The 144,179-nt window shown below is 40.3% G+C and overlaps 1 protein-coding gene and 2 long non-coding RNA genes across 4 annotated transcripts; 2 read left to right on the top strand and 1 right to left on the bottom strand.

Annotated features, from left to right (window-relative positions):
- Positions 1-38,676: 38,676 nt before the first annotated feature.
- Positions 38,677-100,649, top strand: SLC7A11 (solute carrier family 7 member 11). The gene is made up of 12 exons (XM_068680750.1): positions 38,677-40,158; positions 43,082-43,208; positions 47,283-47,398; positions 55,033-55,158; positions 57,802-57,901; positions 60,768-60,812; positions 85,927-86,050; positions 87,240-87,343; positions 87,878-87,974; positions 90,820-90,969; positions 92,694-92,871; positions 98,213-100,649. Exons 1-12 carry the CDS (start codon positions 39,882-39,884, stop codon positions 98,278-98,280), a joined length of 1,512 nt encoding a protein of 503 aa, XP_068536851.1. The 5' UTR covers positions 38,677-39,881; the 3' UTR covers positions 98,281-100,649.
- Positions 100,650-127,175: 26,526 nt separating this feature from the next.
- LOC137855990 (uncharacterized) lies at positions 127,176-130,098 on the top strand. Of its 2 annotated transcripts, none has more exons than XR_011096125.1 (3): positions 127,176-127,745; positions 128,547-128,650; positions 129,375-130,098. It is a non-coding gene; the product is annotated as an uncharacterized lncRNA (long non-coding RNA). The 2 variants fall into 2 exon arrangements; XR_011096126.1 differs by lacking the exon at positions 127,176-127,745 and adding an exon at positions 128,308-128,456.
- A 1,284-nt stretch (positions 130,099-131,382) lies between these two features.
- LOC137855248 (uncharacterized) lies at positions 131,383-132,595 on the bottom strand. The gene is made up of 3 exons (XR_011095636.1): positions 132,301-132,595; positions 131,905-132,184; positions 131,383-131,761 (listed from the first exon to the last, which is right to left on the bottom strand). It is a non-coding gene; the product is annotated as an uncharacterized lncRNA (long non-coding RNA).
- Between the last annotated feature and the right edge of the window lie 11,584 nt (positions 132,596-144,179).

Genomic DNA, 144,179 nt, shown 5'->3' with positions numbered 1-144,179 from the left:
GAAATACAAATTTTCAAATGCAGCTACTTTGGCTTGCACTTTCTCGATGAAATGTTGCTTGTCTGCGCATGTGCAAACTCTTTAATGCTTAAAACATTGCCTAGGCCCACATGTTCATTTTTCAACTTATTTTCTATGAGCTTGTGGGCCGGGTTCTCTGGGTCATTCTGAGTTTTCTCAACTGTAAAGTACAGGCTGATTAGAGGATTTTTATAGTTCAGGGGACCCTGCACATATGAACTATGGCCACAAAACAGAGGACTGAGTTGGGAGTACAGCAGACAGAAATTTTCTAGTGAGTGGAGATGAACAAGAGTGCTATATACTTCCTCGTCTGTTAATTTGCTAAGCACCATTTATTTATTTATTTATTTATTTATTTATTTATTTATTTATTTATTTATTTATTTTTATTTCTCCTCAGAAAAGCTAAATGAGAAGACTGTGCTGAAGTACTGTCTTATTGCTGGACCTTCTTGAGCTGATCTAGATGGATAAACATTAGTGTTTCTGTACTTAGAAAATTGATATTTCAAGCCAAAAATATTTATATTTTGTGTCTAGAACAAGCCCAATAGGTTATGCTTGAATTGAAGTATGGCTTGGTATAAAATTTCATTGTGGCTGGTTCTCACTGTCTTATGTCAGACTTTTTAATACGTAATTTTCTACAGTTCTCCATGTTTTCTGTTGTACATGCAAATCAATGTCAGGTGTTTTAGTTTTATCATGGATTCATGTAGAAACATTCCAAAACTCTTAAGCTGATTTAAAGTTTCGTTTACACATAATGATAAATCATTCATAATGATACCCTTGTGTCAGGATCAGCACCATGACTGGTTCCTCTCCACCATTTCACAGAAGTATATGGGTTGTTGATGAGTACTTACGTTTTCTTAGGGACCTCTGCAGTTTTCTGAAAGCCATGACTTCTTGAGGGGAGACACTAATGTTTTATTAGAAAAAGGGGTGTGTTTTAAATCTCTTGGCTCAGCTGTTCTGCAGGGAAAGGCCAGAAAATAGGAGCTTAATTCCTCCTCAATGTCCAGACACCAGAAGACAAAGGGATACATCATGAAAAAGAGATTTTTAAAAGACTTTTGAGTAGGGGGATTGTTGCAGGAAGAATGAAAGCTGACTAATGAATTTGTAATGCCAGGTATTGGCAACACTGTATGTATTCTGGAACTGAATTCTGCCTGTGAAACTGGAGGCGCAGAAATGACTTCTCTCCTTTATCTTGTGTGTGACAGCTAACAATTTAATCTGCTCCGGGTGTTATGCAGGTTGGCTTCTCTTCCTGGTTAGCGAATTACAGGAACAAAAAGCACCTGTGCTTGTGAAACAATTACTCTGATCCTCTGATTGTCTGTGTGCTATAAAGCAAGATAATCTTTCAGATATTAAACAGATGCATTTAAGCTCTCAATAATGTGACATTCAGCGGTGTGCTAGGTGTTCTGATAAGCAACCTGTGGGCTCGAGTTTCATTTGGAGGTCAACTTAACAAAATAAGGTGTCATATGAACAATAACTTGGTGTGCCTCTTTGATCAGTCACTTATGTGAAGTTATTTCATTTCCCTTTCAAATAAAATTCTTTGTGAAGTAGGGTAGGTGAGGTCTGCAGGAGTCTTGGCTGACTCAATGCTGGTTGCTGTGTACAGCAGCGCTGGCCATGACTGCAGGCTCTTCTGGTCCTTCAGATCTGTTACATCAGTTTTTAAAGAAGTGTGTGAGTGAACTGAAAGGGGTGGAAGGTGGAGTTTTCTTGTTTGTCTCTGATGGGACAGCTCTTTCTCTTGCAGAAACACCATGTGTGGCCCAAGGTGGACCCATCCTGGGGCCTGGGGCTGCCACTCTGGGGCCTACTCTTGACCACAAGGTAAAAGTGGAGAAATGTCAAGCCTTTGGCATGTATAAAGGGAGAAAGGAGACAGTTCCAGGAAAAAACAAACATTTTTTACTTGCCAGGAATCTCTCTCTCTCTCTCTCTCTTTTTTTTTTTTTTTTTTTTTTTTTTTTTAAGGGGGGGGGGCCTGTGCCTCTCTGGTGGATAGGCTGGTTTCTTCAGTCTGGTTGGAAGCTTAATCCTAGGGATGTGGCTCAAGAAGGCAGCTGAGGATTGTCCCTGGCCTGCCATTCACCTTCTTGAAGAGCCCTAAGGGTTGCTGTCATGGGAACCAGCGCCTTTTTCCATTCACCCCTGTGCTCCCTGATACCTGGCACAGCACAGCTGCTCAAACTGGCTTTTACACAGCTGTGGTCGTGAAGGAGTGCAGACTTCCTCCATACCCTGTCACACTGTTTGTTTGAGTTAGGTGCTTTGGTATTCATTCAGTTGCTCATTCTGTCTGTCTCTTTTTTCATGATGTTAAGGGTATCAGCCTGTCTGAGGAAAGGACAACTTGTCCCATTAGAATTGCAACACAGATTGACACAGTGTCATTTCCTTGTATATCCTCAGATAAACTTTGATTTCTGTCAGTCTTATAATTCAGGTGGTCTGAATAAAATCTGACAGCGTAACAGAACTCTTGAGACACAGTGTGCTAGTGTGCTTTAACTCCAGCTTGAATTCACTGGTTCATTAAATAAATGATGAAAAAAATGTGCCAGTTCAAAATCTGCACATTGTCATGTTTGCAGTGATTTGGATGCTTTGTTGCCTCAGTCTCTCTGTTTGCCTCTCACCAGGTTTTAAGTCATAGGAAAACCCCATTTTTTGCCTGCCCATACCTGGCTTCCTCATTACTTTGTATTTCTAAGCCCAAGTTAGTAGAAGCTATCGAAACTTGTCTCGGCACCCTCGTATCTTCTCAGCTCTCTAGCGTGTCTCTGATACAGAGATTAGATATCATGTGATTAGAAGGTGGAGTGGCTTTATGCAAAGCTATTCTTTTTCCTTGAGGGATGCTGGATTAGTGTTGTTTTGTTCCTCAGCTGGCTCTGTGAACCAGCTCTTTATCTTTTCTCCTCAGACATTGCACTCTCAAAGCAGGGAGTGCAGAGGAGTGTCAGTGATTGAAAACACTTAGTCCAGATAATTTTTGATTTTGTGCCTTAACATACAGAAGTTTTAGAGCTGTTTGTAATGAGGCGTATAGAGCATTAGAGATTCAGAGAGTCCCAAGATGAGGCTTAATTGTTCTGGAAGTGAATCACTTGGGATATGAGTGTAAATCTGTTTTTGTCTCTGTAGTCTGAAGAAAAAGTTTGACATTTCAGAGAAGAAAGAAGAAATACATAATGCAGGACAGCCCATACTCCATATCGACTGGGTAATGTTGAATATAAAGCAGCAACATGAATTACTGATTCACACATGCTGTCATATTCATACTAATTTGTTACCACTTATGAGGTACTGATATCTTTAAAATAAATGTAGTTGTTTCTAGTAGGCATATTTTAAAAAAAGATCTATTGACTTCCTCTCCAGCTTTTGTGCTTATACCTCAGACATTCTACAATGAAGAAACTTGGTTTGGTCTTCCAGACATCAGCAGTTATAGCCAGTTATAGGATTCTGACCTAAAGCAGCATATGTGCTTGTTCCTGATGAAAAAGGTAATACATAGCTGTTTTTAGGAAGTCCTAGTCATAGTCCTATTATGTCTTTACTTCAGTAGCCTGCAATGAAGATGAGCTAAAATCACAAAACTGGGATTAGCATTAGAAAGAATATTAGGAAGTTGAATCTTTTGTTATCTCCCACATGTGAAGGATACTGTGCTGAGGCTTCTTTTCCTAACTACCTGACCAAAACCAGTTCTGAAATAATTTTTATTGTGTTGTACTTGAAGGCTATGACTGAAGGCTTTTTTTTTTTTTTTTTTTTTTTTTTTTAGGTATATACAAGCAAAAGAGAGTACAAGGACACCCTGAATACATTTTCTGTTTTGACATTGGTGGGAGAAGAGATTATTTAGCAACAAGATTACTGAACAGGCAGTTTACCTGCACCCTGTCTCTGTCTTCTCCCTACAATTATATACTCCCACGCATGCACATTTTTCTCCAGAATTGTCTCCATACAACTAAACTGCAAAACCACTTTCAAAGCTGTTGCTGGAAAGGAATACCATGTTCACTTTACCTTGTAAATCCTTCACGTCAGTCAGTGGCTTGCACCTCATGTTTGTTATTCATATGAGGGGTTGTCAGATGGGCCATTTTTTCTTTATTATGCAGAAAAGAGTCATTTCCTGGTCATCAATTATAGATATGACAGGGTTTTGTTTATAAAACCATTACTTAAACTCTTTTCCCTGCTTTTAGTTTATATAACATAGATTGTATGTTTCTTTTTCTACATACACAAGCCTTTGTCTGCTGTAACTCACAGAAATTCGCTGAAGTTATTCCTGGTTTACAGTAGTGTAAGAGAAGAATTAGAGAACAGTTAGCTTTAAGAAAATGAATTATGTTTGCAGTTCACTAACACCTGGCGTTATACCTTCTTGGAACCTTAAAATTACACATCTTGTAAGAAGGTATTTTCTTTGTCAGAACACTACTAACACAATTAGTTTTGGAAATCAATGTCAGATCAAAGGTTGAATTAGTGCATAGACTAGTGAAACTGTTAGGGATGACTGTATGTGAGGGGTGGCATCAGGTAGCTGATCCACCACTCTTTGTGCTGTTGTTGTGGTAGGAAGAGAATGCTTCTCTCCAAAGTGGCCTGAATGGCATCATTCACAAGGTACGCTTCCATTTGTCTTTTCCTTTTTCTTCAGTCGTCTGAGTGTACAAGTCAGAGGTTGTGTAGGAAAGTTATCTAGCAAAATAACTCAAGCATTGGCTTATGTTGCTAATAAAGTAAGAACATCAGTAGATCTGTACTTGCTAATTCTGAAGTAAATACATAAGGAGAAGAAGTTACTGAACACTTGGAAGGATATTTAGCTAACAGCATTGCATCCTTTTTAGAAAATCACTTCTCTGACTAGCATCTAGTCATTTCTTTCATGACCCCTGTATCCTACTGGTCATTTTGGTATGTTTTTCCTACCATTACTTGTCCACATAGCGCTCTCCTGTTGCATTATTAATGGTAACCTTTTCCCTGCATGCTGTCTTGTTAGTCAGCCATTGTTTTGACCTCCTGGCCTGAGTTATCCAGGAGGAAAATGTCAATGGACAGACTTGTAGCTTGTTTGGTGCCCCTTCAAGAATGCTGCTGTTTTTCTTTTTTTCTCCCCACCTGTGGTAATTTATAGCAGCTGCCACCCTTGAAAGTGCAGAGCACAAAGGTGAGCCTATAATTATGGCTAAAGGCAGATCCCTGAAATGTTGAGCTTTGCTGTGGTGCTGTGATTTGTATCAGAATTTCAAATAAGGCATGTCTGTGGTACAGGAGAAGGAAAACAGCAGCAGGAGAAGCCCATAACCAACCAACCAACACAACCTCCTGCTTGGCCCAACAGGTGATCAGAGAATTGCAAACACAAAAGCTTTCTCTGGAGAAATGTTTGTGAATGGCTGCTAGCATTTGTCTTGTGCCATCATATCTAAGCACAACTGAATGAATAAAATTTGCCTTTTTTTTTTTTTTTTTTTCTCCAAAGGAAGTGTATAATGATTGCCTGATGTTCAGCAGTTTTTCTTGCAAGGTAGCTGTTAACCTGCTGGGAATTCCAGATCAGAATGATAATTGCATGATTATCCTAGCTCTGATGGATGATGTTTCTTTTTGAATGTTTCCCTGAGCTTTGTTTGAAGTCCTTTGTGAATCTTTCTTAGATGGAGAAAGGGAAAGAAATACTCATTTTGGTCTTCTAGCAATCCCTAGATAGGAGAAGGGTTATGGATATTTGAGTTTTCTATCTGGCCATGTCTCATCTCATTTACTGTTGCCATTTCCCCTCCCCCCAAAAAAAACAAAACAAAACAAAACAACAAACACTTCATTGTAATGAATATTATTGGAGGCTGTGGCATATGATCATTAGAAGTGATAATAAGTATTTGGAGCTTAATGTTGAGCCAGTCGAATAGAAGACAATGTTTTCTGTTGACCACAGTAACTTTGGATCGTGCCTGAAGTGCTCTTTTGACTTTTGATGTCTGATCATTGTTCCAATGAAATCTGATGATCTTAGTATAGCTGAGATGCTGAGAGCATTTGAAGAGTGAGAATAAAAGGGGGAACTGAGTTATTTGACAGTAGATCTGATAGAGAGGGAAAAAAATAATGTTGTAGGAAAGAAGATGTAATCTTAAATATTTACCACTCTGTTGTCAATGTCTCTGGACTGATTTAATACACCATTATAAAAAATAAAATAAAAAAGTAAATTGTGCCAGACACACTTCCATTTTATATGAAAAAATAAATTTAGCTGCAATCCAGTAAATGTTTAGGAAAGTAACAGATATTGTCCTGTATAAAGAACCCAAGATCAATATCAGTAACTTTTTAAAAGGACCTAAAGTTGTGTTTTTATTGTATGTAATAAATAATACTGTCCTTAGTATTGTGTCCTCAGGCAAACAGAACGGGAACTCTTTAAGGAGAAGAATTTCAGAGTTCAGTGTGCTCAGGTTTTTGCAAGCTGTGTCTAAGTTCCATATACTTCCAAAACCTTATTGTTTTTATTATTTTTTTTTTTCCCTGTAAGAACGTTTACTGTCGTTTTTTCTGATGACTGTCTTTTCTAGGTTTACTTCTTTAGTTCAGGTTCAGATATGTACTAACAACAAACTGTTGCCTTTAGAATATTCTTTTTAGAGCTCATCAAGGGTGCAGTTTCTGCAATACAAAACTGTACAAAACTGTAGTTTTTCAGTAGGTGAACACCTACACCTGGAGCAGGAAGCAATTCTGTGCACCAGCACGCTGTAGCTGAGCACTGAGGCAGAAGTGGGTCATGGCTTATAGCTACCATGAGCCCATTTTTCTTCTGGGCAGTGGGTGATGAAGAGCCTGCAGCCCTTAGTACCTCCTTGGACCCAGGATTAGGAATTCTGGGCAAATGGTGCTAGACCAGTTGCTTGGGAGCACAGGCAATTTTCAGGCAGAACAGAGTTGAAGAAGTCATTGTTTGTTCCCACTCAAACCCTGTTTTAGGCATAGAAGTGTTGACCACACAGTGACTGAAGACACGTGGTCAGCCCTACGAGCATCAAAAGGCTCAGAGAAAAAGCTGCAAAGCCCACTCTGAATAACATTTCCAAGGACAAATCACATCTTCTCATTATCTATTTTCTATACAGTGTTGTCTGTTGGATATATTTTCGTATTGATGAAAAGATCTATTAGGTACTTATCTGAATGCTGTTAGATCCACGTGCCTGAACCTTATACATTTAAAAACAAAAATAGACACATGGAGAAGGTTTTACACAGAATCATCAAGGTTGGGATTCCTGTGGATTTTGTCTTTGTGCCCTTAATTTGTCAATTAGACTTAAATATCAGGCACCCTGATTGCAATTTATTACTTTATACAACTGACTACTTTTCTGGCAACATCCTCAGTCTGTAAGTGTTCAGACTCACTTCTGAAGGGAGCTAGTTGAAAATGCAGCATCAAGGGCAAGGGTTAGAGAGGAAGGCCTCAAGGCCTCTGAATGAAGAATGTATGCTTAAGGGGGGGTGGTATTTGGTCAGTATAGGCTGAGCAAAGGAGTGTGATGCTTTTCCCTGAGTTTCATTTCCTTTTTCTTCCAAAGCATTTTACCATGAAAAAATTGCCCAGGAGGCTCTGGTGTGTCTGAAGAAGAGCTCATGGGTACATACATACAAATGCAAGTTGAAAAGAAATGCCAATGTTATGTGTAGTTGTTTCGTAATGTAATATTTCACAGGTTAAGTTGTTATAGTAGAAATGTTATACAAAAACTTGGCATTTCTAGAAGACGCTTATCAGGCCTCTGCTGATCAGTAGATTCCGACCAATAGGCATTCTGTCATTTCTGATGAGAAACCCACTGAAACACTGAATTCTAGCATAAAAGGACACAGGTTTAAGGCTGAGTTTGAGCTGAAAGCAAAGACTCAGCAGCAGCTGTGTAGAGCTTAACTTCCCTGGCCCCTGTGAATTCCTTCCCTGATGGCTGCTGCTTTTCTGCCCCTTGCCGTCTGCTCCACCCTCCCGATGGGAACCCAGCTTTGAAATCAGTCTGCCTTAAAACACTTGGCTGACAAGTGGGGTGGGTTGAGAGCTGGTTGGTAAGTGGATCAGACATCCGTGCCTTGGGGCAGTGGTGTTTGGAAGGCAGGTGGGGAGGAGGGCTGGGAGCTGGGGGATGGTGGCAGCTAAAGCTTTGCCCTTCTCTTTGCTGCTGCATGTCTGCAGGAGCCCTGTGGTCACAGGTTACCCTTGAATAAAATATCTGTCCCAGGCTGAGGGCTGCTGCTCACTGTTCTCAATGGGATTGTGAACTGTGGTGTGAAATGCCAGCTGTTGCCTTTTCCTCCTCCTTTCTCAGTTTCTCTTCCATGTTCTCCACCTTACCAGATTTGCTAATACCTGCATTTTTACAAAGCTCCGTCATTTGCTTTGCTTCTGTTTCAGTATGCTTTTCCAACAGGTTTTAGGAGTTCTTTTCCTCATTCAGATGTTAAATACAGAGCTCTTTTGGCTGCAGACAACAGTTAACCATCCAAATACCACAGAGTTAGACTGGTGTGCCCTGAATCAATGTATCCCAGTTGCTTTCAGTCTAAGGACCACTGTTCATAAACAAAAATCCACGGACAGTCCCGGAATACTAGTCAAAATGGTTAACTTTAAACATTTGGGCATAATCTCTATTTTCTTCTGTTTGGTGACTTTTCTTCTTAGTTTGGTGACTTGTTTTTGCCTATAGGAGTGTGTGTGTGGTTTTATTAAAGTTGATAACTGTCAGTTATGGTCTATTTCTTGATATCTTGCAAACGACAGACTGAGGACCACAGATCGCCTAAAAAGTCTTGCCAGCCTCTGAGAAATCTCAGTCACAGCCAAAGTCTCTATTAGTAAGGCAGTTAATAAAGCTTGCAAATTATGCTTATATTTCCCTGCCAACCTCCCAGACTTGAGTAAGATGGAAGGAGTTGATTCACCTGATGAAATTTTTCTGGTGGCATAGTCTATCACAGCCATGACTATGTGCTATGGTGGACCCAGGTGTCCCTAGGACAGAAACTAGATCTCAGGAGTAAAAGATTGTGCTCACCTGAGCTGCATGCAGATGTGGAAATGGGAGTGGGTATGCACCCTGGCCTTGGAGAAGGGAGCTGGTGATACAGATGTAGCTGAAACCTGTTCTGTTTCTGCTTATGATGACAAAAATAGCATTGCTAAATAGCACTGCCTTTCTTCCTGGCATAAAATCCATTAAAAAGAAAAGGCAGGCATTTGTTCTCATCTTTTATGTTGAAGAAACTAGTGGCATTGGATGTGGTGCTGAAAGAAGGGACCACAGTGTAGGATGCTCTGGCAGGGATTGTTCAGGTGAGGTGAATAAGTGGGAGCACACAAGAAAGAAGAGGATATATAGGTGAATGAGACAAAAACACTTTAAGAGAGGTTTCATCAAAATCAGAAAAATTTCACCTTGTGTGGCTTCATCTCTTTTATTTACTTATTTCCCAGCCATTGCATCTTATTTATACATATTAGTGAGGAACACAGGAGTAGTGCTGCTGGTGCTCAGTCCCTGCCAAAGTGTTAGACCTGGAGTGGAGTCCCTCTCAATTCAGCCTGAGCACTGGGAAAATAAAAATGCAGGTGCCCAAAACATGCAAAACCAGCAATAGTCATGGTGAAACAAATTCTTATACACAAAAATTTTCTTCTGCCAAAAGCCCCATGCTTTTTCTACAGCCAGCTCATGTCCTATTATTTTACAGTTAGAGGAGTATTATTCTTCTAAGATGCTGAATTAGATATATACATTAAAATAGTAAAGTACTAAGCTGTAGTATCAATCAAATAGCTGTTGTATCAATCAACTCATTTTTATTCTGCTGTGATGAGCAAGGATTGACTTGACAAAGAAAACATGCATCTGTAGAAGTGTGTGTCTGACATGAATCTGTAGATTCAGATTCACACTTGCATGATAGTTAGGAAAAATATTTTCACAACTCCAAAATAAAGTTGCAGTTTCTCCAAGACAAAGCATTCCTCTTCTATGTTTCCATCCCCTCACTGTCTGTTCTTCCTTGTGCAGATCTCCTAAATGGATGAGAGATTTTTTTCCAGTCAATTAAAACAATGATCTAGATTATTTCATTATCCTGGCTTTACCAGATCACTCTGCATCCAGAGTGAGTAAGAAAGATTTGATCAAGTAAATGTGTATAGCTTGGGAAAACTTTGTTTTCATGTGGGAGTTGGCATGGGTTTGTGCCAAATTTTATTTTAAGTGTTTTTTTTTTTTTAAAGTACAAAAGGCAAGATGTGAATAAAGGTCATCAGATACTTAATCTGTTTCGATCTCTTTGAAGTGGCTGCTCGTGTTGCGTTATGCAGGTGTGGTGTTAGGTGTGCTCTTACCCATTTCATTGCTTTCCACGGACAGCCTGGCACCAGACCCCGGCAGGCTCCCCGGGACTGTTCCGCAAAGGCCTTGGTACGCAGCGTGTCCCAGCGTGTCTAATTGCACTCTATGAGGGATTAAAATCCACAGCTATGACCTGCCTCAGAAGAGCAGGGAACAGGAGAGGTGTTGCCAGGCACAAGTCCTGAAGTGCCTGGCATTTCTGACTCTCTGCCTCTTAGCCATTCTTGCCCTGCTCCTGCTTTTATGTGCTTAGCTTTGCATTTTTGAGCTTTTACTGTAAGAGCTGCTACTGAGAGAGTGCAAGTGAAGTCATCAACCAAGTGTTTTTGTTATTAACTTTGAAGCTTTGCTGTTCTTCTGCTTCATCATTTTTCTCATTGAGATCAATGATTTTGAATGCAATCCTCAGAGAAATGTTAAAAAAACAGATTATCTTCTATGGGTCCTGTCTCTCTTCTTTCTCTAGCAATCCAGTACACAAACTGAGACCCAGATAGGATGCTCTGGGCAGTCACACTGCTGTTCATCCACCCTGACTTGTATCCATGCAGATGCTGGGGATGCCCAATAGGATGTAACACGGACCCCTCTGGTAACCTTCCTCTAGTGCAAAAACTGGCCCTTTTTTCAAATCTTTTACCTGGTCATTAATCTGCGTTATTAATCTTCCATTCTACCCTGAGCATTTTACTTTATTTATTTATTTATTTATTTTTAAGTAAACTGGGATTTTGGGTGTAATTGAGGACAAAATGTAAACCTTTGGAGTCTTTCTATGGGAGGTTAATTAGGCAAGGGGAATTCTGGATTGTGCTGGTATTTGCTTCTTCAGGAAAGAAATTGAGAGTGGGGTAGAGCTTTCAGAAATCATGAAGGAACAAGATGATACCCAGTGCAGGCAGAAAAGCCAGCCTCCTTTAGATGGTTCAATCTTTGTTGTGGTGTCTTGGAAATAGCATGGGTATTTCTGCTAAGTGCTCTGCATCATTAAATACTGTAAGCTCTTTGCATTATTAATTGTTCTCACATTCTGTGAAGCAGGAAAACAGCCAAAGGTGCATAATCTTAATTCCCAGTCTCCTTATATAATTTAACTAGTGTTCAGTGACCTTTAACTGGAGAATGATTTTTCAAAAGCTCTTTCCAAATCTATTTTTTACTTGACATCCATTCTTTCAGCTATGCCTGAGATTTTGCCAAGCTTAGGGGAAGGTCAGAACATTATATAAAACAGATCATCTTGCTTCTAGCCACACTCCAATAAAGAAATAAAATAGATCAATAAAGCATGTTGAAGCCATTATAATCCAGATTTTGGAAATTCCTGTTAGCAGAGCACTTGCAGGTATTAACAGAAAATATGTTTTCTTTAAGGATGAGTGGCTGCAATAGCTGCTGTCACTCAGTGACTGAGAGCTTTCTCTGCATGCAGATATGATGCCCAGCTCAAAAATGTGTCATTCAGGTGGCAGCCTTATTACAGTAAGATAGGTAAAAGGAGAAGCATGTCAAAACTCTGATCACCCTTCAAACTAAGCTAACCCTTTTTTGGTAGCTTGAAAATGATCAGATTCAGTAGTATGTCATCAGTGATCCAAACAGCAGAATTTATCGCTCTTTTTAAATAAAAGAAAATGAAAATCCTTTTTGTTTTCCAGAGCAAGGCATTCCCAAGGGAAAAAGAAAATCCGTGAAGTGCTTAGTGCTTGGCTTGCTGCGGTGTGTTTCCTATCAGAACTATGAAAAATTCCAATAGTTACCCGATAGATTTTCTAGCTATTCAGCTAACTTTTGTGTACATAAATCTTCAAGGGTAAATTCAGGAAGTCAAGATAGTTGCAGCCAAAAGAGCTCACTAGTTAATATTTTTTTCTAAAAAAAGGTGGTTCCTGGTTTGAATGGATCTCGTTATAAAATATGGTCCACACATTGCGCATTTTGAACTACATCCCAGGCTGATCATCTCTATTTCAAAGAAATGGAGAAGGACGTAGAAATGTTGGCACATGTGATTTGTTCTTTATTTTTAGGGAAACAATTCTATCATGCATTATTAATATTAGAAAGAAAACACCAAGCTAAAAATAGTGATGTGTCTTCACCTCAAAAATCTCAGGTTTTAAATGTATTTATTTGTTTCTATAGAAGACATTCTTTCACTTCTTTTCTCTGTGATAGTCATAGCAACCCAGGCAAAATTGAATTACTCTGTCCTGAGAAGGCCAGGGCTGAGCAGTCAGCAAAACAAATGACTAATGGGCTGATTAATTCTAAAGGAGTGGAGATAAAGCTGCTGCGGGACTGTGTCTTTATTTGAACAGTTTATAATGATCCTAGCCCAAAGAGTTTTGCTAAGCACTGACATGTTGGGGAACTTGTGTTGTAGGGCATGTGTTAGTTTTGTATAGTTCTAGTAATTATGAGTGTAAGAGATCTATAAAACTGTAATGTTGCTGCTTCTGCCAGGTCAGGATTGCTTTCCAGGGCAGATGTAGTACTTTGTTATGGTATTTAAAATCCTACGGGTTCAAACTTCCAGAAGAGCATGCAAGTCTGCAGCCATGGTCACCCGTTGAGCTTCTGTTGGAGAGCAGAAGAAACTCAGCAAAAGGAACACAAAGTTAACCCAGTCCCCCTTTGAGCACAAAGTGCTAAGAGTGGACATGTTTTCTGTTCCCACTTTCATCCCATTATTCTCATTTATATCACTTATTGCCATCTGAAATGTAATCCTTACAAATACAACTAGTTAATCCTAATTGACTTCTGAGATGTGAAGCATTAGGATTCCAGCTTGAGATGTCAGTGACTGGGACCTTGATGCCGTGAGGTGGAAGTATGATTCTGTCCTTCCTAGGGAGACAGCAGGTACACACAGTCCTTTTGTTTTTGTTGTGCTGGGAACAAAATGCATGACTTTTATGTCTGACTTCTAATGCCCAAGGCTAAATTTATAGGACTGACAGCTGTTATAAATGTAGTGCTGCCTACAGAATGATCAGACTTGCTCTGGAAACTGCTGACAAGTATGTCTAGCTCAACAGTTTCTGAACTTAAATTTCTGAGTAAAGTCTCAACATAAGTGCAAGAGCCATTAAATAACTTCCAAAGAGATTTTAACTTGCAAGAATTGGTTTGGAGACCTTCCTAAAATAAATGACATCTAGATTTTACATGATGTCACATCCAAAACATATTCCTCAGCAAATGGACGCATTCTAAGCAGAGGAAATAAATACAGAGGTTTGACCTTTTTTCACCATTTATTAATAACTTCAGCTTCAAAACTCAAGTACTTTTGTTCTCAAATGAAGATGCACGCTGTTCCAGTGATGATCCTCAAGTAAGTCCTTTCTGACAACTGTTGTGCCCACCCCGAGCAGCACCTGAAGCTGACAGAGAGAAGCTGCTACATGCTGGCGATGGATCAGCAAACCGTTTTCTGTTGAAGGCACCACTTAACAAAACTTCCCCTTCTAAAGCACATCCAAGCGTAACAACTGTCTCTTTCTCAGTAGCTAAAGTAATCCTTTCTCATTTGAAAGACTTTATTTAATTGTCTAATGCTATGAAGTAATTTGCTGTTCTCCAGTATTTGTTTATAGGGAGTTTTATTGCAGGAAATATTTTGTTTGTTTGTTCGTTTTTTAGTTTACTTCCAGAAGACTTTAAATGTGAAGTCTTGTAAACTAAATTGTATTTTCTTAAAGTAATGCCTAGAACTGCAGGCCTATCTTGGAAGGGAGGTATCATGATCCGTAGCTGGGAAGTTAACAAGCTGTCAAGGATTTAAAGCATTGGAAAAAATGAAACTGTTATTTACCCTTAAGTACCCAGTGTACTGAAATACAGGATTTCCATGAGGTTTTGAAAAGTCAAACTCTGCAGTACAAGGGGATTTTTTATTATTATTTGCCTTTTTAGTATTTTATTAATGTTTTTCTATACCTGTAAATATAAAATAACCTTTAATCATGCTACAAAGCTTTGTGACAGCAAGTAGACATTATAAAGAGTGCATCGGTGCGTCATTGAAGCTGAGTGGTACTTGATTGTTTATATTCAATATATTTGTAGAAAATCCTATTTCCTGATATAGAGGACTATTCCTACACTGATGGTGCTGAGCCTGCCCCTAGAAAGCAGGCTTTGCAACCAGAGCTGTCTGGAAAGCAGAACTTTCTGTCTTGACTGCAGCACTCGGCTGCTTCTGGGTGCCAGAACTTGCTCTTTGCCTCTTAGGCTAGGGTTCATTTGCTCTAATGTAGACCTCTGGTGTGCCTCCATCTGAGGAAACAGCTAGACAGTGACTGTAGAGTTTACAGTCACTGGAAACAGGATGAATGTCTGGGATGTGGTGGATCTCATTCTGAAGGTAGATATGTCAGATGATCCTGACCCTAAAAACACTTTTTTTTTTTTTTTTTTCTCAGATGTTAACAGAGCCTACGGTACAGTCGATGGTTGATATGAGGCCTTACTTATGTGACCTGTTAAAGCTTAGTCATCTGAACCTAGAAGTTGGCATTTGAATATATTTTTTGGGGAAATTCAGAAAGGTCTTAAACACAGGATGAGTAGCAGCTTGGGGAACAGAAAACTGTGAATATGAATATTCGCCTAGCTCAAGTCTAGGCTTGCTTGAAAATCTTGGCTTTTCTCAGTTTATCACTCTGTTAAGTATAATAATACTGCTTTTTAATTGGAAATGATTTTGTGCTATCCATATGGTAAACCTGGACCACAGCCACAGTCCTATAAGCAGTAGACCACCAAGGTGTGGCAAGCCTTTGCAGTGGCTTTCCTGGAAAATTTGGTGAAGATGGAACAAAACCTGATATCAAAGTCCTGATTTTCGTATGTGTTACTGTCTATACCTGTATGATGACAGGATACGAATAACTGCAGTATCTCTTTGTGGATGTACCCTTATTTTGTAACTGGAATATTCGGTACCTCTTCACTTTCCTTGAAGGTAGGTGTGGAACTGATCGTAAAGGGCACCACCTAAGGAAAAGGCAGAGGGGTACTATGCTATGGGATGTGTCTGTGCAATAACATTTACATCTGTATGATGTTATTTACATTATAATGCAGCTCCTATGTGTTGACCTTTTGGCTCTGGACAATGTTGAAAATGCAGAATTGCCTGTTATATGTAAAACAGCAGCAGTGTCTCAGATACACACCGCGAGCATATCAGTAATAAACGATTGACTGTTCTCTGTTAACAGAAGCTGTCTGAAGCCCTTCATCCAATTTAAGAGATGCCTGTAATAGAAGTTCTCAGTTCAGCCATTGGAATTTAAATTACGCAGGATGAAAGCACATTAAAATGGTGAACTAATATAGCTGCTTGGGTCTGTGAGAAGGAAAAATTAATAAGAGACCATGGGATCAAGGTTGGCTAGCTGTGATTGAAAATTAGAAGTGTTGAGCACTGTGTGATTTCTTTGGTGTAAATGGAATGAAAGCAATTTTGAAAGCTTAACAAGTCTGTCTCCCTGTTGCTTTTTGTAATTCAAAAAGTGTCTGTGCTGGTAATTTCTGCCAGTCTCCTGAAACCCCAATAGTTGGGGAGTGTAATTCTGTTAGTTTTCTAAATTCTAATCTTTGTTTCTTCTTACTACTTCTGTATGTGGGGATCGGTGTTAATTTTAGAGAGGAAATGCAACTTGAATCTTACAGGCAGTGGTATCTAGGTAGCTTGCAGAGGAACTCTGGGGCATGTCCTGGACTTGAAGGGTCCCCAGTCAGGATGCCTGGGGGAACATGCCACAGCTTCTGGCTCCCCTCAGTGCTGTAGTTCCTGCTGGTGGAGCTGGGATGCGGCTGGGGCACAGACCTAGGAGCTGCAGTTTGATTCTTCTGAAGCATCTTGCAACGTGGCCTGTTCCAGACTTGTCCATTTGACACGTAAATTTGAGTGTTAAATATACTTGATCTCAAGGGTGGTCTGACTTCCATCCATTTAAATGCTGCATGTCTTTTTAGTATATGATATTATGCAAGTGCGAGAGGGAGATATGTGACCTTTTTCTAAAATAAAATATTGAGTGTCCCAGTGCCAACAGATTATGATAGACGGAGCAGTGGCAGTATCAGGAGTAGTGCTGCTATGTGGGATGTTTTTACAAGCTCATAGTTCTTAGACCGTGAAAGACAGATAAAAGAGAAATGATTTGGGTACTTAACTTGGACACCTAAAAGATTTTAGATTGCTTATATAGCCTTGGTAGGATTGGCAGAGCTGTGGGATGCCCATGCCCATCTGCAACATCAGCTGAGGCAGGAAGACACCTGAAAGCATTGCAAATCATTGACATCAGTGTCTGGGCACATGGATCAGTCTCAAAGTGCTGAGAGCTGAACAGTGACCTCCTGCTCTTCTGCTTTGTTAAAATCCATCATATGACACATTCTGTTCTCCTCTTCCCCTACTGACAAAATAGTACTTTGTCTACTAGCACTTATTTTTAATGCTCAGCCAGGACCACTCTGGGGATAACGTTTTGGCCATCACCACTGTAAGGGAAGGATAGCTGGATTGATGTGTGTTAACTGTTGCATAATTCATACTCAGAATTCATAATTTCTATAATAAATGAAATATTTTCATGTTGTATTGGTTTTCAGTTCAGAAAGAGGAGCTATACACTCTCTAAATTATTCTGTGTTTTTTTCTTTAGATGAGGGTCAGTGAATATATAGCAAAGAATCCCAATAAGGTTTCCAGAAGTTACACAACCAAGCTTCTCTTCAGTTCTGTGGTATGTCAAATCTGCTTATAAAATGATACTGCTACACCTGATAAAAATGTAAAAGCTATGATATGGAAAAGAGGTCATAAGTTACCTTAGTACCTATGCAGTAGTTAACTACGGACCAAGAACTAGTCTGTAGTAGAGGGGTAGCAGTGTAAGTGCATCATCAGCACACTTAGGACTTCATGTAGTTAATGTAAATAATTCCATTTTATTTTCAGATAAAATATCTATGTATATTTATGCCTATTTTCAAATTAATTATTTTATATTGAAATAAAAACAGTAAACACATTGCTTCCCTAGATTGCAACTTATTTTTCCCTTTAGGGCATGATGAATATACAGAAGTGAATGGCAGGTGTGAGCTTGTAACGCATCACTTGATTTCCAACACTGTCTGTAATGATCGGGATTTAGTCTTGCAGGACTCTGTAAAGCCAGATGAAATTTTTTGGTGAAAGTGAAGAAAAAGGGAAATCTGTGACATAAATAATTCAGGGTTTTGGACAAACTCTAATCATTAGGACTTCTGTAAGGCACAATGTGTCCTAAAGTCATCAGGCAGGGAATTTGGGTGTGTGATGGCCTCAAGAAAATCTGGTTAGAAACTTGTTTCCAGATGTAGTAGGGAAAGGTGGAATTTCTCAGATAGGAGAATAACTACTTGGAATAATACCTCAATAATTCTGGTTGCTGGTGATTAGGTGCGCATTTATTGGCAATTGTTGCACTTTTCTTTTTCTTTTTTTTTTCTAGGACCTTCTTTGTACTTAACAGTTTTTCCTTTTAATTAGTTCTCTTCTTTGGTCCTAACATGTAGGAGAATTAAACAAGGCTCTCCAGGCTGCTAGTAAGATCAAAATCTGTAAAATGAAATGGAAGATGGAAACGAAACTTTGTTTGAACATTAAACAAAGAAAAATAATTATGATGATCATAATAATGAGTCCTCAATTACAGCAACAGCCTGGCCACAAAAATATAAAAAGAAAAAAATAAATCCATCCTAGCATTTTGCATTTTAATTAAAATGTGTCATATTTAAGTGCTGTCATAAATGTTACCGCCAGGTTAATAAATCCTGACATTGGTCCTAACTGATTTCGGGTCAGGAGGTTCTATGTCCACACAGGTTTCCATGGATTTATTTCAGAACAACTGTTGGAGGAAAGGACTTGTTTCTTGTGTAGACCAAAACAAACACACTGTAAAGAAAGCAGCAGTTCAAAGAAAACTTCTGCAGAATAACAAGTGAATCTGAATTTAGATGCTACAGTCGAACCTTTTCACTTTATGTACCTTTCTGGAGTAACACATGTTGAGGTGCTTAGATATGAACAATCCGTGAAGCCCACAGGTGCTGGGAACTCATGAACTCCTCTTCCTGTAACCTAAGAAAGACTATATTTAAAATAAGATAGGCAATATTAAGAAAAAGCATACAGTAAAATTTGATGTCAGTTATCTTGTTGGGAGTTTTACTTTTCTTATTGAAAAGTTTTGTATTTAGAAAGAGAAAAGTTCTCCCTAGGACAGCCTGAAGATAATAAAATAATTTCTTCAAGTGTTTACAGTGTCTTCTGAGAGAAAATATCATATTTGAGTGCTAATTTTAACTTACTGAGTCTCCACAGCATATGGAACGACTGAGCTACACAAAGTTAACTTTGACCACTCCTGAAATGCAATAGTCTCTTAAGAGTGCACAACTGCATTGACTGGTTTTGCAGAGGAAATGGAGAAGCCAGGAAGGGTGGGAAGCTGGGGGCTCACAGGAGCTGCTGGTCATTGAACTGCAATTACCTGAGTAGAAATTTAATTAGGGCACTGTCACTGACACAGGTGATTTTATAAAGTTGCTACCAGATCTTTATTGATCATGACTGGACTCTGAATTGATAGCTACCTTGAAAGACCATCTATTTTGTCTAATTCCTGTGGCATGCTTTTTGGAATTATAATTGGTGGTGGCTTGGGGATGGGGAAGTACTGAAGCATGTGTTGGGTTTGGGCCAGTCATGTAGATGTTAGAGAGTTTCAGTTTTCTCTCTTAATAAGACACCATCCTTTATCCTATTTTTATGGTAAAAACAAAAACAAAAAGAACGCCACCACCACCAACAGAACCTGCCTGTTGGCAACTCTACACAAGTTGTGGGAATGCAGGAAGGTTATCTCATGACTCACCACATCCCTCAGGTGTGTGGGCAGTATTTGTTCAAAAATTGCTCCTGTGCTCTAATCAACATGTTTGTGACCTTGCAAAATGAAAGAAGGCCTGCACACTTGTTCATCTTCAATGGGCTTTCGTTTTTACTGTAAGAAGAGAAGTCGTGCTAGGCCCAAATTACTGTCTCTGGGCACCATGAAAGCTCTAGGGGATTTACTTGTTAAACCAACCTTTCAATGAATATATGTGGAGGTTGTGTTTTCTTTTTTTTTTTTCTTTTTTTTTTTTTTTTTTTTCTTTTTTTTTTTTTTCTGTAGGTATGAGACTAGCACATTCATTTAGAACAGTGAGGGACCTTTGTTTTAGGAACAGCATGTTTCTCTTATTCTCCACAGGGATTTTGTTATGTTTATACAGTAATTTTTACTGGCATAAAGCTACATTTAGTCTTATCTTCTATTATAAGCTTGTTAATGAAACTTAAGACTGGTATAGCCTCCTCAGGTTTTGTGTGTTTGGGAATATCTGGATTTCTTCTACCTTTCCCTATTAGATTTTAAAAGTGACAACATTTTCCCCTTGCATCACTGCTGAAAAAATATTACAACTGAGGTGCAATTGCAGGCTTGAATAATGACTTAATACCCACCTTCGTCTCCTGTTATATTACCAGAAGAATAATGTAATTGAACTATAACATCATTTTAGAAACTTACTGGTGGGTTAAAGGGAGACCAGATCTATTTTGGCCAGTATGCCAAAGATATTCACACACTGCAGAAGGTTATTAGTATGTTATATAAACTGTGAAATGTATTGTAAAAGAAAGCAAACGCTATATTTTTTTTGGCTGTGATGCTGGTGTCACCTATCTAAAGCTAATTTCAATATTACATTAAAGCTGAATGCAGATGGCTCTGCAGTCTTCTGTTTTCCTACAGCTAGAAGCACTGGTCCCAGTGTTGCCTGATGCCACTATGAATAGAAAAAATCACTGCCTGGTGTAGTACAAATGATAATAAAAAAATAAATGCAAAGTATGTTAGATGTTTCATTTTCAAAAACTACCCATCAGGCACAGGATGAGAAGTATTTATTGTCATGCACTCATTGCAAAGGTTGTGCTTTAGCAGTCTGCTTTTCAGCAGAAGTCCTAGCATTGGCATCCCCCACCATGGCAGTGAGGTGATTGCACAGCTTAGCATTTTGCTTTGTTCATTCATATGTGGTTAGATTCCCTTACATCACGGATGTTTCCATATCTTTCCTTACTGTAGCTGTTACAGTTTTACAATTGCTGGGTGTTTCAACCTCCGTTGCAGCCTATGCTGATCATCTTTGCTTGCATTCTATTCAGATGTAATTTTCCTCTTTGGAGGCTGGGCTTGGGGAGACAATTGTAAGTACTGAAAGATCAAGAGCTGAGATTGTGACCCTGATAATTAACTGTGCCTAAGCTTTCCTTGTGCTATCCTCTAAATTAGTGAAGACATTTCTATGAAAAAGAAAAGAATCTGAAGTGGAATTAAAACTGAAAAAAAAAAAAAAAAGAACAGTATTGTTTAATACAGATAAAGATGATGAATAATTCAGTGACATCTTCATTTTCATTTTAAGTATGTTTGAACGTGTGATGGACAAAGTGCTAACAGCAAAGTCAGATCTCAAATCTTTTTGACCTGACATGCCTGACATGCAATGATATGCAATTTCCAGAAAGAAGACCCAAGTATGAGGCAGCTGTCGGGGAGAGTGAGGAATGCAGGCATATATCATGTTATGCTTACAAAATGTCCACCTCCCACACTCATTTATATAGAGAGTTTTCAGCAATGGAGCAGATCTGCTTGACTGAGGTGAGGGTATATAACAATAACTTGCTGTTTCTGTGATTCCTTTTGTTTCCAGAGTCTGCTAGTCCCAGGGATGAGCAAGCTGTATAGCCATACTGCTTTTTGTTTGTTTGTTTTGTTTTGTTTTATTTCTCTCCAAGGGCAGCTTGTTGCATTTTTTTGACTAAAACAAGATTCTGCAAAGTTTGTCCATCAGTACGTCATCATAATACAGTCTTACTTTTGTGTTGTTAGAGAGAAGCTTGCTGTAGATTGGATCTAGCATAATAATATCTTGACATACACTAGAGTACACACAATTACTTCAACTGATAGTTAACATCTATGGGAAAAGGTTTTTCTAGAGAGATGGAGCTTAAAAATAACTGATGACCTCTGACTCTGCATCTGGCTGCACTTGGTTTAAAGCTGGGCTGTGTAATGTTAGATAAGCAGAGCACTACAGCACCTTTTGTTGTGAGATTCTTTTATGGCCCAGAAGGATTATATGGATGTGTCTGAAAAGCAGAGGAGCTCAGGGACAGGTCAGAAAGACAAACACAGGAGTGGGAAATAATGCATTTATTTTTTTAATTTTTTAAGCTCCCCTTTTCCCTGTAAGAGGAGTGTTCTCACAACCCTCTTTTCCACTTTTCCTAGCACATTTATCAATGCTTTCTGTGCCCCAAAATGTGTCTATACTGCTATATTTGGCAGACTCCTGGCTTTATTTTAATGCTGGGTGCTGTGGTCTGGATGGGTGGTCCTGTTTCTTGTTTTTATTACGCTGCCATTATCTGACCCTGGAGCATTGCGAAGGGTCATGGTAGCAGATATACTCTGCTGTAAATTCACTTCACCTGGATGGCTCTTTTACCCTATGTGAGTGTTAGGGGGTAGTTCACCTGATAAAAACCTCATTCTACCACCTCCTTGTGTGAAGAAGCCTGTAATTTATCCCTCTTGCTGATGCACATACACACATATCTTAAATGGCTTGGTAGGTAATCATTATCTTGAAGTGGCAGGCGGTAATTGCTGTATTAAAATTCTATGTAGCTTATTTGCTGTGCAGGACCACAGCAGAATTGTATGTACCTCGCCAAGCAAGTTGATTAGAGATGCCTTAGGCATCATCTTTTCCAATTTTTTAAGAATTAATCATGCATAGTTTTCATATTAACTTAGCACAGGGCAAGGGGTGAATACGAGGCAGTTCTTGCAGCATGCTCTGCATGTTCTGTATCTTTTTATGAGCCCAGGCTAACCTCTGCCTGTCTCTGATGACCTGCTCCTGAAAAAAGAAGAGAGAAATATTGTAATGAATCCACCTTCTCGAGGCAGAGTTGCTACTCCTCATAGAGAAGATACAAATGAAAAAAAAAAAAATGTTGGAGATGCTGAGCACTCACGTTGACCTTGCCAGAACTAGAACAGCTCTGGTAACATACGCTAGCACATGTCACGGTGTTAACATGGGGAAGGTGGAGAAGCTGCCTAGCAGAGGTATGGAGTATTTGCATAGCACAAAAAATGACAAATGACATAAGCTAAGCCTGCAAAATACTCAGATATTAATGAATCTGTTTCTACACCACGAATTTTGATGTCTTTGGGTTGACAAAGTGATTTCTTTTGCCTTCCAGTGCCAACTGATGTAGCTGTGATGGTGAACCTTGTATAGACGCTGTCATGCAGTATGTGTAGGAATCACAGCAGTCTAAAGAGGCAGTTTTGCACATCTAACAATATCTGTGAAAAGACAGGGGTTTCAGCAGTCACCTGTCTTCGTGGAACCGAATGCAACAGTTTTGCTGAAACTGTGATGTTCTTGCTCAGCTTCCCATATCATGAGGAAGTCTTTGGTTCTGGTCCATTGGTAAAGCTGGACGAGGAAGCATGTTGTACTATGTGGCTTTATTTTCCACAGTGACGGGTCCAGCTGAGTTTTGAGAACTGGCTGACTGTTGTTGTGTTCATCCTTTAGCATGGAGTGGTGCCTGCTCTGAGGTGAAGTGGTTCAGGCAGCGGAACCAGAGCAGCCACAGCAGCATGAATACCCGGGGTGGGAAGGTGCCTGTGCATGCCCCTGTTCAAACCATCTGAGGTATTTCTGCTGTGTGGGTTGGCTTACACTTTTAAATTTAAGGCCTAATCCATGCCTTGAAGGGTTTACAGCCTATGAGCTATGACTATTTATCAGATTGAAGTTAAGCATAGGAGTCACTGGGTATGCAGTGAGGCCTGTGAGGTTGGCAGTGAATACAAGAACGGAGAAGTGTGAGTGCAGGTGTGTGGTGAAAACAGAAGTCCCAGGACCCTCCTGTTGTCCACAGTCATTTAGAGGCTATGAATTATTTTCCTCAATTTAAAAGCAGTGTGAAAAATTCCCTCTTGTTCATTACATGGGGGGAGGTTTGGTGAAAATTACCAGAATTTACACTAGAAAATCTGACATACTCTAACATAAGTAGAAAGCCCAATTTGTTTATAATTCACTGACCTATTACAATTTTCACAATGATGCCAAAAGCACAAGATTAGGATGAAAGGTATGAAAGAGGCAACAGGAGCAAATTTCCTATTAATAATGGGTATACTGAACCCAAAAGATGAAGGAGGGTAGGCTGCTTTCCATTTAAAGCAAAACAAATCACTTGATAGCCATGCAAAAATGAAATGATCAGTACTGTCAGTGTCTCTGCACTTACGGGCTGAGGTCAGTCAGTGATTAGTTCATCTGCTGAGATTCTGGAATAAATGTAGTTAACTCACGTAGGCTCGGCCCTGCAATTCTTCCTGCACTGCTGTGTAGAAAGTAAATGTGCAAGATTGCTTCTCTTTTTTTCTTTCATGCTGCTTGTGTAGTATGATAAATAAATTTACTGTGCTCCTGATTACTACTGCCAGCTGATAGAGCTCCTTTTGCAGTGAAGGTGGTTTGTTGTATAGGGTTCAGCATTTTCTTGATGGTTTGTGACAGAGGTTGTTGTGCAGCCAATATGCAGTTTTTTCAACAGCTGGATGCAAGGAGCTGCTTATGGACCTCCGTCTCTGCCCCCCTCCAAAAAAAAAAAAAAAAAGAACATTAAGCTCAATTTTTCTTCCTCTTAATTTTATTTCTCTGTTTTCACTTGTAACCTATGTGCTGGGACTAATGACAGTTACCAATATCAGTGTGCAAACGCAATTTGCTTCAAAATGAGGATCTGCCATACTCTCTGCTTACATTATTGTGATCTATGAAATCCGTCTGAATGTATTTTTTTTAATTTTCTGTTGCATATGTTTTATAAAAGTTCATAAAGCTAATAATCTGCTGAAAATCTCTTCCCGAATAAGCAGGAGCTAAAGATGTCTGAGAGCACTGAGAGCATTCAGATGGTGAATGCCTTAAATGCAACAAACAGGTATCCCTTGATGGGTGTTTTGTCCTCATTAAGCCCTGACACATAGATTATCTTGTGTAAGGTAATTGAATGAAGAGTATATGAATTATAAGAAATGAAATAACTACAGTGGGAAAATATCCTTCTTGTTTTGTTTTCACATCTAAAGTACCCCTTTTTTAGGGCCATTTCTGAACAGAGCTGGCCCATGTCAAGTTTATTTCAGTCACAGAAGGGCATGAGAAGAAGGGGTTGCCCTGAAACGTTAGGCCAGTGTTTATGATCAGTCTCTCCTATTGCAACATTTCACTTCAACTCTGCAGCTCAGATGGGCTCAGCCAACTTTAAGAGGGTTTTACTAAGAGAGGTAAAAACTTTTTTTTTTTTTTTCCCTGGAGGAATCAGTTTTTTTTTTTTTTAAATATTTAAGCATTATAAAAGCTTCTGACCTTAATGAACAGCGTAAGAGACCTTGGGGTCTCTTTTACCTTTGGCTTTTTTTTTTTTTTTTTTTTTCTTTTTTCCACCTGGAGAAAATGTAATGTAATAGCTACAGTGTACTATAATCTGTCTCTCAGGGGTACCATTCAGAAATTTATCTTCCTCATCTTTGGCATTTAAATCTGACCACTACTTCCCAAGGAATTTTAAAGGGAAATGTTCATAGTTTAAGTGCATGCAGATGTCAAATTGCTCTTCTGAATTATATTCAGCAACCTTAATGGAAAAAATAATTCTATGTTAGAAATTTGTAAGATTGGGATTTGTTTTTCCTTTTTATCATCTCTTTCCTTAAAGTTGTTGAAAAATCCAACCTAGAAAATTTCACTCTAACATCCTGCAGGCGGATGGTGTTCCTTGGGGAACCCAATTTACCAAGTGCTGAAGAAGTGCTGTGCTGATGGTGAGGGGCTGGCCTTAGGTTGGTAAGCAGCAAGTAACGAAGTAACCAGAGATGACATCTTCCTTGTGAAAAGCAATGTTCCTAGAGGAGAAGGATGAATAATATTGGCTCAATATTAACCCCAGTTCTCTGGACCCACTTTTTCCCACTGTACAGTGTTTGAGCAGCATCTACAGGACTGGTCCAAGCCACAGGGTCAATGATGCCATGAAGGTGTAGGTGAGGGCAAAATCTGTCCAGCTGATGGGACAAGGCTGCGTGACCTCCCTCTGCTTCTGCAAAGGTGTCACTCTGTGAAGACTGCAGCTTAGCTTGATTCATCCAAAACGCTTCTGTTTTATTTCTGTCTGAAGTGGCTTTGGAAGCTAACCCAAAGGTGTTTTTCTGACTGAACAGGTTTTGTTGATATACGCACTGGAGACTGGGGAGAATGCAGAGATAAGCATACAACAACTGAATTGTGTAAATGAACGGTTGTGACCCTGAGTTGTTCCAGCAGTTCTGTGATTTAATACTCTCTGCTTCGAGTGAGATTTACTGCACAGTCCTCATCTGCAGAGTCTGTAGCGCAGAATTTTGTTGTGCTAGGTGCATCTATTAAATGACTTCCAGCTTCCTTTATGCGTTATTCCAAAAGGGGAAAATTTATAGAATAGGAGGCAAAAAATGTTTTATTGCAAGATAGAAAGAAAGGAGGATTAAAAAAAATGGAAAAAAAAAAGAGATACTGGCGTTTGCTAGTTGGCTTTTCATGTTAATCCTCTTTAACACACACGTGACTTCAACTGGAAAGCCTCTCACATTTTTCAATCTGTTGAGGAGCACTGAGCTTAGTGACAGTCATAAGAACCTTTAAAAATCTTTAAGCGGTTTGTATCCCCTCTCAGTGTCACTCTCTGGCTTGGCAGGCTGGCACTGCTCAGAGACCTAGGACCAAATGATAAATACTAACCCTGTTTCTATGTATTTCAAGTAGTCTGTTGTGCCATGACTAGTGGTTCAGAATGATGTGTCATAAATTGATGTGCGGATTTTAACACAATTTTTGAAAAAAGGCTTAAACAGGATTTTTATTTTCAAAGTGCAACTTGATATTTTGTAGCATGTGCCATAAAAAACATACCCTGGAATTCCCTGGATTTCAGTTGTCAAGATATTTCAGTGGAACTACTACAAGTCCTGAAAGGACATGCAGAGCGTAATTATGAATGCTTTCCTTCCTGAATGACCACAGAGGTTATAAATAAAAAAGACGTAGTACAATAGATCATTTTGTCTGTTGTGTTGTCAAAGTCACGGTTCATACATCGCCATTCGCAGCACTTATCCAGATTGATTCTGATGTCTTGAGAAGCTGGATTTTACTACCTTATGTACTCAGGCCTACAGACAGAGGGTTACTTTTTTTTTTTTTCCCCCTCTACTGGCAGGTCTCTTACATGGATTATCATGAAATATAGTCTGACTGGGAACAATTTAATAAATAATTTTGGCGTATACAGCCTGACAGTGTGGAGAAACTGTATCACATTGTTTTAGACCTTAAAATAAAACCATACCCTTGACAATTCAGAAGAAAGACCAAACAGCTAGAAAAGAAAGAAAAGAAAATGGTCAGACTTTTCTTCCCTCCCTCTTTCCCTCCCTTCCTCTTTCCCTCCCTTCTTTTCTTCATTCCATCCATCCATCCATGCATGCATGCATGCATCCATCCATCCATTAATTTTTTGTACCATTAAGCGTAAGAACTGAAAAGGACAGCTGACTGTCTGAAATGCTATCAGTATGCTAAGCTGTACTAGAGGTTATTTTTCTCTCCTTGGTGGTCCTGTGCTTATGTGCCTAAATTTCAAACATGGTGATACTGATGAACTTTACTGATGATCCCTTTCATATTGTACAGCATGAGATAATGTCACAGTCTGGAAACACCAAGAAAGTCATTTAGCTCTTCTTATTTCATCCATTATGAGAGCTTGGACTTTGCTGAGTATAAACGCTTCATCTAGTTTGTATGCCAGTGTACATGGCAAACGTACAGAAACTGAATGGAGGGTGAAACAGGGACAATATATCTGAAAGATCTCTCTTGCATGATGATTGTGGGATGATATACCATAAATATGTATGTGGATCCATGTTGTCATTCAAAATATTATCCTTAAATCAAATTTTGATTAATTGTTTCTGACAGTCTTCTTCCTACTTGGTTTCCAGGTCCTGTCTAGTATTAATGAGTGCAATGCAAATTTTAATACTGTTTTATAAACATAAATGTGTCAGTTATGGTTTCATGCACAGCTTCTTTGTTAATTCAGAAGGTCATTGTAAAATTCATATGTGTATGTGAAATAAAAATAAATTGATTTTACCCTTGTAAAATTATGCAATGAGGGTAATTAAAAGTGAGACTTCATGAACAGAGGGAAAGCCCTTTGGGAATGTGACCCTGACAAGTCTGGGAACCAAGTCCACAAATCCTACCAGCACTAAAATTCTGATGGCAGGTAGTACAACTCAGTGGGAATGCTGGATAGTACTTAAAATTATTAAAAAAAAAAAAATGAAATACCAGTAAAGCAGCATGTGACTGCACTTAAATAAACCTTCCACCAGGTGATATTTGAAAGATAAAACTTACATGGGGACAATGTATGAATGGAAGCAGCCAGGCAGGCTGGGGGAGTGGCCATCAAATTATGCACACAACTGCATTTTCAACATAATTAGCTGTCTAATTGAGCATTATAATTTAACTGACGCATTTAAACATGTAATTTATTTGAATGCATGCTGCTTGTAATCTGTTTAAAATGTTTTGCTCTTCAGAATGGTGTCAGCCTCTAGAGGATGAGACTATCTTTCTGATGAACAGAAAAATAACCAAAACTAGTATGTTGAAGAGCCTTGAGAGCAAATAAATTTCTGAAATTTCAAACCAGAAGAGGAGTATGGTAGCAGAAATGGCATGCAGAAGAAGCCAAGTAAAACCTGGCTATCTACTCAGCATACTTGTAGGCAGCAGCTTTATTTCAAATACCAGGGAGGCTGTGCAGAACTTCATGTTATCAGGTTATCGTGCAAAGCTACTAGTTTGCCTGACAGGTAGGTAGGAAGGACATTTCAGTAACAAAGAAGTTTAAACTGCACATCTGTCTTGTCTGGAAGAAAGAAGCGTCCCTTTCTCACCGTGATAGATATTGCCAATGGGTACAATTCAATTTGCTCAAAGAGGCGATTGAAAATGTTTAGCCTGGGTTCTTTCCACACAATCTGGCCAATTTATATTTATGCAGGGGGTGGATTCTGGACCTGGAGTTGATAGACTACTCTACAAGGCAATCACTCAAATAGAGGTTTTTCGTTTACTTCTTCAGTGATGATGCTGGGGTTGTGTTGATGCCTGCCTGCCATTTCAGTTCCTATTTCTGTCTTGCAGTCCTTATGGCAATGCTTCAGGTATGGCTTTTCATATCTGAACGGGAACAAATCCATATAAGCCCTAGTCTCTGATAAAATACAGAGACCAGAAGAGGAAGGAGCCAGAAGTGCCTTCATCCACCTTTGCATACTCTCTTGTGTGCTGGAAAGTTCACTCTCCTAGTGATAGCTAAGCACATGGACATTTATTTTCAAGGAAAAAACAAACTAATGTGTATTTACTTTTTTTCCCAAAGTGCTATTTTTACTTTCAGTCTTTGTTTTCTGAACAATATTGTTGCAGGTTTTCTTTTAACCCAGTAAACTTTTTAGTGTTAGACCTCATTATATATTTTGTGATGCTGTGTTTTGAATCTGTTGCTTCAATTATGGAAACTGCCAACAGACAACGAAAATCCAGAGTATAGAGGCTGAAGCATTCCTGCTTTTTAGCTTTGGAATTACTTTTGCATACTCTGACAAATTTCTCTTACAAACAATTCTAGTGATAGCTACAGCTGTGGAATGCAAGAAAACTAATGCAACCTTAGCAGGCAAATGAAGGAAGAAAATATTTTTTGTTCAACTCAGAGGTTTGCACAATTCCTGGCTTTTGCCCCCACCTTCCTCTCCACTCTCTGCTCTCCCAAGTTGGTTACTAATCATCAGAGGAAGCATATGCAAGATCATGTGAGAGGAAATAGAAATGTGTGGGTGTTTAACCCCGAGGAGTTGCAGCTTGCTTCCTGACAAGACACATTGTGGTTTCACGTCACTTGAGTTTATTATGCTCAGCTCAAGGTAGGATTTAAAGGAAAAAAGTTCTGCCCCTGGTATATTTAAGGCTAGGAGTTTTTGCTTTGGTCTTTAGCCTAAGTGATCGAAAATTGCATTTGTATTGTCTGTGTAAATCAACAGAAAATGAACCGAGTGAATGGGTGATACATTGAACTGTTTGGAGTGGGAAGATTCATTCATTTTCAGATTGAAAAAGATGTATTCACTTATTAGGAGATCCTGAAATTAATAGAGATGGATTTTGTATATATGGATAGGTTAGGCTGGGATAAAATAAGCCCAACAATTAAAACTGAAACAGGGTTTGCAAAATCTCTCCCGAGTCTTGGAGAGACTCACCTGTCACTGTGGTTCCGGTGTGTTGATATGTTGGTTCCCAAATACATGGTTGCACATGTGCCATGCAGAAGACCAGGGGACAGGCATCACATCCAGGAAAACTGGACTTTCTAATACTCATGGGAAGATGAAGGTAGAGTTAGGAAGATGGATGGGGGCTTAGAGCATTGTTTCTCATTTCCAGCTCTCTGACAGAGTAATAGTCAGGAGGTTGGATTCCGATTTTGTCACCCAGTGTGTTCAGAGTAGATTTTGTCTTGGAAAGTATTAGAAATGTAAAGCCAAATACATCCTATGACATGAAATTCTTTAGTACTTTGACCTTTCAGTCCTTTACAGTGTGTTTCATGGAGATATCCTCCATTCTGTACAGCTTAGCAAAGATGACAGCCCATCGAAAACTCTCTTGGCTCTGGCTACTCGATTTGCTGGTGCTTGTTGGTGTTTTGACTATCAGTGTCTCTTCTGTTTTTCCTTAATGATAAAGGAGCACTGAAGCCTCTCCCGTTTGAAAAAGGACCTGAGAACTGAGCATGGGGCACAGTTCTCATCTGCCATCCTAGTGCATGACCCCTGCCAGCCAGCTGCTCTAACTGGATTCTTGCAGTCCTGGCCCAGCTTTGTAGCTATAGTGCCAGTCATTGTATATTCATTCCTCTAAATATCCCAGGGGTTTTAAAAAAAAAAAAAATTTTTTTTTTTTTTTCCTGAGACACACGGGTAGGAGTTGGAGAATCAATGGAATATCACTCCCAAATTACCCGTAATAGAGTGGGTCCCGTTCTGATGATATTGCTGGTTCTAGGGAAAAACAGACAATACTGTCTTTCTACTCTTGAGTTGGAAGATCTAGCATATTTCTGCTGCAGCCAGCTGAGGTAAAAAGAAAAGCCAAAAATGCCCTGAGAATTTAAGTTGTTTGAGAATAGATACTGAAGTGTATTAAAATACTTCGGCTGTCTTTCTTTTATCAGTCAGTGAGGGACGGTGCCTGTGGAGGAATCACAGAGAAGATGAAACAGCAAAGGAGGTTGATAGTTTATGATGGAGCTACAAGTGTCTACATTGCAGGTCTGAGCCCTGGTCATCGGTCCTAATTCACTGGTTATTTATTCAGCCTGCTAGCCCGTCTGCCTCAGAAACCAGGGCCCCTGGGTGGAGAGGGAGAAGGTTTGCCCTCTGTGGTTTAAGCTTGTGTGGTTGGCTCTGCCCAGGAAGGAAGCAGATGTGGCAGCCCTCATACAAGGTTAAGAAGTGGCACTGATGCTAAAAGGCAACGTCTGTTTCCTCACTGAGGTTTCTGCTTGATTGTGCTCTGGTGTGGACACACAAGACTGGCTCAGAGCTGGCTGGTAAAGTCTTCAAACGTGTAATACTGACATAGCATAAAGGGCAGGTAGGACAATAAACGACTCTGGGATAAACTGCCTGCTAGGTAGAGGCTTACCTAAACGATCTGGAATATTGATGAGAGCTGGGATCAAAGAATGAACGAGACATAATTCATTGAGACTCACAAAACTTGGGCATTCATTGCCCTGGAAAGGGGCATGGAAAGATAAGGAAAAATAAGAGGAAATTCGAAAAGGCTTCTACTTTAGCTCAGAATTTGAGAAGTTTACTTTAAGTGGGAGAAAAGGTGAGAATGAAAAAAAAGGAAAATGAAAGTAAAGGGCAAGTAACAATATCTCTGGAGTACCAAGCATGTTACTTCGGTGCCTGAGGAAGTGCCTTATATCTGTGTGGTTTTCAGAAAGCCAAACTGGGGTATGGTACTTTCCCAGCTTCTTTGAAAGGTTGTAATAAACTGAAGTTAGTTAATTATTAATGTCCTTATTAATATCCTTAAATTATTATCATGATCTCTTCGCTTAGACAATTTTCCTGCCCAAATAAACATTGATTCTGAAGCTTTAAAAATTAAGAATCATATATATATATATAAAGCCTACATTGTGTAATCTGAATAGAAATTGACACAGGGGAAGGCCAGGTTTCGTCCAGCTTAAATTTCTGTGATACTTTGAGTTGTTCTCCAGTAAGTGTTCATGTGGCTTATAGTAAAGCATCTTTCAGTACCCTCTTCTAGCCCTGTATACATGGAAGGAGTACATTTTACAGGGATATATTGTGCTACTTGAAAACGACCACAGTTAATTTCATGTACTGTTTTTTACTGAAGTACAGTTATTGTTTGTGTGTTGACCCACAAAGCTGATAAACTACCTTGTAACAGAGATGTCTCAGGAGAGGTCAGCTTCAGTGTGTGACAGGTTATGCCATGGGACAGATTTGTGTTTGCTTTACAGACAGCTGCATTTCTACTCTAAGTATTGGCTCCAAGTCTTAGAGGTGTGTGTGAGAGAGAGGAGCCTGCGTCTGTTATCTCATAGCATCCCCCTCTGCCACCCTCCCTAGAGTCAGGACCCTCTGGAAAAGTGAGAGCAATACTGATTGTATTACTTTATGTTAAGGCAGGAGTCCTCTAAGTGTGCTATACAGAGTCCTCTAAACTCTCCTCCTTGATGTGAAAACAAGATATTAAAAACACTGAAATTAGTATACGTTTAGTTGTAAAAGAGCCTATGATAAAAGCAGAGGCATTTGGTAGAAGAGCTCTTTGTCTTTGGCCTAGATTAAATTTGGGAGGGATAGCAAAAAGCTAGAAGTGATGCATTATAAGCAGAGGGGATTTATCTGCCAGTTGTTTGTAAAGCTTATATATGAAAAATGAATTTGAAATGTACTTAGAAATCCATGGAACTGCTTTTTGTTTTCCTGGAGACTTGGCTTCTAAGGCTCAGACAAACTTGTACTTCCCTGCAAATGTGGTGCTCGGTCTGGACAGAAGAATCACGGTGAAGAGGGCAGATTTCTGATGGTGCAGCTGACTTGCACATAATTTTGAAATCTAATGTGGACAGCATGGAGATACCCTCATCATACCCACACACTGCCTGTGTTTGCTTTACATTGTCTTCATAATCTTGTATCTAAATATCACAAAACATGAAGAAACGACTATGCTTAGATAGACACTATCTCTAAAGAGTGCAATATGAATGTGAAAAAGAGGAATTTCACTTTCAAAGAAGAAACAGAGCCTGATCTCACCACTAAGATGCTCCGATCTATTAAAATGCAGGAATAATATACGGAGCAGCATTAGTACAAACCACTGAACTGCCGTGGCAGTGCTCCAAATGAGTGCTCTTTCTGATGGAGTTTTTAATACTTCAAGAAGATGTAGTATGCGCATTTAGATGCCAATAAAATGATTCCTTGTAGGATCCATAGGGCATATTTCAATGCTAAATTACGATGCCAGTGGGAATGATTGACCACCAAGCATCAGTGAAGCATCTCTGCAATCCTGGGTAGAGTAGCGCTTTTGCTTTTCTGCTGTTTAATCCCAGCTTGTGGTAAACTGTCACTGCTTCAAGCCTTAACTGAGAAGATTTTGTCCATCTCTCTCAAAGCACATGTTGTGTCATTGCTGCTGATGTTAAAGAAGCCATAACTACCTGGTAGTTTATTGACTGGTGCCTGACCTTATTGTGTTCATGACCTGCTAGAAGCTGTGGCCAGGACTTGGTTGGTCTCCAGACAAAAAGCTATATTAAAGGAACCAAAAGAGAAATCCATGGATGCAACTACATTGCTGCATCTGACAATTGAGAGAGGAATGAGAAGGGAACTAAAAATCCCATTACAATTATTCTTGGGAGCTTGGCTAAGAGTGTAGTTTTCTATTTCAGAAAAATCAAATAACTTTGAATCTATGCTCTCTGTATAGTCTAAGTTCCATGCAACAGGAGGGGAATGAGCTCATTAAACTTGACATAAAAGAAGGGTGACCTTCTCTTGGGGTGAGAATAAGGAATTGGAGTTCAGATTAAGACAAGTGATCTGAAAGATTTCCCTGTGGAGTGGCCAGTAAATTAAAATTTTATTCAAGTTCTTGAAAACCCCCTTTCCAAGATTTTGTATAGGTCATTTTTGTGACAGGATTCAGTGGCTGAATGTCTCTGCCACACCTGTGAATTGGGATAGGTATCATTAACTCTTTTAAATGATTTTTTAGAAATATTTGACTCATCATGGAAGAACATGATTCACATAAAGTACAGGGCCTGGCCAAACAGAAGAGTAAGGTAAATGCCCCAGCATCCTATTTCTTGTGTACACAATCTGGGATAAATTGTATGAAAAATACAATAAAAGCAAATGGGGAGTAGTTGAATTGCCAAGTCTAAATGTGATAATCTAAGCAGCTCTTACATGATTTCTTCACTTTATAAGCTTTTTACCTACTGTGAAGAGCTCTTATCAAGCAAAAGGAGAAATGAACTAGCAAAGAAAACCTTCTCGGTGCTAATTGACTGTCTTGATTTTTTAGATATCCTAACTTTTCAGAAACACCAATTAATTTTTTTTCATATGCTCTGCCTAGGCTGAGACTGCTCAAGAAAATTCTCTGCTTCCTGAAGCCAACAAGAATCTTGCCATTGTGACAGGTATCTGGCACATGCAGTTTTGACAGAAATTTACCCCCAAGGTCTTGATTCTTGAAAGTCATGGGTGCATCTCAGCATGTGCATCCAAAAGACAAGGAAAAATAACATAGTGACTCTGAAAATTGTCTCATTCTGCTGATTCAAACAAAGTAAAGTTGTTTAGTTTATAATTGCATAGGTCTGTATGAAAAATGAGATGGTATGAAGCACAATCATGTTTCCGTACATGTAGGGCTTCAGTAAGAATCAGCTTTCTCTCATTTGGAGCTTTTTTGCTTGGCACCAGGGAGTGATGATTCTTGCCCATTAAAAAAAAATATCATTAAAATGTCAAACAGTTTGTCTGAAATCATCATGGTTGCTGTTTGAAATAAAGCTCTAGAGTGAGAAAAATCGGAAGGATTTCTGAAATTCCTTTTTTTCTTTGCTAGCTGAAAATTGATAGGCAGCTATCAGCAAATTGGAGACAGGGAATCTTTCAGAAGTATTTGCTTTCTAAACTGCTATCGTTGTCTGCAGTCTTCTTGAAACCAGACTTTTATTTGCTGACTGTGCAAGCATTTTGTTGGAAGCCTTTTACTGAAAATACAAGAAATAACAGAAATAACATTTGAATTGCTTTTGGATTTCTTCTAGTAGTTTTTGTTTTATATTATTATTATTTTTAAATTCTCTGAACTGGGGATGTATTTCATTCTCTCTCTCTCTCTCTCTCTCTCTCTGTCTTTTTTTTTTTCCTTCAAAGTATCTTCTTTGTATTCAGCACAAAGTGGAATGCAAAATAATTGAGTAATTTGCGAGTCTCTGACTAGAAAATAACACCTCCCCTGCATTCTCTGAAATCCCATTTTTTAAACTAAAATTTTGGACTGTAGTAGAGACAATACCAGATTGTTTTCATCTTCTCACAGTTCCAGGTTTTCATTACAACATAAAAACCTGTCCTGATCTACTGACACTTCTGTACTTCATGATGATGCTTTTCTCACTTAATTCCCAGTGACACCTTAGCTTTTAAATTGCTTACAGATTGTTTTCTTTTCCCAGTGCTAGTTAAAATATTTCTTAACGTTACAAAAGGAACAGAAAATCCCCAGTCCAACCTTTTCAATGCTAGATTATCTACATGAAAAAAAACAACAAACACTTGAAGGTATTTTGCTCTCCTTTGACATTTGAAACCGGACTACCACCTTCCTACAGGGCTGCTTTTCAAGGCTGGAAACAGTCAGGATTATGCAGAAGACTCAGCTCAGTTTTCTAAGCAATGTTTTCAATCCGAACCACCCACACAGAAGACTTTGGGGCTTTCCTTGCCTCTTCAGTCTTGCTGTACTTCCTTTTTGATTCCTGTGTCTCTAGTCACTGTGGCAATGTGTGGCCTGAAGGCTTGGCTTGTGACTCTTGATTTGCTTGATGCGATGAGCAGATATACAAATGTCTGGAAGGATTATCAAGATATGCTTGCTACACCTTCAATTAAAGGAGGTTTTGTGGGCTTGAGAAGTGGAAACTCAAGTCCAGACTTGAATTTTAGCTTTTACTTGGTTGTGTGTGTGTTGTAGCATTCCCATACAGGGGAATGCCGTGTGTGTGTGTATGTGTGGTTTCATTTCCCAGGGGAAATATCCCTATTGTAGCTTCTTCAGAATCAAGGCGTAGCTGTGTCCGGGTGTTTGGCACAAGCTCTACTAGTGTGAAAAACTTCAGTGCCTCAGTATCAAGTCTTTTCAGCATATGAAATGCTGCAGTACCATCACTCCCTGTGATGCTCGAGTATTTTATTTTCTAGAGTACTGCAGGGCAGCTGTCAGAGGGGTTATCACAGCCAACATGCGTGGTGCCAGCAGCACTGCTGGTCCTGGTGGCAGCTGTCAGGCAGTGTGGTGAGGCTCCCCCCTTTGGGTAGCGCTGTAGTTCTTTGCAGATTTGGAGCGCAGGAGCCTTGCCTGCCTGCCCGCCCACCTGATAAAGGATTCTGTCTAAAACAGGCAAGGGATGAGGTAGTCCAGGGCTGATGGTGCAATTCAAAAGGAAACCATTTCACAGTGATGATCTGGGTTATGCTTTAAAATGTTTGCTCAGGAGAAAATGTCCATGGATTGGTGGAGAAAACAAAAACAAAACAAGGAGGAGAAACAATAAAAGGCTCTGCACAATACCAGCTGCCATTAAGGGTTGAAAGTTTAGTTTCAGAGAATCGTCTTTAGAAACATTATTTCCAATAATTTCATCAGTCTATAGAAAATTGCACCTTTTATCTTTTTGTTCTGTTTCCAGAGCAGATTTTTATGGCAGAACAGGGCTGTTCTGAATGTTGGGCAGGTTAAGCCCCGTGCTTTCAGAAGAGCTCTCTGAAAAAGACACTGACTGTAGTGTTGCGGTTGCATAGTGATGCCATAGCCTTTGCTCTGTAATGGATAACCCAAATAAAAGCATCTGGTGGGCTACAGATGATGAGAAGTTATTTGGAATGTGTGGGGTAACGTGGGGTAGCAGGCAGTGATGGGCCCTATCCAGCATTGGGGCTGGGCTCAGCTGGCAGAAGATTCCTATGAAATCTCTAGGAAGCTGCAAATCATCCCTTGGCACCAAATAAGTATTCTCTGTCCTGATAGTTTGAAGCAGGCTTTGGATGCAGAGGAGGAAAAGTGGTCCTCATTTTTAAATGTATGTTTGTTATTAATGGACAGCACTGGGAAGCTGTGTATGCAACAGCATCCACCGGGAAAGCTGTGCATAGTGTGATCAGTAGCAAGCTGCCAATATTTAGGAAAAAGCGAGCTCTGTTTCCATCCCTCCTTGATTCACACCTTAGAAATTTCAGTATGGGAATTTTCCACCGTCTTAAGCTTTGTATGCCTGCTGTCCCCACATGACAGAAGCAGCAAGCACACTTTTCCCTGCGTAGGGGGGTGTTAATAGCGATGTCCAAAGGGCAAATGTGGATTCAGAACATTTTTGCATTCTTCTGGCCAGTGATCAAATAAAATTAGAAAACCGTTATACTGCCCAGCATTTCTACTGAATAGCTGATGCAGACAGCTGGATTGCTGGGAGCTGCTTCAGGATCATCTGGGAGCTGATTGAACTTTGGTTTTGATCTTGGAGCCATCTTCCTGTTGAAATAATGGGTAAGCATTAGTTAAGAATGACTACCTTAAGCTATCAGACGCTTCAAGATGTCATGTGTCTCATCATTAAACAGCCTTTGAAAATTAAAATGAAGGTCATCAGCCCAGCCCAGTTTTGTGGTTAATGCTTTTTCCTGGTTTAATCTAGTTACTTACTTCAGGCATTTATAATCTTCCTGGAGGACAGCCCAACAAACGCACATGAATGGCAAACAATTCTGGTAGCATAACAGCCATTTTGCGTTGCATGTTAGGGGTGCTGTGAAAGTTGGCTTGGTTTGGACTGTGTGGGACAAGAAGAGGTCCTGCCTGCCATTGCCAGTGGTGTGTATGCAAGGGACAGACACGAGGTGTACTGGGAACAGGAGTGCAAGCTATATGGAGGGTCAGGGATCAGCTGCTGCTCACAGGAGCAGGTGGAGGAAGGGGTAGGATGTGTTCAGAAAATAGGCAAGCAGTACCAGCATGTACTCAAAAGCTAAAATCCCTTCTGTTTATACTTGCGTGTGTTTAAACTCGATAAGCTTTGGCATGCCTTGTGTCATAGAAAGGTTTGGGTTGGAAGGGACCTCAAAGATCATCGCAGCGCAAACTCACAGGTGAGTTATAACTGAAAATATGAGGCTTTAAAAACGCTGGAGTTTTACAGCTGCAGTGTTTTAATACTCCAGTATCTCCTGTTTGCCAAACAAGTTTGAAAGCAGGGTTGTACTCTGAGCTCAGTGCCTGCTTTGCAAATGATAAAATGTTTTACTGCTATCTGCTCCCCCCCCCCCCCCCCCCCCCACACACACACATCCTAGGTCCTAATTAAGCAGGAACTGCAGGGATCATTTCTCTTTGCACTGATCTAATCTGAAGCCACGAGCAGCTGCAAAAGTTATGCTGGGCAGGATTTTTCCCCTTTGGCACAGGCTGTCCCTTGATTAGGTTACAAGTGCTTGAAGGCTATTGATTTTTGCTCTGCTTTATGAGAATGTTCTTCTTTTTAACAGTTTAATTCCTCAGGTTTGAGTCATCAGGTAGTGAAACAGAAGCCTGTGTGCATCTGTCAGCCTGCTCATCTGCTCAGAGAAGCTCGGTGGGAACACGAAAGGCACTTTCTGATTTCAGAGCAGCTCTAGTGCTGTCCTCCTCCTGACAGATCCTAAAGCAGAGAGCGCTGCAAACCTCAATGGTTATTTCTTAAGGGGAAGTGGCACTGCCGAGCTGCTTACCAATGTCCCATAAACACTGCCTGGGTGGAAATTACTGTACGCGGGAAATAACCTAGATTTTTCATGAGTTTGATTTGGGTGTGTTGCTAAGCGACAGGGGCTCAGGAGGGTTTGCATGTAGGCTTTAGGTAGGTGCAGGCAGTGCCCGCGGAGGTTTGCAGGTAGGCGATGCTGAGCAGGGGGAGGCTGTGACCGGTGGCGGCAGGGCAAGAAGTTCAGCTACACAAACTGAACTTTCACTGCGAGGGCTTGAAAGAGAAAGAAATTGGATTAGACCCAGAGATGACGTATCCTGTTTGATTCCTTTTCCCCCTCACACTCCGACAAGCTTTGTGTTTCGGCAGGCTTTTATTTCTGAGCACGAGTTGCTTTAAAAATTGGGGAGTGTGTGTCTCAGGGTGTCGGCGGTGATGTGCTGAGCTCGACTGGCTCGGTTTCCTCGCGAGGGCTTTGTTCTTCCCACCACGCTCAGATCGGTTGTGCAACATGCCCCTACCGTTTAAAAAAAAAAAAGAAAGTGCTGAGTAATGCCAGAGGTTTCTCAAATGGCTGATGCAAACCTGGAGAATTTGCATCATCATTCAGCTGGAGTAACTTGGTATGACAAGAGCTTAAATACAAGTCCACGCGGAAGCTGAGCTGGTTTCCAATGATAGGGCAGCACCGGCGAGCTGGGGGAAAGCACAGGTGTTGCTGAGCACTGCGCAGGCAGCAGGGAAGGGTAAAACACGCTTCAGGAGCTCCCTACCTGCGCGTAGGAGCAGCTTGGCAGATAAGAACAGGCAGAGGAAGAGGCTTAAGTAGTTGGCTACAGAGGGAGGAAAAAGCCTTGAGTTGCTGCTGCAAACTTTTTTGGCTGTGCCTGCCGTCGGCGTGCTGGTGGCACGGGAGCATGGTCAGGAAAGCTGCTGTGCTGACAGCGTCTAATGGGAGCTACTTACAGGGGCAGCCTAATGGCAGGTTGCCCTCTCTGGACAGCGGGCAGCCAGCCCAGGAGCAAAAGGTTGTGCTGAAGAAGAAAGTCACGCTGTTGAGGGGGATCTCCATCATCATTGGCACTATTATTGGAGCCGGCATCTTCATCTCGCCCAAAGGGATCCTGAAGAACACAGGCAGTGTGGGCATGTCCTTGACTGTCTGGACAGTGTGTGGCATCCTCTCGCTCTTTGGTAAGTCTCTCAAAAGTTTCTAATTGGTCCAGAGGGGCAGCTGGTGGATTATTTCTATTTGTTGTCTGATTTTGCCATTGGATATCAATGCACAGTGTGGAGCTGGAGGACCAATAGGGCTGCGGAAGGCTTTTGCTGTGTGATAGGTTGTGTGGAGGGTGCAGCGCTGTGCAATCCCTGTCCCCTGGTGCCGTGTCAACACAGGCTGTAAGCGCAAATCGTTTCTCACGGACCCCTAAAGGAAAAGCGAATGTCTGCTTTACGCCATAAAAAGTGCTCTATGTATAATGTTTTCCTTCTGGCTGTGAGAAGTAGTTCACCATTTGCTTGTAAGGCCCCTGGCAATGGGGCATGCGGGTCACTCCGAGCACCAGCGAAATGTTCAGACAGTTTGACTCAGTTCCCTGGAGGCTTGGTCAAGGTCTGGGAGGAATAATTCCCACTGGACATAATCTGTGTTGGCGTGAAAGGGAGCAAAGTAATAATACTAATAACCCCTCTCCCTGGTCTTGTGTTACTGTTTTTCCCTTTATTCCCCGCTCACGATGTGGCTTGGAAAGGTTGGGTCGCAAAAAAGAGCATGATGGAAACAAATCTGTAATGTGAATTTTGTTGCTGGCCTGCCGATCGTGACAGTTTTTACTAATTTTGCTGTGTTTCTTTTTTAACAGTATTAAATTCTGAAGAATGCCAGTTTATTTGTTCTGTACACAAAGCCCCCATTCAGAGTGGAAAACCCCACCCTGGCTTCTGTGGGACAGAGGGTCCATTGACCTACTTAATGAGTTAATCTCAAAGAAGCTGAAGAACTAACATGAATATTGGCTTTATTTAAAACAGAGACGACTTGTTTTCTGGCAAGAGGTAAAGAAGGCAAACACGGCCTAACATGTGTCTGCTTAATAGGTGGAACATGCGAATGCCACCCTGTGTAACTTGGCTCCGAACTTAAAGGCAGCGTTGACTCTAAAAGTCCACCCAAGCCAAACAGACAATACAAGAAATTTAGGAACTGTTTTGGTCAAATGTTAAATGCTTTGGTACAATGTGAAATGTAACCTGCTGTGCTAGCATGGAAGTCCTGCCAGGAAGCAAAAGTCCCCTATAAAGAAAGACCTCAAATGCAACTTGCAACCCTGTTCTAATATCTTGGTCTTTAGATTCAGCTAAACTAGAATTTGCTTAAGCATCACGTGTTTAGCTTTAATAGTAGTAATTTTCTGGCTGTGAAGTCAAGTCTGTGGAAAAAAATCAGATGAATTTTCCTGGGCATTTTCCAGATCTCAGGATGTGAAGATGTGTCTAATTTGGCCCAGCAAAAGATATTACCTCTTTTCTCTGACCCGTTACAGTTATTTTTTCATAATTGTTATATCATGGGTGTTTTTAATTTCCTGCATGACCTAATTATAATAAAATCTCATACAAAGATCACCTAAGGTCTTGCTGAGGCTGTCTGTGTAACGTGTATCAAAGCACAGTTTGATTTCATCCTGAGCCACTCCAGAAGAGGTTGGAAAGAGAAAAGTCATCAATAGGTGTTTTTTGTTGTTGTTGTTTTTTTGTTTGTTAAGTGTGGCTATAAGTGTTTCGTTGAATACATTTCCAAGTAAGCTGAAGATGATCAGATACAAGTTGTTGTGTTTTTGCAAAGCCCCAAACAAAGCGAAGGAAGGAGGATGGAATGTGTCATAACGTCTTACAGCTCCATCCAGCTTGGTGTGTGTTAGGTGGTTTTGACAACTGTAATTTTCATCTTAAAGTCTAGTAGCATAAAAGCAGGCGGGGAGCAGACTTTGTACATGTTGCTGATCATAGCTCTGTGTGATTCAGTGCTTGCCAACTTTGTTTTGGTTTTCCTGTGGCTTCTCAGAGTCTCTCAAAAGGGCTGCTGACATTGAACTGAGGTGGTGAACCTTTTCTCTGCCAATGAGGTCGACCTGTGGAGCTGAGAATCCACTGGCTTTGAGGCTGGGTGATGGCTCATTAAACAACAGTAGCAGACGATGCACAGGCAAAGAAACCTTCGTGCAGGTCCCCATAGTTGCAGCATGCTTTTTCCTGCTCCGTAATGGCTGAGGCAGTGTGTTGTGCTGGAGGCAGCCTTGGGGACCTCCCTGGGAACTGCTGCTTACTGTGAGTGCTTCTAATGCTCACCCAAGGGGGCCTGAACCACTTCTGCACGAACCTGGTTCCCCACTGTGGCAACATGATGATGATTTTGGTTTTATTTTAGTCGTCGTAAAGACACTGAGTGTTGAAGTGAGCCCCCTGCTAAGACAACATGAAGTTGTCTGTACTTAAGGCAATGCAGAAATGAGCAGAGCTTCCATTGTGTTGGTTGCATACACAGCACTGCACTGGTGTTGGAAAGCCAGGGCCAAGCCGTTCCCAGAGTTCTGTATGTAAGGTGTTGGGGGTAATAATGAGGAAAATCCTCCACCTGCAATTCCTGCTTCCAAACGTCAGTCTGTCTATTGCTTTCCCCATGGCTGAGGAGAGGGAATGCAGTCTTTAGGCTTTCCTTCAGGGGCAAGGCAGGGATTTCTGAGGCTGCAAGGAGCTGATCGTAGTTTGATAACAAGCAAGTGTGTCAGAGGGCTTTCGCTTAGCTGGGCCAGCCGGGGTGGCTGGCGTGACACAGCAGTTTGTCATCCCTCTTCCCAAGGCACGGATGAGTAATGAAGCACCTTGCTAGCAAATAGTTTGTTCAGTGGCTTTCACGTAAATGTAACTGCATACACGTACAGCTTGGGTAACTGCGGGTCTAGCTGAATGACTCGAAACTTATAAAATTGCTCAAAAGAAAGAGGATTAAAATGTATCAGAAGCTGTGATACTGCAGCAGCTCTGTTGTTTACCTTACAAGTGTTTGGAAAGGTATTTCTGGATATTTCGTGATGCCTTAGCTTAACTCTTACAGGTGCCCTCTGCTATGCTGAACTGGGAACGTGCATTAAGAAATCTGGCGGTCACTACACCTATATCCTGGAGGCCTTTGGCCCATTACCTGCTTTTGTGAGAGTCTGGGTGGAATTACTCATTATTCGGTAAGTGTATCACAGCTTTCCTCTGTTTCTTTTCTGATGGCAATATGCTTTTCAGTCAGGAAACTCTCCAACACATGATGTGCAAAAGAAATCAAACATATGAGCTAAGTTTTTTAGTACAGCTGCTTCAGAGAATTTAACAATGATGTTTTGCTTGTTGGCATTGAAACATTAAAAAATGTTTCATGTATAAAAAAAAAGATTCTATGAAAAAAGCCTGTCACACAAATTCAGCTACTTGTTTAATTTTGCTAAGCTTACTGTACCCATTAATGTTAATACCTGTGCCTACTTGAAATACAGTGGAAGAGAAAAGTCACCTCTGCATTTTGTCAGTCTTGACAGTGGCTTTTGGAGTCGTTGCTCTTGTCTATACATACAGGAATAATGCATAGCAAAGTTATTGCCCAATATATTTAAGATTTCGGGGCACCATGTGTTCTCTAGATGTCAGTTCAAGTCCCTGTATTTTGTTTTCATGGTGTGTTAGAGAAGTTAATATGAAAAGCACTAGCTGGGCAAATAAAGCAACAGGAAGTCCTTACATATCTAAAACGTCTGAAGTACTGATGTGGTGTGGTTGATGCAGCCCTCGACTTTGTATAAGATATTACAATGTGAAGATGCAGAATTACGAAACCATAGCAAATAAATATTCATAATGTAAATGGATCTTTTTATCACACTAAAATATGGCCCTTTTTATTTTATTTTTTTAATAGTATTGCTGAGGCTGAAAAGCTTGTTACATGTAGAAAATGCAATTCACTTATGTAAAATAAATTCAGGAGTGATCCATGCGTGCCTTAGGCTAGTTAGCACTCCTTTCCTCTCTCTTCTGAAACCAGCAAATGAATCACAAAAGCACAAGCCTCATCTCAAATCACAGCTATGTTTACATAATATTGACAAGTTCTAGCATAGCCTGTTGAGTTTAAAAGCACTAAGAGTGCTGAGTCATTATGAACCCATAAATCCTTATCTTGTTTTCAGAGGAAATAATTGTGTACGTCAGATGGTCCCTCACATCCTCCTCACTCATCGGTAACCCTTGAACACACTGCAAAATTTCTACCAAATGTCATGAACGAGTAGATACCTTAATCATATTCTTGTCAAAGAGAAAACCAGATAGAGGAAGCAGACCTATGGTTTTCACTGAAGGAAACAGTGGTGTGAACGTAGCTATGTCCTTGCACAACAGAGAATCAACAAAAGAGAGTAATGGTAGAAATCCCCTTGTAAATCTGCACCCTACTGGGCAGAGGGGACACTATTAGCTTAGGCATAAGTACCCACAAGAAATGAGACTTCAGAAATTCCTCTCCTCATGAAATGTTTAAAAAATTTTGTACATATGACAGTGTCTCAGGAGTGTCATAAAAACATTCTTAGTCATTGTGATCTGCCCCACACCCAGTAAATAATCATCTTGCACATGGGAAAGAACATCAGTGGATTCTTTAATCATCAAATCTGAGAGGCAGCAAGGGAGCCGTACTTGTTATAACTTGTGATGATCAGAGCAGCGCTGCCTAAACTCCATGTAGTCTCCTATCTGACTCTGACATCGTAAACTAATTGGCTGCTGCTATCAAAGAATTTGGGACTTAGTATGCACCTATGGTGTTTTCACTGGGTGAAACTGCACATGCACTTCTCAGTTAAGCCTTTTCTCCTCTGAAAGACACAGAATTATCACACCCACTGGCTTCTGGAGCAGCCACGACCAAAATAAACTTTTTCTCTCCTCATATATCTTTACAGCCCCTCTTTTACAGTGTAGGAGGCACTTAAATTCTGCCCATGCATTGACTAAACTGTGCTAGCATCCCCCCGTGTTCAGAAGTGCCTTACGCTACGCTGTTCCTCATCCAGTACATGTAGGAACTCCTTTTCTCCCTAGGAGTCAGGTTGTGGGTGTACTACATGCCTACAAAAATACTACAAAAAAAAGTTTTCAAACAAGTGAAGATGACAGTGTGAACACATTGTCTGTAGTGCTTGTATATGGTGGTTGCTAAACACAGGTTAGGTAAGAGCGCACTGCCAAAGAGGTGACTTACTCACCTCTGGTATGTGCTGCCGGCAGTAGGCCTGCCCTTCTCCCAGTGGCTTTTTTTTTCTCTCTCTGTTGCATTTTTTTTCACTTTTTTTTTTTTTTTTCTTGCCCTTAAATGAAAGCTGCTAATTCACTTTCTGTGCATTCATGAATGTACAGATCTTAAGAGCCTGCCAATCTTTCTTTCTGACTGCAGTAAAAAGGAATATGTTCCATCCCTTCAACGTCTGCCTCAGCTAGCCAGGCACACCATCACCACCATCTCCCCTCTAATGTGGGAACACAGGAGGCCTAGATATTTATTAAAGGTATAACTAACTAGATATTTAATAAAGGTATAACTTAGGAGCTTTGTTTTTAAAGATGAACATTGTGGAGCTAACAGTGGCTGCCACTTTATTAAGGCTTTTCTTAAAATGAGAGAGAAAAATCCAAGTTCTGGGGGAAGGAGCAGAGGCTGAGGAAAAAGACCTGAGAAAGCTCCAAAGATCTGATCTTTTATCTGATCCAGGCCAGTTCAAGCTACCTTTGGCAGTCTGCAGCATTCAAATGCTGGAAGCCTGGTGATCTGCTTATGTAAATCAGAAATATTCCACCAAGGTAAAGACAGTAAATGGATGGGTAAAGCTCATGCAGGGGGCGTTCAGCCTGTAGCAAAGGCAGCAGCTGTGAAGCCAGTTGTTGGCCAGTGAGAGGGGTGGTTCTTGTGCATGGGGTGTACACAAGCAGCAATCCTCACTTGTCTCTGCAGAAACTTTCTTAGGAAGATGCTTCTGGTCTGTGCTCTCCTGCTGTTTGGTCCAACACAATGTGTGACCTTTTGGTTGAGTCATGGTGCTAAGAAAGTGCTTTTTGTTTCAAAGGAAAATCTCTCTTGTGGAAAATTCCTCTAGCATTCAATGAAGAATAATACTTCTCTGCAGAGTTTTTACACTGCTCTATAGCAACTATGTTTTTGTTAAAATTCTTCTGGGAGATGTATATTCTGCACTTAAGGCATTGTTTTATTAAATGTTCTGTATTCCTCATAACAAATTTGAGTGGACTCTTGTTTAACTCAAAAACAATATGAGGCAGAATCAAATACCTTTTTTTTTTCCCTGCTGTGTGTAAGTGTGATGAGGCACAGTTACCACCAGCTGTCCTGAGGAGGGAAAAAGTGTCCTCCCCAGGCACATGGGAACAGACCGCTGAGACTGTGATGTGCAGACAGTGTCTGATCTCAGGCACAGGGCAAAGTACTGGTAATACATGCCAGTGCTAAGGCTCCTGGCAAACATTTAGCTTGTCTTGAAGAGAAAGACTGTATGAATATTACTTCAAATTTGTAGATGCCTGCATGCCTGCTTTCCCTTGCATTCCTGTTTCTTTGAAAGGACTTTCTGTACTTTTGAGGATTTTTGTTCTCACAGTGCTGGAAAGTTGTTACTCAATAAAAGTAGGAAACATTATAAAAATTCTTTGCATTTTAGGATATACCAATTCATTCATTTTTTTTACCTTGTCTTTTTTTATGTTGTCCCAGATTTATTAATAGGCTTGGGTAACTTCTGGATGCTTATTTCAGTACAGCAGAATTCTCAGCTTCACTGAGATTAATTTGCTTGTCTGTGAGGGGTAAGATGTACCTTGCCACTAAAAATTCAGTCCCCAACAAATTTCACTCAGGGTGTTGCCCATGCAAGCTAATTGTGGCCACGTTCACTTCAAGCACGGCAGGGAAAATTTGTGTTGATACATTTCCTTTCTTCACAACATGAAAGTTGTAAGAGTGAACATGGGAAGAAGTGATGCTGGCAAGATCGTCATCACTGAGCAAAACCAAACTGTTTATGGTTATCTGTTATACTCAGAAATCATGGTACCTGGCGGCATAGCTGCTAACAGGCACCACAGTTAGGTACACTTTGCAGTTCTGTGATAATAAATTTACATGATCCCAAATGGATATTGTTTATATACTACTGCAGATTAATTTTGTGATTTTTTTTTGTTCTTACTTTTCACCCTAGCCCTGCTGCCACAGCAGTGATATCGTTGGCATTTGGACGGTATATTTTGGAACCTTTCTTTATGCAGTGTGAAATCCCAGAACTCGCAATCAAACTTATTACAGCTGTTGGCATCAGTAAGTATCCAACTTTAGTTTTCAGGAAGAGTAAAGATTATTTAAATTAAAAAAAAATAAGTAATCACACTCTGAACAGGTAGTCGTTTGGTGTGAATCACTGCAGAATGATTGTGCATTCCGTGCCAAGGGCATCAGCATGACTTTTTGCCTCGATTTGTGTATTTGTGAACATATGTAGTAGTAAAAAGAATACCAGACTTTATTAATGGCAGAGAAAATCTATTGCCAACCCTGATTCTGTTGCCACTGAAATTAATGGCAAAACTCTCATTATTTTTGTGGAAGCAATTTTAGTCCCTGAGAGATGGTGAGCCGGTGCCAGAGATAGGAAAGAATGATTACTTGATTTTAAGTGCTTCGCTTTACCTCTGTTTTAGGAGGCAAGTACTTGCCAAGTATGATGCCATGAAGAAATGTAGTTCCCTTGACTGGAGCACAGGCAACATGAGATCATTTTTTCTAGTCCCTCCCTGTCCTGCACAGTGATAAAACTTACTGAGGCATCGCAGTTCGGGAGGCAGGAACCCAAAGGACTTTGGGATCAGGGTGTGCACTTTGGTGAAAATGCATGCTGGTTACCAGCAGCTTGCTCTCCTCTTGCTAAGTAATGAGTGTAAAGGGATCATTTGGAGCTGATGGGGGGAAGGAGGCTACCCCTAGACCAGGAACTTTTCAGTCTGCCTGGACTGGTGTGTGAATGAGGCTCTGCTCCATGTGGCACTGGAGGCTTGTTTCCATCTTTGTGCAATTACCAGGGATGATGCTCCTCGCACATGCACACACACACACACTCACTCAGCTGTGCTGGGAGGAGACTGTGGAGCAGACCTGAGTAATTAGTAACAGATTGTTCCTTTCAGTTTGGCCAGTGCACATAGCAGAAACAAAAGGACTGGAAAAAAGAATTGAGACTTGCAAAGTGATCAAAGGCACACAGGAGACCACTTTAATTTTGCACAATAATAGGTTCGGATTACTTTTTCTTTCTTTGGGGTAGAGAGTTCAATTGACATTGAAATTTGCAGTCTACAGGTTACTGAAGCTTTGTGTAGGAGCTCTCTTGGTAAGAGAGCTCTTCTGGCAGGAGTGTTAAAAAAAGCACTGTGTGACCACATTTCTTTCTGACTTAATTATGCACAAACTATAGGTTTCATAGGAATAATTGAATTAAGGGCTTGAATTTTGAGGTCAATGACTTTTTATGGCTACATCTGTCTAAAATATTTCAGTAAGAGATAAGGGTGAAACAGATGTTCAGCAACTTCAAGGTCACTGTGTCGGAATGTTAAGTGAGGACTCTGTTAAAAGTGTTTTGTTAAGTGCGTGTGATTCAAGCACAATAAGCGAACACTTTAAAATAGATTTTTATTGCTTTTAATTTAATTGAAAATCTGTGTGATAAGCCAGGGCTACACAAAGTAATTAAACAAAGAAGTAGCGTTGCAGGGGGGGTGCGGAGATATGCAGAAATAATTACACCCTAAAGGGAGATAGGAGCTCACAGCAGACTGTTCCTATGGTGACCAAGGGTCTGTGCAGAGCAGGTAGGATGAGCTGTTGTTTCACTGAAGCAAGAGTTTCCTGGAGAAAGTTTGTAATTGTGAATGGGATGGTGCTGAGAGAAACAGGGACATGTCAGGCTGAGGCTTTATTGTAATTTTGCAGTGTGCTCTGCAGTGGAGTTTCATTTTTGGTGGGTTTTGGTCATATGCTACACTTAAACTCAGGTACTAGAGGATATACGGCTGTTAATCTTGTACTGTAACAATTAGCTGTTGGGGTGTAAATTGTTATGAATGTTTTGTACTGTGCATGTAGGCAGAGGAATAGGCAAGATTAAGATGTTGTTGAGCCTCACAGACACATCGGAGCCCTGAAGACCTTATAATCCAATTTAATGGTGCCAAAGGTAGTGTTTGCTTCCACTGAAAATTGTGTTACGTTAATCAGAAAGTGAAATGATGTGCTTTTTGTCGTCTTACCCGCTCTTGATCCCTTCTACCACCTATGTCTGATGACAGAACGCTTGCTACATATCTGTCTTTATTATGTGGGGAGAAAGGTAGTAAGAAGCACGGTTAAGCTCTGTCCTTGAGTGAAACTTTATTTTATAGTTTTACCTTGTCATTTCTCATCGTACTGGAAAAGTCAGGAAGAGATTTTGAAAAATCTCTAGGTGATCCCCTGCTCCTAAAAACAGTCAGCGTACCTAAACAATTTCTGACAGATGTTTGTCTAAAATGGTCTTCAGAGCTCCAGAGAAGGAGTTTCTACATCCTCACCCAGCTCTGTAGCCCATTTTTCTTTCTATCCTTGTCACAAGAAAGTTTTCTCATTTGTTTTTCACCTAAATATCCTTTTTTTTACAATTTAAACCTAATATTTCTTCTCTTACACAAAATGGACATGGAGGGCAGTTCTTCCTTTCCTCTTCACAGCCATCTCAGCACAGCAGATTTGTGAAGGAAGATAAGGGGGGAGCAGGTGAAATAGTGCATACCAGCATTATGCATGACCAAGAACGATGTTCATGCTTGTGCAGGAGAGAGGGTTCCTTTTGACATGGTGTGTAATGCTTGCCCAAGGTAGGTGCAGCCAGGATTATGGTGGGGAGTGGCAGACACTGCTGCTGCTTTCTAGTTGTGAACAAGCACTACTCGTGGGGTGGCTGCAGTCCATTCTGCTCCCCACCATCCCACCTCAGCCTCAGTAATGAAAAAAGGAGCAACGGTGCTGAGAGGAGACCATATGCAGATCATATGAAAACTGAAATGGAACTACTGGAGATGGTGACCTTTAAAAATATCTCCATCTTGGTTTGTTATTTTTAGGAGCAAAGCACCTGCTGGGCACAAAATTTCCCTTGAAATCATACCTGTCCTGAGCTGTAGACACAAATTTTCTGTTCCAGGGTATGGTGCTTTCTTCATGGTAACTTTTATTTTATTTTATTTTTTGAAACAAAGAGTCTGAACATTTCAGTGGCTCAGAAGAGAAAAGGATGCTCATGTGGAGCTTCTCATTCCTCAGGTTCCTAAGCCTCCGAGCAGCACAAGCTGCATATTTTCAAACTTACAGATCACTTTAATTCACTCAGTGTTTTTCAAATGAATCTCTCTGCAGGGGGAAAAACCTAGGCAAATATGGGATATGCACATCTCGGTCTACCTGTCAGTCTGCCATAAAATTTTTTTGAACTCACTCAATTTAACTGAAACTAAGAGAAGAACAGACATCTCAAACATATTTCATTATGACATTTTTTATGAAAGTAAGTGGATAGGTAGAGAAGAGAGAACCGGTACGTGCCCTGACATAGGGAGGAAGTATAGAAGAAAATGAATATGGGAGAGGAGGCCTTCTAAATGCCCAACTTTGCTTGAGCTGGAGATTTGCCTCCTTGCACACAACAGCCCCAGGACACAAAGCAGAGGGATTCAGGCCATCTTTGTTCTGATGCTGAAGACTATCTACTTTTTAGGAGAAACATTTAGAAACTTATTTTTCTTTTTAAATGAAAGCTGACAGACTTCTCCATATTTATCGCTTCTTCCATTGAAGAGGACCTTTGCAAAGCATGAAGATAGGCAGTGTAAAAAAATCTATATTCACGCATTGCTTTAATTGCATCTGTTAACTCTTCTCCTAATCTTACGGTTAAGTATATTCATAACAGTGAGGGATAAATTATAGTGTGTTAATGTATTGAACTGTACTATTGATCTACAACCTGAATAGACATGCAGCCTTAACTGAGCCAGTTCTAATCTTTTCACTTGGTCTCCATATCAGACAGCAAATATACAGGATTCAAACAAACAGAAGAAAAAAAAAAACACAACAAAAAAACCCAACAACTATTAAACTGTGAGGTTACCAACTTGCACATTTATAAAGCTTTTAAATTTACTCGTATTTTGGGCATTTTATGCCACAATAATGGATGATTTTCTCTATTTTTTTTTTTTGAGGTCTGCTAAAAACCAACCAACCAACCAAAAAAAACCCAACAAACCAAAACAAAAACAAATACCCAGTTTGTGACTGTTAGACAGAGGCCATATCATGCTTGAAAACCAAGGCCGCTGTACAGATCTATCAGGGTTTGCTGGCAAACACTCTGGAAAGTTTTGTTGGCGTAAATTGATGTGTATGTGAGCCTGTAGTTGCTTTTTTCTCATGTCATGGCAGCTGTTATGGACACTGCTCTCTCCTGCTGACAGTTTTCAGGCAAGCAGAGTAAATGAAGACATCTCTTGGCTGTAGGAATAGCAAAAGCTGCTCTGATGGGTGCTTTTGTGCCCCCTGTGACTTCCTTTTAATTGATGCATTAAAATCCACAAATTGAGGATACTTTTGGCTTTGTGTAAATGCCTTGAACCTAAAAGCCTGACAAGCCAGAGGAAGGCAGCTCCTGTGGTTTCCTGCTGAGGCAATGGCACATACGTTCCTGAAAAGTAGGCCAGGATGTAATGCTTGCTGCTGCTGCTCCTGTTAGATTTTGTTATCCATTTATAGCTGTGTCTAAGTGAAGGGAAAGGATCGTGAAAAGCAACATGATCAGTGTTACCATTGTGTTCAATTGTTCACAAACCTTATTTTGTTCTCCCTCCACACTCCCCTAGATTAGGATTCATCTCACTTTTAGTTAGCTATTTAGTTTGTCTAGTTGTCCATGCTCCCTGTAAAGTTAGTGGTGAAAAAGGGGAAGAGACCCATCCTGGAGGCAACTCATCCAAAAGAGATGGCATCCAAAAGAGATGTTATTAATCATCCTCTGGAGGACAATGTCTTTTCACTGAGGATGCAGGCAGATTAGATGTTTGACTTTCAGCTTGCCAGTTTAGAGCTGAGTCCTACTTTTGCTGTTCTTTTGTCTGGGGAGTTGCTACTTCCTTCAGATTTTTGCTGTGATCCTGTATCAGAGCCTCTGCAATCTTGAAGTATCTCCATAAGATCTTATTCACATAAGAATGCTGTTGGATGACGACCATAGACCCGAGATATAATTTCCATTTCCATTAGTGCAGCTGCCCAGCTGTGCAAGGGACTTGATCTTACAGAAGACTTAAAGCTAATGGCACAATGCGCTGGTCTGGCTGCCGATATAGCTTTCCTTCAGCTTCCTCATCAAATGAAGGTCCTTGCTGTGTCCATTTTGATTTCTCTGTTCAATAAGAAAGCCTCAGCTAAACCGTTTTGCTGTTTTGAACTCAGAGTCTCAGGGTTGAAGAAAGTTTAGCAGCCTGCTCACATGCAGGTTGTCTTCATGAAAACATCACACTCGATTTTTTTTTTTTTCCTTCAAGCCAATGTGGCTCTTCCACAAATTTGTGGCTTGTCATTTGTGTGTGGCTGACCAGCAAGGAAGGTCATGAGTGGATCAAAATTAATGTTTGCACTAGTTTCCCATCAGATGACACTCTCACTTGTGTATCAGGAAGGTGAAACTGATGCATTAATAAATCTTGAGGAGGAGGAGGATGCTCACATTGCCTATTCTGACCTGGGTCAGGGTAGCAAACTGCTGCAAAGAGCTTGAACACTGGATGAGCTGGATGTCAAATTGCACATCTTTTCCTACCCATGAAACTCTTCTTTCACTTTTTCTCATAGCCTAGTCCCTGCCCAGGCTTGTCTTGTGAAATAGGAAAGTGCAATATACTGAACTTCCCAAGAAACTTGAAGTAATTCAGTTCTTGTTTATGGCACTGGATTTTCTTAACAGCTTAAATACTCTTGGCAAAATAACAGTTTTAAATATATTTTGCTTAGATGACAGCTGTTTAGCTTATCTACCTTTTTACCACGTGATCAAGCCCTAGAAAAGATGGGGTTATCTCAGTCAGCAGTGACTTAAAGGGAACTTTGAACACCTAAATAAGTGAAGTTATGTCAGGGTAATATTGTGACAATAGAGTAATGAATCAGGCCCCTGGAATTTGATGTTTCCTGCCAAGTGTATGTATACAAGGAAGTAATAAAGCAAAAAAATAAAAAAATAAAATAAATGAATATATATATAGTATTTAGATCTGATGTTATACTTTGCAGAAGCTCAGGAGATTTTTTTGTGACTCAGAAAAGAGCATTTCAGTTCAAAATGGTGAAATACTGTGATCTTTAAGATCTCTCTCTCTTTTTTTTTTTTTTTTTTTTTGGTGAAACCCTGAAATTAAGTGATGTTGTGAGTTTCTATTGAATTTGGTCAACAATATTGGTTGACTTTGGTGAAAAGTTCATTTGAGTGAGGGGGCCTTCTCTTTTCCCAAATAATAATTCCAGACAATAATTACATTTTTTTTTCTGGATTTTTTTTAAAAATTAAAATATCTATAATTATATTGGAATGCGGATTCCTTGTTGTTTTCTCACCTTTCCATTAAAACTAAACCACTTCTCGTTTAAACAGAGAAGACCTTTTTTTTTTTTTTTTTTTTTTTTTTTAATACAGTTTTTGGCCTTGTCACTTCAGAGCCGATAAAAAGGGCCTGGGATAAAGCAGCTGTTTTTGTAGCCAGAAACGTTGTGCCATGCCAGGCTTGCAATGCTAGCTAATGCAAAGTAGCTCTTAGGCTCTGGTGGGATTTCATGTGTCCCGTGATGCACCGTGCGGCTGCCGATGCAGATGAAGCAGTACTCTTGGGAGAGCTGGAGGGAAGGAAGGGCTCTGGTGAGGAGCTCATTCATTAGTTCTGTGCCGTGGAAGGAGAGAGCAGATCACTGAGCAGGCTCATTGGACCACGTTCACCTTTCCCTGCAGCAGTGGGGGAAAGGGTATTTTTATCTAGTGAAATGACTCACATTTTCCATTCACTTGGTAAATATTTTTTCCTTTTTTTTTTTTTTTTTTGGCAAACTACTTTATTGATTCTGTTTTACCAGGGTAATAGTTTACATAAGCTGGAATGGCTAGCACTCATATAAGGCCTCCTGTTCTCCTGTTAGTTGGTTCCTAGCAAAGACCAGAAGATGCCCTCCCCGACCCAGGACAGGGTATGAAAGCACTTCTCACCCAGGCTGGTTGTGTTGGCAAAGCACAGACCTGGGCTTTGTTTTCTTTGCCAATTCCCAGCATGGACAGGAACATTTCTTGCACTCTGGCCCTCTTGAGTCTAAAGTGGCATGGCTGTAAAGGAAGGGAAATAGTGGGAAAGAGATGCTGGTGTCAATAAGGCAGTGAGTGACAAATTCATACTGGGTCTAAATGACTAATGTCATTAGTAATTTTTTCTATTTTCTGAAGTGCAATCCTCTAACCAAACTGCCATCGATGCAGAAGTATGGAGTGACAAGGGTTGTGCAATTAATTTTTTTCATCTGAGGCAGGCTTCTGTCAGCCCATCGTTTACCAACAGCTAACGAACCTGGGGAAATAAAGCTTTAATTTGGTGCAGAAGGAGCCAGGTGGAGAATGAGGAGATGGATGGGTCAGAAAGAGGGGCTCGGCTCAAGCATTTCCAGGGGAGCCTGGAAGGGAAACGTGAGAGGTGGGAGGGCAGCAGAGGGAGAAGGTTATCAGGGTGTGTTTCCTTCAGTGCACCTGAATCTATTGTCTATGCAGCCTCTCAGAGTTTTGTGATTTCAGTGACATGAATATTTCTTTCTGACTTTTCTTTTTCCCCTTGCAGCACTAGTGATGGTCCTGAATAGCACAAGTGTCAGCTGGAGTGCCCGCATTCAGATTTTCCTTACCTTTTGCAAGCTTGTAGCAATTCTGATAATTATAGTCCCTGGAGTTATCCAGCTAATTAAAGGTATGAAATGAAAAGTAAATGCTTTTAAAGTGCTTTTATCTTTACGCTCCCCAGTCTCCCCGCACCTGCCTCCACCAAATAATGCTTATAGCAGCAAAATCTCTTAATTAGTCTCTGCTTGTTCAACTGAAGCTCTGCACTGTCATGTAATTGATTAGAAGTGGAACTACACTGGGATGAACTGGTATTTCCTTCTGCATGCCAATGAGACTATTCAGATCAGACTTGGCTTTCAAACGAGCGATAGAATTGCTCTTCTCTGTAAATTGCATTTTGCATGAACCTTGTGAAAGGGTCAGGATGAGCTTTAATGACGGATGGGCATGTCCGCCGCCAAAGCACTGGCCTCATCCAAGCAGAACATGCCTCTTTTAATTGCACTGGTGCCTGGTCCTGTCCAGTACTGCGTGTGGTGGTGGTAGGGTCTCAGATTTGGGGAATGTGTGAAAGAAACAGTATGATGAAGGCTGTTCTAATTGTGAATGCTGATCTCCAATCAGTCGGTAGGGGTGGTTGGGTAGGTATTTATTATTAGAGAGAAATGCAGAAGTTAAAGGTGCTGTACTGGAAGACAGCCCGTAGTTAGCTAGCTGTTGCTTTCACAAGCTTCCTGGCCGCAGCTCTACTAGATTCTCACATTTCATGTACGCTTTATTTCTTCCAAGGAAGATACTAAAATGTGCACCTAAATGCAATAGTTTGGGACTAACCAAGGGTAAGAAAGGCAAGCAGCATTGTTTGGAAGGCCAGATTTACTCTACAGGCTTTGTCAATGTTGCTGCCTAAGCGAGGAGCATGAACAGAGGCCATAGGTCTCTCCCAGTCTGGAGATGGCTATGCAGGCCTTTTGCTGGCTGTCATTTGGGTAAAGCCATGCTGGCAGAGAAGCTTTACTGGTACACGCTCAGCCACCTGCAGAGGGAGGCTCTGCAATCAGAGCCCTGGCAGCAGAGAGGGTGAGACAGAAGAAGCCCCAACTCTCTCCTTACATTAAAGCTAGGCAATAATGACAGGAAGCACGAGGAGCTATTCAGTGCAGAGGGTCAGAAAGGGGAACACTTTTGAATGAATCGTGGCAGATTTTATCTCACAAAAACTATTGCTGCTGGCTGTGTCCCTGGGGACGCTCTCCTATTGTGCTTCACAAAGCCTCTGTCTGTCAACAGCGCAGCACCAGGCTCAGTGCAACTCTGTGGCTAGCAATAGGCTCTGAAATAAAACTTTCCCTATGCAGCACTCTGCTGATTCACTATTTCTGTTTTCATGCTTTTCACTTTCTTTCTGGCTGTTGCCATGTCTCTTCCCTCACTTCGTTTCATGTGCACGCTTTCTCCTTGTTCCCCTCTGTCCCTTTTCCTCTAGGCCTTTGAAGCAGGCCAGACCAAAGTTTGGATTGGCTTTACCACTCTTACGTAGATCAAAGAGTGTCCCTGATTCCCCACTGGCACCTTCCTCTGGCCATGGCTCTTCCCGTATACCAAAAGCCTCCACTTCAGTGGGAATTCTGACTGAGAGCTTAGTAAACACTGAGTAAAAAGTAGAGGATTTGGCCCATTGCTGATTAAATTCTCGGTGGATTCTCCTTCCTACTGCTTTTCTGCAGAGTCAGGGTGAAACTGGAAAACTGGAATTTTGTGGGGAGGTCATAAGAACTGTAGAGCACTTTGCAAATGATGAAATACCACAGCTCAAGGGCTCTGACAAAGGCACACCTTTAAAGCTTGTAAAGTGAACTTAAAGTTCCCAGGAAATTCCTCCTCAGTAATTTCTGTTGCAATATTGGGGAACTATAGTATTAATCAGCCTTGGTTTCTGCATGGAAGCTCTTCTTGCGTTGTTCAGCTGTGGCTATGCATACGCTAGGAAAGATGAATGCCTTGTGTTCCTTAGCAGGAGAGATAACTGGTTCTGTCAGAACCTTCCTCCGTAACCAAAGGACATTCAAAAAGATATTTACTGAATATCAGGACTTGGGGTTCATATAGGGTTTTGGGGCACATTGTGTGTTCACTTTGGTATTGATCTTTGGCACTCACCTATCCTGCATCTTTCCTGCTGTCTGCCTGGCATTTTTTTCAAAATGTTTACTCTCAAACATCTGCATGTGTAGAAGCATAATTCTTACTTGGTATAATGTAAGCTACAGTGCTGCCTGTAATGTGGTAGAGGGTTGCTAAGGGCTAAGAACTTCTGGGGCAGAAAGGTTTTAAGACACAGATTTTGTTTACTTTAAAAATGTTGCTTGTAAGTGAAATGCTTGCAATGTTCTTTCTGATGAAAATGTTAACAAACAAGGGAAAATTTTATAGCAAAAGCTACAGACCACATTCTGCTCTTTCATGTTGACGTAAGTCACTGCTGGAGACAACAGTTCAGTGAGTGTCATCAAGCTCAGAATGCTTTAAAAAAACCTAATAGGTCAAATTCTGCTTTGGCATAGCTAGGGATGCCACAAAAACCTTTTACAATTACTGGCAGAATTTGGCTGCAGGGGTTGGGTCAGAAATTAAGGTCAAGAGCAGAACTTGAAGTCAGTGGACTGCTGGGTGATTAAATGTTCTGTGGGGTGATATATTTATTTGTTTTAAAGTAGGAGGTGACCAAAGAGCTTGTTTTTCAGTACTGTTTTTGTTGATGTTGCAGGAGAGACACGGCACTTTAAAAATGCCTTTGCAGGGAATGATGCCAGTATTATGGGATTACCACTTGCTTTCTATTCAGGAATGTATGCCTATTCAGGCTGGTAAGTTGTTGAAACCTTAAAGTATTTGTCTTGAAAGCAAACACTGATATGATTTAACAGACAGATTTATTTATATGACAAATTGAGTTGCACATTCTACATCTTTTGCCAAACTGCATCATGTAGTAGGGGTAGATCTTGCCACTGTCCCATATGTTCAGTAGCTATTCTGTGAGCCACTCTGAGAAGAAACGATTATTCTTCTGCCATGTACAATATGTAAACACTCACTGAACACTAAAAAATAAAAATAAAATAAAATAAAAAAATCTTAAGACTAGAAATAAAGGTAACAAGAAAAAATATTCTTAAATCCATACTAGGTATTTTAATCAAAGTCTAAAATGGATAATAAAGCTTTAGGCTTTGTTGAGACAGAATTTACAGGAGAAACATCTCTGAACTAGTAGAAAGTTGTGGATCTCTATCCCACTTGTGTGGACCTCAGCCTTTGCTTTGCAAAAGCAGCATTTGGAGAACCTGAAGTAAACTATAACTTCAGTGTAGACCACAAGACAAGGTAAAAACTAGTTTCTTATGCCTTTTGCTCTGATGGAATTGGACCTCACTTAACAAGAAGTGCAACTGGCTGCCATAGAAGTTAAGAGCTATTCACTGTGAGCAAAGGCATGAGAATCTGCCTTCAGGTATCCAGCTCAGAACTTTCTTTTAAGTTCTTTCCCTCTCCCCACCAAAGTACACAGCGGCCAGTTTGAAAGATGCTGACGTGCTTCAAATCTACCTTACGATTTATTCATGCTTAGTGAGGGCTCTGTGTTGCACAGTGCTGATGTGCTTTGCAGCGGTGGCATGAAAAAAAAAAAAAAAGCCTACAATGCACAGAGTGGGCTTATTTTTGAGATAGCTTTGTCTGCAGGTCTTCCCTTTCCTTTCCATAGCCTTGCAGGCTGTGAAGTTCTTTCCCTTGCACAAAAGACAGGGGCCAAGTGATAAGGGTTTTATTTATTTAATTTGGAAGGACAATGGGAAGAGTATTTGAGTTCTCTGCTGGCCTGTAACTCCCCAGTCAGAGCAGCACTATAAACATGCACAGTAAGGAACTGAACAGCACTTTTGTATTAAATGGTGGGGGGGAAACCCAAGAGAGTCTAAAGCCTTTATCTGTGATAGATATGTAAGAAAAGAGTCTAGCATTTTGAAACCGCAAAGAAATTGAACTCATTACAGGGACAGTCTCTACCTTCTTCTCTCTCTCTCATATAACCGTCCCTGTCTCCCACATCCATACACATGATAGTTTCCCACTTTTAAAATATTACCCTAGCTGTACATTTTTCTATGATAGCAGTTTTAAAAGCTCTCCAATATTATTCACTGCCGAAGCAGTTTGTTGACTGTAAAATATTGCATCAAAAAGATTGTTATTCTGCTGTTGTTTCTTTCCCTTTTCCTTCCTTCCTTCTACACCTAACGTTCCAAACCCTCTAAAATAAAAATCATCTCTGCTTTTCCTTTACACCTTCTGACTTTTATTTCAAGGTCTTTATTTGCCACTTATAAAAGAAATTAGCAGGAAAAGATCTAGTTGGGCTAGTGGTTCTCCTAAGCTGCCGATTTGTCTTTGTCACCAGCTCCAATTGATTGCCTCAGAGCACAGAAGAGCAGACCATTAAGTGGAGTGTCAATAGCCTCGCACTATCACTTTCATGGGGCTAAATCAATTAAATAAGCTGAATGTGAAGGAGTGTTGCAAGTGCTGGTGGTGTGTCCCGGGACGGAGACAGAATTTTATGCATAGGCTGTTACACTATTAACTTTTAAGGATACAGCTTTAAATTAGAAAACAAAGGTGGTATTGCTTATGTGTGGGTTCATCCTGCCAAGGGCAAATGTGAACTCCTGGGTATATAAAATGCTGGGTGAAAAGGGACAAGTAGAGAAAGGAGTGCAAGGCAACGTGTCTTTGCATTAATAAAAACACTGATGCAAGATCACCAAATTACTTCTGTCTAGTAGCAGAGCTAAGAGTAGAAAGAAGTTGCTAGACATCTTTACCAGGCAGAAGCCATCTCTCCCTGAACTATCCCGACCCCTTATTTTGTGCTGTGCACTCTAGTGAGTCTAGAAACAAGTGCTGAGGCGATGAAATCTCATTTTGTTGACTTTCATGCTGGGTCACAAAATCATGCTGTTTAGAGCTGTGATCCAGCCTTAGCTCATTCTTCTAATCCAGATCTCCTCCAAGACTTGGGGTCCAGAAATGCTCCCAGACTTTCTACCAGATCAGCTATTGTCTATTTACTCATTGTAACACAAGGTTGCATCAGGTATTGTTTGTCTTCCTGCATCTGGTCTAAAAGTAGAAAGCCAGCACAAGCACTGTCTGGACGGCGGTTCTGCTTAATTAGCCAGGATGTGGCTCTGTGCCCATCCGAGCCAGGCACACCTGTGTGATCCAGCGATGCACAGACCCGGAGTTAGCACATGCAGATCAGTGGGTTCGGTGACCCTGAGGCTTTATGGTCGCTTTGCATGCAGGGCTGTGCCCTGTGCACACTCCCAGTGAAAAATGTGTGTGTCTGTGTTTAGGGTTAGGGTAAGCATAATGGGTCTAGTATGTAGGGGGGGAAAATGTAATTTCATTCCGCAATGGCATGATATAGCTCAGGTCGTTTTTCCCTCTTTGCTGTTTTTTCCAAGAATTGAAAAGCAGGCTTCCCTTCCTGAGTGTGAGGATGAAGGGGGGTTAAATCTCACCCCATTCTTAATCCAACATCGACCTGTGGAGAGTCTGTTGGAACTGACAGCACTGCTTAACTAAAAGCATCTTCTTGATTCTTTGGGAAATAAATACAGGGCCAAAATCTACCAAACCCTCATAATATATTTTATAACTCTTTTCTAGGTTTTACCTCAATTTTGTTACTGAAGAAGTGGAAAACCCTGAAAAGTATGTACCTTTTTTTTTTTTTTTTAATTTATTTTTTTGACGTTTGAAAAATGGTTGTAAAATTTAAAATGCTCTAAAAGTAGCGATCTTCAGAAATTCTGCATGCTGGTCAAGTTGCTTACTTTCCAGCAGATCTGAAATCTATTTGAATTGCAGCTGCTTGAAGATTTGCTATTTTTGGCCTGTCGTGACCTTGTTATGTATGCTGCTTTTATGTGCACAGAAAGCAGAAAACTAAGTAGCTCTCCAGGGCTCTGATTCTCCCCCTCAGGATACAAGTAACTATCAGTGGCTCCTTTCAGTGGAAGTTACTGGTATCCTGTCAGGGAAATTTTGCCCAAGAAACTTATCTGCTGCAATATTTGGCAGTTTTGCTATGTTTAAATATTAATCAAATGCTTAGTTCTACTTGTTTTAGATGTCTCAGAGTTGCGGGAGCCTGAATACACATAGCACAGCATCCCATCCAATTAAGCCTAACATGGAATATTGGTGGGAGTCTGTTTCAAACCAGAGATGAACACTCTCACAGCATCTGTCTGTACAGTATGAAAAGAAAAGCTCTCCTCTTACCGACAGTTTGATTTGGCAGATCTGTTTTCACAGATATATTTTGGTGGAAGAGGCCAATAGTAAGACAATATTAACCTTTTCTAAAAATTAAATAAATTATGTCCTGTCAAATCAAATGTTGTGCTTTGAGGAAATTAACTGTTTACCTAAAAATTCCTGGATAGATATAATTTACTTATGTTTCTTAAATGAGGCTCATGGCTGGGTATCACATAACTATGTTTAAAAAGACCTCCAGCACTGTACACTCGTTTAAAGCTTTACATCTGAGATGTATAAAGAAAAAAAAAAAACACAACACACAACTAGCAGTTGGAAGTGTGCTGCAGGGCTTTAGGTGTTTTCTTCTGAGTCTGAACCAAGCCTGGTGCTATTCAGTATTTTTCTGAAAGACCTAAAAATAATTATAGAAAGAAAAAAAAAGATGATAAACATGAAGATGGCAGAAAGGCTGACAGCTTTCTATTGTTTGAGTGTCTGTGAGGGGTTTTGGGTGTTAACGGGCTCTTCAATGTGATAAGGATGTGTATATCAAGGAATTTATGACTGGAAGCTGAAACCAGACAAATGAAAGTAGAAAATACAGCATTAATATTTAACAAGGCAGTTGACTAATCATTAGAACAAATACCTTTGTAAACATCGGATTCTTCATTGTTAGTCCTCCATTCAGACTGAACACCTTTTTAGAAGCTTTAGCAAACCCAAGTCATTTAGGTTGGTGAAGAGTAGCTGGCTGATGCTAGAGGATCAAATAGCAAATCTGGGTTTAGCTACCAAGACTCCGTGTGCTTTGAAAAGTCAGGGGAGGCAGACATACAAAACAAAACAAAAAAAGCACTTTGTTTTTTTTTTTTGCATTTTTGCTTTTGCAAAATTATAGCAGAGTGGCTTAAAAATTAATGTGAAACTAAATTAAATGAGTTAAGTGATTCTGGTCCAAATCTGCTTCAGGAAATTCTGTGGAGATGGCTTGGGAGTCAGTCTTAGTGATGTGATCAAAAGCATTTGCTAGAAGCAAAATAATTTATAAATTCTCATGTGGTTACCATCAATACTGTATGATGTTTTTAAACATACAGATTCCTACCACCCTTTGGGACTTTTCTTACAGTGATGTGCCTCTCCAGTCCTCTTAACTTTATGATGATTAACTGAAATTATTGGTAATTTTCATTACAGCTAGTTTGCTTTATGTTGACTTTTTCCTGCTTGTGGTTTCAGTTAGGTGAGTGCATGTTTTTGAACGTGTTGCCCTCTGCTGCTTAGGACAGAAAGATATCATGTTGTGGCCTGTCCTCCTTGCCTTCATTTTTTTTTTCTTCTTATTTTAAGCTAAGCACCCATTGAAACATGTTGTATCACAGCTAAGAAAAATGAGATTTGGATTTGGGGGTTTTCTTTGCGGGGTGTGAGGGATGAAGATGCTCTTGTGTGCCCCCACCTTGTGAGGGCCTCGCTGTCCTCCTGGATAGAGGGAGTGGGGGGTCTAGAGACAAGTCCCAGGGCTGGGTTAGTCCTTCTGGTCTGTGTATTTCAGGATAGCTTTGTTAAAACCAGCTCCCTTTTATTTGTGCAATGCTGTTGTCAAGCTGTTAAAGATTCCCTTCATCGCTCTCCATGTTGGGGCTGAATGGGACGATAAAGATGCACAGTGTTTACAGCAGGATGCCCAAGATCCCAGCCTCCCTGCACCAGTGCAAGCAGTGCAAGAGATGGGGATTTCGTGCGCTCTGTAATGAGGGGCAGATAGTAATAGGGCAGGTGGCTTGTTACCTGCTGTGCTGCCAGAGACCTCTGCACCCCTGGAAATGGAGATTCTGGACTTCCTGAACTCAAAACAGTGGGAATATTTTTTATCCAGTTGTCCCACCTGTAAGTGGCAAAACAAAGCAAGAAACAGTTGAGTACAGGCATTAGGAGAGCCACTGACTGTGCTGCTGAGCAGCATTCAGAGTCATAGGCTTTTATTGCAATGCAACTGCTTTTGTATATATATATTGAGCTAAGATGCTGTCTTTCATTCTTGTAGTATGCCTTATGTTAAAGAACACACACAGTGCTGTGGAGATGCTCTGTAGCTGTTTTAAAAAAGGAAGAGGAAGCACAGCCTTGAACCATGTAGGGTTTGTACCAGCTCCAGGTGTGCAATTTGTATTATTTGTCCATGGTTAGGGATGCAAATTACTTACAGCGGCAGAGGTGAACATGGTGGTTCCTCCTGCGCTGTGCATGCCAAGGTAAATGTTTGTCAGAGAATCAGTCACAGTTGCCTCTTTCCAGGTGTGTGGCAGCTTTTTAAATAACTGCCAGCTGGTGCTTGGGTGAGCAGTCGGCAGAATCCCTGCCTTAGCCAGCCGTCTGTAAACCTGCAGAGAAATGTGCTGAAAGGGTTATGGAGAGAGCTGCTCCCTTACATCAGTGGGGATGCAGAAATTTTCCTTTTTTTACCCTCTAAGTCCTGGGCTCCCTCCCCACTGTTGTGGTATCATGAAGGAAAAGAGAGGGAGCAGAGCCCTTGACTATATCCTAAAATGCACTGGAAGATGCAAACATCTACTAGGTCATCTTGTATATGGTGCAGTTTTCCAGACAGGGATTTTTTTATTTTTTTGTTTCCTGAGGTGTGTGCAGCACTGGGAAAGCTTGCTGGAGTGTGGCAAATGCCTCTGCAAAGGCAGGGAGCTAGGAGGGAGGCAGGGAAAGTGGGTGCTCTTGACCTTAGCCAGCTGAAAGCTGCCCTTGTGCTCCTGCAAAAGCTGTTTGTATGGGCAGAAAAGGCTCCTGAGGGCCGTGGGAGTCTGTGTAGGTGCAGCAGCCTGCCTGGGTGCAATAGATTGCAGAATTAGGTCTATAAATAGGATAAATACTACGGGCCTGAGGCACTGAGATACCTAGGCAATATGAAATCCTAGACAGAGAGCTGACAGAGACAGTGGAAATGAGCCAAGTGGAGAGGAAGCACCCTTTAAATTATAGAAGAGAAAATGGAAAAGGGAAGGAAAATTGCAAAAGTGAATCCCACTGTTCTCTTGCCAGATTTTTAGAAGTAGCACTGATTCTCACTTTGGAAATAGCACGGTTCCTTCTTTTGTGTATTAAAAAGGACTTTAATATAACCCCAGCTATCCTAAGATATAAAAGCAGCTGTTTCTGTCCCCTCTTAAACCTCTCTTTTGAGGTCTAATTTTTAAGCCTGGACTCATTTCTTTTATTCCTCTTTGTTAAAGAGCTTCCCCTGTGCAGTACTAGTGGGACCTGAAGTAGCAAAGTAGCATGAAGGTTGTGTTTTTTTCACGAGGAGCTGTGGTTGCACTGTTGAGCATCTTTAACATTAAAAAAAAAAAAAAAAAAAAGAAGCCTGGAATAATTTTATTACCAAGAATATCAAGAATACATGGAACAATGTTGAAATGTAATAACAGATTTCTTTTTTACTTTTTAAGATCATGCTTTGCATGTGTGTGCTGGCTCAATAGTGATTGCTGTTTGAAGTGAAATATCTGAATAATCCTTGAAATAGAGCTTCACTGCAATAACCCCATGCAGCCACATCACGTGCGGCTTTGATCTTTTTGATTTTCTTACATTATAAGGATCGGCCCTGCTCAGACTGAGGTCATATTGTATTTATCCAAATAATGAGTGAGCAAAGGAACAGCCAGCTCTCTGAAAGACAATTTGTCATCTGAAAATTGACAGGAGCCATATTGCCCGGAGCAGTAAAATTAGAGGACTGGAAATCAAGCTTGTTGGACATTCAGACTCATTTCTTAGACGTATTCTCGAGCTCATCTGTATTCTCGAGTATCTGTTCTGTACTTCCAAGAAACAGACCCAGCTTCTCAGTCAAGGCCCTAAAAGCAGCTGGTGCCCGGCCGGCAGTTCCCTCCTCCCTTGTCAGGAAGAGCAGGCTCTGGGATCAGTGCTCTAGTTTGTCAGGAATTTTGACAGGTTCCAGATGAGGAAATAGTAGCGGAGTGCTTTTACATTACAGCAGTGTCTTCAGAGCCTCGTCAAAGTCAGGGCCAGCTTGTGTCAGGTGCTGGCCAAAGAGAATCTTGCTTTAAAAAATTCATGATCTGCGTCCTCAGTGTGAGCAGATGATGAGCGTGAAGGCTTCATGTTATAAAGATTAGGCTCTTGGTGGAAGAGAGAGAAAATATTATTTCAGTTTAAGAGAAAGGAAACTGAGACTTGAACTCCTTAATGACTTGAGGGAGGTCTGTGATCAAGTGGGCAACTAGAGGTATTGATTCACAGTCCTTCTTGAACCCCAGATCATATTTTCTTTGGCAATGTAATTTTTTCTTAGTGCTGCTGGACTTAAGAAATATTTTTGCTTTAGTGGTCTTCAATTTCAGTTGTATAGAATGATCAATAGGAGATTTTTAAAAGACGTGGAGTCTGAAAATATTTTACGGCAACAAGTTAGATTACTTAGCAGTGGTGGTTAACTAAAGCTACTATCTGGAATAATCTTATATATATATTTTTTTTATTTTTAACTTATATATTTTTTTCTTCCCCTATTGGGCCATTACATTTGCAAAAATTCTGTTTCTGTTTGTAAAATAACTTTGGTCCAGCCCAGGCAATCTATCATTGTTTAAAAAGTTACACAGTGCAAAGAACATATTATTGAGATGTATAGTGTTTATAAGCCTGGTCTCAGATTGATAAATCATGTCTTGTGCTGTTGAAAAGCCAAGAAATGAATTGCTTTGCTGTGACCTTGGGGTCTGAGATTAGTCAGTTTGTCTATTAGATTTTTCCAGTGTTCTTCTCACTTCATTTATTCCTTCTTTTCTAAGGAACAAGAAGCAGTAGATGTATAGCAAGTCACCAAAGCTTGATGTCATAAGACATTTTGTAAAGTCAAGGGTTTCAAAATGTTCAGTATAATTTGTTTTTATATTGGATTTAAATAATGTGAGTGTCATGTCTAATTAATCCAATGTGTACTGCCCATTTGTATTAATTAAAGTTTAAAGTCACACTTTGCATCTAGGAGGACTGAGTGAGAGCAGCGTGGTACTAGAAGGTTTTTCAGGGTATCAAAGCATCACAGAGATGCAAATGGATGGGAGGAGAACAGTGGCTGAGACACTAAAACTCCTCCAGCTCCCTTGCTGTTTGTAGCTGTTTGATTTTTGGCACTTCATGTTAGAATGCCCCCCCTTCCAAAATCAGTCAGAAACTTGTTGCTCTCTAACAATCTAGACCGCTAGTAGTTATTTTCTATTTGTGTGCTGAACCCAGTAATCACAATAAAAAATATTTTAAATGTTGATTGAGAGGATGCAAGCCATTTCTGCCTCTTTGCTTCTTTATTCATTTTTGTTATTTTATAATTTAACGATGAGCTCCTCTCTGAAGAGGAATATTGATATTCATAATCCTAGGAACCAGAAAATGAATAAAGTCAGAAACTTATCTCCCTCCAGCTATCCTGTCCATCATTGGAAACCCACCTCAGCACTGCTTTTTATTTGGGAAAGAAAGACGAGGTAGTTAAAAACATTGAACTGGGACTCAGGAAATCTGTCTCAGGCACAAACTTGCTGAGAAAATGGAGACTAAGTTATCTTGTTTTTTCTTCTTCTTTCCCTCCTTTCTTTCCCTTCTTTTTCTCTGTCTGCCTTGTAGAGTGTGACGTACCATGTCCTGGCTAGTCTTGGAGTATGTGTGTCATTCCGAGGCTGGGGGTGAGTCAGGCTATGGGGAACCGGAAAAGTTTATTTGGATTTAAAAATGTAGATGTCTACTGCCCAAACGGAAGGCTTTAGCAAGTGAATTAAACCCTGGGTGTGACTTCTCTAGGTCCCAGTCCTGTAAAGGCTTGTGTGGTATCAGTGGAAGGAGAAAGCCTGTGTGTATATACATAAACCTGAAAGCACCTGGGGGTTTTCCCCATGGCATTACAATCTTTATTTTATTTAATTTCACGTGTTTTTTTTTTTTTTTTTTTTTTTTTTTTTTTTTTTTTTTTCAAAATAAACTATGGATAAGCTTTTCCACAAAGTAGCTGGGTATAAGTACAGATCCTTCCTTTTCAGTCTGAAACTGGATTCAGGTATCCTGCCTAGCAGAAGCAGAATAGCTTCTGTACGTGGAGATTGAAGTCTTTCTTGCATTATTCTGCTCCACTTACTCATAAAAGATACATTTGACTCCAAGTTGTTTTGTTCATGGCAGGCTACAGTGCCAAATATTCAGTGCAGAAATTATAGGATTACGTTGTGATATTTTATCTGGAGATAATCAAAAGAGACAAATGCTAATCTTATAACTATTTTGCAAAGTTCATTTGCTCATGTGAATTCATCAGATTACCTTAAAGTGAAAGGTCAGTTAAATGAGCATTTGCATTTTTTTCTTCAATATATTATTTGTGCATTGGGATATTTTTCTATTTGAATACCTAGCCTCCACTGTAGCATGAGGATACTCTATTTAACTACCTTTCCTCCTACCCCCCAGCTATTCCTATGTGACATTTTATAGAAATCTTACTCTTGATAATTTCTCCTTTATCTAACAGCATTACAAGCTACCTGAATTCCGTCAGTTATGTGCTTAGCACCTCAGAAGACAAGGTGTCCAAACATTGGTGAATCTAACATCGCTTTTCAGAGTTTAATTGTACCCTGTGTCAGGGGTAAAATGATAGATTCACAATCACATCTTCAGACCTATAAAACCCTTTAATAGGGAACTGAATTGGCTGAGGATAGAAAAAAATTTACTAGACCAAATATCCTACTTAGACAAACGCAAGCACAGGTTTTGCTATTTGTAAAGTATATAAAAAAGAATTTAATTAAGTCTGTAATTCAGTAGTATTTGTGTGGTTTTGGGAGGCAGAAAGAGATCATTACCAGCTCAGGGGAGCTGGTTCACCAGCATGAAATTGTTCTTGATGAAATGAACTTGCTTTTACTTTTGCTCTTTCACTAAGCTTATTAACTGCTTACTGCTTGCATGCATCACATCATCAACTCATTCATTATAGTTTCCAATAAATGACTGATAATTCATTTCTGAAACTAAATATTTCAGTCTTGGATACATGTTTTTGGATGGCTTCAGGTTTCTGAAAATGCAGTATGAGAATTAATTTTTTTGCGCTTCCCTACTCAAATTCTTTTTTGCATTGAAGGATTTTATTTCTTTTGCTGTAAACTGGAAATTCCCTCATAGTGGGATCCAAATGTTCTGGGTTACTTTGCTCCTATTTGTCATCTTTTTATTTTTTTCCAATAGATACATAATTTTGGAGACTGTAATTGACCTATAATTTTATTTTATTTTATTTTATTTTATTTTATTTTATTTTATTTTATTTATTTTATTTTATTTTATTTTATTTTATTTTATTTTATTTTATTTTATTTTATTTTATTTTATTTTATTTTTATTATTATTATTTTTCTTTTTCCTTCCTATTTCTTAAATATCTATACTACATACATTGATCTCCTGGCCAACCATTCTCAGAGTTTGTAATCTTGAAAGCAACAGAATTACCTTTGGTGATTTCAGGCTGCTGCTTCCTGAAATCCTGGAAACTTTGACTAACTTGCTGCCCTTGAGCAAAACACCTGAGATCCCCTCATTTTTATGTCTTTGGCAGTATAACCCTTGCTTTAGCCTTGGTCTGTGGAAGAATGTTGTTTTGTTTTTGGCAGTCAGGAGGAAAAGTTTGCACTTCAGCTCTGCCCCACAGCCGTGGGGCCCAGATGTACAGCGTCTCTGGCTCAGCTTGGCACCTGCACAAGCCTGCGGGTGTCTTGCCTCCAGCTCCTGCTGGGTTGTAATGCTTGAAGGCCCCAGGTACAACATCAGGCTGAGAAATGCTTGACAAAATATTATGTGGGAGGCAATGCAGTCATTAGCTGTGACACGATATGCTTCATAAATGCAACTTGCCGATAGGAAGGAGCAATTATTACTTAATCTGTCAGTGATTTCAGCTAATTTTTGCTGATGGTTTGGGTCAGCTTGGATTCAAAACTGATTGCAGAAGTGTGGGGGATTGAAAATACTCCTTGACTAGCTGTGGTCTCAGCTTAGACATACAGTGAGGAAGATTTTTTTTTTTTTTTTTTTGTGCTTCCTAATTCCTAGTGGGAATGCCAGTAATTCAATAAGGAATAGTGCACTTTTATAAAAACAGCTAGACTTCTTTCAGGACATATTGCTTTTGTTGCTGTGTGGTCCTGCATGGCAGTGAGTGGAAATTTTAGAGTGGCAGGTAAAAGGATCTTGAAGAAAAAGTCCATGCTGGAGCAGCAGATGCTGTGGTAGGTTTAGCTGAGTTCTGGCTTCATCTTTTCTTCTCTTCCCTCCATCCCAGCCCCAGGAGACTTGATGAAAATGCCCTAACCTTCGCAATCTGTTGGTTCTGGCAAGGGTGGATGCAATTAAGCAGTCTGCAGTGAGACACGCACATGTTTCAAGGGCTTCAGCATGCTTGTAAGCCATGCTTGGGGGTTTTCTGTGATGGGATTTGGTGAGAGTCACTGAATCCCCAAAAATATTTCCAACCACCTAGAATGAAGAAGGGAAACTGTGATTGTAACTGTGTTAGTAATTTGAGTTAAAGCAGGGAAAGGGTCAGGATGGAATTGAAATTGTTGACCCAAATTAAAATCCAAGTTGTTTTTTTTTTTTTTTTAAAAAGCTTCTATTACATTGAACTAGATTTTCAGATTGGATAACGTGGTTTACCCTGTACTTTTGCAGTATAGACATTTCTTTGACACTACAGTTTTCAAGAGCTTCAGCACACTAGCTACCATAAGTGCTATCTCCTAATAACTGGTGGTAGGGATTCGGTCCTTTGATTCTCATTTTCCCTGTCTGAGGCTGTGTAACACAAATTCCTCCCACCACACCTGGGTGCCCCGTGCCCCGCGGGTACAGTGTTGCCTTCCTGACTAGTGGTGCTATGTCCGAAGGGGGAGGAAACAGGGATCATGCCTGGAAAACATGATACGTCATGCAATTTGCGTCTGCAGTGATCCAAGCCACGTACACAGCAAGACACTCTGCCAGCCTGGATCCCCTGCCTTGCCTCTGACACATACACTTACTCTGTGTCTGAGAGGTGCTTTGAATCCACCAGAGCAATGTATGCAGACAGTGGAGGGGCTGGGAGGATGACTCACTGCATGAATTCACCTGTCGTCTGCAATAGGGATCAAAGAGAGTAAAGGCTTCAGCAGCGGGGACAACATAAAGGCTGCCGATTCCACTGGCACCATTCCTCTTACCTCTGCAGAGAGCTGGATGTAGCTGCTGTATGCAGGCACTTCTTTCCAGAGAGTGCATGTTTCCCTTGCCCGTTTAGTTAGGGACTGACCTAGTGGGCATTATCACCACCTGTGATGTCTAGGAGTGTCCATGCATTCAACATACATTGTTATATCTTTTTGCTTTCCCTTTGGGCAGCTCTGTTTTTTCCCCGTGCCATGTTTTATGGTGCTTGTATCAGTGCTGGGCCCTTTGGGACAACTCCATGCCATTAGAAGGAGAAATGATCCTTGGGTGAGGTTTCAGGCCCCGGTACCTGTCTTGTTGGCAGCTGCTTTCTAAACAACAATTTAACATTTGAATTGGTTCGGGTGACTTCCAGTCTTTCTCTTCTCTGCTTCCACTTCATTAGAGCTACTCGTGACAGAGCTTAAACTGATGTGCCAGTCAATATGTGTAAATTAGAAAAGAGAATGATGTAATCTGCGGTGTCTGTAAAGATTTCAAAGGTATACCTTGATCATTAATTAAGACAATAAGGATGGCTCATAAAATTGCAGTAGAGGAGACTAATAATTCACTACTGAATGAAGAAAGGCAAGGTCACTTACATAATTACTTCTTCTAACAATTATATTCCTGGTATAGATAAAATGTTCCTGCTTGCACAGAAGTTGAGGTGACAGCTGTGGAAATATTCAGGACTAGGAAATGTAGCTTTGATACCTTAAGCTTTGAGGGCATAATAAAGAAAAGTGTAGTTGTCTTTTCTGTCTGCTTGTTCTGTTTTATTTTTTTCTGGTATGAATTATTATTTCAAACAGTCAAAGCTAACTTACAGCACAAGCCTGGCATGGATGCTCAAGGAAGGTTGAGTGGGAAAATAGAAGAACAAAGATGAATGCAATAGGTGCACAGATCGGTATTGCTGTGCTGGGTTTTAGCTGTGGATAGTTGTATTGAAATTAATGGTGCCATTACTATTCTCTTTCTCCTAATTGTCTGATATAGTATCCGGTTTTAATCCCTTTTGTGTTTTAAGAATGCAATAAAGATATTGTAAATGGTTTTAGCAATGAATTCAGAAAGGTAGTCAGCTGCTTGAGAAGTCAGAGATGAGGATGGAGGGGAAAAGAGAGGGGAAAAGACAAATAGCAAAGGTGAAGGCAATACTGCTGCACTGATCCAGGCCAGGCCGCAGGGCAGGTAGTGGCTCTGTTTCTGTGCCTGCTGTGAGGAGGCAGGGTAAGGCTGGGAATGAAAGCTAGTTGGCCTGTGATCAGCTCGGTGCTAAAGCACTATCTCCATTAAGGAAATACTTCAGAAGCCGTTCCTTTGATATGCCTGTTTCTGTTCACATAGACTCTGTGGTTTAAGATAAAAGCCCAACTTGAAATGAAAATGACCAAAATACCTCAGAATTCTGGAAGCACTAAAAACTTTTTGAAGATTATTTGTAGTTCTGCTTGGGGATCAGTTGGGGAGGCTCCTGCTGAAGGAGAGCCTTTGGCTGGGTAAGGAAGGTTGCTGTTGTCTGATGGTGGGAGTGGACGTGCAGCTGCATGGGCATTACCTGCTCTGATCTGGGCGTAGTGAAGCAAAGTGGCATGAGGTAAGCTCTTCTGCAGGGGATGAGAATATTGCATCATTTCAATTTAACAAGTGCCTCTCCTTATCAGTTCAGTGCTGAGAGTGTAAGGTATTGTAAGCAGGTAGGTACAGGTGAAGTTGCTGCCTTGAGTGTACACAGCAGGGGCAAACATCCACACGGAAGCGGATGCTTAAGAGGCAAACCCTCAGCCAGGCCTCTCATCCTCTGCCAAGCCTGTGGCACCTCTTTCGAGGAAGCAAAGTTGAGGGAACTCAGCTGGAGCTGCCTGTCCTCTCTCTGCCCCTGGTGGAGGTGTCTCTGGGTACCAAAGGCCTGCAGCTTTGCAGGAGCTGGCTGGCTGGTGCAGGGTCTTGCAGCACCTCTACCCCCTAGAGTTTCTCTCTTATTTCCAAGAGTTTTGGTGTTCCCAAGCATATGGATGTGATGTGTGAACGTGCTCACTTCAGCCCTGGGTGGTGGCTGCCCCGGCTTTTCTCTGTGGTTGGTGTTTTGTTTGCGTTGCCCGGTGTCACATTGCTACAGAGCAGGTCACTTGTTTCAGGCCCTCCTGGCTTGCTTGGCTTGCTGATGTGATAACCTGCTGAGCACAAGGTGTATTTGCTTTTCTCCTTCTTCCTTTCTGTTTGTTTATGTGAATCACTGTTACTATGAATCAGCCCTGCTAGAGAAGTAAAACAAATGTTTATTCACAGTCTCCCTGGGTAGCTGGCAAAATGCAAATCTGCTTTAACAGCAGGCTAAATGTAATGTAACAACAAAACAATGTAACCTTCTAAGTTTCCCCTGCCCTGTGTTTTTCTCCTTTTTTACCACTTTAGCACCCAAAATACACGCACGCCTATTTTAACCTCTTTCACTGCGGGAGGTGCAGCCCCAGGCCCACGGCAGTATTTGTGCAGGAGGATGACAGCATCCTCTGTATGGGAACCCCGTGCTGCTCTTTGGAGTGCTCAGGGCACGAATAAAAGCCTCTTGCAAGACTGATGTTCTCTTAAAGCTCCAGAGCTGTAAAATAGACTGTGTTTTACCGGCAGGATCATGGATCTCTCAGGGTTAAGTTAACAGTGGTTCTGGGCTCTTGTTAGCCTTTTTTGTTCTTTTTATGTGATTAATAAGCAAGTGGCTTATCCCAGCGGCCTGTCTGAATCCACCCCAAAAGGTGAGAGAACAGTGCATTGATGGCAGATAGGAAAGGGTAAACTCACCAGAGGGGGAGAAAAAATGGTCCCAGTAGGAATCAGATAAACCTATGTCTATAGACTTACAACGTCAGCTACTGCACAGTGATGTGAGCCATCAGCGTCAAACACATGGGGCCGAACCAACAAATGTTTTGGCTGTGCAAGAATTACTGGTTTGGGAAGCAGTCTGTCATTCAGCTATAATGTACTGCATGTTTGTATACTGACGCAATGCACGAAAGCCCTGATTGTGCTCAGCCGATAACCACTATCAGGTCATGCTTTGGGCTGCCAGCTGGATAAGGTAACAAAGTGTATGTGCACTTGACTTGTTTCGGAGCCTGCCTTTTGATATGGAGCAGAATCGCTGCAATTCTCCAAAGGCTTCTCCACTTATCACCTTGGACCTGGAGGGGATATACTCTTTGAGAAATAAGGGTGTGGCAAGGTGATGCAAGCTTCAGCCTCTGCACTAGCACGCTGCAAACATCTGCACTCAGGGCAGCCAGCCCATGAGCCTGTGTTGCTGTGGAAATACCCTACAAACCTGGAAAGAAAGCATACGTGGTGGGTACCACTTTTCATGGTCATGCTGCTCTGAAGTGCAGGCAAAACTCTCTCAGGTTTTCCCATTCCCAATTTAAAAAGTACTGGAATAGCAATATAAAACCCAGCAAAACCCAAGAAATTCCTTATGAAAGTGTGTAGGTATAAAATGGTTTTTGCTCTTGAGCACTACCCACGTAGGTCACATCCTGTATATAGAAAAAAGGAGTTCTCTGACTAGGATTCACAGCCATTTTTCCAGTCATTTGTAAAAGCAAACTGACACCTGCTACCCATGGGTAGTTACATACAGCAGAATTCATTAGCTTAATTCAGTTTAATGTTCTGATCTGTACCGTGGTGCAGCCTTTCCTGGCTGCAGAAATGGAGGAATTGCTTTGTGCCCCTTTCATTCCACTTTCCCTTTAATGCCGAGCCTCAAAAAATACCAAGTGTGGAGCACTAAGTCAATGTTATGTGAGTGCAATGTTATGTCAGAATTAATAGCGACATCCTGTATGTCATTAACAGCAAACCTTTACTAGAGCACTGTCTGAAACTTCTATAGGCTGATGACGGCAACCAACTGAGAAAGCGTGGTAGTATTTTTTGTTTATATAAAATACAAATCGCAGGACGAAACACAAAAGAAGGAAAGAAAAAATGGCAAGGGTAGTATGTTCTTCATTGCACCTAGGTACATCAGAACTGAGTTTTATAACTGCATAAGCTGTAATTACCATGTGCTATGTTGTCAAGAGTACTTACACTTCAGAAAAGCATAGTCAAGACATGAACAGCAATGGTATTATCATGCCCAAGAAATGATGTATATTCCACTTATGTCATCTAGCAGAGTAATTTACTCAACTTTTGCAGTCTTTCTTGGTTGAGAAATTCAACAGTGTTGTCTTATTTATTTGTCCATCGTTAATGAGCATTAAGTTGCTGACTGGTATTAAGTTATGTCATAGTCATATCAAAACAAGACAACTTGGCTTCGTGCATCTTTCCTGTAGATGAACATCTCCCATTCTGTGTGATCACAGAATTTCCATCGGAGAAGGCAGCGGACTCTCCTTATTCAGTGAGTGCTCAAACTCATATTCCTCTGCATACCTGCTTATGGGTTTGCCGATGTTCTGGAAGTAGGTCACCTACAGTGTAGTTTATACTTGGATATGTGGCTTTGTGTATGTTGGAACTTGAAGTACACAATGACACTGATATTTTATTTAAGAAAAGAATATGGTTAACTAACATCCCATAAGGGTTTTCAATCACTTAAATTATAGTACAGCCTATATCCATGAACTGTAAACTAAGAGGATTTATATAAGATTATAGTGGCTCCAGAGGAGCTGTGAAGTGAATAATCTGCATTTTACAAGTTGCACTGCTGTGGTCTATTATGTCAGTCCTCATTCACTGGTAGCACTTGTTGTTAAGCAAGTACTGTTATTTGCATCTTCACCTTGTCCTTATGTTTTGCTCACTGAAAAAAAAAAAAAAAAAGTTGAGTATATAATAACAGTATTTAATTTTTGAAGTATGATGGAACAAAGTAATCCTTAGAGAATAGTTTTGATATCATGATTTGAAAAGATCTAACAGCAGCGGAGAGATCCCCTCCGTAGGTCATGAGAATGGATAGAGAGTAGGAACACTCCAGTATGACAAGGGGTTCAACTTTTGTTGGGGTTATTTTAGAGAAAAAAAGAATCAGACTCATCCTATCATGAAGGAAGGACAGGCAGTTCTGTTTCTTCACATCTACTTACTACAGGAAAAAAAACAGCTGTGGATAAAAAGTGGAAAAAAGTAAATAATTTATCTACAAGGAGCACGGAAGACCATGAAATTCCATTTGGGTAAAACTTCATTGTAGGATGAACTTCTTTTGTGGGTCTAATACCATAAAGTATTTCTACAGATGTGAAAAATTTAGCTTTCTTACTTGGTGTTTGTGAATGCCACGAGCAAAGACTTTTTCCTAGGTACAGACACGAGTAGATCCTATCCACAGGACACCTGTAGGCAACACCTGGGCATGGTACTAGCAGGGTGCTGTCCTAGAGGAACTGTCCCAAAGCATAGGGAGTTATGTCTTTTTTTCTGCTTCTAAGAAAATAATTTCCCCCATGACAGCCCAAATTCTGTGATCTGTTTTGTGCTTATACTGGTTGCTGGAACACAGGCCTTGCCAGCACTTCTACTAAACTAAAGCCTGGATTTGTCCTTTTCCACTGTGCTGGTGTTTTCTCTAGGTTTATTGTCAGGTGCAAATGTCTGGGAGGCTGATGCTGGACAGTGTGCTATGGAGTGCCAGCATATGGGGTTTCTTGATGGCACTGTTACTCAGGTTTTAGTAGGTTGGTACTGAATCAGACTAAGAGACAGTGTGGTATGTCCTGTAAAAAACATAGTTGTCAGTTTGTTTTTCGATTTTAGCGTTAAAAAGTAGAGCGTCATTGACAGAAGGTACACTGGAGAGTGTGCAGTTGCAAAGATGAGTCTCTTAAAAAAAATAAATAATAATTCTGAAGCCTCACTGACCACACTGTCTGAGGTCATTGGAAAAGATTAATAATTCTGGCTACTTCATGTCAGTATCTCATTTGAAATACCTTGAAAGAACTTGATTTGCAAAAAGGTTTCAGTACCTTAAGTGTACTTTACACCTTAAGTACCTTCAGTACCTTACACGTTAAATGTAAGCCTTAAAGGGCTTACATTTAACATTTCTCAGCTTGGACGCAGAAAGTGAAAATCCACCTTTACCAGTGATTTTGAAAATTTTGTACACATATGCTTTTCCTCTCCTGTGCATGTGATTGTAGTTCAAGTATTACGGTTTTTTAGTGAGAAGCAGTAAAGGTAATAAAACAGAAAAAGTTGATATTCCCATTTGAAGTCTGTTCAGGCCCCTCTGGTTACTGCACTCAGCAAAGGCATGTTTTAGCTCACACTTGGAATTTGCTGAATTTCTCTTGTCAGTCATCTTGCAGAGTTATATCAGTGTGCTATGTGGCCTGCCCCACATCTGTAGCCTGTCTGTAGGGCTGTCCTTAGCTGGAGCCTGATTTCCTTCCCTTCTGCAGAGAAAACTGTTTTTCTGCCAGACGGTTTCCTTCTTGGCAGTGCAGTATTGTTAAGACATCTCCCTTTAATTTCATTTAAACCTTTTTATAGCTTTTAAAATGCTAATGCAGCCAGGTACCCGCAGTTACCCTTTTTCTCGTTTTGAATTCCTTCAGAAGAGCCTGCCTCGGTAAATGATATTTCAGTTTCCATGGTGTTCCTTATTGCAAGTAGCTGCTCTTTTCATCACCGAATGGTGCAATTTCCATTCATGCCAAAATATCAATGGTAACGTACAGCAGCAAATTGTTCCTTTATGATGGTTGGCATTGTGGAAACTTTCCTGCTCAAAATTAAATGTCACGGAATTTAACAAGTTTGAAAAGCCCGACGCCTTTTATACGCACGCACATGCAGACACGCACTCCTCCCTCCACCCCTCTGCACACCTCAGCATTTGTCTTCTGTCCTTACCACGAGGAGTCATTAATATGCTAATGGTGTGCTTCATAAGAAGTTCAGAGGCAGGGATGAGGGGGCAGCCTTCCCTCCTGCACCCTCAGCAGGAGCCAGGCGAAGTGTTTTGTATTCGGGCTGCTCGTTGCCGGCTTTGAACCTCAGCGGTTCATTTCCAGAGTGATATCAGCAGCACCAGTCCGCTCCCTTACATTACTCATAGTGTCACTTTGCCATTTGCTGTTCCATAAATCAGAAACATATGTTCTCGCTATAGAAAGCAGGAACACATACACATCAAGGCAGCGCTCCATGTCCACCCCAGCCCTGTTGCCTGCCAATGCCCAGGTACCTTTAGAGCATGGGAAGGGTGGTGGGACAGGCAGTACATTTTAGTGGGAATCCTGTTGCAACCACCATTGTCTCTTTTTCTGGCATTGCCATTATTGGTGTGTGGCAGCTGCTCTCTGCTGGCTTGGGTTTCTGAGTTATGAGGCCTGATCTGCTCATTTCCTCTCTCTCGGGTGCCCTTGTTTACACTGCTAAATCCCACCCCAGCTACTGCCAGCTCTCTGCCTGCTGCTGCCTCAGTGCTTTAGAGGCAGACACTCATGTAGGGTTGCAGCTCTGTGTGCTGGTCGGTCTGCAGGGAACTTCAGGAGACTCCTTTCCTTCTAAAAGTGATTCTGCCTGGGGAAAGTAGACCCCATTCATAAATCAGGTGCTCAGAGATTTAATACTTTCAAATTCCCAGGATAGCCTCCTATAATAGATAAAAACTGCTTTTAATATGCAATTATTTCTTTACACCCTTTTTATTACATTTATTTTAGGCATGGCAGCGAGGTGTGTGTCTGTGCGGAGCAGTTAAGAGGAAGTTAGACCTGAGATCCTGCGCTAGATAAGGCAGGTTGGAGGAAGAGCCTTGAAATGTTCCTCAGCCCCACTCCTCTTCATTTCCATATGTGATGGAAATGGCGATGCTGGCTGGTGTTTTATTTTTAGAATCCCATGTCAGGTTTGTGGTTATAGCTTCCTTGCCTCCAAGCAAGTGCTGTGATTTACTATTGCTTCTCATCATAACCTACACAACTGGCAGTGCTGTAAGCACTTCCAGCAAATAGGCCTCAGAAGAAAATAAGAAGCCGGAGCTCGTGAAAGAGCAGAGGTGCTCCCTTCATCTCCTGGCTGAATGTGAGCTAGGTAATAAAAATAAAATCTGAGTTTTTTGGGTCTCAAGTGGAAAAGGTTACAAACTTCCTAGAGTACATGAAAGTTTCCCAAGAATGAAATAAACAGAGCATGTCAAAGCACTGACATTTGATAGGGAACATGGAAGTCATTTATCAAAGCTGTGATTGAGAACCCAGCGGTGACAATATACTTGTATTTGAATCCTCTGAGTCTAGACTGTGCTGCTTTCTAAAAGTCAAGCTTTTGTGAAAAAGAGTGGCAGACACCGCTTTTTTTTACAGGTCCAAACTAAACCATACCTCGATTGTGATACCCTACATTAATGAAGCTGTCTCTAAAGGTGAGCAAACATGTAATGATTGGACGTGGCATCCACCATCCACGAAATGAGGATTTTAAGAATCATTTATGCTCTAAAATGCTAAATGCAGTTCCCTGCTTCCCAGTTTTTAGGCAGTCAACTTACATCACAGGTATTCCTGCAATATCACTGTGTTCCTAGCAGCAATCCTGGCTCTATAGTGGGGTGAGCAAGCCTGACTGTTACAACAAGGAAGAAAAGCCTGTTTAGGTTTTGTGGACCTTTAGTTCAGCAAGAAATGTGTACCTTAAGGTCAAATTACAGTGCAAAATAAAAACCAGGTCTGATTATTCATACGTCTCTTGGAAACAGTCATAAACTTTGTACAGTAAAGCTGTAAATGGGGGTAATCTGGAGATGCTAGATACTGGCACTCAATGGATATATGGAAATGGTTTATCAAAGAGCTAGCTGAGAAGTTAACAGGAGATAATTTACATCTTAAGTTTCAAATCTATGTTTTTTTTTTTTTTTTTTCTTTTAAGATACATTTTTCAATATGTAGAACTCTGTTTCATTTTGTATCATTTCAGGAGCTGTTTTCCTCCTCTTGTGTTCATTTCTTGGTTAAGAGTACTTGGTACTTGTTATAAAAGAAATGTGCATGGCTAAGCAGAGACACTGTGTCTGATATTTAGTGTAGTAATCTCAAAAGTACTTTGTGGATTTAGCTGTCCTCTTTAATATCTGCTGAGTTGCGCTGTTTTTCTTTGGGAATACCAGGAATCCTATCCATTCCATGTGAAATGAATCAGGATCCTGCCTGAATGTTAGATGTCTCTTTAGCTGCTAGTCCAAGTTTCAGACGAATCAATTCTGCTCTTCAAAGAAAGGTGTTTCGTAAAAGACATTGGCTTAAGGAGTTAGGACTTGAGCCATGATGTAAATGAGTTCTTCACTCTGGTGAGATTTGGCTAGCCAGCCTGAGTTGGTACATGATGCGACTTCAGCCAAGTTCAAATTTCTATTAAAATAAAACAAATTGCATTGCAAATGTAGCAATTATACTTAAGCTCTCAAGGGCTGTTGACAGATCTGTTTCTGCTTAGGACTTCAGCTGGGAGGGTTTGGCTGGAATAAGATGTTATGGAGAATGGTGTTACTCTGTGCAGTTGGTACCTTTCTAGGTCTTAAGTTTTAGCCAAGAGAGTATTTATGCTAATTTACTTTTCAGGAAACCCTGCTGGAAAGGGTACTTGAAAACATTTGAGAAGTTAATAAAATCTCCTGCCCTTCCCAGCACACTTACATCACAGTTGGACCCTTCAAAGTCAGTTGGTCATAGAAGACCCCTTTTATGAACTGTAACCAATTATAAACCAAACCAGTGAAGTCAAGCTCCAGGAAGACAGCAAGTAATTAGACACAGCGGAAGCCCTTTTCTTCTCTTGCGAGGTGATAGAAAGTGAGAAGGGTTTTAAATGCAGACTGAGGCCCGATTCTTCTCTCTATTATCCCGGTGTCGTGCTGTTGTATCTCTGCAGATGTCAAACAAACGCATCAAAATGGGGAAGGGAGCCCTTCAACTTGCACCCCAGCAGTAGCAACCATGGTGCGTGCGGTGGCGTAAATGAGAGCGCAGCTTAATAGCTAGTCTTTCCTTTCTCATTTCTCCCCTGGAAAATCACAATTAAAAGAAGATAAAGAGAAGTCACGTAATTTAATAGTGTCTGCACCACAAGCCCACAAACAGCAATTCCAGTCTGGAACATAAGGCTGGGACATATTGGGAGGCAGTGAAGGGAGAGAAGTGGGGATCTGCTGAGGAGAATGCTTGCTACAATAAACAAAGTAATCATAGTTTGTTGCTAAAACTAGTCATCGCCGAGACCTATATTAGCATTTACGGATATACAGACTCAAGATGTGCTGTGATGACCCCATACCTTTTGCCTCTATATTCCTGGCTTTGATTTCGTCCTGGGAGGTGGTCTCCACTCAAGTTTTTCATCTTTCTTTTACTCAATTTCTTGTAACTGATTGGTGAGATTGCATTTTTTTTTCACACAGTGACATGGTGAGAACCGTTTGATCCTTTCAGTGTAATGGTCTGTCTTATAGGTTGCTGTTCACATGAAAATGGTGTATGGGAGGGAAGCAAGTTTATGTCAGATCATACTGCTCTACTGCCCAGGGTTCAGGATTGCCATAGTTCACTGAAAGACCACCTGGGAATGTGTAGAGATGTAGGCTGGGCTCTGGTGTACACAGCATTTATTAAAACAAGCCTGTACATCTCCTGGTCTTGTATGGGCGTCCTGGGAATCTTAAATTACTAGCTCTCTTGATGCTTTCTGTACTGTGTGTGGCTATTTTTTTCCCCGTATCAGGATATTTGGGTGAATCTGCACTTGCAATTTCTTCGCCAAGCTTTGGCCCTATGGACTCTGCAATGGATGATTAGATTTTAGGAGTGCCAAAATCTGGAAACAGTTCATTTGGAAAATTGCTTAACAGATTGCAAATGGTGAATAAATTATTGCACAGGGGAACCTTTCAGAAGGAACTTGAAACTCCTGTGGTGGTAAATTTCTGACTAAAGAAATATAGAATATACAGGCTCATGCTCATGAAAACCAAACTGTTTCCTGGAAGCCATGTGAAAGAACTGGGACTTTCCCTCTCTTCTTCTTTTTATTTATTTGTTGTTATTTTATTTTATTTTATTTTATTTTATTTTATTTTATTTTATTTTATTTTAATATAACACAAATTCTCTTTGACAATTACTACAGCACAGTAAAGATGTGTTTTATCACACCTAACTTTTCCAGCAATTACTGGATTTGTTTACTGACTGTGTCTCATTGATGCAGTTTTTTTTTTTTTCCCCAGGAATAAGCTTTTGTAAAATCTGGATTTAAAGTGGATGTAAGGAAATGATTTTGTCATGGCCTCTAAACAACAACGGGTGTGATGACAGTGTATTTTATACTTGTGAATTCAACTGAATCTGTAGGGCATATTTTGATGGTGTGTTTGTTGTTTCATAGAAAGATCAGTCTGCAGTGGTCACAGCTCTTAGCACTTACTGTTTGTTATTATAAAACTTGTCATTAAGCTGGGACATGAGCTGTAGACTTCTGGGAATGTTCCTCAACTGATTTATTTACATTGTTCTTCTTATCCCCAGGTTCTTACTCTTGATTTTTTTTTTTCCTTCATACTCAGCCTTCTCTGTTTGTTTCTCTCAGAAATATGTGTGGGAGGCGGTGCAGTGCCAGAGTGGATTATCAGAAGATCTATGGTTCTACAACACATGAGGTCAAATCCAAAACCCAGTAGATATCCTGATTAACTGAACCCCGTGCCCTTGCTCCAGGGCTCTTTACAGGCTCTAGAAGGAGGAAATTTGCTTCCAAGCTGTAGAGCAGAGCTTGGCAGTACATGGCAATGCATTTCAGCCCCATACAGTCACAGGCGGGACTGGCTGTATTCCTAATGCTGCATTTCTTTGTGGTGGTAGATGCCTCGGAGACTTGTATTCTGGGAAGCACAATGCAGATGTGCCCTTCATTTAAGCTGTCTTGATCCTTCCTTACAATTGCTTTGTATATAGGGCAGAAAGGGAAGATTTGGCTTAGAATAGTAGCTGGGGGTGGGTAAACCTTAACATACATAGAGATTCAATTCAGTTTTAATTACCATTTAGATGCTACCTTCATTGTCTAAAGCTACCTTCATTGTCTAAATCTCATCTGATTTTATAAAGACTTTTGATGATATTGTCGGTATTTTCTTGGTTCAGTTTTCCTCAGAATTATTTCTTTTTGATACTGATTTTCTTTAAAGTACCAGAGGAGCAGCCTGCTTGAATATCGTCTCAGTGGTAATGCACAAACCAGTTCTTAGACATTGTGTGGGTTTGGGACTAGCATCTGCAGCTGAACTTATACTCAGAAAACTACTTCAAGATTGATTTTTCTTGATTTGGAAAGAAGTTGAGATTTCACTCTGAGATGAAATGCAAAAGGAAAACACACCACCAGTGACCAGTTCAATGCAGGTTTAAGTCCTGGGTCAGTTTTATGCAAAAAAATATTGCAGTCTCCCATGTGTGAGCATAATGTTATGTTTTTTAAGCCGTTGGCCATCCTGAGGTCTGTCTTGGTTGGACAAGAATTCAGTCTTGGCTTTAAGATTTGTTTTCCTAAGAAATGTCATACTGAAATGGCCAGGTTTCCTTTCAAAAGTTTTAGCTTCAATGAATGAAAATCTTCAAGTGAAAAATACCTTTTTCTTGAATTTTCTCACTCCCTCTAGTCCAGAAGTGTTCACTGCCTGTGTGGTAGTTGTGAATTCAAATTGTGTCAGAAACATGACTTATCAATATGCTAACACCATATGTTGCATTTGATTGATAGGACACACAAGTGAAAAGGTGAAATCTACATACTTTGAGGCAATTTAATAGAGAATGGAACTCGGGTATGATTTTTCCTGATTTGGAGAGAAGCCCAGGAGGATGTATAAAATACAAGAAAATCAATACAGTGATCCTCTAAGGAAAGGAGGTTGACTTCAGTGCTAATGGCATTGAAGTTCTTACCCCAGTGCACTCACTGCCTGTGGTTCATAGCAGAGTTTGATAGCGTTATCCTGCTGCAGGTTGGGAACTGCCTCTTAAATTGGGTGGATAGGAAAGGCATGATTAAAGCTCTTACTTAGAAGTTTTACATAAGGCTCGCACCTGTCTCTCCATGCCTTCAGATGATTCAAGGACCAAGTGTAAATCTGAACTGAAGTGTCAGTGAGAAGCGAACCATGCTGCGTTGCTCACCCCCGAAATCCTCAAACCGGCCTTTTATTTCTGTTGAAATCTGTCACTGAAAGCAGTGCCTAATAAGCAGCAGTCAGACGGGCTCTGTGCTAACGTGCTGCAGCCCTCTGAAGGCCTGATCCCACTGGGAGACAAAAGGAGATGCAACCGGAGCGCTCGTGTCACAACGCCCCCCGTGCTGCTCCAGGCACGAGTTAGGATCTTTTTTTTTTTTTTTTTTTTTTTTTTTTTTTTTAATGAATACAGCCTGCTGACGAGTTTGGGCTTGTTTCGTTGCTGTTTTGTTTTTATTTCTCCTGGTGGTTGTTGGTGCTATTACTGTAAGTGGGGGTTAGTGCTCTTCAGTGCTGAGAATGCTCACTTGTGGAAATGTGTGTTTTTTCATCCTTGGTTTTGAACTGCTCTTCTATTTTAGAGGAAATAAGGCTGGGATTTAAGTTAGAAGTGAGTACAGCAGTCAGGTTTTGCTAACAGTTAGAATCAACAAATATAGTTTTAGTTTGTTTGTAAGTTTGACAGAAAACGTGGTTTCAGTCATTCAAATGGTATGGTGAAAATAGCCTAAAATCGATATTTTTGGTTACATTTATTTATTTATTTATTTATTAAAGCTGGAGTAAATGCTGATTTATTCAACAGCTTGGTGGTTGAAGCATTTGATTAAAATTTCTGTTCTGAGAGGATTTGAAACTGTGTATCCCTACTTGGAGTCTGATGCTAAGTAGATGGAAATCTATTTATACCCAGGTCAGGCTCAAATCTTAACCAAACTGGCCATGAATTACCTGGCAGCTGAACTACAACTTTTTGCATGATCATGTTACCAACATCCAGTTCTGCAGCTTTTCTTGAGTTGGTAACTGTGTTTCTTCTAGCAATACTGGACTTGTATTCTGGGCTGTCTTCTCTGGTCCTTGGTATTGCCTTCTCTGTCATTAATAAGTGCATCCTACAAACTGATTCCTTCTAGCTTCATCACATGAGACCATTGGCTTCAGGTAGAACTAATATCATGTCTACACAGATTTGATCCTGCAGTACAGCATGATCTCGTGCACCTGGATTAACTACAGTGGCTGGCACCACAATTGCTAATGCATGCAAGATGTGCAACAAGCGATGCTGCCCTGCTTTATTTATTTATTCAGTTTAGAGCTTCTTTTCAGCTTTGTACAGGCATACTAATGTCAAGGATTCTCCTGAGAAATGAGGACTAGAAGTAAAGAGGATCATTAAATTCTGACCCAGCTGTGTTTCTTTGAGGAAAAAATGAGAAAATAATGGATTTTTGTGTTGGATTTCGAAACACCTTGTAATTTGAGACAGATAGAATAGCTCTTTTGCTCTGTGCTTGCAGTCTCTTCTGGCACACCAGAATTCCCACTTCTTTCTCTCCTTTCTCCCACCTGATTGAGTGACCTTCACAGCAGAGTTTGTCAGTTGTGGCAAACTTGGCATCTCTTCAAAATGTTAATGTAGCTATCTGAAAGGATCTGGCCATGATGCAGCAGCTCTGAGCTCTACTCAGAGGGAGCACAGGTATTGTGTCCTTCAAACTGAAAAGTGTGGCCTTGGAATTAAAGGATCCAATACTGGTTTCAGACCTGAATCCCTTCTTGGTGTAGAATATCACTTCAGATATTGAAGTGCAGATACCACCTCAGCTGAGCAATGGTATCAAGAGACTTGAGTTGCACTTGAAACGTCTGGGTTCTGAGCCCCATTGGGCTCAGCTTGAAAGGAAAATAAAAGTAGGCAGCTCAAATTGACCATGCTTCTTGTATGGGAGGCCTGGGAGCCACAACCTCTTTGTATCCTCAAAGGATTTCTCCTTCATAAAGGTTTCTCACTTCTTTGTTATAAGCATGGCAATTTACTTTGTTGAGATGGTTTTGTTTAGATGTGTTTTTTTTTTTTTTTTTTTTTTTTTTACTGGTAGTTTCTAATTAAGGTACTTTGGGCTCACCAAAAAATGCACTCACCATCATTAGTGGTTGCTTCTTACACTATTTGTTTCATGTTCGGGGGTAGCAACCAGATTGTGAAATAATGATCTACCTCATGTATTTCAGAAACATACCCCTCGCAATATGCATTTCAATGATTATCGTCACAGTTGGCTATGTGTTAACAAACGTGGCTTATTTCACTACAATCAGTGCTGGGGAATTGCTGCTTTCAAAAGCTGTTGCAGTGGTAAGTTACAAAAGAGAAATTCAAAGCTTTATATCCCTGCTGTATCCCAATTATGTTTGTTGATATATTTTTATTTCCAAGGGAAGGAAGGAAGAAAAAAGAAACTGGGAGGGAGGGTGGGGACAATGAGGGACATTTCCAGTCATGTTTGGCTCCTCTTTTACCCAGCAAATTAGCGACCAGGTAAACTTTGTCTGATTTTTGATCCCATTGATTTGATGAATGGGATTGTATTTAAGGCCATAGCATTTGTAATAAAATTTTAGACCATATTTGTTTAATTGATATAACAAAGTCCATAGGACTTAAATTTTATAGCTAAGTACATACTTGAAAAATTATTTTCTAAATCAGGGACTGTGCTCCTGGGAAACAGAAAATACAGATACTTGTGAAAGTCTAAGCTACTTTTTGTAGCAGGAAGCAGTAATGCTGTCTCTGTACAATGTGTGTCCCAGGTGCTTAGAAAGGGAAGTGCTGTCAATACTGGAGTTCATTTGGGAAGGAGTTACAAGGCCACCTGGATTGCAAATGCTGTTGTGATTGGTCTTGCTGAATTGCTGTAATGACAGATTTTTATACATACAATATCTGATTTGCAGCAAGGAATTAAAATTTTCTATTTACCTTTCCAGTAGTGACACTGCCTGTGACTTTTTCAATTGGCATGCCATTTAAAAATGACCAATTCTGTAGCTCTCGGGAGTTTCAGGAGCAAAACACTTTGCAAATCTTCAGAAAATTATGCATATCTCTCGTGGTGCCCTCAAACAATGAAGCGTGACTGGATGGAATATAGTCTTGGGTGGCATCAGCTAAGTAAAATGAAGGCTACAGAAGAAAATATAAGGTATGCAGATCAGATTTTGGTCTGTTCAGACTGGGTCTTCCTTTTGGAGGCATAATTACCTGAAATGACATTAATAAAAGACTGGTTCCACCTCAGTAGTTTTGCCTCAACTGGAGGCCTACCAGATACAGCCAGAAGTAAGAGTGAGAGACCTTACGGCACTAGTCCTGATGCCAAAAAAGGAAAGGTAACAAATGCACAACACAAGTTTCAGTGAAGGATGCAGAAAAGGATATAAATAAAAATTATAGTACTTATTAAAAAATTTGTTAATGAAGTAAAATTGCTCTCATGTTTTATGACGGAAAATTCACTGTATGTTTCTCTCTCCTCTAACAGACCTTTGCTGAACGATTAATGGGAAATTTTTCTTTAGCTGTACCAGTATTTGTTGCTCTCTCCTGCTTTGGATCTATGAATGGTGGCATTTTTGCGGTCTCCAGGTGGGCATATGTTGGTATTACTGGGGGTGAAAGGCATGGGATATACATTGAAAGTAAGGAAGCAAGGGAAAGGGAAAAAAGGACTCATTCCTTTAGCAGGAAATCAAAAAATGACTGTGATATTTATCAGGTATGGTTTTGTTTGTTTGTTTGTTTTTTGTTTTTGTTTTTTTTTCTTCTCACTTTGTTCCTATTGAGTTTAGTATCTTTGTTAAAAACACTTTGAATGGTTTGGCAATGGATCTCTCTGAGTGCAGCACTTAATTAATGGCTGCTTTGTTTCATGTGAAGGAGGTAAATTGGAGGGAAAATATTAACTACTTCTAAAGACTGATCATAGTGTATGGTAAGAGGGGGGACACATCCAGAGATGACTTTGATTTCCGCATATGGGCTTCTCCTGCTACTCTTTGCATTCAGAATACCTCAAACAAGCCTAAGAAGTGCTGCTGTGTTGTGTGACTTTCATGAGCCGCTTTGCCTAGTCACAGTAATGAGCACATTTAAAGTCTGTCCACATTTATTTCCCACCAGGATGTTCTTCGTTGCATCCCGCGAGGGTCACCTTCCGGAAATTCTCTCCATGATTCATGTCCGCAAGCACACTCCTCTGCCAGCTGTCATTGTTTTGGTAAATCATACAAACAAATGTTCCTGCACAAGAATTCATATTACAGGCTCGCTCTGGAGGATTTGAACAGAATTTGGGCACTGCTTGAGTCTCATTTATTAATGTATATGCAGGCTTTGGGCAGGGCAGAGGACAGTAAAGAGAGGAAAGAGATTTGGGAGTTGTTCTTATTCTATCATCTCCTCCTCACTATCTTGTCGGTAGCACTTCACTGCCTATCATTGCAACCTAATTCATGTCTTATTGCCCTTTATTTCTAAGAACCTGCTAGTGATGAGCTAGTTTGCCTTTCAGAGAAACAAATTCCACTTATACAAACAAACAAACAAAAAAGGGCTTCATTTAACTGGAAGTGCAGCTAAACACTGGCATCTGGGAGCACCCTAAAGGCTCATTATACTACCTTACAGTGAAAAATGCAAACAATTATGCACTAGGATAATGGGAGGGGAACCCTCAGCAGTGCAGTGTAATGGTGATTAAAAAATGAGAGAGCATGTGCCTGGGCAACAGTCTGTGAATCGTCTGAGGAAAAGCACCAGCATTATAGTTGAAATCCTATTACTGACTTCTAACATAGAGGCAGAGCTAAATGTTGGCCATGTCTTTGCATTGCAGGCTAATTTGTATAGTAAAATGTTAGGACAAAATGTCAAAATACAGACCTCACACCAATTTGCATAGTGCCAAGTAGATTTCCACTTAACTCACAGACTTCTTCTTAACTGTGGGTTGGGTGTTCAGCCCCTCTTTTGGGACCGATGACTGTAATGTATCTGGACAGACCTCTGCCAGACATCGGGGAGGCTTCTAACCACAGTAGAAGATGTGTGTGCATATAAGAGTGTACACTAATAAGATCAGTTGCTTGTACTGGAATTTAAATAATCTTTTCCTTTTGCTAGAGATGTCTGTGAGCTCACTTGTGAAGTGCCAGCTGAAGTGTTGAATTTTATATGTGCTCATACAACTGTAGCATCCAAGTTTTGAAAATTAGACAACGTATTTATTGTGAAAAGTTTTAATGAAATTCACTTTACTTAAACGTTTACTTTGCATTTTATTCCTTTGGACTGAAGTATTCCTAAGTTTTGGGTAAATTGCACTGACTTTTCTGTGAAATGAAATGTACTAAATATATATAATATATATATTTTTTTTCTAAAAAATGTCTTCTGCTCTTGTACCTGGTCACCGGTGCATTGATTTCCTTTTTAAAAAAAGTCATATTCTCATATGAAGATGGATTTCACTCAGAGATTTTTATTTTTTTATTTCCTCAGTGCAAGTAGGGTAGTAGTGGGATACATTCTGCATCATGACTGATGTGGGTATAACAACTCCAAGAAATGATACAGTCTTGTTGTAACTCTATTTTGTTTCTTTTATCCTTTTGGCCTTCACTGGCCATGACTCTTTGTTGCATTTTCTTATAACTGAGATTTAAAACCTGTGGGTGCTGAGTCTATATAGAAGAATTCTTGCCCAATGTAATTCAGTGGTAAAATTTCCTTTGACCTTTACAGAGAAGGAGCTTGCTTAATATCTGTGTGTAAAGAACCAAGCTCTTTCTAAGTCATTAGAGGTTGGAAGCCAGAGACCCATATTTGAAGTATTGATCCTTCTGGTTCAAATCCATACAGCCTTCATTCCTTAAAAAAATAAATAAAATTAAAAAAAAAAAAAAAAGAAAAAAGGAAAGAAAAAGAGCCTGTGACTCCAGATAACTCATACAACTTAGTTTTCTTTATGTAAGGATTTAGCCCATCATAATAGTGCAGCTGCGGGTGATTTCACCTGTTGCCTCATTGTAAACCTGGAGAGGCTGGCACTATTAGGACCTCCTTTTTTTTTTCTGAACAATAGCACTATAGGGAAATTGATGGGTGCCTTCATCCCCAAATATAAGGCTGTGTCATTGCAAGCATAGGGTGTCTCATACGGACACCTGCATAGTCATCCCAAGCTACAGATATTCTGTTTTTGTCCAGAGATAACACTGAAGCAGGTTCATGTAGCCCATACTAATCATCTAAGCCACCCTCTATGCGTAAATTTTGAGTTCCTTACAGAGACCTTGTATCTCAGGACACCTGTTTAATGAGGAAATGCTTTCCTTCTACTGTTGTTTTTCCTTCTTGCTGTTCAGTAGGCTCTTGAGTGACAGCTAAACGCTTCTCTGCTTTGAAATTTTTGCATTTCTGATGTGCAGTAAGTCTGCACCCTGCGAGCCTAACAGGCATGCTGCAGATATGAGCTGGTGTCAGTGCAGTGTGCCCAGCTGGCACACAGTGTGTAGCTAACCTCTACCACCTCCTCTTTGCTGAGTTCCCCCATTGCAGACTGTGGGAATATAAGATTTTTTCCTCTTCCACAACACACCTTGAATCCTGGTCATACGAAACTGCCTTTGTATGACCAGATGCAACCAAAATTTAGCTGCTTTTGTCATTTGCATTAGTGATGAGAGAATGTGCTGGGCACACAGTGTGAGTGGCAGTGTGCTGGGCAGTTCCCATGAGAACGAGGCACAGGGTACACAAGTGTTGTGGTGACGCAGTGGGCTCTGTGCCTGTGTATTTGCCTGGGTAATGGGGGACAGATATGTACTGATCACATGTGCTCAGCCAAGATAGACACACATTGATCAAATGTGGTCTTAGGAGACAGTTAAGTATTGATTACACATATGATTGCATGAGAATGGGAGGCTCAAAGTCTGTGGCCCTCACACGTTGAGCTAAGGCTGTGTTGCTTGTCCCCATGGAAAGATTTGGCATCACTGCTGTAAAATAATCTAGATCAATCCATTAAAAGCCTCTTACGCTCTGAATTTCTTTTGCAGCACCCTCTCACAATGATAATGTTATTCAACGGGGATCTCTACAGCCTCCTGAATTTCCTCAGTTTTGCCAGGTGGCTTTTTATTGGACTGGTAGTTGCTGGGTTGATTTATCTCAGATATAAACGTCCTGATATGCCTCGTCCTTTCAAGGTAACCTCCGCTCTCTACTGTTTTACATGAATCCTTTTCTCTTGTATGTCACGTAGAGTCAGACAGCAAAGGAGCATTTTCTGATATAAAAAGCTAACCCCTTTTAAGAAAAACAATAATTAATAGAAAATAGTTTATTATATTGAAGAGTCCCCTTGCGTTTTCCTGTAAGTTCTCCAGTGCTACCCTGGCTGAGTTCTCTTTGGGAAGACGATTCTTGAGAATTCCCTGGTGGCTGTGGGGAAGCAACTGAGGTTGCTGTGCAGAAAGGAAGGTGTTTGCTCAGTTTTACCTGTCTGTCATGTTGAGGCAGTGTGATGCAGGATAAGGTCTTTATATGCTGCCAAGCTGTGTGAAAATACATCTAGTCCTGTGTAGTCACACAAGCCTCAAACCCCAAATATTGGGTACATGTACCAACCTGACTTTCAGCTGGTCCTCAATTTAATCTTTATTTTGATAAAGGCTTGAATAATTTTGCCGACAGAATTCAAGACAGGGATAAACATATAATATAAACATTTATTTCACTGTCTATCCAATATAGAATATTCCAGTGTGATGTACAAATAAATTGGTAGTGGATCTATTGTGATATATGGGACCCATGGCTGAGTTGCAGACACAGTTTCTGTGAAACCAGAAAGAAAACTGTAACAGTCTGGCGTGTTGAACAAAGCCACTTTGGCCTTGGTTCTGCCAATGGTCTTGTTTCTGTAGCATCTTACAAAGTTGTCCCATTGTGTGTATGAAAGGTAATGTCTATTGTGAAAAGAAATTGGAGGATTCTAGCCCTATTTATGTATTTCCAAGAAGCTTATTTTATAAAGAACTAAGACAGTGTGCTGTTGCATTCTTGTAGGCATATCAGCAAATAAGGTCAACAGCACAACCCGTTTTGCTTTGATTAAAAAAAAATGCTTTGACAGTGCACAAGAGGAACAGTAGTGTTTCAAGGCATGAAAAGAAGAGAATAATCTCCAGGGAATTCTCCAGTTCTCCATTACACCATACATCTCACAAGCTACATGTACAGGCATTTCCCTCAGAGAGGTGCTAACATAGTGATTGCAGTGGCATTCTTGAAAATTGAGAGAATTAATTTGATATTGTTATTTTTTTGGTACTTTCAACAGTGACACTGATAATGCTATCAGTCATACTGTCAGAAAGTGCTTTTTCAGTAGCTATCAGTTGCATAATGCTATCAAATATCTTTATCACCAGTCAAATGGGTGTTTAATTTGCTCTCTTCCTGCCAGATTTTGATTTTTACCTTAGGAAGAAAATCAATATGTTCTTAATAGTTTTAAAAGGGGACTTGAGCTCCTTGTTGTGTTTCAAAATGTTTTCTAATAGGTAATTATCAAAGAGGAAATCTTTACTGCAGTTAGTGCTGCTTACTTATCTACTGAAGGATTAGAGAAAGGACTTTTGTAATGTAACATATTTACAGCCCTTAAATTTTAAACGATGTAAAACACTGTAGTGTTTTAGTGTGTAATTAAAAGACTTCTGTGGTGCTTACTGCATAGTACTCAGCTTAGTTTGGTTCCTGCAGTCACTGGTATTTTGTGTGCCTGTTCTGGATACCTGTATTTCTCCAGGGCTACCCTGTACTGCTGGGTTGTATCCAGTTTGCATTTCATGGAACACTGAATGCTATTGTCATTCAGCAGCAAGGTCAACGCAAAGTAATGGTTCTTTGTGTGGTTGTATTTCAGGTGCCTCTATTTATTCCAGCATTGTTTTCCTTCACCTGCCTCTTCATGGTTGCACTGTCACTTTACTCTGACCCAGTCAATACAGGGATTGGATTTGCAATAACCCTGACTGGAGTTCCTGCCTACTACCTCTTTATCGTATGGGACAAGAAGCCAAAGTGGTTCAGAAAGCTCCTAGGTAAGTCACTGTGGGGCTCCCCTCCTCCATCCTGACTCCATGAATTTCTCAGGGCTCCGGGTGTTGTGAAATCCTTTTCATCGATCCTCTCGGCTGCTCTGCTCGGGGCATGACAACACAAGTTTCTTTTTGGTGCATGCTATAGCACTGGTCTGCCAGTTACAATCAATGTCAGCTAACTAAACAGAGATGTTTACAGCAAGCCTATTCTTCAGCTAAAGAGATTCGACTTCAAATACCTGGATTCCTCTCGCCTCGATCCCTTCTTCCCTCCCACCCCGTCTGATTCCCTTTAAATCACTGGTCTACCTCCCCTCTGTAACACTTGAGAAAGTGTTTCACTCCTAAGAGTGAAATTGGTTTGGAAATTTAAACGTCACAATTGTGATGAGAAAATAGGATGGACAGAATGGGCCCTGGTGGCACCATGTGTGTAGACCACTGAGGAATATGTAGAATGGGACAGGCTTGGTCACATTTGATGGAGATGTTCTGTTCTTAGAGATGACTTCCAACAAAATGACAACAAAATATATCATACCTGATGCACCTCTGTGGAAATCATTTCAGTGCTTTGTGAAAAACAACTTCCAAGTGATTTGGCTGTGGTATTTCATACCTGGAATACACTGAGAATCATTTTTATGCTATTTCTCAAAGTTTATAGAAGCATTTGTGAAAGTTCTGATGTGTTGGAGGAAGGTTATTTGGAGCTTTTCAATTCAAAAGAAAGCATTGTAATTTATCGTAGCACCCCCATTCTTTTTTTCTTTTTTTTTTTTTTGTTAGTCAACATGTTAAGAGGTTACCAAAATGCACGTAATTTTTAAAGAATGTATTAACAGAGGCAAAATATTTGAGGAGTAGCAAATAGTCTGTTAAACAAAACCAAAATAAAATCTCTGCTGCAAAACAAAAACTCAACCCCTGAAAATTTTCAACTAAAAATAGCTTACGTATATATACTAAGTGTATATGCTGTTATATAGTATAGGTTCTGAATTGAAAACGTGTATTGTCTTTTGTGCTGCAGTATTAGGGGATGATTTAAAATGAGATGCTCACAGTAAAAGAATATCTGAGGATTTATGAATATATTATATGCTAACCTATTATGTGTGTGTGTTTTTTTTGTTTGTTTTTTGTTTTTTAAATATATATATATATATAAATATAGGGTATATGTATTTATATCCTGCTTGTTGTGAGATCTGTGAATTTCTCTGTCAATTCTTGCTGGGAAGTCCACAGACAGTAGGGCAGAAAATTTTTACAGGAAAAGATGTTAGTTTAAGGCTAGGAAATTCTAGTCTATTTATTTTTATATCCATAAAGTTGTAAATTGCATGAAATGTCCTGGGAATGGGTAGAAATTTCCAGTGCAAATGAAAAGAGACATGTCAAAAACACATTCTATTAAATTGTTGTTATTTATCTGTTTGTAATTTCTCAGACAAATTGACATCTAGGGTCTAGGAGATTCTCCTTATCAAACCCAGGAGATTTTTAGCATTTTCTGTGGAGTCTCAGAGGTTTTGGAATGCAGTTACTTGAGTCTGTGGCCACAGGATGCCAGTGTTGAACCACATTACTTAGGTGAGAGGAAAAATGTTCTCTTTAAGGTAGACTGGGTATATGTGAAGCTCATTCTGCCAGCTGTGACAACGAAGGTAAATCTAGCTTTTCAGATAGCACAAAATTCTCCTCCTGGAAAGAAGGCCTGGTGCCTGTGTAATGTGCATGGACACAGTGTGCTGGCTCAAGGGGAAGGCAGTGAATGCCTGACAGTGGGTGAAACAGCTTGTTCTTGTGATTATTATTCCCAGAATAACGACAGTAATGGCAGAAAAGCGATGTTGACAGTTTTGGGGTGGAGTGGAGATTTACTTGGTAAATAGATATATATATTTTTTCCCACCCAGAGTAAGCGATAAACATTTTGCATGGGTTATTACTAAACTGACATTATTTCTGGAGAGTTAAGGGTGCTCCGCTGTATAGTCTGAGAGCATTTTTCAAAGGCGTTGAATGAGGCTGAATTCACTTAAGGTACCTCTGTGAAATACGGGAAGGAAAAGTCATGGGGCAGCTGCAAGCTTGTTATTCTAGCCTTGAAACAATACTCATTAGATGAGTTTAGGCATGAAAGAGTAATTCCAGACGTGGGGTGAACAGACAACATGAAAAAATGGGATTGTAATTTACCAAAGGCAGATTTTTTTTCCAGACTGACTGGGTAACTTTCTTTATGAAGATAACATATTTTTCTAGACAGAACCAAAATGTGATAGATCCAAAGTACTTAGACTTCAGCAGAGCATTTTTTGTAGTACTGCGGGGGAGGTCAGAGCAGGTTAGTCTGAAGGCAGCATCCTGCCAGGTAGGCTATGTCCAGCCTGCCCGTGGCATGGTTCCCTCTCTGCCCATTTGCAGAGTCACCTTGTCAGGGTGCACCTGACTTGTTCAGCTACCCCAACATGATTTGGAGCACGGTTCAAAACCACATGGGTACAGACCAGCCCTGTTAAGACTTGTCTGGATATGAAGGATAGGGTTTGTAAGGACCAGAGGAGAGGGGTGTTGAGCAGCTGGAAGGAGCAGTGGACTCAAAGACCCAACCTGAAGATGAGTACACTCATGAATGGAATTTCAGGCTGGTTGCAGTATCAGAGCTCCCCAGGAAATCCTCTCCAAGGCTGAACATCTTTGTTCTTTGGATAAGCACATTTTGAGTGTCCTTAATGGTATTTACATTGCCCATTCTCCTTACCAAATTACTATATTGAACAAAAGATTACTTCACAGTTTGTGAGGTTAATAGGGTCTGGGTGGTGTTTTGCAGTGAGAATAACATTTTGTTCTTTTCCAAAGGAATTTTGCTGTAGTGCCAAATGTGCTGGGACAAATAATTTTCAGCTAGTACAGGCTTCATTTGACCTCTGCTTGCCTGCTTTTTGTAGAACTAATGTGAAAATGAAAAAAGTCAAGTCTAGCAAATCCTGCGAGGCAGATGAGTGTGTAAAAGAGTGGGGCACCAACACCAGGATTCTTCCATTTGGACTTCTCAGTTGAAAACCTAACCTCAGATTCATGGTTTAAAAATCTTTATTTCTTTACAATGGATTGAATTTGGGAGAATTTGGAATTGAATTTTGTTCTTTTTATTGAGCTTGCGATATTGTGATCCACAGGAAGTTTTCCCAGCATTATGCTGCCACAGATTTTATGTGCAGTCTGATGTGTGTGCGGTAAATTACTTCTTTCTTTCCCAAGCTTTATGTGGTGCTTATAGAGCTATCGGATCAGGTTTTTTCTGTTGTAAAGGTTGTCCCCTGGGCCTTATTTACAGTGAATTCTACTCTTGAAAGGGAAAATTAGGGTTGAAAGTAGAAACAAATGGTGTCTTTACTCTCATGATATGTTGACTCATTACAAACAGGAAGGTGCTCCTCAAAGCACACAATATAGAGATACTGACTGACAACAGATAGAAATGTTTTTTTTTGGGGGGGAAAAAGTACTCCTTACTCTGTCTTATCCTGTGTATACCGCAACCAAAGAAAGAGCCAATCAAGCAAGCTAGCCCCCCAAACATGTCTGATTGCTGTTCTGTTTGCTTTGCTCGTGTTTCATCACAGTGCAGAGCAGAACTACTGCGTGGAGATGGGAGAGTGGCAGCTGCCTCCTGCCGCGGCGAGGGCAAGGTCTTGCTGCAGGGGGCTCAGCCCTGTTAGTTGGACAGGATATTAAAATCACAGCCGGCTCTTGAGATGCCCAGGCTCTCCCTCTGCTGCCGTGCCCTTTTTCCAAGAACTGTTACACCATAGCTCAGCTTGACAGAAAATCTCTTTTTCTTCTTATTCCTTTGCTCATCTTCAAACCTGGGAGGGGTGGGACAGCCGGGCAAGCCCCTGCTGGCTTTCTGCTGCTGACTTTCCTCCTGCCCTTCACCCCAGCTCTGCTCAGCCCAGATCTGAAGTCCCCGCTGCGGGCAGGGGAGGGAGATGGGAGGAAAATGCAGTCCCTGTTGACTCTCAGCCTCTCTGACCCCATCAGTTTGTAGTCTAAGGGCAGCCTGGCTTTGCACTGAACTGGTGACCTCCAGAGAGACGAGCAGAAGATGGTAGAGGCTGTTAGACAGGAGAGTAGGGAAGTAGTTCGTGTTCATGTCTTCTGAGAGTTGCACTGTTTTACCTTCCTCACTCTGCACTAGTGTAGATGCTGACATGTAGTGCTAGACAAGGAAAACCATAACTTTCTCTTGCAATAATTCCTGCTATGAAGAAAGGCTGAGAGAGATGGGGATGTTCAGCCTGAGGAAGAGAAGGCTCTGGGGTGACCTTATGGCAGCTTTTCAATACTTAAAGGGGGTTTATAAAATAGATGGAGAGCAACTTTTTGCTTGGGCAGATAATGATAGGAAAAGGGGGAATGGTTTTATAATAAAAGAGGGGATATTTAGATTAGATATTAGGAGGAAATTCTTCACTCAGAGGGTGGTGAGGTGCTGGAACAGGTTGCTCAGAGAGGCTGTGGATGCCCCATCCCTGGAGGTGTTCAAGGTAAGGCTGGATGAGGCCCTGAGCAACCTGGTCCAGTGATTGGCATCCCTGCCAAGGCAGGGGGTGGGCTTTAAGGTCCCTTCCACCCAAACCGTTCTGTGATTCTGTGAAAATAGGTTACTTAGAAGAAAAAAAAGTGACAAGCAAAAGGAGAAGTAAAAGAATGCTCTTTTACTATTCAATATGTAAATTAACTATGCCATTTATGAATTGGTTCTCTAAAAAGAAAACCATCAGAAACACAAGGTGGAAATACATGTCCAAAGTGACAAAGAGCATAAAGTTGCTTCCTATGTGTGACAGTCTTAGACCTGTGAAGCATTGTAATCATTTTCTCCTTTTTTATTTTTCTTTTTTTTTTTTTTTTTTTTTCTTGGTTAGGCAGATCTTGGCACGGCAGAATTAACTTGTTCAAAGCCTGTCAGAATTGTATTTCAATATTATGACTTTGCTATAACTAAGCAGTCGTACAGTCGTAGAGAGTAGTCGTGCTTTAAGATGTTTTAAAAATACATGCATACATTTATTGAACAAGTTTATACTTTTATACCCTTCCACTATTATTGTATATACATATCCTTGGATCAGAGGCAAAGAAAACATAGTTAAAAAGATAAAAAATTAAGTCAGAAATTTAAATGATACATGCACCAGATATATATAACTTGTGAACAGTATGTGGAAGCAGGTTGTATATCAGCTAAGATAATTTTCATGGCTGCTTCTCCCCTTCTCCTGCCACCCCAAAATCTCCCATGTGTATGTTTTTATCTTTGCAGATAATGTAACTGAAACATTGCAAATCCTCTTGGAAGTCGTCCCGTCAGAGGAGGACCAGAAATCATGAACTTAATCTACCTGAAAATGCAGCTTTTGGCTTGGTGTTTCATTTCAACTTGAGGAAGAGGGCAGGGGGTTTTCTTCCTCTTCCTAATGTTCTGCAGACTGGAGGAACAGGTCACAGCTGAGATGGATACTGAGCGAGTCAGTTACCAGCACTGTATTTTATGATGTTGCAATTTTTTTTTACATGGTCAGTTTGTATGTAGAGAGCAAGAACTTATGCTATGAGGGGACCCATCTTTTTCCTATTTCTTTTGTTAGTGTCATATTTTAAGAAAACATAGGTTCTTCAAACTAAGATTTTTGTTGCATTGCCACTGAAAACATGTTTAAGCATTGTTTAAGTAACGGTCAGGTGTACTGTGAAGAATGTATCCTACTTGCTGTCCCAAGGAACCTACCTCTCACCCGGAAAGGTTGAGATAAAGCTGCTGAGTATCACTTAACAGTGTTCTTCCAGTCACTCTGTCTGACCCTATTTTACTTTCGTCTTGCTGGGAGCACCAGCACATTGAGGCAGAAATACAGTGGTTTCTACTGCCTTTGTGGTAGCAAGTTCAAGGTTACTTCATTCCAGAGTAGTTATAACATAGCATAAAAGAGTATCTTCTGAGGATTAGTATTTCTACCAGTGAGACTGACAGATTTTAGCCTGGAGGCAGTAATTTCATATGTGTTAAATTTTCTACCAGTCTATGACTATTTTTAGCAATGTTTCTTTGTGTACATATGTATAGGAAATATAGCAACTGAGTAATCGCCTTCAAATCAGTCAGGTATTTGAATGCGACCTCCATTGCTGTATGAATATTTTCTATCTGGAAATATATGGACCCGCAGTTATCAGTCAGGCATACACAATTTTACAGTTTTATATGATTGTTTGTGGGCAGCAGATGAGTAATGGTCACTGGTTGTGTAATCAGTGAGAATTTTGTATAGACACAGCAACAAATGCAATTCTCTTTTACAAATAAGATATAAGGCAAGCTACAACAGATTTGTTGATTTGAGTAGGGTATACACCTAATCTGTGGGGTTTTTATTCAAGCACACTCCAATTAACCAGGCTTTGAAGCACCAAGGAACAGGTGCTCTGACATCTTTCTGGTTTTATCTCAGCTGAAACAGAGAAAAGCTATCAAAACTGATAAAATCAAACTAATTTGAAATTTCACCTGCAGAATGATGTTTGAGCTGAGAGTTGGCTCAAATATGAGCTGAAGTTTTACCCTTTTTTAAAAGTAGTTTTAGATAAGGGATTTTTGTAATGCTTAGAAATTCAGTTTTATGTTAATCAAGGACTACTCAACCTTAAGACTAAGGTTTGTTATCACTATGTTAAGAATATAATGCTTAAATATTGAATGCACTACTTTTTGAGCTGTTTGCTATTAGCAAGTCATATGTTTCATGAAAACTTTTATGAAACTAAGCAGCATTAGACTTCCTAAACTGGGAGGAAAGCACAACTAATAGCCAGACCACTACAGTAAAGGGAGACTGTGTGTTGTATATATGTTGTATATTTACAGAACATTTACCATTTTAAGGGTGTACAGTAAAATATCTTAAAATTCTTAAATGGTTTTCTTTCTTGTATTCCTATGGTGGAATTTCCTAGAAGCAGGGAAATGGGAATAACTGATTATTTGGAAGAGTGGTAATTTAAGACAGAGAACACTTTGTAAACTATTTTTACTTTAAATGTTTTCTGTTTACAGTAACTTAAAGTGTTATTTGAAACTTCTCTTAGGCCAATATTTTGAGCTAGATTTTTATGTTGACAGTGCATGTATTTAATTAGTATTTACTTGTGGGTCAGAAGTGTGCTTCTGAGGCCATCTCCTGCCAATCCAAGTTCCCCATGTTTTGGCCTGTGTCATTGTGGAGCATCTCCTGCACACAAACTGCATTTCTCTGTGATGAAAAAAATGGCGTGACGCCCTGCAGGACCAAGCCTAATGTGCTCCTCAATACCCAATGTGGAGCGCGTGGGATCTCACCAGAGTGAAACCTCCTCAACACTGATGCTCTGAACAGCAGGTCTTCAGCACCACCTGGTCGATTCCACCAATTCACTCCTATTGTGCCATATTACTTGAAAATTTAGACATAGCCAGTGTTAACATGCAGAAATAAATGGGCTTTGTAAGTATAACTGAATGTTACTTTTTTTTTTTTTTTCTTCCAAACTTGGGCTTTAAAGTTTAGAAATGTTTTTGAAGTCTGACCGTATTTTATTAAGTCTGTGTTCATGGAAGGGGTTAATTTGTCCCAAGGGAGATCCTATGACTCATTGATTGTGAAGTTGTATATTTTATGAAAAACAAAACAAAACTGCAAAATAAAAAAATAATTTTTGAAAACACACATGGATTCTAATTTCTGTTTCATTTTTTTTTAGCACATACGATCACAATATACAATATTCTAATCAGGTTGCCATTGTGTTATAAAAGTCAGTATTAACGGCTTTTATTACACCTGGAAGCGGTGCATATCATCATAAAAGGAGTGAAAATAGGTAACAAATGATTTTTTAAAAACATTGAGTTATTTTTTAAGGCTTTCCAAAGTATTGTCTTCACTGTCATAAAGGAAATTCATCTAGAATAATGGGTAATTTTTATATACTTTTTCTTATTAGGGCCTGAGGTGATGATACCAATGAGGCTGCTTCTGTGGAGAATTTTAACAATTCTTACAATTCTTTAACAATTCTGTATTTTTTGTTTGTTTACTTTTCTTGCACATCGCATATGTTTTAATCAACTGGACTCTGTCAATCCATTGATTTCCTTGTTTTTAGGTGGGTGCTGCTGTTTTTCTGTGGTCTTCTGGGGTAAAGGCAGAAATCTCACCAAAGGCAGCAGAAATTAACACTTTGACAGCAGCAAATGCCTATAAGGTTTAGTAATGCATCTCTGAGAGACACAGGGCAGCATATGAAGCCTCAGGAGATGGTGATCTACCTGTACACCCCCTGATCTGGACTGCTGGGTGGTCCAGACACGTGGCATGGCCATGTCAGAGGGACATGTTCTGACTTTTGAAGCCCTCTCCCAGCTCTGTGTGGGTACAGCGTGGCCCACCTTTCTTATGGTGCCATGTGCTTCACAGCCGCATTGGCCATCCCCTGCTGCCCAGGGGGCTGCCCTGGTTTCTGAGGGGCTATTGGATAGGGGCCTGATGCTCCCCTCTTCCTTCCAAGGCAACGCAATCTGAGTTGTGCATGAGATACTTCCAGAAGCACCTGCTAGAGTTTTATGCAGGCATTATGCCCTTTTGCATGGCTGTACTCTGACAATATTGCTACAAGACAGAAGAGCCTGGGGTCTGTGACATGACTGGTAGCTGCCAAGTCCTTCAGGGCCTGAGCACAGCACTAATAACTGGTACAGGGCTGGAAAGCAGCGTGACCCACCTGAACCCCACCAGGTGGTGGAGAGCACTGCATTCTTTAGCTACAATATAAGCTGCTAGGACAGTGTGAGGAGAACAGAAATGAGAAAATTTGCTGTTAACTGAGAAGACCAGGCAGTTTAAACACCGTGTGGGCTACGTCAGTCTTCCTAAAATTGCTTTCAGCATGGATTAATTTAGTCCCTTGCTGTTATTAATGGGCAGCGACTATAGATGTTGAAAACACTGTAATATGTACATATATACACACTTCTTGTGTGTATGTGAAAACATTCAATATTTAAAAAAAATAAAACCTCTTTTTATAAACTCAACAAACATCTAATACCTCTTAGGATTGTGTGTACACAACATATAGAGACATATATATGTCAATATACCTATATCTATAGATATATAGATATATGTCAATAACACATTCAAGTTACATTTTGATGAGAAAAGCTTTAAATACTTTTGGAAAGGTCATTAAAAATGAAGCAACTGTCATATGTCTTATGCCACATTTTTGATTTTTTTTTGGTGTGTTTTTTACTTTATACAGAAATTGTTGCTTATTTTTATTCTCATTTGTGTATATCAAAAGTTGACTTTTAATAATAATGCAGAGCAACAAAGACATTTAATCAGTTTTGACATAAATATGCATCTGATTGACATAATAAATGAAGGGCCAAGCTGGCTTAGGGAGAGACAAGCCTGAGAGAACTAAGCTGCCCCAGGACGCGATGCATCCCATGGTACGACAGGGCTTTTAGGTTAGTGAGATGAACTGATCTCTGGAGTTGTTTGTAGCATTATTTTTCTTAGAGAAGGAGATGGGATGGCTGGTTTAGGCATGCTTAACGTATCAAACAGATGAGCTGGAGTGAGATGAACCCAAAGTTACTGCAGCCAGCACAATACAATTATTAAAACATGTAACAAAATGAGTGATACTGAGGATTACAATTCCCCCTTAAGAATTACTTATTTTTTTCAATTCAAATTGCAATAGAAGTTTATTTTGATTAGAACACACTGCATTTTCCAGATTTTCTAATTTGAATTATAATCAAACTAAACAGCTTTTCCTGAAAAAGTTCATCTGTCTTTGACTACGTAGCTGGCTCAGATTTCAGTATTTCATAGAGATGTTTTTGGAAATAGCTCTAGTATTTCAAGAGATATAACTCCTTGGCTGAACATATATGCTTCTGCTTTTTGATTTCAGAGGAAAATCAGCCTTCATTTGAGAATATGTTTCAAACATTCCAAAGAAAAAGAATTTATCTTATCTACAGGATAAGATAGGATAGCTAATTATGTTAATGCAACAAGATGCAACAAGATAAAAAGGACTTTCAATGACATTTAGTAACTCCAGAAGTTTTGGTTCAAGCATCAGACATATTCCAGGATCCAGACAGATTTTGATCAATACAGGTCTTAGAAAAATGGGTGTTGATCTTTCTTCAGATGGAAGCAGATATTTCATTTTTTCCAAAATACATACCAAACACTGTGTTTAATGGCACAGAGCACAGCCAGCTCATATAGCAGAGCCTGCAGCAGAGCCTGCCATGCTGTAATCCTGTGCAAGAAGTGTGTTTCTACCTGGGAGGATGCAAATGACCAAGCTCAGCATTTTGAGCTCAGGAGGAAGCTGTTTGTTTTTATGCAAACCTCATCGCTGTAGCAAGGGCCACCAACCTAAGAGAATGCATCTGTGCCCATGTGTGGATCCTGTGTGAGGTTCTGTGGTCTGCCCCCAGCTTGGCCTTCCCCTGGCAGGATTGGTTCCCCAGGAAGGCTGATGCAGCCATGTAGAGGGGGCAGGGCTCACATATCCCCATGCCCACACAGGAGCTCTCATCTGCAGAACATGGTGGTTCTTGCCATTGCATTTTCTGTCCTCTGACACCCACAACTGTGTTATTTAGTTCCCTTGGTGGTAAGTCTGGAGTAATCCAGGAAGGTCTTCTTGCCTGAAATCCCTCCTGGTGACTTGCTGAGACTTGGCAAACTGATGTTGAACTTCCTGCTGGCGTTCAGAAGCCTATATTTTTTTTCCTTGCATGTTAGTCCACGTTTAATTTCATTTCTGCTATTGTCTTTTGCCAAGGAACTGCTGGGGAGCATGACTACAATTGACACACCAATTCAGCTTACATTTGCTTTCTTTTTTCTTTTCTATTCAAAGGAACTTTTGAAATATATTTTTGCTTGAAGTGCAAAGACCCAAATGGATAAAACACCTTTCTCAACAAAGGCTTGACTTTATCAAGACAGACTTTGGATTCTCTTTAAATTCCTTGTAACAGCAATGTCTACAATGCTATGATCTAAACCAAAGCTTTGATATTTTCCAAATAAAGCGTTGGTGATGATCCAACATGGTTATAAAAGAACAGTGACTAGGATGGGTTTTATACTTGCATAGCTCATTCTCTTTCCCACAATGTGAATTACAAAACGTTCCCACTGCTAAGCTTTTCTGCAGGCCTTTTTCTGCTCCCAGGAATTCACCCAGATCTCCCCTGAAAGGGAAACCCCATCCTCTCCTTTGGGGTGCACCTCATCACCTACTCACCATCGAGGGTGTTGCTTTGGAAGCTCACATGTGACCGCAGCTGCAGATGGATGCCTTGCTGAGCCCAGGTCCCACTCTGATAGAGGGATGCTGGATTCCTGAGCCTTAGGAAGTAACTCACTTTTGCAATCACCTGTTGTACTTGCAAAATTTTATAAAATTGGTACCTGGGGATTTTGATTTTTTTTCCCTGCCTATTTGTTATGAGAGGTTAAATTGTACAGACTAGTTTTCTAATTTTACCCCCTGCTATTGGCTCTGCCTCAAGAAAGCTATTTGATGCAGTTTTAGCTGCCAATATCTCTTCACCACTCAGTCATTACAGTGTAATTGGATCTAAAGTAGACATATAATTTGCTGCTAGCGATGCTGGCTTGTCTTAATTATGATATCCAGCTGATTTCTAATGATACTGATCAATGAATATGCATAGCATAGTAGGCAGACTTGTGCAGATGAACGACCAAGTCTTCAGGAGAACCTGAGCTTTCATGGTACCAGTATGTCAAGCAATTTAAAAGCACCAGGGCAGGACCTCAGGTTTAAAGCAGAGGGGTGCTTTAAAAAGACTTTGTGACACAGCCCAGGAAACCATGCACCAAGCCTGAAGTGTTCTGGACTCTGCCTCCATATGTGTGCTGCTATACTTGGCAAAATTTCTGGGAGAAAATTAGGAAAATTTATAGGTGTAATTATAAACTCCTAGGCAGATGATGATTCTTTGCATTTCCCCAGTGCTCTCTCCTGCATACATCCTAACTGAAGGGTACAAATAACTTTTCACTGAAAGTATTTCCTTTCAGTGTCTGAGACATCTGTATTTAGTTTTAAGCTGGGTGCTATTCTTTCCCATCTACTTTCGATTTTTTTAAGCCTCATATTTTTCCTCATCTGAAAACTGTCATGTCATAGACAATCAGTTTCCCAGGCTGTAACAGTGCTTTTAAAACCTAAAACTATTGCAAGCCATGGTCACACGGGGATTGAAAGCCTGTAGGGCAGTCTGTGTGTGTTCCTTTCCCTTTCCCTTTCCCTTTCCCTTTCCCTTTCCCTTTCCCTTTCCCTTTCCCTTTCCCTTTCCCTTTCCCTTTCCCTTTCCCTTTCCCTTTCCCTTTCCCTTTCCCTTTCCCTTTCCCTTTCCCTTTCCCTTTCCCTTTCCCTTTCCCTTTCCCTTTCCCTTTCCCTTTCCCTTTCCCTTTCCCTGTTCAGCACAGTTCTGATTACCAGAAACCTGCAACAGGCAAAGAAGCTTCCAAGGGAGTTCTTGCTGTATTTTTACTTGACATACTGCACTGTGCAATTCAATATTCATAAATTACTTTTGGCTGCTGTTAGTATTTCACAGCTCTGTTTGCTAATTCATGCGCCAGATATATTTAAAATGAATCATTAAATGCCAGGAGATTTGATGCTTGTTCCACATGCAACAGCTCGCTATTGAACAAAACTCCAGCACTTTGTACTGATGCTAAACTCTAGCTACCTTTGATTTTATAATAAATATGAACGTCAGAAAGAGGCAGGATAAATCAGATCTTGTGCTGTCAACTTGGCAGAGGTGATTGATCACACCTTTCTGACAGCACTGCATTTAACTGCAAGTCTCATGCAGCTCGACTTTAGATCATACAAAGGCATCTGGATGATGAAAAGCGTGCTAGCTGAGAAGATAACATACAGTGCTGTACCAGTATCATATTTATCCAGCGGTATGTGTACTCTAAAATGCTTCAGGCTGTAGCTCATGCTAATAATTAACTCTTGTGCTGAATCCACCTTGACCTATTTTTATTCTTCTACTCATATTTTAAACAGAAATTGTTTTCAAATTCCTTCCCAAAATGGAAATGTAAAGCCTTTATCTAAAACAGACACATGTGGGAAATAAAATGCTTTGTCTCCGTGCTCACTGAGAGCTGCTGCTTTCAGAAATAAAATCACTGTAAGGTTAGGTGATGACCAGAACATTTCCCTTATTCCTGCTTTGGAAAAAAAATAAAGCCTTTGTCAAATGGGGTATCTGAAACAACCGAGTCCTACAGATTCAGGTTTGATTTGTTGCTCCATGGCTCTTGAAAATGGACATCTTGAAAGAGGCTGGGAGACGGCGAGGCCTCCCTGAGTGGCAAAGGCATCATGGGGCTGGCGCTTGCTCCTGCCTTCCTTCAGAGCAGTGTGTGTGCCCTCTGGCATGCTGGGGCTCCTTCTCATGGGCTTGTGTGCCACTCACCTCATCATATAAGCATACCTATATTTACATATAAGCATACATATGTTTAGGCAAGCTACGCAGTGATGCATTCCTGCGTTGCAAGTTTAAGAAAATCAATAAAGTATTATTTAATGCATGTCAACTTCATCTTTAATACTATTTCTAAAGTAAATTGCAGAAAGCATATAACCACCCACCATGGAATAATAAATTGATACAGAATGTGTGGGGAAAAGGCAATAAGCCAGAATCATTAGCGAGCTCAGCGCACCGCTCCAGCAACACAGAGCAGCCATAAACCTGAGGCTGGAACTGCACACAGCACATGGTGTACACCAGTAAATCTGGCCCTCCTAATTTTATTGCAAATGACATACAAGCCAAAAAAACATTTAGATAATTGAAATTAACACTTTTAACAACGATCTATAAAGCAGCGAATAATAATTAGGAGGTCCTTCGAGCTCTCTGTAACAAGCCTGCTGTCCCTCTGAATTTGAATCTGAATCCCTCTGGAATAAAACAAGACAGACCCTCTTTTCCTTATGCATCCTTAACAACAACATCTTCATGGGTAAGGTGTCATACTGGTGCCTGCTTTGTCAAGCACTGCAATCACGCCTGAAGTGAAGGCTTTTTATTTTGAATTTGGAACAAAGCTAGATGGAAATGAAAATGGAAAAGATAATAAAAGGGAGCCATTAGAAAAACATAACACAGTGTTTATTATTATTATTATTATTATTATTTTTGATTGATGCAAATCTGCACCTGTGTTTACCCATATAAAAGAGTCTGTACACATCAGGTCATGCAAACATAGCCCTTGATTATATATATATAAATGCTGCTGAAACTTTGAGGTCCTTTTGAGAAGGTAACCACTAGTGTGAGGTTTGGGGTATTCTTTTTCAGTACTCTAAAGCAGAAAAAGTTTTCTATTTTGTACGTCATCCATACCATATTTTTCAATGTTGCTCTTAACATACGACCATTTCCTTTCTTTCCTAGTAAACTGATGAATGAGAGGATTGAATCTGTCGGGCCATAAATCAGCTTTTTGATGTTGGATCAGCTGTTCGAATCATTGTTGGACTAGATGATTGGTCACCGCCTGCATTTACACTGCCTCCCAACAGGCATGCATCCAAGTGATGCTTTTAAAACAGGCCTGGGAATGTCTGTGATGCCTGGGAACATGGGCAAAGTGTTTCTCTCTGGATTAGAACAGCCACCCCAGCTGAACCCCTTTAAAAGTTGGTTTTGCAATGGCTCTGAAACAGGGTGTGCAGGCTGAGCTTTGTGTGGAAATCTGGCCATCACTTCCCAAGTAATCAGTCTGAGCTCTTTCATGAATATCAAATTCATTTCAAAAAAATCGGATTCAATAAAACAATTTCTGTAGGGGAAGCAGCACTGTTGGGAGAGTGACTGAAATATGGTTTTGCATTAAGTTCCCCTTTTTGCCAGATGATATGGATGCTTCAGAAGCACTACCTCAGACATTTAGAAAATAACAGCCAATCCTCCAGATTTATATAAAACCTTTTCCCTCTAATAAAAATGGATAGGTGTGTGTGCGAGTGGGGGAATACAGAATTACAGGTGGGTGCAGCATCTAAGAGCGGTGCTCTGTGTGCCAGTGCTGACCTGTGAGGGAGATGGCTGTGCTGCTGCAATGCTGGGACAATACTTTTGGGGATTAATGGAGAGTCACAGCCTCTCGGGTTCCATCATTGTGGAGAAATTTGGCTGCAATGCTTTTTCTTGGCCAGGTGGAGGAAATAGGTGCTCAGAGCAAGCAAGATGGGAAAGCTGTGGGCCTGAGTGGAAGCGTGTCCCGTGGGGCTTTCGGGCAGGGCGCTGCTGCCCCCTGCTCTGGCTGCACCCAGGGGTGCTGCTGAATTTAGTGGAAGCAACGTCTGGGGAGAAGTGGGAGGCTTTTGACGGCCACCCAGCAAGTGGTGTTTGTGACAAACGCAAGCTGTTGGATGCTTGCCAGCTGTGAAGTCTTTTATAATGAGCCACAAAAGACTGACCCCAAAAACCAAACATATCAATGCTGCCAGTGTTGCACGCATTTCTGTGCTCCTCTTTCCATTGGGGATAATTAATTCAACTCCCTGGAGAGGCAAGCACATCTCAAAAAAAGAAATAAAATCCTCATTTCCTGAGGGCAGTTGCAAAAGCTGGCTTATTTAAAGAGGCTGGAGAAAAGAAGAAAGTTAGCAGTAGGGAGACAGGCTATGTTAAGGAGCAGGGCAATACACTGACAGTCACTACCTCTAAGAAAGAATAGGCAAAGTTTTGTCCACATGACTTTCGAGACATGGTGACTTGAAGAGGTAACCGCAGGCTTGAAGCCCTCATAAAGAAGTCTGACAAAGAGCCCTGTCTCTGCCTGTCTCTCCTTGCCAGAGAAAAGCTATGGCTGATGGATGAAACCTGAGGGCACATAAGAGATGTCCAGGACAAGTGACATGGACTCAGATTGAGCTGAAAAGAGGTCAAAGCTGTTGTAACATTCATTTGTACAAATACAAAATGAATGTTCCTATAAAAAGTGTGAGTTCTTCGATTTACGTTCCGTATACTCCCCCTATATATGTTCAGACAGCAAATGTATGAGTTTGGGCATTGTCTACCATGAGTGCTTTACGTACGTGTCCCTCTAAAAATGCACTCTCTCCCTTTTTGAACTTACCTAGGAAGAAAGATAGCTGATAGATAAGCTGGCCCTTTCTGTGCATGGCATGGTTTTTCATTAATTCATGGGCAACGCATTTTTTAATGATTAATTCGAAAGTTGCATCTCCTTTTTTAGTGGCTATTGCATCTATGACAAATTGTGGTTGAGAGTCAGCTGAAATTTCAGTGTACTCAAGAAATACCATTTTGAGTTCCCTATGATTGAAGGAGTAGATCTATAAAACAACTGTGGTTTATTAGGGCAGCCATACAGTATTGTTTCTGTTCTGGTAGGACACCCATTGCAAATATAGCAGTTCAAATGACAATGGAAAGGGCATGCACAAAGCACTTCAGATACAATTACATCTTTGAAGTAATACAAATTATGTATTAAAAACTATGACAGATTTTAGTTGGCTTTGATTAAGGGTGTTTAATCTGAAATATTTTAAGTTTAACTTAAGAGGAAATTTCAGAGCCTTAATGTAGTTGTGGACTTTTTTTTTTAAGCAGTAAAATTTATTTTTTCTTTCTGAAAAGTGCCATAGGTTGCACATAACTCTTGCAGTGTTCACAACAAGCTTTGAAATTTTTGCCTGCAGAGTCTACAATTAAAGTTTCCGTTAATAAAAGGTTTTCTTCTTGAAGAGAGAGAGAGAGAGAGAGACTTTGTTTTTTATTATCTGCGCTCTGGATACACTTTACGTTCTTGTATTCATGGTAATACTAGGAGCAGACCAGGGGCTATCATTCCAGAGACAGCTATCTGAAGTCTAGGCACAGTTATGGATTTTACATTAACAGCCTATTTTGCAGAAATCCTTTACTCCTCATTAACAAAATATAGGTCTGATGGGTATCATCTTACTGCTGTTCTTTTATTTATGTTTCTGTTATTTCAAAAATTGATTGTAACTCCATTTTAGCTGGTTTTCCCATATATTACAGTATGCCATATTTAACATGTTTCTTTCAGACAACAATTTATGTTTGGAAGGTCTAGTCCAGGAAATCTTATCTTTCTTCAATTTTGCCTGATTTTCACTATGTTTATTAGGAGTAATTAATAATGCTGACATTCCTGCGTTTGGTCTCCAGTTGTCTTTCCATCAGGTACTGTCAGTATTATTCTGCTTCCCTTGGGAGATATTGTCCTTTCTTCTACACCACCCCAGGGTATCCTAATATGGGGAGGATAAGGTCTGCCAAGGTAATGGCAGAAGACTTCTATAAATTAAAAACAACTATTTTATGAAGTCCATTTTCTTAATGATACTTAGTTGGTTCCGAAATTAAAAAGCACGAGTGATTCTGTTACATATAGCTTTATATAAAAGCATTATGAAAGGCTTGTTTTTATGCTGTGCTAAAATGTTCTCTCTGCTTATCCTGTAAGTTGGTTTAAATGTGATGTCTCAGGATATAAATATTCAGCTGTCTTCCCCTCGTGCTACTGCAAAGAGCCTAGATCACCTAGACCCAAGCATACCAAACTCCTTCCTGACCAGCTCTGCATCAGGCTGCTTGGTACCCCTGCACAGTACCCTGCCTTCAGCCTGGATTACAGTAAAACTGTGCCCTGTGGTGAGAAATTACTGGTACAGAGAACATCCCTTACTGTTACCAGAACTTCACATATTCAAAAATCAGGTTTGTTTCCTTGTCTGCACACTTTAGTGTATCTCTTTATGTCTTATCACTCAAGAAAGTTCATCTTGTCAATTTCTTTTATTTTCTCTCTTTTTATTTTAGATAGAGAAAGGCTGTGCAAGGTCTGCCTCATATATACATTCATTTAATTATTAATTTAATAATTCATGTAATTAAAAATGGGGAGTGCTTACTCCTCCACCTCTTTTTTTTCACCTTTAAATTGATCATTCTGCAGCAAAAATGTTATATTCCAGTTGCAAGACCAACCTTCCAGAAAAAAAAAACAAACCAAAACAAAACAAACCCCATCAAATTAAGAGCTAACATCACAGCTGTGGAGCTGGAGACTTCAAAGTTGGATTCATTTCACCTGTCTCTAACTATTTAAAAGTGAAGCATTTAGTCAATACAAGTCTTAATGGTCTCTGTAGTCTTTGTAGAGAAGCCCTCCCTTTCTGGAAGCAGCATAAGCTCCTCTGGCATCTGCTTTCCGTTTGCCAGCCTTCTGCTCCCACCGGAGCTTTGCTTTCTTTGTGTCTCCAGCCTTGCTGGACACTGATGCCTTCATGCTGGTACTTTTTGATGCATCTTCGCTTGCATCCATTGAGTACAATAGGTTTTCTCATTGCTCTCTCTGAAGGATTCTGTCATTCCGCATTGACTATGGGAGGTAGCTGTAGCAACCTGCTTTTTGTGGATTTCACAGTTGAGGAGCAAGAGACAAGATGGCTTTTTATCTCTCGCACAGAAAACCTCAAAACCAAGATCCTCTGTGTTATCTGGCCTGGTGCAGTGATGGGAGATTGTAGTCCTGGTCTTCTGTCTTCGGCAGTACAGAGCTGCTGGGGATACTCTTTCTCCCTCTCTTTAGGTTGCTTTCCTCCACCTGCAGCCCTCACACAGCTGTTTCAGCAGAGAAGAGCCAGAAGGGCACTGAGAGGAATATCTCTGTTTGTAGCTATGAGAGGACTTTGCTCCATATGCTTTCTCTTGGGTACAAGTCACTGCAAAGCAGTGCAGCAGGTGACCCTATAGTTCACCTTCTGAGACAAATAAGCACTTGGGAGACAAATCTTGTGTTTTGCACGGAAGAAAGGCAGTGTCAGAAACAGGCAATCAGTAAGGATAAGACAAAAATCTACTGTTTGTGTAGAGAAAGAATGCTTTACAGCCCTAATCCATTACTAAAGGTTCCCATTCATCCTTGGCAATGAGATCAATTTGTGCTGAAAATTTAGTCCTATATGTGTGAGTTGGAAGTGATCTTATTTGTGTTTTACTGCATCAGGTCTGATAAACTCCCCAATCCATTTTAGTTAAGTTTCTATTGATCCACTTAAGAGATCAATTTGGCTTTGATTATTTTTTGGTGGCAGGGGGGTGGATTTCATTTGTCTCAGACTGAAGTTATGGAGGAAAAAAGAAGTAATTTAGCAATGGTAGTGTGTATGCACACTCTCTTTCCCATACATGCGCCCACCTTCATATTTACTTGGTGGCGCTGCACGTATGATGCTTTGAATTTGTGCTATTGGCTATAGTTCCTGATACTGCATTTGAATCTGCTTTTGGTGGCCAAACTGCAATACAGGTATGGGTGGTGGTTGTGGTAGTGGTGGAGAAGCCAGGGGGTATCAGAGACTTCTCTGAGTTCAGCTCTAAGTCAGAGCTGGAAGGGCAGATGAAAGGTTTGGTGGTTCCAAAGGAAGGCTGAGGATGGCTGCAGAAGAAGACAGGTGGTGACTGAACCATCAGTAAATGTTAGCTGTGAATAACATAATTCCTGTGAGGAAAGAGGACGCTTTTTTCTTGCTCTGTAAATTTGTATCTGGCTGTGCACATCAGTGGAGGAGAACAGGGAGGGAAAGACTTTGAGAAGCCCCTTTCTCCAAAGCATCTGTCAGCAGTTTTAGGTCCACCTGACAGAGGCTCCTGGAGGTGCGGAGCAGAGAACAGCCCTTGGCCCACAGGAGGAGTCACCCCTTGCATTCACACAGGATAAATATTCCTCACTTCCCTTTGGCATGGTATGGACCAGGACCTCTCATGGCCATCAACACTATGAAGGGGTAAATTTTGGTGGCCCATATGTGGTATGTACATGCCAGAAACTATGCTCATTGTGAATTTGAAAGTTTTTTTGGAACTGCCATGGCAGCTAGGCATTGATACGATTTTTGTCTCAAGGGCACAAAGTTGAGGTCATTGAATAACTGCAAAAAGAGAAAGACTTTAAGAAGCACCCTGCTCAGTCATTTTTATTTGTGGAGATATCATAGACTAGTTATGTTTATATATGGTTATATTAGCACAAAAATGACTTAAATTTTCAAAAGCAGTTTTGCATTAAGACTACATTGTCTTTACCATTGCTGCTCTCTTTCCATAGTCAGATGAAGCTACTAGTAGAAGGCTAATAAATTTAAGTCATTAAATTGAGTGTTTCCTTTTCAACTGAAAGTAACTTGGAGCAATAAACTGAGAAGCCAACCAACCAATAAAAGCAGAAACAACAAAACAACTTCCAAATTAAAAGAGATATATAGTGTTCAGACTATGAGTCAGCTAGTGAAAGCAACTGGCACTCTGCAGGTACTGTCCCCTGAAGTATGAGCCATAAAAGCAGTTGTGATGTTTTTCATGGATGCAAGAAAGGCCGATAGGAACAGTAAATCTGAGCCTAAGTGCATGACTTCCAAAAGCTTGTGATTCAGGAGGTCAAGGTAGTCCCTGTGGTCAGGTCTCAACATTTCCACAGATGCAAATATCCTGACTCTGCAATGGGGCTGAATGAATATTATCATCCTATTTCTAAGAGGCAACAGATGTTAGTCTTGCAAGCCATCTTCTTGTCAGAGGTAAGCTGGGGATGCACAGGCCAGATTTTCCTCATGAAACAAGTTTGTTTATTGATGTGCTCTCTGCTGAAAAGCTTGTAAAACAGCACTCAATCTCCTAATTTAGGAGATCTTGGCACCAACATGGATGCTGAATTTTCTGGGAGTTAGTTCGCCCAAGTAGCTGTCACTAGACAGAAGAGTGGGAAGCAGGCTGTGAGGTCCTTTGCTTTGCCAACACCCTCGCCTTGCCTGGAGAACCTCAGGATCAAGCCTGAGCATGTGGTGCTGCTGAGGGCAGGAGGAGCCCTCTTGCATGGTGTCTGCTGTGCTACCTCGCGACTCCCTAAAAGCCAGCCTGAGAGGAGCTGGAGCTGCCGAAATGCCCTGAGGTTTAGAGCTCTTTAAAACACAGTTTTAAGCCCACGTTCCTTTTTGAAATATTGCCCTTTAGAATGAAAACTTCTATGAAACTCCCAATCTTGGAAGATCTTCCACATCAAAACACTGGAGTGCCTTGTTACTGGTTACTCATCATTTCCGTGGATATAAATCCTAATAACAGTGATTATCATTACCCCTCTGTCTGTTTCCTTCCTGGCACTATGGCAGTTTCTGCACCATGTGCATGCTATTCAGGAGCTTCCTCTTGAAATATTTATTTAGATTTGCTGATAAATGTGCAATTTGCAAATACAATCTCCAACTGAGCAGTCCTTCACTAGTTAGCCAACTGTTCCTGCCACCTATGGAACATATGCACTCAAGTGCTTTTCTGGGTGTGGAATTAAACATACAACGTTGTACAGAGTGAGGGCCCAGCAGAAGGCACAATGTTTTAGCATTCTGTACAGGGAGCCACCATTTATCTCTTGTGTGTAACCTTTCTTCTGGGGTTGGAATTTTTGTTTAGCATAAGTGACAAACCATGTTAATAACAGCCAAAAAGACTAATGTTTCTGTCTTGCTCTGCTGCTACATTTAAACTTTGCAGAAATGTCTTTTTGGTTACGGGAAAAAAAAAAAAAGAAAAAGAAAAGGGGGGGTGGTCAGATTAGGAAAAGGAAAGGGGAGAAAGAACTGTTGTAGGACTATACAGAGATGAGTCACTCAGCTGCTATGAAAGAAGAGCTCGGTTGCTGGAATGTCAAATAAAAAAGTGTGGGGGGGAAAAAAGTCAATGGAATCAATTCTAAAAGCCATCTGGTCCCTATATGGGAGAAATTAGAGTATAAATGTAACTATCTCCCTCAACCCTCCATCTCTGGGAAAGGTGAAATTTTAAGCCATGATATCCACTATTACTCATCTCATTAGTCATCTTATTATTATAATTGGTATCACTGGGCTGGATGCTTGCATTCCAGCTTTTAACCTACCCCTGGTGAACAGGGAGTGGAATTAATCAGCTCTCTGAGGGCTGGCTGTCCCTCTGTGAAATGTCATCAAAACTCTGAGTGGATGTTGTGAGAGGGGGAAGGATGTTTTCCTGGAAGGCGCCTTTCAATGTCAGTGCATTTGTAAATGGGCCTCAGGAGCTGGACATTTTCTTAGTTAAGCTTATGAAATAATTTACCACTTCAAATGGCAGAGGGATTCAGCTCAGGATTGAATCAGGATTGAATTGGCCTGTTTTCCTCCTTTTCCTCATACTTGTGTCTGTTGATTCACATGTTCTGTTTCTCTGTAGGACTTCACATTTGCAAACCAGAATCACAGAAAAAATTGGACTGGGAGACATGAGTAGAGACTGGTTGCTCCACTCTGCTTATCTAAGCAGGACAACAGTGTTTCCTCCAAGGTGCTATGGTCCTTTCTTCTGTAGCATAGATGTTCATGAGCAAAGATAAATTTAGGCTTGCATCAGATATTTTCAGATATTTTTCTCTCTTAGCAGTACGATGTTACAAATGACATTTTAAGAGGAAGAACAAAGGGAAAGAAGGGGCAGGTTGCATTGAACATTATCTCAAATACGTTAGAGATGTAGGTATCATCTGATCGCTATCACAGAAAACTGTACTATTGATGTCTAGGTTAGAAGGGCCTACAAAACACCTGTTCCACTTGTCATCAGCCTCACAGGTCACAAATCTCTCTGATAGAGCCAATAATCAACATAAGACATGCAGTAAGTGAGTCAAAAGCAAAAATAATAATGAACCACAGGAAGAGGCATGTGAGAGAAGCCAGAGGGAAAACAAAAACAGAAAGACTGGGATTAGGCCATAGATATGTATATGTACATACACACCAATGTCCTAGGTCCCCCAAACCAGCACAGTGTTTTGTTAGGCTGAGCTCCCAGCTGAGCCTGGGAATCACTTTCTACTCCATGCAATAGGGAGCTAAAACTCCCATCTTTTTGTCCTTGCCAATCCAACAGGACATAAAAATCTGTCTAGATGTGAGATCTGGTTTACAGGCTGACACTGAGTGCATGAGTGGGACAGAGAACTGAGGCCATCAGAAATTAATACCCCTAAGAGCCTGTGAACTCGCACAGTGTTTGTAGCATGCCATGAGAAAGCAAATCTCTCCCCTTGTGTGGCGTCACACCACGCACACCGGGCAAATGTGGCCAGCAAGTAAGGGGATTAAAATGGCAGCAATAGCAACTCAGGCACTTATTGGATGCAGAACAACACTCAAATGAAATATTCATTTGGCGATTTGGCATGTACAGATGACCTTCTGAAAGAAGCAGGTGCTACTGATGATGAAATATTTAAAGTGAGTTTGAATCTTAAAAATGGAAAGAGAACATAATTTCATTATTAAATATGGCTATCAACCCTTCTCTAATCCCATCTATATTTTTGTCTTGAGCTTACGATTATTATTATTGGCAAATATGTGTTTATATGTACCAAAAGTGAATTGTGTGATTTTTATGAACAAGTGTTGCACAGGAACAGTTAATTATTTCTAATATCAGGCACAACTGGAATGACTAAACTCAGCTCCAGTGTTAGAGAAATGCAGTTCTTAAACTTCTGGTGCTCCTAAGCAAGAAAATCTATGTGTTTTATCACCAGTTGTTGAAATTTATGGCATCGAAATAAAGAGCTAGATAAAGGCTGACTCAGCCAAATGCACTCACGGCATGGGCAGAAGAGTGCCTAAGTTATTTTTGAGGGGGAGAGCATGTCATCTAAATTAATATAGAGGAATTGCCTCATAAGTCATCCCTATAGTTGCACTGCACTACACTAGTGAGCAGACCAGAGTTCAGTGTTATGCTCATTTTGCAGATGTAGCACTGATTCATCTGTTTCAGATCTTCATGGCGTTTCACACAGACGAGTTGTAATGAGACTTGGATTAAGAAGAGCAGCGTGCTATAGCTAGATCATTAAACCTGCCATTAAATCCCAGTGAACTCTTCAAGAAGCCTTCGTCACGTGCTAAGAGGCTGTATGCTCTTGCTGATGACTCCAGTGAAGAAAAAAAAAAAAAAAAAAAAGTGAAATATACTGTATTCTATCTAAAGAGAAAGAAATATCGGAAACAGAAGAGTGGGCGACACTGCACCATTATGAGTATGTGTCTAATCACTGTTTTTCCTGAACCTGCAGGGCAACCAAAGCAATTATATTTTAAGGCATGTGCTCACCCTGAGTGTTGTATTTTGAAGATGTGTTTCAATGAGAATTCTGAAAAAGTCACTATCGGCAACAGAGCTAGTGGGAATCAATGATTTCTTTTCACACTCCTGAGGTATTCAGGAGTCCTGGAGTTTTGGCTATTTTTATTATAATTTTAGGGAAAAAAAAAAAAGTTTTTGTGTGGAACCAATGGATGAGAAAACTATGGAAAGAAAAACTCTTTGAGAAATCCATGGAACCCCTCATCTGCAGCATCCTTAGAGGGAGATCTGCTCCCAGGCTATGAACCCTCCGATAATCGCTGGCGTCAACAGCAGGTCTGCTTCCAGGGCAGAACCCATGCTCCTGAGGATTTCTCCACCTGGCTGGAAGCCAGGCATACTTCTTAGGGTCCCTCTTCCTGGAATCAGTATTGCTTAGTTTGTGTTTGAAGAACACGATGCCTTTCAATGACAACCTGTTTGTCTGGAAATTTTCTGGCTATTTCTGCTTGAGAACTCTTTCAGGCAAGCACTGTAGTTTATCAAGGCACTTCTCTGGTGTGACTTTGCAAGGCATGGCCTCCCTGCACTCTGCTGCTAATGGAAGCACGGCAGAAACTTGTACCAAGCTGCTCATTAGAGGACAGGAGAAACAAACTGCACAAAATAGTCTATTTAACAATAGGGAAAATGTAAACTTGACAGGGTTTAGAAGGAGGCTAAATGTAGTCAGGCACCAGGACCTGTGAGAAGCGTAATGTAATCATATGTTCATGTTTTTATTGAGCGCAGAATTCATTGGAGAAAGAAAAGTGGAGAATGCTTCACTCATAAGTGGTATTGCTTGTAAGGAGATAGCTGATTTCTTAAGAGGATTGCTTGATGAAGGATTGATATTTTTTCCTCGTTGATTCTAGTTTATTTTTTTATTTATTTTTTTTTAGAATAGAAATTCTTGCTGTTACAAATTATAACCTTTCCTTTCTAAGCAGATATTTCATTCTTTCTGATAGGTATTCAAGGTTTTAGCGCTTTGTGACAACACTTTGAAAACTAAGAAAATGCCCTTTAGCTCCCAACATATCTATTTTGAAATTCATTGCTTGCACTGTTTGTATACTGACTGTGACAGCCAGAACAGAATCGAGATGCTGATGACACGCTCCAGCTAAAGGAAATCATATAACCCAGGGTACTCAGTACAGCCCTGAAAATGACTGAAGTGTACCAGAGAAAGCAACGAGCTGTGTCTCTCTTTAGAAACGGCTTGCTTTTGAGGCACCTTTTCTCAAAGGACTGAGCTGCCACAAGACCAGGAAGAGAAGAGCTACAATTCAAAGAAAAGAAAACATCTCTACAGCATCTCCCAAAATTGGACTAATTCCTGTGCAGTCAATGCTATTTTCTTGGCTATGGTCATAATAAAAGTTTGAAGATAATACTTAAATGTTGTAAGGAGTTCAGGGAATGGCAAAAAGTGTACAGTGGAGAATTAAATGCATGTGTTAAGTATGGGAGAGGTTTGGAGATTATAACACCTCCAGGCCTAGAAAGAAGGTGACAGAAAGGGATCTAACTGCATTATATCGTCCCTAAAGAGATCCGTGTAATAAAATATGACAGAATGTGTTCAGGAATGGATAAATAATCTGCAGACCTTGCTTGAGCGGAAGGAATTAAAAGTTCAGACAATTCATGAAATCCATAGCATTTCTACTAGAAGGCCCTTGACAACAGAAAAAACAGGCAAACAAGTAAAATAATTATGCCAAGAAGTATATATGTGTGTATGTAAACACATATATACATACACACACGCATATATAAAAACATTTAAAGGATTGATTGTGTTTGATGACTAGAGATGAAATGCAGTTGCCAATCTATCATAAATAATGCATCAGTATGTGGATTTCTGCCCACTTTGCATCTATGTTTTTCCACCGACAGAGGCTGGTCCTTCAGAACAGAGGCACATCTCATGGAGTTTTCCTCCTGAGTCAAGCTTAAGGGCCTTGGGACTGGTGGATGTTTTCTTACCTGTTTTTTTTTTTGTTTTTTTTTTTTGTTTACTCTTCCCCAAAGAAAAAAAAAGAAAAAGCAAACAAACAGAAAACAAACATGTGGCTAACATGCTGTATGGAGGAAAACAATGGAGCCAAGACAGTCTGTGGCAGAGGGGGGTCACACCATTGCAAACTACTGATATTTTTTCAAAGTGTAGGCAAACAGCTATTGTAATTATATTTAGCTGCAAGAACAACAGATATGCTTCCATAAGAGATGGCAATGATTGCTACAGGCAAAGCAGGAACATAGGTTGGATTTTTCCTCTGTCAGATTCCCTTGACTTTGCACATGCTTGCATCTACTTGTACATCCCCTGAAGCCCAGCTGTGCCCAGATGACCCCCAGTACAGAAAGTTTGAGGCACACCAGCTCCCATAGCCAGAGGCACGCAGGAGGGTGGCTGCTTGCCGTGGCATTTGCCTACATTTGCTTTCCATCTTCAGTCGCCTTTGAAGCACAAACCAGGTGAAGCTGCACGCTGCAGCAGTGACCACCCTCAGCGAGATGAAAGTGGTTGTGCGGCGATGTTTGTGTTAGCTGATTTGTTCCGGTGTTTTAAGGTGATTTATTCTGACCTACAGAAAGTGCAGGCACACTGAAGTATCTTGAATCTTCAGCTGAATTTTCTGTGCTAACAATCTATTTTTTTCTCTCTTTAAGAGGCTTAATTGGTCCAAGCAGCTGAAATGACCTTGTCAGAACAATGAGTTTTTCTCAGATATCTTGAGAAGTGTACTGAGCACGCTGCTAACTACTGCACTTCATTAGAGAGTGCACCTAAATTTGGAAGCCTCAGAACTAGTTGACTGAATCAAAGGGGATCACTTGTCTGTGCTTCCTGATTGTATAACACTGGAAGGCACTATAATGTCAGAAAATTAACATTCCAGCACAAAGCCTTAAACGCTGCTTTGAACCATATATCAAAAGGAGCTGTATATCCTCTGCCGCTGGTGTCCCTTTCCATTGAATTGCGTCGGTTTCTCTGAACTGCCAGTGCCAAATGTTTCCATGCAGAACAAAGAGCAAGCACGTGCCGGGCTGGCAGGCCACTGGCAGCATTTAAAGGGTGGCACAAATGCTGAGCATCAGATGGATCATGGGCACGTTACTGTTTTGTATGGCGAAACTGCAAGTTTTCTAGGGGACCTTTAATATTTCTTCCAGCTAAATCTGAGTTGATGTACTTATTAGCAGTGTTTGGCAGTGTATTAATTACTCTGAGTAACTGAAAGCAGGTACCAGTTCTCTCAGATTCTGCCTTTTTGAAGAAGTTTGAGTTCTCTTCAGTGCCTGTATGATTGCAGAATGGGAGCACAACAGCCAAGTGTGAGAGGTGAACTTTATGCCTTTCTGTCTGCTCTCTGCACGGCACATATCTATATCTTTCAGGCAGAAACTTGGCAGGGGAAAGGTCAGCAAGATGCCTAAAAATGAACTGGTAGGAGTGCAGTGGCAAGACCCAAACCTCTGTGTGAGAGAACTTGAAGTGGAGAACAACTTTCAGCAGTCCCAGAGAGCAGCCACAGGACTGACTCTGAAGTGTGTTAGACAGCTGAGGTCACTCACTTGTGCAAACAGGCAATCAGTCTTTGCTATTGGGATGTTGCTGGGACCTTTGAGGGCCATAAAGATGAACAGAGGGAATCTCTGACAGGACATAGCCCCGTATCTGTCATAGCCTCCATCCTAGAGGCAGCTGCATCCTCCTGCCTGTCCTCTGTCTTTAATTCTCCCTTGGGTCCCTGAGCTGGAACACACTACCTCCCTGGCGTGTTTTTATATGGCAGCATAGCTGAAACACACACTGGAGCGTATGTTTGAAACCCAGATAACACAGAGCTAGATTGTGCTGGGAAAATGTCCAATTCAATGATTTGACAGAGTCAAGCCACTTCTGTCAGTCAAAGTCACATGATGCAGAAAAACACACAGAATATTTAATTTTAATTTAGTAGAAGTAATTCTGGTTTGAGGTAGGCTGCATGCCGTCTACTGAAAAAAAAATAAAATAAATATATTAATTTTAAGAAAGAGAGAAGCTTTTTGCATCAAAGAGCCCATCAGCAAGCTGTCTTTCCTGTTTTATCAGTAAGCAAAGCTGAGAGCAAATAACAGATGGGTACGTCCCTTAGCGCCAGCAATGAGCATTCATGAAATATAGCACAATTTCCCTCCAGTGTGCTATGTTTTTTAACAGTAGTAGTAGGTGTGGGGCAGGATGAATAACTAGCTCAGATCAAAAATCCTTTTTCTCCTTCTGGGAACATGGCAGCAATTGGCATTTGGGCAATGACTGCATTATTTTGGTGTCATTGTGGAACAAATGACAAACAGCTTCAGCAGATGTGGTTTTACAGAGTGAGAAGAGCATGAGGAAGGTTTGTAGGGCTGGATTCGGAATCACAAAAGACACACACACATAAACCATCAGTTTTCTTACTGTCACATGAACAGGAAAACAAGCCTGTTCCAGCCACAGAAAACTCAGATTAGGTGATCTGAGATTAGTGGGTGGTGTTAGTGCTGTGGTATCAAACCTCCAAGCCCAGGGATGAAGCAGAGGGAGAGGCAGCTGGTATCACTCAATGAGCTGATGGGTGGCTTGAGCACCAGAAGGAGCATGGCTGTGTTAGATCAATAGGCCCCCTAGGCAAGCTGCCTGGTTATCAGTGGGTGCTGTGTCAACATAGCCTTTCTGATAACTGCACACTGCCATAGGTGGACCTTGCCAGGCTAAGGTTGGGATCCCTAAAATCTAAATTTTTGAGCAGGGAGCTGTTTAGACTGACCAGCAGAAAAGAAGCCTTGTCAAGAAGTGAGGGAGGAAAGATTTCTGCTCAGGGCTTGCAGCTGTGAAAGATGGTTATGAGGTGCAGGCTGAGGCTGCTCAGCATCTCCCCACTTCAAACTAGCAAGGAAACAACATAGGCAAACAAATATTGGCGAGGCTATCAGTGTAGCTCTGAGGGGATTTTTGTTTCCCTCAATCCTACCAAACAACGTGAGAAGGAGACACTCTACCACTGGTAGACACTCTCCCAGAAGACAGGGCTGAAGTTCCTCATTGATTTAATATTGAATATTAATATTGAAATCTGTTTTTGCAATAGGAACCATTTCATCAGTGGGAATTCAGTGTGCCTCCAGGTGGTGCAGGTGAGGGTAATGCCTGCTTGTGAGTTCTGTAGGGGTTTTACCACTGCACAGATGCTGAGTAGGTTTGTGGGGTGGTCCAGCCCACACTTGTTCTGTGCAATACCAACAGTCAGACTAAAGCTTTTTAGATTTTCAGCACCTAAATTTCAGGTTAAGGAACCTTCAGTGCCAGAGAGCTAAGTCTCATCTGAAAATCTATTTCGTGGTTTCCAATTACAACGTTTACAACTGTTATGCATGCATTCATTATCTGTTAGTTTATGCTCAGCTACTCAGCTATTATTCTAGCTGTATTTGATAGAAAATGCCAGAGGGCCAGATGGTTAAATAGTGTAAATTAACCAATTCCACTGATGTCAACTGATTTTCATAAGCAGAGATTCCAGGCCCCTTGAGTTCACATGTCTATATTCACACACCTGGTTTTGTTCAATAAAAAAACAGTGTGATGTATTTACAAACTAATGGAAACATGCAAGTCACAGCAGTGCTTCAATTGTGATGTTTCAAATTTTGATTGTAAAGTAAGTTTCAGAGCCATGGGACTTATCCTGACCTGCTATTTGAGTTATCTTACAGTTTACAGGTAAGCGAGGCTGTGCTTGTTTCACTGCTATCAGAGCTTCCCAAACATTTTAGATGACCAGGAACTGCTATGTTAGGTTTGATGTGAGTTGGGTTTCAATTGATTTAAAATGTGGACTACTAAATTTGGACTTTAAATGTGAATTACTAAGAAGGAGCTTGGATAGAGGTGATGTGAATTCAGTTTAAACTCAGGTTCAGATAGAATTTCACTGGGGTCAGATCCCTGATATAGCTGGGAGCAGTAAAATGCAAAAACATTGAATAATCTGACTCAGATTAGAGTTGAAGGAAAAAATTACATAAAGCTCTGGGAAACCAAAACACATATTCTTTTAGCAGTACTGAAATGAAAGAATGAAGAACGAAGAAAGAATGAATGCACACATAAAAATGTAAACAGGATGATCTATTTCTATGGGTGAGATTGTGGCATGTTTTGAAGCACAGCAGCATGAGGAAGCGATTCTGGAAATAAGAAAACAAAACCCCTAATTCAAAGCAAGAATCACTAGCAAAAGATCTAAATATAATTTTCATACATAATTCTGTCCTGAAAATATTGCTGTGAGAAATAAATATGAGATGCTTGAATGACAATAATAGAAAAAAAAAAGGGGGGAGGGAAGAGGGGAAAAAAAGAAAAACAACAATAAAAATGAAGAGGAGACAAAGAGACAAGATGCAAAAAGATTTCGGGCATGTGATAAGCAGATATATTCCAAAAAAATCATTGGCCTTTATTTTTACAATGGTTTTTACACTTGCATTCTTGAATGCATACCAGAACAGCTGTAAAATTGCTGCAAATACATAGAAATGGGTTCCTTGGAGTATTTGTCATCCTGCCAGGGGCAAATCCTTCCAAATTTATTTTAATAGCTAGCAAAATTTGTTATCCATTCAAATGAATATTAACTTCTCCTGCAGGTGTGCCAAGGAGTAACCTGGATTAAATAAACAGATCTAATAAAGAAAAAAATAAAATCTGAGTATTTAGGTTACTGGTACTACATAACTGGATACTACACCACTATTTGTAAGAGTTATTTGTATCCATTACATATAAAGAACCAACTGAGGAAAAACTGGTGATAAAACACTGTGTAGGCATTATGGGGTTCTGATAGTAAAAAGAGAAAAGCACGAGTGGTTTATGATATCTTCAGATTCCCAGGGAACTTGTATACCTGTATCATATTTTTCTGGTTTTGACACTTTCATTATACTATACCACTGTGAGGAGCAACATCATTTTCCTGCATTTATGACTTGTAGTGGCCAGTTTAGACACAGGTTTCGGAGGAGGAAGGTTCCCCATCAGAGCAATATTTTGCATATTTTGCCCATAAAAATGTCTTCTCCCTGCGTGTTAAATCCTAGTGTTGTGGGGGACTGGGGACCCTGAAGATATTTCTTCCAGAACAGCAACACTCCTGAAACTTAAGAGAACTTTAGGGGGGAAAGGAAATTTTTGGTATTTCTGTATTTGAATTTGGTTTTGATGCCAATAAAGAGAGTTTATATTGTTTCTGTTTGCAGTGGTGGTGTTTCAGAGCATGATTATTATTAATTCAGCTACCATATGAAGAAGTACTGCGTTTTTGGTTTTCAGACGTGTGTCTCACTGTCCAAAGACACAGACCATCCTTTGCTATCAACACCTGGCAGAGTACTGATATCTTTTCAGGACTCCTGACTCAATTTTTGCTCAAGGATGACGTTTCCCAGCAATTCTCGCTTCTCGGCTGGGAGTCCTCCTCAGGAACACCCAAGCACCAGGCGACGGCTAACCTGCAGCCCGTTCCTCAACATTACAAAGCCAAATTATAGTTTTTTTTAGGTGCAGTTCGCCGGTCTCCCCCCGCCGGCAGCCGCTAGGTGGTAGCAGCACCACGGCCACAAAGCCCCGACAGCGCCGCAGGGCGCGCCTGCAAAATGGAGGCTTGGCGCCTGCGGCTCTGTCGCGACAGGGGCTGGTCGTGGGCAGCCGGCTGTCGCTGGGACGTGGCCCTAGCACCCCCTAGGGAGGCGGCTGGGGGCTGCTGAGGGAAATCAGGGTGGAGAGAGAATAACTATACCCTCTGTCAGGGTATTTCTGCCCTCAGTTACTCATTGTGTATTGCGATATTTAAGTCATCTCATGATGTCGAGGAGGACCCATTTTAAGACCCGTTAATGATGTCGAAGATTGAGCTTTATTTTAGCAGTTACAGCTTGCAACCTCAGTCTTGGAAGCTGGCGTCTTCTGTTCGGTGAAACCTGTCACTGGGGACAGTAAACCTGGCCCTTGTTCTGCAGCTGTTTTATGCTTTTATCACCACAGCTATTCACAATGAGTATTCCTTCACAAAGTGCAGTGAAAAAATGGAGCCAGAAGGGCAGGCTCCTGCTTTTCGTCTTGGGATTTAGAGAATACTTAGAACAACAGTGTTAAAAAAAAAAAAAAAAGAAAAGAAAAAGACTTAAATTTCCCAACCCAAGTATTACCTGTTGTGTTTCAAAAGACATTTTTCTTTAAAAACTCCCCTCTGTTTTTGCTGTCCCCCTGACTTCTTTAGGTCCTTTATGGTGGTAGGTATACCAAAACAGTATGACAAGGACAGTTTAGAAGATGTCCACTGAGTTCATAGAATCATAGAATCATAGAATATCCTGAGTTGGAAGGGACCCTTAAGGATCATCAAGTCCAACTCTTGACACCGCACAGGTCTACCCAAAAGTTCAGACCATGTGACTAAGTGCACAGTCCAATCTCTTCTTAAATTCAGTCAGGCTCGGTGCAGTGACCACTTCCCTGGGGAGCCTGTTCCAGTGTGCAACCACTCTCTCTGTGAAGAACCCCCTCCTGATGTCAAGCCTAAACTTCCCCTGCCTCAGCTTAACCCCGTTCCCGCGGGTCCTGTCGCTGGTGTTAATGGAGAAAAGGTCTCCTGCCTCTCGACACCCCCTTACGAGGAAGTTGTAGACTGCGATGAGGTCTCCCCTCAGCCTCCTCTTCTCCAGGCTGAACAGGCCCAGTGCCCTCAGCCGTTCCTCGTACGTCTTCCCCTCCAGGCCTTTCACCATCTTCGTAGCCCTCCTCTGGACACTCTCCAACAGTTTCATGTCCTTTTTATACTGTGGTGCCCAGAACTGCACACAGTACTCGAGGTGAGGCCGCACCAGCGCAGAGTAGAGCGGGACAATCACCTCCCTCGACCTACTAGCAATGCCGTGCTTGATGCACCCCAGGACACGGTTGGCCCTCCTGGCTGCCAGGGCACACTGCCGGCTCATATTCAACTTGCTGTCTACCACGACCCCCAGATCCCTCTCTTCTAGGCTGCTCTCCAGCGTCTCATCGCCCAGTCTGTACGTGCAGCCAGGGTTTCCCCGTCCCAGGTGCAGGACCCGGCACTTGCTCTTATTGAACTTCATGCGGTTGGCGATCGCCCAGCTCTCCAACCTATCCAGATCCCTCTGCAAGGCCTTTCCACCCTCAACAGAGTCCACAACTCCTCCAAGACTGTTCAATGCTCAGAGTGAAGTGGCAGGATTTTTTTTTAATGTCCATGAATAAATGAGAGAAGGCAATAGCATACTGAAGATTAGTGGGGAATGAAGAAGGATGCTTGTGTGTTCAGCTTATGTGTTGCACAGGGAATAGTGAATAAGACATGGGTCCGTGTGCATTTTCCAGTCATGTATTGCTGAAGTATTTCAAATTATGGGATCTTGTTATTATGCTCTTCTTAAGAGAGCTAGGAAATTACATAAAGACCAGCCATGAGAGTATGTTAAAAGCCCAGATATACTGCTCAGAAGACAGGTAGTGACCAAATTAAAGCATTATCTCAGCCAAACTAATGAGATGCAATTGCAGTGCTGTGTTCAATTACATGATCACTTGGACCAGATCTTCAATGCATATAAATTGCTGTAGCTTTATTAAAGCCGGAATGCACTAACAGAGAATTTGACTCCCTTCCTCGAGCAGAGCAGTTTTCTGGAGAAGTACATTCAATGAGATAGACCATTTTTGGCTTGAACTGAAAGGAGTACTGCGTATAAACTATTTTAATGGCTATTTACCTACAGGTGTAGGAGTTTACAAAAGCTTACCGAGAGCAGTGCACCAGGAAATGTGTTGTTATTATATTTCACCATTAAAGACTGATCATATACTTAGAGACTGTATCATCATCCATATGCACAAGGGGCAGAGCCCTGGAACTCAATTTTGGCTGGCGACTGCCTAACAGTACAGCTTCTACATTCCCTTAATGTGTAATTTTATTGGGCTGCCCTGGAGCCCTCTTTGAATATTATAGCAGCATTTCTTTCGTATACCTCTAAAATGCCAGGATGCAAATACAATGCTGCTAATGCCTCAGCCTATTTTGTTTTGCATCAGCAGTTAAGGGGAAAGAAGCTAAATCCAATATTTCCAGCCCTCCCCATACAATTACCTTGATTATGAATACATAACGGTTTTGGATCCCTGTGCTTATTTGATGTGGTTTCCTGTGAGTGTTAAAGGCTGCTTTTAAATGCTGACTGGTTTTCAACAGCCCAGTAGGTAAAAGCACAAGGCAAAGCTACTGACTCGGTCACACCTTCCCTCCAAGAGTACAGTCACACCTAGAGGATGCAGTATGGGGCTTAAGTAGCAGATGCCGCAAAGCGGACCAAGGTAAACCCTGCACTTGCTGCCATATGCACGTTCCTCCTCTGTGTCTTGTTTTTTTCATCAAAACTTTTTTTGTTGTTGTTTTTTAAACTTCCTGGAGCTTAATTAAGAAACACGACAACTAAGTGAGAGTTGGCACGAAGCCTCTTTCTCATCCAGCACATGGGCATAGTAGGGTAATTGTAGTTATTTACATTTGGCATCCAGCTGACTGAACTAACTCCACAGTATCTATTTTTTTTTTGCTCTCTCTTGGAGTAGAGAGACTATTAAATTAAACAGGTTAATGTGGCTGCAGCATTTCACCCCCTGCTATCCCCGCAGCCATAGTAAATCTGCCACCTGTTTATTTCCATAAAAATTCAATTACAGCAGCACCAGTTTATTCTTCTTATGTGAGCTGTTAACTTCAGGCAGTACCAGACTCAAAGAAATGCATGGCCCATTCCTTTCCAAAGCTGTTCTTTCCAAAGATCCTCCTTAGCTGCTGGAAGCTTTTTTTTTTTTTTTTTTTTTCTGATGCTGTGCCCTACTCCATGACAGTTAAAAATGAGAGAGCAGATTTCTGCCATGGTGCCTTGCCATGATGGTGCAAAAGGAGAAGCTACATGCACACACACCCACACACACAGCCATCATCCCAAGCAGTGGGTGTGTGCTGTAGGGCCCAGGGGAGAACTTGCTCTGAGACCACAGCAGCAGCAGTCAAAGGAGGTTAGCAAAACAGGCTAATGACTGCTGTGGAAAATCAACATTTTTTTTTAAATTGTGTCTTTGCTCCCTCCCACCGTTCCTCTTTCCCAGCTTTCTCCTATGAGAAACGTAGCTCATGTGGCTGCGATGGGAACCGAGGGTGCACAGCAGGGTACGGAGGGGAAGAGAAGGCACGAAGGAGAGTTGCCTAGCAGGTTTGTTTCATGGTATCACTTCATCTCCTCAGTATCCCCAAGAGAATGATAACACTTTTCCATATTGGATGAAAGATGAGTACCGCTGTTTCATTATTGTTGTTGTTGTTATTATTATTATTATTATTATTATTTAATTTTGTGACCACAAATCCCACCATTCCTGTAGCTCACAGTTTCAAAAGCTGTCATGGCCTGTCCCTCCTTGATTTCTGGTGGGAAAAATTACTTGGAAATGTTATTCTTCAATCAGTCTGAACTCTGAGCAGATGCCTGATTTTTTCCATTTCATCACTGCTGCCTCCTTTCCCTCCTCCTTCTTATTTTGTGGTCAAGAGCATTTGCGTCTGCCAAAAGCAACAGTTTTAATGGGGAGCTTGAAGGTCAAAACTCAGAAAGAAACAGCGTGTGACTCAGAAACTGAGTATATATGCTGTCATCCTTGGTTCTGCTATTGTACAGGCATTGTGTAAACTAAGGACTCCTTGGTATGTGCTGTTTGCTGGGAGAGCATCACACATTAAGGGAGCAAGAACCAGGGAGCACTGACCAGATAAAACCATTAGGTTTCAAGGACAGTGGATGGGGTAGCTTAATTTTAAAAGTTGCAATATTTTGGACTTAATAAGAGATTCAGTGGCTTAAATTCTTTTGTCTCATGTTGTGCTGTGCCTTGGGGTACTGCAAGTGGTCTCTAAGTCTGATTTCTCTGTCACTCCCTCAGTAACAGCATTTGGCAGAGGCACAGGCTACTCTGTGCTGAGCAATGAAGGAAGACTCGGGCTTGTGGAGCTAAGAGAGACTAGATGTAGTAACTATGTAACCATGGGGGAAAAGTCAAGTATTTTCTTCAGAAAATCTCCTGCTACCAGAAGAACATGGACTTATAAAAATGTTGACTACTGTTGCTGCATTGTTATTTTTGTTTGTTATAACTGCAGACCCTCACACCTTGCAAATGTTCTCAGACTTGCTCATTCAGCCTGAAGAGAGTCAAGAGGACATGCTCACACACTGCCTTGTTATAGGTGCACCTTTCCATTGCACCTGTCTGTAAGCGATTGATCCTACTCTTCATGAAAATTTTAGTTATAAATCAGTGGTGCTTAATTTGTAAGGGAAATCTGGATCACATGGATATTTTTCCAATAACAAATTATACAGTTTTTAGCTTGTGTGTTCAAGAGCCCTCAAGACAAAGAATGTGCCTCCTTTCATATACTTTTCTGAATTTTGCATAATTACTTACTATTTATGAACAAGGCATTGCTCAGGTAGTGTTACTTACACTAACAGTCTTTGGAAATCACCATATTTTTTTCCAAATTTAAATTTGGGATCCTGATAATGTTTTCAAAGTACATTTAAAAGATCAGGGATAAGTTATGTTGTGGTATTTTTTCAGAACCAGACATGGATGCTTTGTCAAAGCAAACTATTTATCTTAAACACAGCTAAATACTTAGTTTATTTATTATTATTATTATTATTATTATTATTATTATTATTATTATTATTATTATTATTATTATTATTATTATTATTATTATTATTATGTCTGGTTAGATTCTTCCAAATAAAATTCTAATGAATTTGTTCTGTCATGACTATCATCTTAGGCAAACTTCAACAGCTAATTCATGCCTATGCTTACATGTAAAAATGGTAATTGGTTCAAGTAGGGATTCTTTACACACCAGAGTTCAAGTTTGCCTGCTGGTTCAAGGATTTGCATTCAAGTCAGTAAATGTTTGTGCAGGAAGGAGTTCTTGGCAGGAATCATAGCGTCAGAATCTAGTCTTTCTGCAAAATACGGGATAGCAAATTTTTTGCTGTTACTGAGCAGTAAGGGCTCATTTACAAAGGGTGTTTCCTCTTCCTGCGGGTAACCTGACATGGCATAGACTTTTATAAAACTATGAGAATCTTAAAGCTATGTTATTTGTATTAATTTGCCACAAGCTATATTAGAAAGATTATCCAGAAAATTATTTAAAAAGCAAAGAAGAAGGGTCATTTTCCAAGTCTTTCACATTTCAGATTTTGACATTTAATTGCCAGCTTTAATATCAGTCCTTCATAAGGTTGAATAATGTTCTTGTTGCTTTCCCACTATGTGTCATTGTGGTAGAGGGGACATTTCCTTGAGCAAAGGAAGTATGCCTGGATGCTGCAGAGGAACAAATGATCAGCTAGCCCCACAGAGCTTGAAAAACCCCAAATGATTTCCAAACATTACACCTACACTGTCATCCCTGTTGAAATGCGATCTTCTTTAGAATAAAACATGACAACTCTTCAATGCAAAAAGTTGAATGGAGATTCTAGGAGTTATAGCGAAGCAGCATGTAGTTACCCAGACTAACTTACAGTTAAAGGAGCCAGCTTCCCATTTTATCCTAGAGAAACTCTTTTTCATCGTGAAGAGTGCTACAACTTAGTCTTGCCTTTTGTTTTTATTTTTATTTTATTTGTTTGTTGTATTGTTATGTTTTGATCAATTCCTTTTTGAACACCATCCTTTTAGGTTCTTTTTATGAAAATGGGGATGTTAATTTATCCTGCATAACTTCCTGGGGGATTATTAATAGATATTACAGAATGGAAAGCTGCTACTATTTATTGCCACTATGATTCCTCTGGCTTCCTGTAGGAAACATTCCTTCTGATTATCTTCCACTCAAATTTATTTATTTCCAGTGTACCACATACATCTATTATTTGCTGTCTGCATCTTCTTCACAAGGAAAAAATTCCTTTTCTTTTTTTTTTTTTTTTTTTTTTTTTGGTACATATTTGCTTTTAATGAATCCACACTGAGTAGATTTATTTATGTATAATTTAGTCTTTTACTTTTGTGGGTAAACAAGGTTCAATGCTCAAAGAAGAAAGTGTGATTATGCAAGGGATATTGCTGAGATCCTAAGCACTGGCCTGGTGAGTAGGTGGCTTCCATCCAAAATGGAGCAACTAGGACATCCAGAAGAAAGAACATCATAACATCCTCAGCAGGTTTTCCGTGTGTGTGTGTCCACAATGATTTTGAGCTTGCTTCTTATCTCTAAACAGATTATTTTGAAAAGAGAATGGTGTTTTCTCTCTTGACCATGTCTACAAAACAAAGATTGATTTTCCCAGATTAGACAAAGCGAATACAATCAATGTATTCTCGACACAGTTTATTAACAGTCGAAAAAATAAAAGAAGCATTGAAATTGTTGCATTCACAAATCAAGAGCAAGACAGTAACTTACCAACAGTTCACTGATGACCCTTAACTGTCCTGTCAGAGCTGTCACAAAGGTAACCCGATAAACATAATGCCAGAGAAGGATGTCTAACTAGCTGGGAGCACCAAGACATTCCTGATAAACTCAGTGAAACCTCATTGATGAGGTGTAGCTGGCAGGACAAAGAAACCTTGATGGACTCAGAACAAAGAAGATGTGGTAATGAACTGACCTCCAAGGCAAACAGGAGTCAGCAGGAAAACAAGAGTTCTAGGAACTGAAGTCCTGTGGCCCACTTATGCATCTATGCAAAAAAAAAAATAATAATAAAAAAATAATAAAGAGTGTCATACTAGTAACACCTCATATAACTTGTATATGTAAAGGTGTGCATACAGGTAAATGGTCATAAATATGTACTTGCTTCACTAGTTAGAATTCTGTAGTAACTTGTGATATATGCTTGCTTTACTCTTCTGTATATAGTTGCTTTCCTAGTGGTAATGTTGTGGTACGTGTAAATATGTATTTGTTTTGCTAGTAGTAATCTGTAACAAAGGAATTCATGGAAGCTAGGTCTTTGTGTCCTTGTGCATTATAGATGCTTACACACCCACGGCTGTGAAATTTGTACACCTGTGGGTCTTGTGACCCTCACAAGTTGTGGCCACAACATGTCCTTATACATGTAACTTGAAATTCAAAAATATAAAAAATCATCAGTAATGAAAAAGCTAAAGCTTGAATGACTTATTACAAACATTTTAAAAATGCAAAGTACATGCATAAGGAGAGGAACCATACTTTTTTTCCTCATCTTTTTTTCTCAATTTTAGTTACATTAGTTAGCAGAAGGTATAAGAACAGGTAAAATATTTCCATTAGAAATAACTTTCCTAATTTGATTTTGTATGTAAATGTGAAATCAATGAACTTTGAAGCAATGAAGGAAAAGGTGGAGTTTCCAAACTGGTTTTATCCCCATGATTTTAAGAGTTATTCTTGTTCCTGTTAGCTTTAAATTGTATTTCAAGAAAATTTGTTTTAACAATCAGTGAAGAAAAAAATTGATGAGCATTTACAGCATCACCCACTCCACACTTTCTTTTTGTGAGGAGCAGATGCCACTGTTCTTCTTAAAGAGTAAATGTGAATGTACAGGTGAAAGGTTGCTTAGAAGAGCATCCAAACAGAGTATCCCATCCAAACAACTGTGGGATGACTGACAGCTCTAACAAATAACCACTGACAGCTAGAACCTGGGGTGTTTGCAGGCAACATCAAAGTGTCAACAGCCTGGCAGAGCTTGTCTGTCACTCCAGAGGGAGCTAATATGTTCTGAAACTTGTGAGCTTTAAGGGGTAATGACAAGAAAGACAGTCTAGGAGGTCAGTTCCCCTGTGTGTCCCCTCAGGACAAGATGCAGGCTAAACTCCATGTTCCTGTAAGTTTTTTTGACCGGCACTTGATGGAGGTATAAGGATGAGCAGTGACACAGAGGCCTGGAATTAGTGGTTTTGTGTTTTAAGATGGTTGAATATCACTATTTGGAAAGTAGGTGTGCAGCTGACCCCAGAAGTTCAGATAGCACCTGGTAATTTCTCTCTCTCTCTCTCTTTCTACTCTCTCTCTTTCTTACATTTCATGAGAAGGTTTCTGTCAGCAGTAAGATTCCTGACATAATTAAACTGAACAAGTGATTCCTGTGTGGTCTTCAGCAGAATTGATGGATTCTGCTGGTCAGCTGGGGGCTAATTAGCCTCTCCCATCCTTCACTGAAGTAAGGACTAAGTCAACTGACACAACAAACCTGTACAGTTTTAAATAATTAAATGAGTAAATAGTCTCTGCTTTTTAATTGGCTAGGTAAAATGATCAGTAAACTGGGTTGATGGTTCATGGCTGTGGTTAAATCCACAGGAGGAGCTTATAAAGCTTCAGAGGACAATTTTTCACTCAGGTCTTGCTCCTGTTCCAGAAGGAAGTGATGATGTTCTTCTGTGGCTTCTGCTTTTACAGGCTATGTGGCAAGACAACAATAGTGGGAGAAGGTGAGTGCTGTTATGGCATGGATTTCACCAGCACTGCAAGCAGGAGGTACAGTAGGAAATCATTAAATTGTTTATTAAGTTTGTTTCCTCTGTTAAGGAAACACTTTTGGGAAGAAGTTCTCAAATTCCTGGATGGTCACCAGGGAAGATATCAATTTGAGGCCAGGCACTGTTCAACAGATGGAGTAAGTACAACCAAAAAGTCTTTTTCAACTACAGTTTAGAAATGTAGCCCCAAGTGATGTCTTAAGTGTCAAATTTGTACTGAATTTGAGTGGGTTTTTAAAGTGAGTATCCTCAGTGATTTCAGTTGCCTTAGGGTGTTGTATAATTTAGCATTTATCTACCTCTATTAATTTGTCTGAGGGTGGGATGTGATTATGACCTTTGTTTCATCTAGTCAACTTCTTCTACAGTGTGTAGAGTCAAAGCTGATTATGGTGGTAGGCTTTGAGGTATTCAGGATAAAGAAGTGTCGTCTGTTCTGGGGGAAACATAAGTCCTGTCAACGAGGAGATAAGCAACTCACAGAAGTCAACATTCTGGTTACCTTCTTTAGATCAAATCTGGAACGCTGTTCTGGTTGTGCTTTACAGACATAATCCATGTTAACATGGTATGATTGCTGTGCATTGTGGGACTATCCTGAAAGCTGCTGGAGATATTTCTCCCTGGCAAGTTTATCTCAATGATAGCATGTTGTATAAATGCATGTGCTATGAATATGTTGTGGCTTTTGAAGCTGAAGTGATAATTGGTCCTTTTGAAGTTAGTGATAATTAGTCTAATGTCTGTTTAGTTGGAAATCCCTACAGTTTTTGTGAACATCGATGATTTTTAAACCTTGAACTCTACTTTCTGCCCCGACTTCCTGCACTGTTCTTCTTGGTATTGATGGTGAATATTTTTAATTCTGCTTGTCGTCCTTTTGTTTTAACTTAGTAAAATATATTGCAAAAGGTGTCTTACAGATATACTCCTGTTTTCTTTAGACATCTGCCACTGAGATCTGTGTTTTCATTCTTGTATTTCTTTATCTATCAAAACTAGCTGCAAAATGCTATTAAACTAGGCTCTTGATCAGAGGGAGAGTGTCAGGGAACATTTTACTTCAGTTACTTCCATGAGACAAATGTGACGCAAACTGAAGTAATTTATCTCTGTTGCAGAGCAGAACTGGCAATCTATTGTGGTAGACAGGAGTTGGATGAGCTGGGCAGTTGTGTTGTGCTAAAGGATCTCTTGGGAAAACTCCTGCTTTGGTGCTAGCAATAAAAGTCATGTCAGTACATCTGACAATAGTACATGCACCCTACTGGTGATATAAGACTCTTGTCCAAAGACCCAGAGTGTAGGCAAACCATTTTAGGGTTCACCCATTAAGGAAGGATTGACTACTAAGTAGAATCAGATGTGCGGGAAGGCATGAATGGGTGTATTTTGCAAGCAATAGGTAGGTAACAAAGACTGAAATGATGAAAAGTACGGATACTTAGTTTTTCATGTGGTCAAGTTGTTGGAAGGGGTAGCAGAGGGTCAAAGCTAAAGTTCATTATAATGGATCTAAGAGACTAGAAGGAGCACCACCAGATATCCAAAAAGCTTTATACTAAGAGAAACATTGGCTTTGCTCTGCAGGGCCGGAGAAAGCCTTTTGGACTAGGACTGATTATCTGGAATTTCTTTTGCCTTACCTTTTATGCTATTTTTTGTTAGCTAGGTTGACTTTTAGGCAAAATTTGGGCTGTGTGTGTGAGGCATACAGTTCTAGTCTTTTTTTTTTTCCCTCCTGGTATTAACAGATAAACCTATTTGTGATGAAAAGTTTTTATTTGTGTAACACATAAGAGGAGATTCTTTTAAAATGTGTCTATGGTATCCAAACTGTAGAAGGATTTATCCTGACAGATTACTGCAACTAAAAGTAAAGTATAGGTGACACTATGTCAAATATCTTTTCATCCAAGGAAGTGTTTACATTAAAAAAAAAAAAACTTGATTGGATATTTTTGATTGGAATTATTTTTTTCTTCCTGGGGAAGATGAGTTAAACTGTACTCTATAGTACCCCAATAGGGTGCATGTTAAGAAAGACCTAGTACGAGGTCCTCCTCATCTAAGCTGTATCACTTACTGCAGTGTGTTTTCATAATGCTAGCTGTGGCCTTGGAGCAAGACTGTTGCATCATGGAGGCTTGTGTAATAGAAAATGCTTTGTGAGAGATCTGGTGTAAGCAGAGAGCCTGGCTCACTTCAAAGAGCAGGGCTTCCAAACGACTGCTCCTGCAAGGCTGTGCTACATTAGAGAAATGTGGAAAGTACTTCTGTGAAGCCTTCTGTGGCAAGTCATGCTGAAGGGATGTGTTTTGACAGTGAAAAATGAAGATGCCTGTTCAGACTGAAATAAAGAAAATGTTTTCTCTAATTTCAGGATTTTAAAGTTATTTTGTATTCATGTGAAAACAAAAGCAAACGAAAAGCTGCTGAAGTGCTTAGCTTTTCCCTCTATACAATTAGAATGAGTATTGCTTTACTGTGAGAAGTGTTCCTTTAAGTTCATTGAAATACAGTGACTGGATCTTTCTTCTCAGCACTTCAGTAGGATAGCCAGGTATCTATTTCAAACTTATTTCAACAATAGTCTAAACACATGGCATAGAACATTATTTATAAACATGGTTTTGATACTAGAATTGTGTTGATAACCCCTTTTAATGGATTTTGAAGATCTGTGAGGAAAATTAGTTGTTTGCACATTTCTGACATTTGAACCTGAAGTATTTTTGTAAGTGTTCTGATATCTCATCTTAGGCAACCAAGAGAGAACTACTTGGTCATGAAAGGATAAGGGTATACTAGCTTGGCTCCTACTATTAATACAAATGTCAGTGCTATCTGCCAAATATGGGGAAAAAAACACACCATTAACCACTATCTGTTTTCTGAATAATTCAGACAGTAGACTACTGCTTTCAGTTGTTGTTCAGTGAATGTTTCCACAAGAAAAATGATGATGACTGCCACTAATAGATGATAGAAAGGAATGAGTTTGGATTAAGAGTGTCCCAAGTATCCTAGAGATACTCCTGTTTGAGACATGAAAGCACTGCCTTCTTGACAATTTTATTGCTGGCTTCCTGATTAGAACTGGCAGGTGGCAGCACTTAACTGATTAAGTTTTTTGGCTTTTCACTTTTTTAGGGAGGTACTGGGGGGATTTAAATGACTCTAGAATTTAACCCCAAGCATAACTAGTTGGCTATATGAAGCTTGACTTTTTAAATAAAATTAACCTTAAGTCTGTGTGGATTTCTTCTCCTTTTCTTTTCTATTTAATCAGTTATTAAAAGATGTAAATTCTTGCTTGAATGAATTCTACCTCAGGCTTACAAATTAAGGGACTGAAAATGAACAGATGAATGAGAACTGGCATGACAAATGTTATTTCTGTTAACTTTTTACATTCCAGTTAACTGATCAAATGCAGGCTAAAAATTACAGGGTACTGTACTGATGGAACAGCAGAATGAAAACTAACTTGAAAAAAAAGGGGCAAACAAGTGTATTGGATATATTAATACAATATTAGAAGGTGCTTTGAGGTCAAATGTTACTTTAACTGTCAGCTCTGTAGGATGTTTTTAGATACTGTTGAAGTCACAAAAATAATAGGCAAGGCATGTAATGTTCTGGGATGTAGAGATTTTAACTTTACAGGTAATTATTGTGATTGGGTTAGTGATGGAGAACTTAAATATAAGACTCATCCAGGAAATTGCACTGTTGTGGTATCAGGGTATGGAGCTGTGAAAGGGAACTAAGCTGTCTTATGGCTTTGCAAGACATCCTTTCCAGCTGGAAAGATTTGGAAGTACTTGAAAGAGTGTGCGTTCTCTCAGGTTATAGTGCCTGAAAGCTTCAGGAAGCTGTGAAACGCTGTGGGGGAGCCTCTGAGTGTCCTCTCTTCTGGTTCCTGTACAGCCAAATGGTGCTGGCTGGGAGATGCCTGGAGTGATAAGATGGATCTGTTGGTTTGGAATATACAGGTTGGGCTATTCCTGAAGAAGGAAGACAGCTTTTCTGGCAAACCTGTGTTTCTGCACTACCTCAGTGCTTTTTCTGGGGAATAAAGTGCCCATAGTCTTCCAGAGTAAAGAAGCATCTGTCCTGAAGAGATCTGTGTATGTGGCATGTAATCTGTCTCCTTTCTTAAGTATGAGCTTGAACTGTTGATGGCAAACTTCTGTTGCCTGTGTTCTATCTACTTTTTGGTTTGAGAGCTCTAGTTACAATGACTGTTTAAACTTTATACAAACAACACACTTACGTAGCAACAATGAGCTCTATTAAAACCCCTTTTTTTTGTTTAAGCACATGAGGTATTCTTTCTCCTTTGCATTTGATTTATACAGAAGCATCCTTCCAAATTTACTATATTTTACACCCCTGTAGGTGAAAATTTTTAAAAGACTATTTCTCATTAGTTGTGAAGTAGCCTTAAAAATCAAAGGGCAAAGCATCTGCAGAAAAACTTCATAATTTTAAAGCAAGATGTTTTTGCTTTTTGTTAGATCTTATTCTTATCTGTCATTATTTATCAGCTTTTCACTTATTTAAAAGGTATACTACATGATGTTCTTATAATGATCATTTAAAAACAAACTTTCAATTCATTGATGGTTCAGTCATCACCATAGAGTTTTTATTCTTTGTAAGTATTTTCAAAGCGGCCCAAAGGTAAGAGATTTGTAGAATTAATTTTCCCTTCTCTTAATTTGGATGTGATTGCAGTGATGGGGTGTGTGTTAGGACAGAAGTAGGTAGCAGCACCTAAAAATAGTGCACCCACACAATGAATACTATTAATAGTAAACTACGTCAGGTTGGTCTGTGAGAAGTTGTTAGCTCTTCCCACTGAGATCACTCTCAATGATACCTCATCAAGTGGTTGTGTGCAAATTACTTGGTGATTACTAATGCAAGAGTATTTTGTAGATATGCAGAATTTCAGTATTTTTTAAGGATGTCAGATGCAAGTAAGCCTTCTGTCTTAATTAGGAGGGCTTGAAGCTTGATTTGTGTACTCCTGCAGAATTTTGCATGTGTCACATCTTACATCTGCAGCAGTGTGACAGCTACAGTGTATTAAGTGATAAAATAGGATAAGCTGTATTTTGAGATTTTTTTCATTGAGACTGAGAATGAGTCACATCCTTCCTGTTGAAGTCTCAGTTGTGATCATCAGATGAGGGACCTTAATTTGTTGCATGAAATAGTTTTGCCACTTTTCACTACTTTTAATAACTATTTAAATAGCATATTGCATTCTGTTATCATGGTTACTCTTTGTAATGAAGAATCATCAAAGTTTAATCCTACGTTTTATGGACTACATGAGAAAAGAAACAGCAATAGTGTATTTTTAAAAGTAGCTTGCAAATTCTTTATTGATATAATTAAGGGGAGAGCTGTGGAAAGTTTATTCTAAATAATAGCTGCAGAATGCTATCAACTTAGATTTGCAGAGAGGGATGACAGTGAGGTAGGTTGGGGATTAAATACAGAAGCTGGTGTCCTTGCATACAAGAGTACTTGAGCTTCACGAAGTGAGAGCAAACTAACCTCAATAAATGAGGGGCTACTGGAGGAATATTTGAAAGTGGAGTTGATGTAATAGTTTCTCATGGGTCTCTGGGGTGTGGGTAGCATGCTGGAATGTAGAAATCAATAGAGAGGAGAGTGTTTCGCCACTCTGGGAAAGAGGAAATTAAAGCCTCCATGTGAGATTTCTGCAGAAATGAAGTAATGGCAGAGGTTTGTACAGGTGATGTTATGACATAGGTAGTTCATGGTGTTCCTAAATGAAAAATGAGTCCTTTCATTTTAGGCAGAGCAGATGTTTTAATGCTTTTCATAAGATGCGTAGAAAATCCAGTACTGCATAACTTTTTCCTGTTCTGAGAGTTGTAGGAGTATGGCAAGAGATTTCTTTCCTGATCATATTTGGGTATTGATGACTTGGATACAAAACATTTACCTTCTGGCTGATGGTATATGTTCATTACTCCATCTTTGCAATATTCTGAGGTTAATGTTACAAGTATAGTAATGAACTGTATATAAAAAGCTTAAACATTATGAAAATCTGGTTATGAAAACTATAACTTCCTAAATTTGGAAAACAGGCTCTTTCCCAGACAAGGAACAAAAACCTTTTGAAACTTTTTTATTTGAAGTTATCACTTTCTCAGACACTTTTCTACCTGCTGTTACCTGGCCTAATACATTCTTATGGTCAAAAGACTCATTTTTACCTCCCTACATACATTATTATATCATGCCTTCATTTTTTAAAATGTGTTTGGACAAGACCAAGGAAAAAGTGAGTCCCAGGAAGAGAAACAATTACAGAATATAGGGAACAGGTTTTTGTTACCAGCTTACAAGCAGTTAAAATGATGTTTTTCCACTGTGGAGCAATTAGTGACTAAGTCTGCAGGAAATATTTAACTGAGTATTGATTTAAAACTAACCTGTTGCTTACTTAAGTAGTTGCGGTCCACTGAATGGACCTTATCTTGAGCTTAGTAGAGGCTTTCAGACAGTAGTGTTAATTAATCTGTATATGGCCTTTGCTTTTTTTAAACCTGGGGGGGGATTTTTTTGGAGTATCAAAACTAATAGTATTTGGGAGATGCTAGTATAGAATAGTAGCTATGAATTACAATGATGATTACCTATAATTATATTACAATAATGTCATTTTACCTTAAAAGCATTAGGCTGCCATCTGCATTGCTTTCAAATGCCAGTTGAAGGTTCTTTGTAGTATTTAATGTTAAGCTGTAATAAGGATGTTCTTGAGTATGTGATTGGCATCTGTGTGAATCTGGACACTACCTAGGACCAGGGAGTGACAACAGTATCGAGGTATGTGGCTGTACTTATGTCCTGTTTTTCTCAGCTCCTGTTTTAGGGCTTTTTTTTACACAGATGTGATAGCCGTTACTGTAGTATAAACAGCAGAATGACAGAACGAGAGGCCAGTGACGTGTTCCATAGCAACATCCTTGTTCTTTGAATCAAGAGAAAAACGAGTTTCTTTTTGTATATACGCTGCTTCTCAGACCTGTAGGTGATGAAACTGCATACAGTTAGTAGAGCTTAAAGCAGTGCTGTCAAGTAATGGAGTTCTAAAAACTCTGCTTGCTACTGCATGAGCAAGAAATGAGTCACCCTGATGTGATTAGCAGGAATGCATACAGACAGATCAGGGAGCGAGCAGTGTTTTCTGTTTTCCTGTCTCTTACTAAACTTTGACTTCCTTGACTCAAATACAAAGTGTAGATTCTGAAATGGGAGTCCCAGCAGACTGCAGATGTTTCCATGTGTCCAGTCCAACAGAAGCATCTTCCTGAGTAAGAAAGATTTCTGTTCACTTCTTGTGAACAGGCTGCCATCCTGACAAATTTTAACTTTTCTTTTACAGGGGAGAGAAGGAATGGGCTCCTCCCCCACACACCTTTTTTTTTCTTGTGTAATGTGGTTGTCTCTTTCAATTTTTCATTAGCTTCTTTCAAAGCATCTGAATCTTTTTTTGCATGTACTTATCTCATGCAGCTTAGCATCTACTTGCAGCTGGGAAATCAATTATTTTCAGTTATAAACATTAAAGTTCTGATGACAAACATTAATTCTAGCATACACAAATTGAACAAATATTTTGAATGTAAAACTTTAATTTCAGAAAAATGTCCGGTGATATCTGTCCTACAGATTTGAAGGCTTTCTGTACGTTTGTCTTCTCAGGGTCCAGCTACATTTTAATGTTCATTGCATCTTTCATTTTGCTTCTGTTTTCATCATCACCAGTAACCATATTAACTTGGATCACATAATAATGCCCACTTTGGAATTCACATATTGTATGTGTCTGACTGATACTGCCCTAACCAGTTATCTAAGGATATTTACCACTTCTGCTTTCATGATTCCCAACACAGATACGAAACTCAGAGGTCTGAAGTTGTGCAGAAATAACTCAGCTTAGCATCAAAGTTGTATACCTTCATATCGTGTTCCCTTGAACACTTTACAGAAGAAAGGTGGTGGTGGGGGAAAGACCCATGTGAGCCTCTGTAGTGAGTTCTGACAGAATCAAGGGTGAAACAGTGAAATTCTGGATTTTGCTGTACCTGATCTTTCTTCTTAATAAGATGAATAGTACAATGACTCTTCCTGTTACTTGTAATTCAACAGACACTCTAATAAGATGAGTGCTGCTTATTAAGATGGATTAATATTAGACAGTCGTGTCTAAACTGGGAAGTCAAGACTGAAAAACTGCAAGTTATCTTTCAGAGGAAAAGCAGGTTAGCAAAAGGAAAAAAAACTTTCCCTCATTCAATCTTTTTTTTCATGTACAATTATTAAAAGTTCTTTTGTCCCCAACAGCCCTATGAAACTAACTTGACCAAGACAGAATTAGCTTACAAAGTCAGCTACATACTTGTGTGCAACGACTTCCTGGACTATCTGCCAGGGTTGGTATTCCTGTGCTGAGGAGGGCTGTATAACTTAACTAGAAGAACAGGCTGAACATAGCTATTTTGTGATCCTAAGTATTATTTAATTCAGTAAGCCTTTTAGAGATGCAGTTTAAGGGTAGAAATGTGTGCTTTGTTTGTTTGTTTGTTTTGCTTTAGAGTATCCCTTAGATTTAGTGGACAATATCTAGTGTATCTTGCTAGCAGAAGTTTATGTAATGCTTGGGCTTTGATTCTGAAAAAAGATGACGCTGATGCCTACTTTCTAAGACTACTTTGGTTACAAATGCAAGAAAGATAGCATATTTTATATTCATCCACAAAGATAGTACCTGTGCTTCTACCCATGCATCCATTTGTTTTCTGCTTAACTTGTGGAAATGGATATGTTGTCACGTACTGAGTGATGGGGAAGGAAAAAGCCCCTTAGGAGAATGTCTGATGCCTTAAGGTCATCAAGGACTATCTTGCAAGTTAATATGGGACTAACAGTGACCTGATGCTGCAAAAATGGCAGTTCATAATTTATGCTAGATGAACAAGTATGACAACAAGCTTCAATAATGCAAAGGACACTTTGCTTTTAAAACGGCAATCAACTATGAGATTCTTTTCCATCCACATGCTCCTAACATGCATAACCACAAATATATCTGCATGTAAACACAATTTGTTTCCCGCTGCAATACAGACTCAGCAGGAAGTTTACCAAAAACTTTCTTGAAAATACACATAGAATGAAGGACTTTTATCCTTAATGCACTTTGTCTGTAGCAGGGCAGAATAGATTTTTGATTAGTCATGAAGCAAAAAGTCTATCCACACTGCTGCCAGTGACTCTTTATGAAAGAAAAAGAGCCAGCTATAGCTTGTGTTAGTAATGGAGAACAAAGTAAGGAAAGTAAGTTCCCCCTGTACTCGGCTCTGGTGAGGCCGCACCTCGAGTACTGTGTTCAGTTTTGGGCCCCTCGCTACAAGAAGGACATCGAGGTGCTTGAGCGGGTCCAAAGAAGGGCGACGAAGCTGGTGAGGGGCCTGGAGAGCAAGTCCTATGAGGAGCGGCTGAAGGAGCTGGGCTTGTTCAGCCTAGAGAAGAGGAGGCTCAGGGGGGACCTTATTGCTCTGTATAAGTACATTAAAGGAGGCTGTAGCGAGGTGGGGGTTGGCCTGTTCTCCCATGTGCCTGGTGACAGGACGAGGGGGAATGGGCTGAAGTTACGCCAGGGGAGTTTTAGGTTAGATGTTAGGAAGAATTTCTTTACTGAAAGGGTTGTTAGGCACTGGAACAGGCTGCCCAGGGAGGTGGTTGAGTCACCATCCCTGGAAGTCTTCAAAAGATGTTTAGATGTAGAGCTTAGGGATATGGTTTAGTGGGGACTGTTAGTGTTAGGTTAGAGGTTGGACTCGATGATCTTGAGGTCTCTTCCAACCTAGAAATTCTGTGATTCTGTGAAATGTGCAGTTCAGGGCTGCCTGTATGTAAATGAACATTTTAAGGCACAACTTGTTAAGTGCATCAATGAAGGATTGACTTTAAGAACTGTTGGTTCTGGGAAGCATTGGAATCTTTTTCTGTTCAGGTAGATTTCACCTTAAACGAGAACTATGTCACATCTTTGAGCCTGAGGCTAGAAAGTTCATAGGAGCCTTATTGGAAGTGCTTGACCATGGACTAAATGGCAGAGATGCCCCAAGCCCTGCT

This window comes from Anas acuta, chromosome 4 (genome assembly GCF_963932015.1).
Source record: "Anas acuta chromosome 4, bAnaAcu1.1, whole genome shotgun sequence".
NCBI classification, from domain to species: Eukaryota; Metazoa; Chordata; class Aves; order Anseriformes; family Anatidae; genus Anas; species Anas acuta.
Note: the sequence above shows the minus strand (reverse complement) of the source record. Positions and strands in the feature narration are given on the sequence as shown.

What these genes read in the sequence shown, in the direction of transcription:
- SLC7A11 (XM_068680750.1), top strand. Translation starts at nt 39,882, where the DNA reads ATGGTCAGGAAAGCTGCTGTGCTGACAGCGTCTAATGGGAGCTACTTA. An exon ending in TGGCATCCTCTCGCTCTTTG is followed by an intron (nt 40,159 to 43,081) that starts GTAAGTCTCTCA and finishes TAACTCTTACAG; the next exon opens with GTGCCCTCTGCTATGCTGAA. An exon ending in GTGGAATTACTCATTATTCG is followed by an intron (nt 43,209 to 47,282) that starts GTAAGTGTATCA and finishes TTTTCACCCTAG; the next exon opens with CCCTGCTGCCACAGCAGTGA.